At 53.7% G+C, this 144,179-nt stretch overlaps 4 protein-coding genes across 5 annotated transcripts; 2 read left to right on the forward strand and 2 right to left on the reverse strand.

Moving 5' to 3' along the window:
• Positions 1–5,466: 5,466 nt before the first annotated feature.
• Positions 5,467–23,629, forward strand: IUM83_19839 (Eukaryotic/viral aspartic protease; the record flags this gene model as incomplete). The annotated part of the gene is made up of 3 exons (XM_067944907.1): positions 5,467–6,657; positions 21,843–22,619; positions 23,612–23,629. 3 exons carry the CDS (start codon positions 5,467–5,469, stop codon positions 23,627–23,629), a joined length of 1,986 nt encoding a protein of 661 aa, XP_067789545.1.
• Positions 23,630–23,793: 164 nt separating this feature from the next.
• Positions 23,794–50,605, reverse strand: IUM83_19840 (Gag/polymerase/env Polyprotein; the record flags this gene model as incomplete). 2 transcript variants are annotated; one of them, XM_067944909.1, is made up of 12 exons in its annotated part: positions 23,794–24,072; positions 26,125–26,762; positions 32,528–32,567; positions 32,653–32,746; positions 32,870–32,970; positions 45,619–45,703; positions 45,898–46,019; positions 46,105–46,198; positions 49,951–50,072; positions 50,158–50,251; positions 50,375–50,475; positions 50,555–50,605. In XM_067944909.1, the coding sequence occupies 12 exons, from the start codon at positions 50,603–50,605 to the stop codon at positions 23,794–23,796; spliced, it is 1,821 nt and encodes a 606-aa protein (XP_067789540.1). The 2 variants fall into 2 exon arrangements, with proteins under 2 accessions (XP_067789540.1, XP_067789539.1); XM_067944908.1 differs by having other exon boundaries at positions 50,369–50,475.
• Positions 50,606–79,307: 28,702 nt separating this feature from the next.
• On the reverse strand, positions 79,308–80,478 carry IUM83_19841 (Calcium permeable stress-gated cation channel 1; the record flags this gene model as incomplete). The annotated part of the gene is made up of 2 exons (XM_067944910.1): positions 79,308–79,313; positions 79,369–80,478. 2 exons carry the CDS (start codon positions 80,476–80,478, stop codon positions 79,308–79,310), a joined length of 1,116 nt encoding a protein of 371 aa, XP_067789541.1.
• Positions 80,479–137,539: 57,061 nt separating this feature from the next.
• IUM83_19842 (uncharacterized protein) lies at positions 137,540–138,329 on the forward strand (the record flags this gene model as incomplete). Its single annotated transcript, XM_067944911.1, has 5 exons — positions 137,540–137,783; positions 137,852–137,931; positions 138,000–138,022; positions 138,106–138,229; positions 138,303–138,329. 5 exons carry the CDS (start codon positions 137,540–137,542, stop codon positions 138,327–138,329), a joined length of 498 nt encoding a protein of 165 aa, XP_067789542.1.
• Positions 138,330–144,179: the final 5,850 nt, after the last annotated feature.

The raw sequence follows: 144,179 nt of genomic DNA on the forward strand, positions 1-144,179 counted from the left end.
GACGCGGACGCGAAGCTCTTGCTGGCCTATGGCACAGCGCCTTCTGACAGGTCCCGTCAGAAGCTGCCCAAGCACCTTCGTGCGCGTGCACACCGATAGCGGGTGCACGACGGACTGCTTCTTTATAATGCAGTCGACGACAACGCGTGAAGCCTGCGCCATTCGCGCAGGCTCCACTGCTATCACTACCGACTCCGTCGGAGTGTTGGAAGTCCATGTCTTTGGACTTCATCTTTGGTCTTCCCCCGGATAGCGGAGGGAACACCGGTGTTGTGGTCTTCGGCGACCGCTTCAGCAAGATGGTACATCTTGCTGCGGTGCCATCAGAGGTGACCGCGAAGCAGACGGCCCGTCTGCTCGTCGACATGGTGTTCAAACACCATGGCATGCCGTCCGACATCGTGTCGGACAGAGACCCGCGCTTCACAGCGCATCTGTGGCAAGAAGTGTTTACACTTCTTGGGAGCCAGCTTTCCATGGCGACTGCGGATCATCCGCAGACGGACGGCCAAACCGAGCGCTTGAACCGCGTGCTCGTCGATATGTTGAAGAGCTACGCTCACTCGTTCCAATACTGGAGCGAGTGCTTATCGATGGCAGAGTTTGCCATCAACAACTCAGTGCATGCCTCGACCGGGCATACACCGTTCTTCGTGAATGCCATGCGGCATCCACGCCTACCGAGTTTACTCGGAGTGATGGCTCCCACTTTAAGTGGGGGAGGATCTACGACTGCAATACAACAGCCGCAGAAAACCGCTGACACTTGCACAGTGTCGGCTGCAACAATGGACAAACACATGAGTCTGCGCAGGGCGCAGACTCCCCCAACAACAAGGCCAACGACCACGGGTCTGCGCAGTGCGCAGACACCGCAAAGAACCACGCAGAGACCGGGCCTCTAGCGGAGAGCGAGCTGAATGACTTCAGCTCGGATGCAATCAGTTTCATCACCAAAAGACAAGCCGTGATTCGGTTTGTCCAAGACACAATAGCAGCTTCTGTTGATCAACAGAAGCTGAACGCAGACAATGCGGGCAGAGGCAACACAAATGAATTCAAAGTTAGTTCATTGTTGGTTCATTAGTTTTGTTAGCTACTCAAAACCTGCCTAAACATGCAGTTTCGGATTTCGGAGCAAGTAAGCTTCCTCCGCGCTTCATCGGGCCGTTCACTGTGTTGGCACGGCACGGCAACGCTTACACGCTAGACATACCGTCTAGCATGCGCCTCCATCCAACCTTTTACGTCGGACGGCTGAAGCCGTACCTGCAGCACGAGCCATCTAGCTCGGCTGACCCGAAGCCTCGGCAGGAGCCGAGGCAGAAGCGGAGGACTTGGCCTCGGCGACGAGCAGCCTCTCCTCCAGCGCGCGGACGCGCTGGAGCAACCCCTTCATCTGGGTCCCCAACTCGACCTGGATATTCGAGGCGGTCTGCGAGACCGCCGCGACTTGGCCTTCTGGTTCGCCAGCTCCTGTTTCAGGGCGGCGAACTCAGCGCCCTGCAGACGCTCCACGGCGGTCACCCGGTCGTGGAGAGACGTGAATTGATCAGCCCGGGGCTGATCATACCCGGGGCGTGTTCCCACCCCCGCCACCGCCGATCCGTGATGCCCGCGGCTCAACCCGCTGGATTGTTGAGCGGATTGTTGACCATAGTATCCCGAAAACGAACCCTCAAGGGGCTCGTTTTCGTATTCGTTGGAGAGGATTTCCTCCCCATCGAGATACATGGGAGCCGCGGAACGTCTTGCTGGAGGACGTTCCGGAAATGGTGAGGGCGTACGAGGAGCAGTACGCGCTGGCACAGAGGAAGTAACACGAGCGCTGCGATCATCGCCAGCGCCCGAACCCTCACGTGCTAAGAACTTAGCACGGAGCTCTTTGAGACTCTCGGACACACGGAACGACGTGTACCCGTTCAGGTCGCGGTCGCTCAAGCGGACCGCGCCTGGAAAGCACTTCGTGCACTGAAAGCCCTCGGGCACAGCGCACGGCACATTTGCCTCCTCAGCAGCAACATGAAGTTGCTCCAGCTTTCCACGCTTCGAGTACGTCTCGAAGCGATCACGCGCTTGCTTAATCCGATCACGGTAAGCACTCGGCCTCTTGTTGAAGTTCTCAACAAAGGCGTTCCAGCTTTGACAAAGTGCCTGCCATTCGGGCACTTTGCTGCGAGAAGAGGTCTTCTTGCTTTGAAACCATCGGAGCTCATGAAAGAGTCCGATGTAGTAATCGCGCCTTTGATGCGTTTCCGCATCAAAGTGCAGCTCGGCAGCCACAGCGTCATCTTTGATGGCGCTGCATACGTACAGCGGAACCTCATTCGGAGGTACCGAGTTCCCATACCGGTCCGCGATCTCGGACGCGGACGGCATCCACGGATCGCGCGCTGCACCTGCAGCGCGCGGAGAGCCTTGAGCTTTGGAATCACGCGCTGCAGTTGGAGCGTGCGGAGAACTGAGAGCCCCAGCGGAAGCGAGTGGGGTATCACTCTCAGTTCGCGAACGCTTCGAGCTCGAAGGGTCCCCTTCACGAGGGCGAATATTCTTTGCGTGGGGGTCGAGCGACTCGCTCGACACTGAGTCTTTGTGCTTTGAGGACGAGTCCTTCTCGCCCTCCATGTCTTCATCGTCGTCGTCGAAGTCGACGACGTCGCCGTACTTCGCTTTCTGGCGTTCGAAGTAGTCGTCGATGGAGAGATGACTCCCCACCGACTTTGCGGACTTCTTCTGAGGCGCGCTCATCGTTGAATGAGCGCGGATTTCTTCTCCAAACGCGGAGAATTGACGAATGGTCAATTCCAAAGATTGACGTGCGGAGACCCCGCGCGTCTAACCTTAAGGGGGGGGGGGGTAACGGGGTTACACGCACAAGTGGCTGCAAGCCACTTGTGAATTGAACAGATAGGTTATCTGTTAAAAGTTTTGGATACTTCCTCACCTTGGTGTAAGACACACCAATGGATACATTGAAGTGTACCACCACAATGAGTGGTCCACACATACCCAAAGACCCTATTGGTAGAAAGCAGCATCTTTCCAATCAGAGACATGCATGTTAGCGGGGCTCTGACAGCCAGCCGCTGCCAACCCTTTCATAGATGATAAACAGTTTTAGCAGATTTAGGAGGAAGATCAATTTACAAGCAATATAGTTCTCATTTTACCTAATCTAAGTCACTTTGAGTCTTTATTTGATTGAAATTATATTTGTGTACTCAAGTATAATTAACTCAAGTTATTACTAAGTACTTACGCTTCCTCATACACGTAGCGCAACGTGTAAGCTAAAGTAGTGAGTCAAGTTAGACCCACAACACCTGGTAGCACTTTGTAGTCCGTCCAACGACCGACTGCTTGACGTTCGTACGAGGTGTACGAACGCGGAACCGAGAACCCCATGAGCACGGAGGTGCCCATGGAGAGCTCCAACACGCCTGCAACGCATGTTGCACGCGCTGACTGCCCCCACCTGTCTGACCCAGAGTGGGAAGCCCTCCAACGACTGTCAACAGTCATTGGAGAAGCGGCGATAGCTACGATGCTGCGTACGCTATCGCCGACGGAGCAACATGGTGTTGCTCTGGGGTTCATCATGAAGGAACAGCGTGATGCTGCTTCCTCAACAATGGCGTCGTCAGGGACGACACCGCGTGCTCAACCATTGAAATTGAGCGTAAGCAATTACGTGGGAAGAGAGGGCGAGCCTCTCCTCCGGTGGCTTTTTTGTTGAGCTCGACACAGCCATAGCGGCTCGACGTATCGTCGATCCGCTGTCGAAGGTCGTGTTCGCCATGTCCTGCCTTGGCGGACGCGCAAGGAGTAGGGCGTATGAACGCCGACGCTCCGATCCTACGTTCTTCAGCACGTACGAAGTATTCAGAGAGGAGCTCAAACAAGCGTTTGAGCCCCCGCAAAACGAGTTCCACTTGAGGGCGGAGTCCCTCGACCTACAGCAGGGTAAGCATGACGTCCATGCTTACGCGCAGCGCGCACGATACTTGGTATCAAATATCGTGACTAACCCGATTGACGAGGCGACCAAGGTCGTCACGTTCATGAAGGGACTTAGAGATGGGCCCGTGAAGACCTATCTCTTCCGAGAGTACCCGAGTACTCTCGAAGCTGCGATTACTCTTGCCATGCAAGAAGAGTTTAGCCTGCGGCAGGCTACACTGCATGTGAACGTGCCGAGGGCGCAACCGCGCCCGGTAGCGAGGACGGGAAGTCCGGAGCCAATGGACCTCTCGAACGCAACAACTGCTGGTCACCAGCAGCAGGGAGCCAACGCGCGATGCTTCCGTTGCGGAAGGATCGGTCACTTTGCACTGGAGTGCACAGCTCCCGTGCCCCCTGGAGGTGGCCGTCGTGGCGATGCTAGGCATCGCCGCGGACCAACAAAAAACGCGAACATCCAGTAGGCGCGGGGCGCCCTACTGGTAATGCAGTCACGCGTGCCGACATCGGGCACGCGACACTGAGGACTGCAGCCCCCAGTGAGACTAGCTCTCACTGCAAGAAACAAGATGACAGGCCGAACCTAGTCATCTTGAAGGTTTACTCGTGTGGTGAAGCAGACCGCGAGATGAGAAGTGACGAGCGAGGCGCGCCAGAGGACCGTTGTCCAGAGTGAAGGAACGCGATCTGTACGGAATCTTCTGCGGAAAGGGGTGACAGACGCCTCAGATGCCAAGTCGGGGTCGGAGCCGTCATTCAGGGCTCTAGGAAGACCCCATTTTAGTGACACCCCGCTTGAATGACTCCGTCTCAGGTCTAGGACGACCCCGTCCTAGGAATCCCTGAGACGCGGTCTGGAGGACCCCGTCTCAGAGATCAAGCATCATAAATCAGGGTATGCGTCATTGAAGCAGGGTTAGGCATGGAACCGTAGCTTAGCAATCTTCAAGTACTCAGTCGGTAGCATAGCATAGGTGTAAGGCTCAGTCCCGAATCTTCTTTGTGCCGCTCAAGTGGATTTCTCCCTTTCGGTCCAAGGCCTCCGAGTGCCGACAAGCAGAGCCGCCCCGATAACGCGGCCCCCCGTCCCTCGGTCGCCGGTGCACGCACCCTCAGACCCGTGCCCAACAGGAGGGACACGTTAAACGATACCGTCCAAGCACGCCCGATAACGCGTCGCTGAAGGCGAAGACCCGTGCCGGCCCCGATAACGCCACCCACCCCCAAGGACGCGACGCACCGATAACTGCACGTGTTCAAGGGCAAGAAAGGAGAAAATACGGATCAAGGACAAGACCGTCCCAGTAAAGAAGCCTTCACGCTCCAAGCTTGAGCTACTCGTTACCCTATCCTGAGATACGCTACTCAAGTCCCGGGGAAATACCCGACGCGCCCACCGACAGCGGACGCGACGGGTTTGTGCGAGGACGACTTTGCAGATTTCTGTGAGGGCGCTACTCCACAATGGTGCCGCGACCCGGGAGTACTACTCCGGAACACGGAGTAATGATCAAGCAAGAACCTAGAGTGGATGCGCCGTCGATTGGAAGGTCGTCGACGGCAAGTGAGCAAGAGAGACCGGACGCGTCGTGGAGCTCGGAGGGTACCTTCACGACAGGCCATGGTGCCAGCGACGAACACGAGGGCTACGATGAACAGTTTGCCGTTCCCGATGTGGCTCCCCACGGAGCCACCCCGGACCTCGGTTCACGCCGAGGTCCGACCGGTCTGAAGCCTGAGAAGGCGGAAGACCAAAACCCACCCACCACCAAGGCCGCCGCCAAGCGCAAGCCCAAGAAGAAGAAGAAGCTGCGCGCCCCGGAATCCGCCGACGAGGAGCTGCCCAAGACGGGAGGCAAGAACGCGGGACGCCAATACACGGAGGAGGAACTGGACTATGTCTTAGGCAAGACACAGTTAGCTCGCCTGCTAGAACGCGACCCGATTCTGAGGTTCGTCCGTCCCAAGTTGATCAACGAGCTCACCGGACCGATCCAAGAACCGGACTGGGAGAGCATCACGGACGTGCGGATGGCAGTGCACGCGCTCTTCGGTATGCTCTTCGGTATGCTTCGTGAGTCGGTCTTCGTGCTGGGTGCGTTCGAAATGGAGAGAGTGTTCGACTGGGAGCTGGCGTCCTGGAAGGACTCGATCAAAGCTATGATGGGCCCCTTGGCTGGGTTAGTCGGGATGGTCAAACGCGAGGCCAAACCGCCCCGCGTCGATCAGGTGGTGGTTCCACCGCCTCTGCTACGACCCCAATACCAGTCGAGTGTGGGCTCGGCCAGCAGCATTGAGTCCCCAAAGCGAATGCCGATGCCAGGTCGTCCGCCGCGAATCATGCAACTGACAACTGCACCAACGCGGACGGAGACCCCGTCCCCTGAAGAGAACGTGATCCCTAGAGCATTGGAAGACGCGATCATCCGACTGATGCGGTCGACGATGATGCGCACCACGAGTGTGCCAACTCGCACCGAGCCGGCACCGACTGTCAGGACGATGCCACAAGTGACGACCCCGCGAGAACCGGCGGACGTTGCCATGGAATCCGTGAGTTCACGATCGACGCCCAGGTCCAAGCGCCAGGCGCGCGATCAAGACGAGGATCCGGAAAACTTGTTCGATCTGGAACCCGGGACGCCGGGAACCGCGGCCGCGGCCTCAACCGCGACGGCCGGAACGGGTCTCACCCGAGTACGTCTCTCCGCGGTTTCTGAACTCAAGGAATTCCACGGCCGAGACGCCAGCGAAGAGAAAGCTCGAGCATGGTTCAACCGGGTAAAGTCCGCGTCGCGTCGCGACGGAATGACCGGAGAAGAAGTGTGTGCGCTGTTCGGAGACTTGATGGCCGGCCCCGCCCGCCAGTGGTACTTGCAGCTATCCAAGAACGTCTGGAAGTCATGGACTGACCTCACGGAACAGTTCAGGATCCAGTACTGCGGCAAAGGCGTGTCCATGGCAAGTCGCTACTACCATGCATCGAAGCACCCCGACGAAACTCCGCTGGAGTACTTGTACAGGCTCAACGTGGCGGCGGTGCGGGCCAAAATCCCCTATGCGGACGGAACAGCCGAAGAGCAACGGGAGCACGTGGAGTTATTCATCAACACCCTTGGGTCCCAGGAACAAGAGTTGGCATCCCGTCTCACGCTCATGGAAGTCCCAGACGCGAACGCCCTGGAGAAGAAACTGCGCGCTCGACAACGAGGGCTCGCTCATCAGAAGAAGGCACTCTTCGGGTCAAACAAGTTCCGACAGAAGGGACCAGTCTCGTCGGCGCCACCCCCGCGGGCGGTGCACGCGATCCATGCCGCGACAGACGGCTACGACTCGGGGCGAGAATGTTGTGACAGCGAAGGCCAGTTGTACGATTTTCTCCGGCAACGCACGGGACGTAACGGGTTCGAGGCGATGCAGTCGCACGAGAGCGCGGTGGACGGGCCGGTTCCCGATGGGGGGGACGGCCTGAGTGGTGTGGTGGAAGTCGACCGGAAGGCCGTCGACGGGAGGAAGGGTGGAACCCTCGCCTCTGGGAGTGGCCAGGGCGAGGACGATGGGTAGATGGGAAGTCTGGAGGACCGGCCAGTCGGCCGAAGATGGGACGACGGAGGGTCGTCTCATAAGAAAAGAGTGGAAAGAAACAACGGAAGAAACCAAACGCGGAAGAATTGCAACGACGATATATTGAAGTTAGGAGGCTACAGTGGCCTACTGAATGAGGACGCCTAGATCGCTTGGACGAACTTGCCGCGAAGTCGAGCAAGGGCGTACGCTGGGTGAGCACGCCCCACTGCGCAATTTCCGCGTGCGTCGGGCTGGCCACGGAAGAAACGACGCCATGGCTCGCTCGAGTTGATGGCGTCCAGAGCCTCCTGCAAGGTCGCGTGCTCCACGCCCGGATACCACCTCCCGACGGTCGACCTGGACGGTGGAAACTGCAAGAACAGCGGGTCCAGCAAGTGGTCCAAGTCCGCGAGCCCTCGCCCAGATAGCTCTAGGACGGACTGGACGACTCGAGCCCAGTGATCCCCCGCATGAGACCGGCGAGAGTTGCGTCAACGGCGCCAAGAATTCCAGGTTGCGTTGGCAGGGATGAGCAACTCGTGGGTGCCCTCCCAGTAGGCTTCGGCCAATGGTCCAAATGCCACCGATACCGGGTCAGCACAGTCTGGAAGGACGCGTCCCCGGCCGCGAAGGTAAACGTCTCCGTGGGTTGGGTCAAATTGACGCGCCGACTCGGTTTCGCGCTGGCTTCGAATGAGCTGGTCTCGCACGTCGCGGAGCTCTTCGTCCACGGCGTCACGCTGACGTCCGTGCTCGACAGACTCGCTCGAAGCCTGGTCACGTTCAGCCATTGCCGTCGCAAGCTGCGCGTTCACGGCGGACAGGGTCGCCCGCGTGCTTGCGAGGTCGGCTTGAATGGTGGTCATCTCGCGATCGGGATGCGCTTGAGCGTCTGGTAACGAAGTAGACGATACACTGGGGACAGTCGGCGGGGAAGTGACGAGGGCGAGGCGAACCTCCAACTCAGCTACGCGAGTCTGCGCGGCCCTGAGCTCGTCCTGCAGACCACACTCGTACTCAACAGACGACTGCTCGAGGACGCGGTACCGAGCCTCGTAACTATCGGCGTGATCCGCACGGTCGCGAAGGTGGGCGGCGACGTCTCCTAGCCGGCCGTTCTCGCGCTGCAAACTCTCATGTCTCTCGTGCAACTCGTTCACAGTCACCGCCCCAGATCAAAGCCTTCACGGGCTCGCTGCCCGGTTGCGGTCATGTCGCGTCGACGCGTGAGCGGCCAGACCGGCGTTATAAGCCGTGGTCAGCTCGGAGTACTCGCGCAACCTGGCGACCTCGTGCTCCAATCCGGTGGCGTCGATCAGAGTGACGCCACCGATATATTGGGGTCTTCAATCGATGGTAGCTGGACGGAGGACGCTTGCGGGACCGGAGGATGGCGCGTACCCAACGCGCAGACGCAACAACTGCCAGAATCGACGTCTTCGGGGCCGACGTCAACTGTAGAGCCACTGCTCCCGCTATCGGGGCTGGACGGCAGGCGAAGACCCACGTGAAGACGGAGGGGATGCCCGGGAAGCCTGCCAGGCAAGCATGACACAGATGAGCAGAGAGAGAAGGCGACATACGGGTTCTGCTGCAACGCACCCACCTGGGGAGTGCGCGCGTGCACCAGCGGGACGGCTGTGGTGAAGCAGACCGCGAGATGAGAAGTGATGAGCGAGGCGCGCCAGAGGACCGTTGCCCAGAATGAAAGAACGCGACCTGTACGGAATCTTCTGCGGAAAGGGTGAAAGACACCTCAGATGCCAAGTCGGGGTCGGAGCTGTCATTCAGGGCTCTAAGAAGACCCCATTTTAGTGACACCCCGCTTGAGTGACCCGTCTCAGGTCTGGGACGACCCCGTCCTAGGAACCCCTGAGACGCGGTCTGGAGGACCCCGTCTCAGAGATCCAGCATCTTAAATCAGGGCATGCGTCATCGAAGTAGGGTTAGGCATGGAACCGTAGCTAGCAATCTTCAAGTAGTCAGTCGGTAGCATAGGATAGGTGTAAGGCTCAGTCCCGAATCTTCTTTGTGCCGCTCAAGTGGATTTCTCCATTTCGGTCCAAGGCTTCCGAGTGCCGGCAAGCAGAGACGCCCCGATAACGCGGCCCCCCGTCCCTCGGTCGTCGGTGCACGCACCCTCAGACCCGTGCCCAACAGGAGGGACACGTTAAGCGATACACTCGCGCACTCCCCAGGTGGGTGCGTTGCAGCAGAACCCGTATGTCTCCTTCTCTCCCTGCTTATCTGTGTCATGCTTGCCTGGCAGGCTTCCCGCACATCCCCTCCGTCTTCACGTGGGTCTTCGCCTGCCGTCCAGCCTCGATAGCGGGAGCAGTGGCTCTACAGTTGACGTCGGCCCCGAAGACGTCGATTCTGGCAGTTGTCGCGTCTGCGCGTTGGGTACGCGCCATCCTCCGGTCCCGCAAGCGTCCTCCGTCCAGCTACCATCGATTGAAGACCCCGATATATCGGTGGCGTCACTCTTGATCGACACCACCGGTTTGGAGCACGAGGTCGCCAGGTTGCGCGAGTACTGCGAGCTGGCCACGGCTTACAACGCCGGTCTGGCCGCTCACGCGTCGACGCGGCATGACCGCAATCGGGCGCTATGGCAGCGAGCCCGTGAAGGCTTTGATCTGGGCGCGGCGACTGTGAACGAATTGCACGAGAGGCTTGACAATTTGCAGCGCGAGAACGGCCGGCTAGAAGACGTCGCCGCCTATCTTCGCGACCGTGCGGGTCACGCCGATAGTTACGAGACTCCTTACCGCGTCCTCGAGCAGTCGTCTCTTGAATACAGTATGGTCTGCAGGACGAGCTCAAGGCCGCGCAGACTCGCGTAGCTGAGTTGGAGGCTCGCCTCGCCCTCATCACTTCCCCGCCGACCGTCCCCAGTGTATCGTCTACTTCGTTACCAGACGCTCAAGCGCTTCCTGATCGCGAGATGACCGCCGTTCAAACCGACCTCGAAAGTAAGCGGGCGACCCTATCCGCCGTGAACGCGCAGCTTGCGACGGCAATGGCTGAGCATGACCAGGCGTTGAGCGAATCTGTCGAGCACGGTCGTCAGCGCGACGCCGTGGCCGGAGAGCTCCGCGACGCGCGAGACCAGCTCGTGCGAAGCCAGCGCGAAACTGAGTCGGCACATCAATTAAACACACCCTTGGAAGCCGACGTCCGTCGCGTGAACGTGTTGCTGGTCCCTCACGCGGAGGAGCGCCAACGCGAATTGGCCCGGATCCGCGACGGTCTTCGTGAGGCGCGTGATCAAGCCGCGAGGCAGCAAACGACGGGTGCCGCACGCGTTCATCGTCTCAGCTCCCGGGTGGTTGGGCTCGAGGAGGGACTCGCGCGGACGCTCCGTGATCGTGACGAACGAGCAGCTGTTTGGCGGTGTCTGTTGCGCGAGGCGCCTCTGGGACGCGAACAAGCTCGGTGCGTATGCGACCTGTTTTCCGGCCGGCTGGCGTCCGTAATCACGTCCGTCGGGGGGTCCATGAACACAGCGGACTTGATCCATAGCCTCGAGGCACAGGTTGAGGCCGAGGCTAGGCGCGCCGTTCCCCTCCCTCCAGATGATGTCGCCTTGGCGGTGGCTGCCGGTGGCTCAACGGGGTCTGGTTCCACGTCCTCGGGGTCGTCCGCGTCTGTGGTTGCGACATCTTTGTCGACTCCCGCGGGGGGACCTTCGTCCACTACGGCCTCTGGCGCCCCTGCTAACCTTGACCAGCCTTCGCCTCCTGCACCGTCGAGTGTCGCGTCATCGTATACGGTCCCGCCGCGGTCGGCACCTGCCGGTCTTTCGTCTACTCCGGCGGCGCGTCAGCGCATTCGATCTACGGCGAGTACTTACGGTCCTGCTGCGACCCGTTCGGCGTCCAGTTCAGCGCCGGCGACCCCGCGTCGCAGTCGTCGTGCATCGACGGCGATCGACACTGCCGCTTCCGCCAGTGCTGCCGCGGCCCAGCGGCGGCGTCCAAGTGCGTCTCCCGGCGATCCTGCGCAGCGTGCACGTGCGTCTTCTCCGCCGAGGTCCTCCAGTGGAGATTCGTCGCCGCGCCATGTTCGGCGACCGAAGCGCCGGCGTCTTAGGCGCTATGCCTCCCGCTCTCGGTCCCTCTCGGGGTCTGACACTTCACCCCTTGGGTCGTCCGGGGCACCGGCCAGTCCGAGTACGTATTCGGACACTGGCGGCGAGTCGCAGGCTGAGTTTAGAGCGGGTCCTCCGGCGGGTGCCCGCGACGGTTCTGTGGGCGGCAGCGCTGCTTCCGGCGGCGCGGAGAGCGACGAGTCCTCCTCATCCAGCGCTTCATCGCCTAGTTCCTCGTCCTCTAGCTCGACGCCGACCCTTGCACTTGCTGGCGATGTCGCCTTGCCGTTCTTTGCTCCGTGTATTCCTCCGCTGCGGAACGGATGGGAGTGGACTCGTCGGCGCTATCGCCCCTGCCCGAGCGGCCTTCGTCAGCTACGTCTGGGGGGTTTGTCGGTGCGTGGTCGGTCTACATACCACTTCGCGATTGACAAGTTTGCTGACTACCGCTTCAACCAAGAGTTTGGTCGTTGGGAAGTTCTCGTCTCATGGCAAGGTCTGCAATCTATCGAGGATTCCTGGGAGCCGTTCACTGATCTGCTGCAAGATGTGCCGACAACAGTGCGCGACTACATCAATTCGATCGATGACGAGGATTTGCGCCGCCAGCTTGAATAACGCTCCAGACACAATCGAGCTTTGGAGGGCAATGTCGCCATATCGCGGTCAAGATCTCGGTGCTGGTGCAGCATAAACGTCGAGACTGGCCAACGGCAACAACGGAGTGATGCCGCCGGCCAGCAAGCGCTCTGTAAGCGCACGCTCTGAATTCCACTTGGCTCAAGGCACGCAGCCCGAACAAACAGTGGGCGATGGCACGCGCCCACCACTGCATGAAGGCACGACCTGAACGACAACACAAGAGCTGAAGGAGACTAGCTAGTTCAGGTCTTTCATCCGCTTTTATTTTTCTCATTAATCAACTTACCTTCTTCGAAACATCCCGGGTTTCGCGACAAAGAGTTGCAGAATTTGTGGTGTGATCGGCTCTTTCTGTGTTGGTGGCCACGACACCCGCTGCATCCCTGGCATTACCAGTTGGTGTCCGGCATGCAGTCCGACAGTCGAGCCTCTGTACCTCCGATGATACCACGCAATTTGGCTGAGTTTGGACAAAATGGTGCTGGAAGCGTTTCCTCGTTGGCCATTGTGTGGTAGCCACAGGGATACAGCGAACAGGACCAGCTGATGCGATTCGTTGTCGTCTGTGTTGTGTATCCAGGGAGAGTATCCATGTTCGCTGCACCAGCTAGTCCACTCGTTCCACGTCGCAGTGTATTCCCTCTGACTGTCGGTGGTGAGTGATTTGGCTTGCAGGTCATCGAGAACGTTCTGTAGATGTGTCGGAGTTGGCTCGGAATTTGGTCCTGTGTCCATGACGAAGTAAAGTTAGGCCATATTGTATTGTGGGGCGCTGTCCACGCGCGTGATCCGGCATCGGCTAGAGTATTACATGCGCCCGGAACTTGACCGGCGGAATTCGAAATCCAAGTGTGGCTTCTGCGAAGCCAATTGCGCGATTTAGCTCCTGAGAGAGAGTTATTGCTGTCCAAATTATTCGTCCATGCGGCCGCACTAGTGTTGTCGGTCCAGGCCCGTACATGGGTGAGAGAACCCGGTTTTGGTTTCCATTTTGGTCCCCATATCCAGCATGCTAGTGTGACACAAAGTTGCTCCCTGACGTTAATGTTGAAAGTGTTGGCACCGGTTGCGTGTGCGATCAATGTTATCTCCTCGACGTTAAACTTTAGCTGGATGTAGCGGCGGCGAGTGGCGTCTAGTACGGCTAGTCCTTGGTTGCTTGAGTCCATGTATAAATGAACATCAATTGTGGGGTTTGCGCAGAACGTTGACGTTGGTAGTGACCACCATTGACCCTGTGTTAGAATAATGCCGCACCACTCCAAATCTCGCCGCATTGAGGTATTAATTCTGATAAATCCCCATCGTGACAGCTTAGATCAAACTGGAGGCGCTGGTAGAACGGATTGGTGCTGCGATGACACATAGTAACGTGCCAGAGACTACCCAGGAGACACTGAGGCTCGTGTTTCGAGATTTTCGCTTTTTTCCCAGCCTGTGTTACTCGCAGCCGAGCCTTTTGTAGTTTTTCCGTTGGCATCGAGACTGTGCGCGAGATCGTACCAAATTCTGAGCCCAGTACTTCAATGTTCATGCTACAGTGAGAAAACGTTTTCTCATTGCCCGTGGCCCGAGCACAGCCATCATAGCAAGCCGTAGGGCGGTTGCTACTGATTCTAGGCGGCCGGAAGTATCTGGTTCTACCAAGATGTGATCGTTGACCCATTCATATGAAAAGAATGGTGTCGTGTCGTCCACATTTGATGATAATGAGGCTGGGCTTTCCCGACCAACGAGCCACGATAGAGCCCCTCCGAACGCTCCGTAAAACGCAGGAGATCCTGTCTAGCCGAATGGTGCAGTCATGGCGACGATATCGATACCGAGCTGGGCCAGTTTTGCTCCCATCCATTTGGCGCTCCTGGAAATCATCATTAAGTGCCGGAAGGCGCTTTTACGTCTCCTTTGAGGATGTACACCACCACAGCTGGGTTCATCTCGTAACATTCTTCGATTCGTCTGGCGATTGCAGCCCATGACGATAATGTATCACCGGAAAACTGTCTTTATCTGATGCATCGTTTGCTGACGCACCGTTCGGGAAGGATAAGTCATGGATTAGCCGTGTTTCGAGTCGAGAACCCGTGTTAGCTTTCGGTACTGCTCCCAGCGGGCTGATTTGGATGTTGGATATTAACTTGAGTATCGACTCGTCTAGTACCAAGTATTGATCTCTATCTTGTCCTTCACGGATGCTTTTAATGATCGTGTTGATGTGTCGATCCGCCGACTTGTGGTTTGAGGGGGCATTTTGTTGGTCAGGCAGCTCGATTTTCCACGCCGGGTTGATACCACTTAATGCCGCCTCGCACACCAAGTCGCAGTACCAGTATCCGGTCAGAAGCCGGCGGAGGCGTTTTGGCGATAATGCCTTATTGGGCCGCGGGTCGGACGGACTGACCTCGCACTAATTCCACGACTTGCTGGAGTTTGAACCCGTGCTTAATAATCAGAGCAGAGAAAGTCTCTGTAGTGGGTCTACCTTGACTTACTACTTTCGCTTTGTCGTTGCGCTACGTGTATGAGGAAGCGTAGGTACTGAGGAATAATTTGGGTTAATTATACTTGAACACACAAATATAATTTCAATCAAATAAAGACTCAAAGTGACTTAGATTAGGTAAAATGAGAACTATATTGCTTGTAAATTGATCTTCCTCCTAAATCTGCTAAAACTGTTTATCATCTATGAAAGGGGTTAACAGCGGCTGGCTGTCAGAGCCCCGCTAATATGCATGTCTCTGATTGGTAGAAAGATGCTGCTTTCTACCAATAGGGTCTTTGGGTATGTGTGGACCACTCATTGTGGTGGTACACTTCAATGTATCCATTGGTGTGTCTTACACCAAGGTGAGGAAGTATCCAAAACTTTTAACAGATAACCTATCTGTTAAATTCACAAGTGGCTTGCAGCCACTTGTGCGTGTAACCCCGTTACAAAATATAGCTACTCGGAAGCTGGAAATTCGGGAGGGTACGTTTTGAACCACGCCGAACTTGACTATAGTGCCCAGCCATATGGTTTAACATCAATATTCAACCAATCAGCTATTAGCATTCGCGGTTGACGACATACAAACCGTATTGACGCAGAAATTTGGCTGGTGCTAACAGGCAGCTATATAGTCACTTTTTACAAACTTCTACCACCCAAAAGCATATGGGTTGTAGCCAATGCGTTCTCGGAACGATCTCATACTACATTCAAGTAAATATAAGCGGAAACGAACACGCTAAAAAGGTTGCGCTGCGAGCTTAAACAAGCGGAATAAATACGCCCTTTCAGCGTCTCACACGTGATGGTGCATCGTTGCCTGTCAAACGTGTCGCCCAAAACATATGGTGTACTATGGTGGGCTGTCTGAGTATGTCTTAGCATCGGTCAGGCGGCTGGGCGGTCTCTCACGAGGCGCGTGTTGATGCTGTGTTAAATTCACAAGTGGCTTGTAGCCACTTGTACGTGTAACCCTGTTACACCATCCCCCTCTTAAGGTCAGACGCGCGGGGTCTCCGCACGTCAATCTTCGGAATTGACCATTCGTCAATTCTCCGCGTTTGGAGAAGAAATCCGCGCTCATTCAACGATGAGCGCGCCTCAGAAGAAGTCCGCAAAGTCGGCGGAGAGTCATCTCTCCATCGATGACTACTTCGAACGCCAGACTGCGAAGTAAGGCGACGTCGTCGACTTCGGCGACGACGATGAAGACATGGAAGACGAGAAGGACTCGTCCTCAAAGCACAAAGACTCAGTGTCGAGCGAGTCGCTCGACCCTCACGCCAAGAACGTTCGCCCTCGTGAAGGGGACGAATCGGACGCTTCGAGTTCGAAGCGTTCGCGTACTGAGAGCGATACCCCACTCGCTTCCGCTGGGGCTCTCAGTACTCCGCGCGCTGCTGCTGCAGCGCGTGATGTCAAAGCTCAAGGCTCTCCGCGCGCTGCAGGTGCAGCGCGCGATCCGTGGATGCCGTCCGCGTCCGAGATCGCGGACCGGTATGGGAACTCGGTACCTCCGAATGAGGTGCCGCTGTACGTATGCAGCGCCATCAAAGATGACGCTGTGGCTGCCGAGCTGCACTTTGATGCGGAAACGCATCAAAGGCGCGATTACTACATCGGACTCTCCATGAGCTCCGATGGTTTCAAAGCAAGAAGACCTCTTCTCCCAGCAAAGTGCCCGAATGGCAGGCACTTTGTCAAAGCTGGAACGCCTTTGTTGAGAACTTCAACAAGAGGCCGAGTGCTTACCGTGATCGGATTAAGCAAGCGCGTGATCGCTTCGAGACGTACTCGAAGCGTGGAAAGCTGGAGCAACTTCATGTTGCTGTTGAGGAGGCAAATGTGGCGTGCGCTGTGCCCGAGGGCTTTCAGTGCACGAAGTGCTTTCCAGGCGCGGTCCGCTTGAGCGACCGCGACCTGAACGGGTACACGTCGTTCCGTGTGCCCGAGAGTCTCAAAGAGCTCCGTGCTAAGTTCTTAGCACGTGAGGGTTCGGGCGATAGCGATGATCGCAGCGCTCGTGTTACTTCCGCTGTGCCAGCGCGTACTGCTCCTCGTACGCCCTCACCATTTCCGGAACGTCCTCCAGCAAGACGTTCCGCGGCTCCCATGTATCTCGATGGGGAGGAAATCCTCTCCAACGAATACGAAAACGAGCCCCTTGAGGGTTCGTTTTCGGGATACTATGGTCAACAATCCGCTCAACAATCCAGCGGGTTGAGCCGCGGGCATCACGGATCGGCGGTGGCGGGGGTGGGAACACGCCCCGGGTATGATCAGCCCCGGGCTGATCAATTCACGTCTCTCCACGACCGGGTGACCGCCGTGGAGCGTCTGCAGGGCGCTGAGTTCGCCGCCCTGAAAAAGGAGCTGGCGAACCAGAAGGACAAGTCGCAGCGGTCTCGCAGACCGCCTCGAATATCCAGGTCGAGTTGGGGACCCAGATGAAGGGGTTGCTCCAGCGCGTCCGCGCGCTGGAGGAGAGGCTGCTCGTCGCCGAGGCCAAGTCCTCCGCTTCTGCCTCGGCTCCTGCCGAGGCTTCGGGTCAGCCGAGCTAGATGGCTCGTGCTGCAGGTATGGCTTCAGCCTTCCGACGTAAAAGGTCGGATGGAGGCGCATGCTAGACGGTATGTCTAGCGTGTATGCGTTGCCGTGCCGTGCCAACACAGTGAACGGCCCGATGAAGCGCGGAGCAAGCTTGCTTGCTCCGAAATCCGAAACTGCATGTCTAGGCAAGTTTTGTGTAGCTAACAAAACTAATGAACCAACTTTAAATTCATTTGTGTTGCCTCTGCCCGCATTGTCTGCGTTCAGCTTCTGTTGATCAACAGAAGCTGCTATTGTGTCTTGGACAAACCGAATCACGGCTTGTCTTTTGGTGATGAAACTGATTGCATCCGAGCTGAAGTCATTCAGCTCGCTCTCCGCTAGAGGCCCGGTCTCTGCGTGGTTCTTTGCGGTGTCTGCGCCCTGCGCAGACCCGTGGTCGTTGGCCTTGTTGTTGGGGGAGTCTGCGCCCTGCGCAGACTCATGTGTTTGTCCATTGTTGCAGCCGACACTGTGCAAGTGTCAGCGGTTTTCTGCGGCTGTTGTATTGCAGTCGTAGATCCTCCCCCACTTAAAGTGGGAGCCATCACTCCGAGTAAACTCGGTAGGCGTGGATGCCGCATGGCATTCACGTAGAACGGTGTATGCCCGGTCGAGGCATGCACTGAGTTGGTGATGGCAAACTCTGCCATCGATAAGCACTCGCTCCAGTATTGGAACGAGTGAGCGTAGCTCTTCAACATATCGACGAGCACGCGGTTCACGCCCTCGGTTTGGCCGTCCGTCTCCGGATGGTCCGCAGTCGACATAGAAAGTTGGCTCCCAAGAAGTGTAAACACTTCTTGCCACAGGTGCGCTGTGAAGCGCGGGTCTCTGTCCGACACGATGTCGATCGGCACGCCAAGGTGTTTCAACACCATGTCGACGAACAGACGGGCCGTCTGCTTCGCGGTCACCTCTGATGGCACCGCAGCAAGATGTACCATCTTGCTGAAACGGTCGACGAAGACTACAACACCGGTATTCCCTTCGCTGTCCGGGGGAAGACCAAAGATGAAGTCCAAAGACATGGACTTCCAACACTCCGACGGAGTCGGTAGTGATTGCAGTGGAGCCTGCGCGAATGGCGCAGGCTTTACGCGTTGGCATACCTCGCAAGCACGGATGTACTTGCGCACCCACTTATACTGATGTGGAGTAGCGCCCTTACAGAAATCTGCAAAGTCGTCCTCGCACAAACCCGTCGCGTCCGCTGTCGGTGGGCGCGTCGGGTATTTCCCCAGGACTTGAGTAGCGTATCTCCGGATAGGGTAACGAGTAGCTCAAGCTTGGAGCGTTAAGTCTTCCTCACTGGGACGGTCTTCTCCTTGATCCGTCTTTTCTCCTTTCTTGCCCTTGAACACGTGCAGTTATCGGTGCGTCGCGTCCTTGGGGTGCGTGGCGTTATCGGGGCCGACGCGGTCTTGTGCGGCGCTATCGGGGCCGGCACGGGTCTTCGCCTTCAGCGACGCGTTATCGGGTGTGCTTGAGCGGTATCGTTTAACGTGTCCCTCCTGTTGGGCACGGGTCTGAGGGTGCGTGCACCGACGACCGAGGGACGGGGGGCCGCGTTATCGGGGCGGCTCTGCTTGTCGGCACTCGGAGGCCTTGGACCGAAAGGGAGAAATCCACTTGAGCGGCACAAAGAAGATTCGGGACTGAGCCTTACACCTATGCTATGCTACCGACTGAGTACTTGAAGATTGCTAAGCTACGGTTCCATGCCTAACCCTGCTTCAATGACGCATACCCTGATTTATGATGCTTGATCTCTGAGACGGGGTCCTCCAGACCGCGTCTCAGGGATTCCTAGGGCGGGGTCGTCCTAGACCTGAGACGGAGTCATTCAAGCGGGGTGTCACTAAAATGGGGTCTTCCTAGAGCCCTGAATGACGGCTCCGACCCCGACTTGGCATCTGAGGCGTCTGTCACCCTTTCCGCAGAAGATTCCGTACAGATCGCGTTCCTTCACTCTGGACAACGGTCCTCTGGCGCGCCTCGCTCGTCACTTCTCGTCTCGCGGTCTGCTTCACCACACTGATGGTACCCGTCGAAGTCGCGCGTGAGAAGGACGTATGTCTTCTCACGTCCGAGATGCCCCGCACTCGGGGCATCATGATATTTGTACATGATCCTGAGTCGCAGGTCATGTTCATTTGGCACGACAACGCGGTCCGCGTTGTAGTCGGCTGCATTGTAATGCAGTAATCTGTCGTGCACTCGAAAGCGGTGTGCACGCGCACGAAGGTGCTTGGGCAGCCTCTGACGGGACTTGTCAGAAGGCGCTGTGCCTTAGGCCAGCAAGAGCTTCGTGTCCGCGTCGTGTGCGTACGCGGCCTTCACATCGTCCAACAGAGACGATGTGGGTTTGCTCGATCGCATGACGTCAATCGCATTGACGTCAGCAGCTTCTGCGTAGTCTAGTCGACGTGATAACGCGTCGGCCACTACATTCAATCTTTCGGGTTTGTAGTCGGACCGGAAGTTATATTCGGCAAAGAATGAGAGCCATCTCGCCATTCTTTGTGATATGTGTGGCGACTTCACTGCGGTGCGCAGTGATGCATGGTCGGTGTAGACCACAAACGGTCTACTTCCAAGTAGATACACTCGGAACTTTGCGAGTGCGTATTTCATGGCAAGGTGTTCCTTGTCATGTACCGGATAGTTGCGCTCAGCTGGCTTCAGCTGACGCGATTGGTAGTAGACGACACGATCACGTCCCTCGCGATCGTGCTGCATCAACGCGCATTCGATCGCGAAGTCGGATGCGTCGCACACTACGTGAAATGGGCGATCTTGGTCAGCCACTGCCAAGATCGGCGCCTCAGTCAAGCCCTGCTTGACTGCATCGCATGCCTTTTGGCAATCGGTTGTCCACTTCCACACAGCTGCTTTCTTAAGAAGTTGTAACAGCGGGCGGGTCTTGCCCGTGTAATCTTCCACGTACTTGCACAAGTACGTGGCCAAGCCAAGGAACTGCCTCAGTTCCTTGACACTTGAAGGCGTTGGCCATTCGTTAATCACTCTGACCTTTTCCGGGTCAGGGCGAACACCATTTATCCCTACGAGATAGCCAAGGATGGGTATCTCGCTCGCCCCGAAGATACACTTCTTCAGGTTCGCGTAGAGCTTATGCTTTCGCATAAGCTCAAGTAGCTTCCGGAGATGCACCCTTTGCATCTCTACGTCAGTCTTCCCGTCCACAGCTCGGCTGTGGATGAACACATCCTCGAAGTAGCTCGGTGCGAAGTCGCGCACGGAGCGCAACAAGTGCGTCACTCACCTGTTGAAGTCACAGGGGCGTTTGTGGTGAAGCGGACCGTGAGACGAGAAGTGACGAGCGAGCCGCGCCAGAGGACCGTTGTCCAGAGTGAAGGAACGCGATCTGTACGGAATCTTCTGCGGAAAGGGTGACAGACGCCTCAGATGCCAAGGGGTCGGAGCCGTCATTCAGGGCTCTAGGAAGACCCCATTTTAGTGACACCCCGCTTGAATGACTCCGTCTCAGGTCTAGGACGACCCCGTCCTAGGAATCCCTGAGACGCGGTCTGGAGGACCCCGTCTCAGAGATCAAGCATCATAAATCAGGGTATGCGTCATTGAAGCAGGGTTAGGCATGGAACCGTAGCTTAGCAATCTTCAAGTACTCAGTCGGTAGCATAGCATAGGTGTAAGGCTCAGTCCCGAATCTTCTTTGTGCCGCTCAAGTGGATTTCTCCCTTTCGGTCCAAGGCCTCCGAGTGCCGACAAGCAGAGCCGCCCCGATAACGCGGCCCCCCGTCCCTCGGTCGCCGGTGCACGCACCCTCAGACCCGTGCCCAACAGGAGGGACACGTTAAACGATACCGCTCAAGCACACCCGATAACGCGTCGCTGAAGGCGAAGACCCGTGCCGGCCCCGATAGCGCCGCACAAGACCGCGTCGGCCCCGATAACGCCACGCACCCCAAGGACGCGACGCACCGATAACTGCACGTGTTCAAGGGCAAGAAAGGAGAAAAGACGGATCAAGGAGAAGACCGTCCCAGTGAGGAAGACTTAACGCTCCAAGCTTGAGCTACTCGTTACCCTATCCGGAGATACGCTACTCAAGTCCTGGGGAAATACCCGACGCGCCCACCGACAGCGGACGCGACGGGTTTGTGCGAGGACGACTTTGCAGATTTCTGTGAGGGCACTACTCCACAATGGTGCCACGACCCGGGAGTACTACTCCGGAAGACGGAGTAACGATCAAGCAAGAACCTGGAGTGGATGCGCCGTCGATTGGAAGGTCGTCGACGGAAGTGAGCAAGAGAGACCGGACGCGTCGTGGAGCCCGGAGGGAACCTTCACGACAGGCCATGGTGCCAGCGACGAACACGAGGGCTACGATGAACAGTTTGCCGTTCCCGATGTGGCTCCCCACGGAGCCACCCCATACCTCGGTTCATGCCGAGGTCCGACCGGTCTGAAGCCTGAGAGGCGGAAGACCAAAACCAACCCACCACCAAGGCCGCCGCCAAGCGCAAGCTCAAGAAGAAGAAGAAGAAGAAGCTGCGCGCGCCGGAATCCGCCGACGAGGAGCTGCCCAAGACGGGAGGCAAGAACGCGGGACGCCAATACACGGAGGAGGAACTGGACTATGTCTTAGACAAGACGCAGTTAGCTCGCCTGCTAGAACGCGACCCGATTCTGAGCTTCGTCCGTCCCAAGCTGATCAACGAGCTCACCGGACCGATCCAAGAACCGGACTGGGAGAGCATCACGGACGTGCGGATGGCAGTGCACGCGCTCTTCGGTATGCTTCATGAGTCGGGCTTCGTGCTGGGTGCGTTCGAAATGGAGAGAGTGTTCGACTGGGAGCCGGTGTCCTGGAAGGACTCGATCAAAGCTATGATGGGCCCCTTGGCTGGGTTAGTCGGGATGGTCAAACGCGAGGCCAAGCCGCCCCGCGTCGACCCGGGGGTGGTTCCACCGCTGCCTCTGATACGACCCCAATACCAGTCGAGTGTGGGCTCGGACAGCAGCATCGAGTCCCCAAAACGAATGCCGATGCCAGGTCGTCCGCCGCTAATCATGCAACTGACCGCTGCACCGACGCGGACGGAGACCCCGTCCCCTGAACGGAACGAGATCCCTAAAGCATTGGAAGACGCGGTAATCCGACTGATGCGGTCGACGATGATGCGCACCACGAGTGTGCCAACTCGCACCGAGCCGGCACCGACTGTCAGGACGACGCCACAAGCGACGACCCCACGAGAACCGGCGGACGTTGCCATGGAGTCCGTGAGTTCACGATCGACGCCCAGGTCCAAGCGCCAGGCGCGCGATCAAGACGAGGATCCGGAAGACTTGTTCAATCTGGAAACCGGGACGCCGGGAACCGCGGCCGCGGTCTCAACCGCGACGGCCGGAACGGGTCTCACCCGAGTACGCCTCTCCGCGTTTTCTGAACTCAAGGAATTCCACGGCCGAGACGCCAGCGAAGAGAAAGCTCGAGCATGGTTCAACCGGGTAAAGTCCGCGTCGCGTCGCGACGGAACGACGGGAAAAGAAGTGTGTGCGCTGTTCGGAGACTTGATGGCAGGCCCCGCCCGCCAGTGGTACTTGCAGTTATCCAAGAACGCCCGGAAGTCATGGACTGACCTCACGGAACAGTTCAAGATCCAGTACTGCGGCAAAGGCGTGTCCATGGCAAGTCGCTACTACCATGCATCGAAGCACCCCGACGAAACTCCGCTGGAGTACTTGTACAGGCTCAACGTGGCGGCCGTGCGGGCCAAAATCCCCTATGCGGACGGATCAGTCGAGGAGAAACGGGAGCACGTGGAGTTATTCATCAACACCCTTGGGTCCCAGGAACAAGAGTTGGTATCCCGCCTCACGCTCATGGAAGTCCCAGACGCGAACGCCCTGGAGAAGAAACTGCGCGCTCGACAACGAGGGCTCGCTCATCAGAAGAAGGCACTCTTCGGGTCAAACAAGTTTCGACAGAAGGCACCGGTCTCGCCGGCGCCACCCCCGCGGGCGGTGCACGCGATCCATGCCGCCACAGACGGCTACGACTCGGGGCGAGAAAGTTGTGACAGCGAAGGCCAGTCGTACGATTTTCTCCGGCAACGCACGGGACGTAACCGGTTCGAGGCGATGTAGTCGCACTAGAGCGCGGTGGACGGGCCTGTTCCCGATGGGGGGATGGCCTGAGTGGTGTGGTGGAAGTCGACGGGAAGGCCGTCGACGGGAGGAAGGGTGGAACCCTCGCCTTTGGGAGTGGCTAGGGCGAGGACAATGGGTAGATGGGAAGTCTGGAGGACCGGCCAGTTGGCCGAAGATGGGACGACGGAGGGTCGTCGCATAAGAAAAGAGTGGAAAGAAACAACGGAAGAAACCAAACGCGGAAGAATTGCAACGACGATATATTGAAGTTAGGGGGCTACAGTGGCCTACTGAATGAGGACGCCTAGATCGCTTGGACGAACTTGTCGCGAAGTCGAGCAAGGGCGTACGCTGGGTGAGCACGCCCCACTGCGCAATTTCCGCGCGCGTCGGGCTGGCCACGGAAGAAGCAACGCCATGGCTCGCTCGAGTTGATGGCGTCCAGAGCCTCCTGCAAGGTCGTGTGCTCCACGCCCGGATACCACCGCCCGACGGTCGACCTGGACGGTGGAAACTGCAAGAACAGCGGGTCCAGCAAGAGGTCCAAGTCCGCGATCCACCGCCCAAATAGCTCTAGGACGGACTGGACGACCCGAGCCCAGTGATCCCCCGCGTGAGATCAGCGAGAGTTACGTCGCCGGCGCCAAGCATTCCAGGTCGCGTTGGCAGGGATGAGCAACTCGTGGGTGCCCTCCCAGTAGGCTTGGGCCCAATGGTCCAAATGCCACCGATACCGGGTCAGCAGAGCCTGCAAGGACGCGTCCCCGGCCGCGAAGGTCAACGTCTCCGTGGGTTGGGTCAGGTAGGCCCAGGGACGCGTCGCGTACAACGCGTCGAAATTGGCCCGGGTCACTTAGGCCTCGTTCCAGGTCCGCGGGGGCGACGCAGGGGCCGAGGGGAACAACCGACCCCGAGCAGCATTCCTTGGGAGGACACCAGTTCGAGCAGCTCCGTGGTAGTATTGAGGTCAGAGTCGGCGTAAAATTTCCGCCGCGAAGCGTGTACCTCATACTTGCGCCCCGTTATCAGGTGCTCGATTTCAAACGAGTGAGGCAAAGCGGCAATCACCTTGAATGGGCCAACCCAGTGCCCCAAGAGCTTACGATTCGGAAGCCGCTGATCAATCCTTGATCATAGCACGTAGTCGCCAACATCGAAGTTGGATGGAGTGCCATTGTGGGCTGCCATGTCTCTGAGTCGCTGGCGCTCCTTTGCGTCGGCCACTTCGCGATGCAAATCGTGCAGCGATGAGCGCAGTTGGTCAATCATGTCGTCAAAACCAGCCAGATCTACGACACGCTCGTTTCGACCAGCACTTGCGGGCACCACAATTGCATCCAGGGCTGATGATGCTGGCAGGCCAGTAAACACTTCGATTGGCGCATGACCTGCTAGCGATTGAACCCGAGTATGGTTCAAGTTGGCTTGCACTGCGGGCAGCAAATACGGCCATTCGTGCTGGTCGAGGCCATATTCCATCAGCAACGCCCGAAAGACTTGCAGGACGTCCTTGTTTAGCCTTTCAAGAGTGCTATTCAGCCATGGCGAATAAACCGGCGTGAAGCTGAGTTCAATCTTCAGTCTGGCGGCCAGGTGCTTCATTGTTTCGTTGCGAAAATGCGTGCCTTGGTCGGATAGCAGCGTTACCGGCATACCGTATCTTGTATACCACATTGTCAATGCCTCTGCGGCCACAAAAGCTGTCGGTGTCGCGCAAGGAAACAGTTCGCAGAAATGAGAGAGCCCGTCTTTCACCACGAGGAGATATGCTGAATCGCCAAATCCTTCACCGAGTGACAAGAAGTCCCAGTGGACTACTTCGTTCCGCTGTGTCGGCGAAAGCAGTGGTCCGTACGGCCTCGGAATTTGCCGAGGTCCTTTAAAGTGCTCACAAAGCAGGCATTGGCGAACAAACTTCGCCACCTTCGCATCCATGTTGGCAATGCAGAATCGCTCTTTCAGGGCCAAAAGCATCGCTTCTTGGCCACGATGACCTTGTGATCCAGTGGGCGACCACGAATAAACGAGCGAGCAAGTCCGTCGAGCTCGTGGGGATCCAGAGACGTTCATCGATGGTCACCACACCATCCTCCCCCGTCATCAACGGTACGCGCAGCCGAGATTTCTCGCGAGCGGCTGCCTGCTGAGCCGTGAGGATGTCTGCACGTGTCGGGAATGCAAAATCGTCGTCTGTCAAGGGTCGGAGCGGCGAGAGATCAGAAACTGGGACAACTTGGTGGCTTCGGGTGCGTACTGCACCAACACTAATAACAGATCTCGCGTGCCAGCGAGAGACGATGTCAGCCCAGACATTTTTCTCGCCAGGAATGTGCTCCATAGTGTAGTGAAGACCGCACAGGCGCATCGCCCAGCGTTGCAGCCTATCTCTCACGTGTTTCTTGAGCTCCACACCAGGCGCAAAAATGTATGCCAAGTTGGCATGGTCACAGTAAAGTCGAAATCCCTTCGATCGGAGAAGGAAATAATCCAGGTCGTGGCATGCTTTGATGATAGGAAACGCTTCTCTCTCCACCACAGTCCAGTTCAACTCGTTGTGCTTGAACAAACCGCCTTTGCAAACGATTAGCTCGTGCGCCTGATCCTCCACGGGGAGCGATGCATCCCAGACACGAACTTGGGTCAGGATAATGCTGTAGCCTGCGGCTGATGCATCCGTAAACAGAAGCAGCTCTGCATCAGGATCTGGGAACGTCATCAGCGCGGAGTCTGCCACTAGAGCCACCACGGCATCAAACGCAGCGCGCTCGGGGTTCGTCCACGCAGTCGCTACATTCAAAGCATTACCATTACGCCGACCGATTCGCTGCCGCTCCGCATTCAGCTTGTCCTGGAGAGGGGCAATAACTCGCGCGTAGTCTGGAAGAGAGTCGTGCAGCCAGTTCGTGGCACACACGAAGTACTGGAGGTCGGCAACGGTGGCGGGCAGGGGTAGTTCTGCCAGGGCACTTACACGGGCAGGGTCATGGCGCATACCGTGACTGGAAATTAGACGCCCACACCATAGTACCTCCAGCTCAAACAGCGATGATTTGCTCATGTTCAGCTTGAAATTGGCCTCGTGCACGATCTCGAAGAAAACACGCAGCGTGTGCAGGAACTCTTCCACCGTTGGCGCGAAGAGAATAACATCGTCCACCCACACTAGCGCCGAGTGCGGAATCAAAGGAGCCAGCTTGCTTTGAACCTGACTCTGGAAGTGTAGCGCGGAGTCCATCGCGCCCTGCGAGGCTCGAGTCGGGGTGAACACGCCATCTGGTGTGACAAAAGAGAAAATTTCTTGGCTATCCTTGTCAAGGGGTAGCTGCCAGAAACCCTGCGTGAAGTCGAACCGCCCGAATATCTTCTTGCCGTTAAACGAGTCGACCGCAGTAGCCACCGTTGGCATTGTGCCAGCAATTGGGACGGTCACTCGGTTCACGGGCCTGTAGTCAATGGTGAGTCGGAACTGGTCTTGTGTGCCCGGTTTGCGTACGGGCACAACGGCACATGCCCATCGAGAGGCATTATTCTGTTCCACCAGCCCATTGTCGACCAACGACTTCACATATTCGTGGATAAATTGGGCTTGCAAAGGGGCGTACTTACGTGGTGGGCTCCGGAACGGTTCAGCATCTTGGCGCAATGTGACTCGGAGTGGCTCAACGTTTGCAGGCGGGTCCAGGCCGACTGCTTCCCGCCAAGCGTCAGGAAACTGGGCGAGTAGCTCTCGAACAGCGCCAACATGCTCCCTCGGAAGGCCATTGGCTACTGCGCGTTCCATCAGATGGCCAAGTACTGCATCGTACTCGGGTGACTCTTCGTCGTTTAAAAGCTCACCGCCGACTGGAAACTCGTCGTCTTCTGCGTCTAGCAATGGTAAGCCTGCTAACTGGGCAAGCTGGTCTTGTATATCGATGCCGAGCATCTTCAAGGCATCGCTGCCGAGCAGAAACTCATCACCTTCACCGGCCAATATCACACACGCCACTGATCGCATCGAGACCGGCCCCGCAATAGTGACTAGTTCCAAATCCAGCAACACTTCGTTTTCGCATCTCACCAAACTCCCGTCAGCCATTTTAGCGTCCACCGGCGTGCTCAATGGAGTCACTACGAGTGTGGGCTGCACACTACGTAGCGAGTCCACGAATTCTTGGAGGATGATACTCTTGTCGGCACCGGTGTCGGGGGAGTACGGCACCTCTAATAAACCGTTGAGGCGAACAGTCGCGTCCGGTACCATGTACCGTGCAGCCTTAGAGCGCAGTACACCGGAGCGCTGCTCCTTGGCCTCACGGAAGCGCTTCCTCGCGTCCTCGCGCTGTGCGTCTGTGGCGGTCGGGCAGTCCCTGAGCCAGTGTGGTCCCTTGCAGACCAGACAGCCGTCATGGGGCGGCAGACGTGGAGACCGCCCTGCCGACGCATCACTCGTCTTCAGCGCCGTTGTCATTGGAGATGTCTGGCGAGGCGTTGGCGACTTGTCATTCTTGACACGCTGCGGCTTGCGATCAGACTTCATCGACTTGGCGTCGGCCTTTGTATCATAGTCCTGCGACATCCGGTGAAATCGTTGTTGTACCTTCGCATGCTTCAATATCAAATCGAAGAGAGCGACATCATCAGATTTGCAGTCACGCCTCTCTAATTCGATAAGCCGCGAAATTTGAGCCTTGAGGACTGGCGGCTGCAGGTTTTCAATCAATAGGCGGCAGCGAGACTTCATGCGACTCTTGTAGCCAGCGTCTGCCTCATTATCGGCTCCAATTAACCTTTGGAGGCCGTTGTCCTCTACAATTCCGTTGAAATCTTCGTAGTAGCGGAAGATGCGTGCGTCACAGTCGTCGATAGACAGGTCCATCATCAGATTCTGACGGAACAGCGACGTGACGTCCGGAACGAACTCGTTCTTGAGCGTGTGGCACCGTGCCTGTACAGCGCTCATGATGTCCGCATCTGTCACAGAGTCTACGGACTTCTTCAGCACGTAGGTAGCCAGGTTTTTCAGCGTTTTATGCTTCACAGAACCTTTTACAGTGGCCACCACGTTCTCGAATGTCTCTCCAGTGGTGGTGCAGCGATGACGTATCTTCTCCACATAACGCTCCCACTCACGATGCCAGTCGATCAGCGCCGCATGGTCCCAGCTGGACAGCTCAGGGGCCCAGATCACCTCGAAGATCGGTTGGGGGATCGACATCTCCACATCGCCGTCGGAGTCCACCGCAAAGCCCGGCATCCTTGAAGTTCACTTCAATCGCACTTAAGTCGAACTTAGTCGATTCGTACTTAGTCGGCGTATACCGGTATTCTTGGGTACAGCCGAGACAGGAGACCTCTCGCACCGAAGAGACGAAGTACCGAACAGTCAGCGACGTCCGGGATCAATGCACTCAACACTTCGAAGAGCGCAAAGCTAGCTTTGTCGCGAAACCCGGGATGTTTCGAAGAAGGTAAGTTGATTAATGAGAAAAATAAAAGCGGATGAAAGACCTGAACTAGCTAGTCTCCTTCAGCTCTTGTGTTGTCGTTCAGGTCGTGCCTTCATGCAGTGGTGGGCGCGTGCCAGCGTCCACTGTTTGTTCGGGCTGCGTGCCTTGAGCCAAGTGGAATTCAGAGCGTGCGCTTACAGAGCGCTTGCTGGCCGGCGGCATCACTCCGTTGCTGCCGTTGGCCAGTCTCGATGTTTATGCTGCACCAGCACCGAGAGCTTGACCGCGATATGGCGACACTCTTACGCCAAAACTGCAACTTCAACACAGCCCATGATTGCGTCTTGTGGGGGGTTGATCTCATGGCCTACTTCTTTTTGCTACGGCGAAGCGAGTACCTAGCCGACAAAGGGCGTCTGAAGCCTTACGCCCTGTGTCATAATGATGTGAGATGCCTGACACCCGACGGCAGCATAGCAACTCCGGAACACGAGGCGACTGTCGTAAAGGTGCACTTCAGAGGCAGCAATACCGACCAAAGCGGCAAGGCCGAAGCAAGAATTCTTGAGCGGTCAAACACATGGTGGGCATGCCCAGTACGAGCTGCATGGCTCCTGGCGCAACACCGTGGACGCAAGGGAATCGCAGCCAACGCCCCTATCTGCAGCGGCAACCAGAATGAATTCATCACGGCAGCCAACATGACAAGGGCAATAAAAAATGCAGCTATTGCTGCAGGTGAAGATCCGGACCACTACGGCACTCACTCCATGCACAGTGGTGGCGCAACAGAACTATTTATTGCCGGGGTCGATCACCTCGCGATCAAAAACTTCGGACTGTGGAAATCGGACACCTATGAACAATACACGCGCATTGACGGTCAAACCGTATCTGGTTTAGCAGCAAGCATCATCCCAGGTGACAGCGAGGGCCACTGACTTTGTTCAAAAATCGGCTCCACCTCGAAAATGGGGAAGCTCCAGGACACAATGCCCTGGAGCAATTTAAACAAAGCCAAACTCAAATGAACTGTGGCCCCCAACCAAGAGTAGCTGCGGAAATACCGCGGGACGGGAATACCAGCTAGCCTCTACTGTCTCACCTATTAATAACAAACAGAACTTATTTTCACTCGGCAACCTACTGCGTCAACGTGAAGATGGAAATCGCGTTTGATGCGTTCCTCTCGTCAGATTCAATGGGCAGCGACGAGTACGATGTGGATACTCTGTTGGAGATCTTGCTACAGGATGATGACAGTGGTCAGGAGAACAAAACTACAGATTGCGCAGGGAGTACCGGTAACGCAAACGAATTGCACAAGCATCCGACTGGTATCTCACAGCCTGCCATAACGGGTAAAGTGTTTAGCCGGAAGGCTGAAAACGCTCGACGACATCGACACCGCAAGAAGCACGAAGTATTGGCTGTGAGGAAAGAGGTGGCCAAACTGACACAGAAACGTGATTCGTTACGTGCCAAGCACAAGCTCGTTCAACCTGATGAATCGATTGCTGCAGCGAGGGAATTTGCTACTCTACAGCGGCACAAGCGAGTCGAGGCGGTCAATATGAATGGACAACTACGACGTGCATTGGTGATGCAGCGCCATTTCTTCACTGCTGTACGATCAATGGTCTTGGGCTCACCCATTACGAACATAGAACTCAACATGTGCAACCTGCTGCATTCGTACACCCACCTTGGACGGACAGCATACTCACGACATCGAGACTTTGCGGAACTGTGTGCACAATCGAAGGCTGATTTTACTCTGCAGATTCTTCTTCGCGAGACGGAAGGCATGGATTTTTCTGGCCCACCGTCAATTGTCACCCACACAGTGCCATCGATTCAGGTGGATAGCAAGATCGTCACCACGGTCTCAGCTTTCGCTTTCGACTATTTAAGTCTGAAGACCACATTCATTCGCTGCGTGTGACGCTATTCTAGGCTGTGGTACTGAGTGGCCGCAATACAGTCTTGAGTCTCTGGATAGTGTGGTTCTCGACAAACCGCAAGGAAACGTCACCTACGCCAAATCAGGTGCCAAATACCGCAGGAGCACTGCTACTACAGGTTCTGCTGAGTATTTGCAGGTTGAATCACGCTCGCTCGTGTTTTACCGCATGACGGATAGCTACGGCGTGTTGATGTGGGATTTTGCAGACCAGGACGACCTCTATCCTGTTAATCCTGCATCGACGATCAAACGTGATATTGTTGGAGGGTATGGTTGTGGCCAGTTCGCTGTGAATTAACACTAGAGTTCTAACTGTCTTTATGTTGTGTGCTACAGTGCCATGCTGCGTCGAGAGCTGTGTCATGACGGTGTGGAGCGACTTGTGTGCCGTTCGATATGCACAAAACGGCATTCATGTTCAGATGACGTAAGCGCAGAGTCCTCTCGGTTCCTACAGGAGTCAGAAGAAGGGGCCAAGCTCTGTGGATTTACTGTGTATAACCACATTCGACAGCAAGTCGAGTTGGCTACACTGTGTACGCAAATTTTCCCAGAGAACCAACAGGAGTTTTGATCTAGTAACATCGTGGCTAGCATTGATACGTTTTATGTCACAAAAACAGAGAAAACGATATCCATTAGCAAGTTGTGTCACCACGAAACTCTTCAAGTCTGACTAGTGACAACCAACAACGCTGTAGCTCCACACCCGAGTGCTTTACTCGTTGGATAATTCTCTCCACTTCGTCTTATCGTTGATTTGGAAGACGCGTCTTCAACCAAGGACCTCAACGTATCGAACTCGGAGTCGTCTTCGAAATCTTCCATAAACACAAGATAGACCCACAAAGTGGTAAAAGGCCATCACCGTTCAAACCAACTGGGCACCACTTAAGACTCGCTACAACTCCGTGGACTGCGTGGTCGGTGTCTCAAGACATCAGGCAGGCTACTTGAGCAGCTCACTCAATGAAAGCTTCGTACGGGGTCGGCTTCCAATCCGGATAAAACTTCGCCTTGGCCGCTGCTATTTCCTCGTTCGTTCCCGTGATGGCCAACCCGTCCGTCGCCAGCGTGCTCAAATACGACCCGAAGTCGGTGGAGAAGTTCCTCTTGTTCGCTTCGTAATTGATGCTCGTCAACTCCATCTTCTTACCCAACTTTTTCTCGGCCAGAGCAGCGATCTCCAGCGGAGTCTTGCGGTCACCCTCGAAAGGGATCCTGGCCCATTGCAGATCGCTCTTGCTAGCCGTCGACATGACGTGGGCTACCAGCTCGCCAACCTCGCGCGCCGCCGTCAAGCTGAACGGGACATTGCCTTCCCCACCACGTTCATTTTTCCCTCCGCGTAGTTATGCCCCAAAGCGCTGTGCAACGTAGTGCCAACACGGAGTCAGGTCAGTCGCATACACTAATAACATCTACATCAAACTACGGGGAGATCGAACGCGCGAAAGCACATGCTCTACAGAGAGCCTCAACTTCTTATCCCCACTGGGGAGTCCCCAGTCGTTCAGGAACGAACTCGATCGGTGATGGCAAATTACCATTTGTAACGTACATGGGCGTGAACTCGTAGAAGATCCCGGCGTAAAAGATCGTGTAAGGCAACTCCAACTTCTTGAGCAAGTCCTGCACGACACGCTTCGGACTGTTTGGACCATCCGTCAGACGTACCCCGTACTGTCAAGTGGCGAGTACCAACACAAAGAGAACATTCGCTGAGTCCTCGGTTCCACAACAGGAAAACTGGGACACATTATCCTACCTCAGACGGCGCGAAAAGCTGCACGCCCGCTTCCTTCGCCGCATGCACCACCTCGACCTGGGACATCATCACTGCCGGAGACACGGCACTCACACTGAACATGACCAACAACCACGTACACACCAATGACACAAGCACCCGATGAGAATGCAGGCAACACGGAGACAATCCTACCGCAAAGACCGCAAGCTCGACGGTAATGGCAACAAACACGTACACAGCTTCGACGTTAACGAGTGCTTTCCGCAGCGACTCGCGGTTCTCATAATCGACTTTCACCAAGGTGGCCCCGCTCTCCTTGAATGCTTGTAGTGAGGCCTGGGAGCAACGACCGCAACCCAATCATGAACACCAGTCACGCCTACGACTGCGTCTATATGCTGATCCATGAACGTACCTTAGTGTCGTCACGCGTTAAAATGGTGACGGCAAGGTTCTTCTTGAGCAACTCGCGGGCGACGACGCCACCAACGTTGCCACCACCGACGATCGCAAAGCGTGTGAAGGTAGACATGGTGTTGAGAGTGGAATAGCGGCGTGTGTGCGTGACGGAGTTTTTCAATGTGGTTTGTGCTGCAACAGGTTAAGAGGAACCTCGGGTGGTTAATACTACCTTAGTATGCGATCCATCCAGAAGGCAACCTTATGAAGGCTACGCGTACAGCGTCTACCTAATCACTTCAGCAGATTACGTAGTCGAGGTGGTTTCCAGCGCGAACTCAGTCCGTTATGGCGTCTAAAACATATACATGTACTTCGTGTTCGGAGCGAATGTGGTTTTACTGTATAGTGTTGACGTGACCGCTCCATGACCTCGCAATCGAATGTTGTGCTGACTGCGTTGACTACGTTGACGTAGTTCACACTATTATCCAGATCGCTTGTCCACAGGAATTAATCTGGGGTGCAACCACAGAGTACACGAAACGATACCACTTTGTCAGGTTTATGGAAATGTCCTTTGTGTCGTAGGTTTGATATTCAATAGAAATCGCTGGTCAAACACATGGCTGCTTACTTGGGCTGTGGGAGTGATCTTTTAGAAAGTAATGTCGGTGGACTATCCGGATATGTTGACGTGGCCATTGAATGGCAACGCAATCTTGCCGTCTGGACCAGCAGACAGCTGATCATCCTTCTTACTAAGTAAGAGAGGACCCCTCTGAGAGACTAGCTAGCATGCGCCACTCCCAGTATATCCTGCCACTCATTACCTGTTTGTATTATCACATCTACACGGTTGAGACCCTCGTGTTTCTATCGTTGAAAAACGTACCGCATACTATACTACAAGTCGCTGTCTTTTTTTTTAATTCCACTTCCATTGTTCACTATGTGTTGCATGTCTGGTCCAATATTTCCATCATCATGGATCTGCTTGGCCTTCCCGCGGGATGGGAATACCAGCTAGCCTCTACTGTCTCACCTATTAATAACAAACAGAACTTATTTTCACTCGGCAACCTACTGCGTCAACGTGAAGATGGAAATCGCGTTTGATGCGTTCCTCTCGTCAGATTCAGTGGGCAGCGACGAGTACGATGTGGATACTCTGTTGGAGATCTTGCTACAGGATGATGACAGTGGTCAGGAGAACAAAACTACAGATTGCGCAGGGAGTACCGGTAACGCAAACGAATTGCACAAGCATCCGACTGGTATCTCACAGCCTGCCATAACGGGTAAAGTGTTTAGCCGGAAGGCTGAAAACGCTCGACGACATCGACACCGCAAGAAGCACGAAGTATTGGCTGTGAGGAAAGAGGTGGCCAAACTGACACAGAAACGTGATTCGTTACGTGCCAAGCACAAGCTCGTTCAACCTGATGAATCGATTGCTGCAGCGAGGGAATTTGCTACTCTACAGCGGCACAAGCGAGTCGAGGCGGTCAATATGAATGGACAACTACGACGTGCATTGGTGATGCAGCGCCATTTCTTCACTGCTGTACGATCAATGGTCTTGGGCTCACCCATTACGAACATAGAACTCAACATGTGCAACCTGCTGCATTCGTACACCCACCTTGGACGGACAGCATACTCACGACATCGAGACTTTGCGGAACTGTGTGCACAATCGAAGGCTGATTTTACTCTGCAGATTCTTCTTCGCGAGACGGAAGGCATGGATTTTTCTGGCCCACCGTCAATTGTCACCCACACAGTGCCATCGATTCAGGTGGATAGCAAGATCGTCACCACGGTCTCAGCTTTCGCTTTCGACTATTTAAGTCTGAAGACCACATTCATCGCTGCGTGTGACGCTATTCTAGGCTGTGGTACTGAGTGGCCGCAATACAGTCTTGAGTCTCTGGATAGTGTGGTTCTCGACAAACCGCAAGGAAACGTCACCTACGCCAAATCAGGTGCCAAATACCGCAGGAGCACTGCTACTACAGGTTCTGCTGAGTATTTGCAGGTTGAATCACGCTCGCTCGTGTTTTACCGCATGACGGATAGCTACGGCGTGTTGATGTGGGATTTTGCAGACCAGGACGACCTCTATCCTGTTAATCCTGCATCGACGATCAAACGTGATATTGTTGGAGGGTATGGTTGTGGCCAGTTCGCTGTGAATTAACACTAGAGTTCTAACTGTCTTTATGTTGTGTGCTACAGTGCCATGCTGCGTCGAGAGCTGTGTCATGACGGTGTGGAGCGACTTGTGTGCCGTTCGATATGCACAAAACGGCATTCATGTTCAGATGACGTAAGCGCAGAGTCCTCTCGGTTCCTACAGGAGTCAGAAGAAGGGGCCAAGCTCTGTGGATTTACTGTGTATAACCACATTCGACAGCAAGTCGAGTTGGCTACACTGTGTACGCAAATTTTCCCAGAGAACCAACAGGAGTTTTGATCTAGTAACTTATGGAAGGCTAGGAAGTCGACTGAGGAGCAAGGCGAGTGTAGGAGACTGGTTGTTATTGAGTTGGTAGAATTGAGAATGAGAAAGAAGTTGGAGCGTGAGCTCTACATGCACTAGGGCTATCCCCTAGGAGTCCCCCCTTGTGTGATATGCAGTAATGGGTGGTAAGTTCGCTGTACTTGTAGTCTGTCCTTCATTCGGACGAAGTAAGCGTGCGCAACCAAACATCTCACCCTGCGAGCAGAAGTATACAGCTGCCAGTGGCTGTAAATCATCGTAGAGCTGTGCTTGTCTTGCAGGTTGCAACACTCCCCCTCAAGCATGGCTTGCGAGGCGAAGTTTGCTGCAGAGGCGCTCGAAAATGACCCGATCAGTGGCTTTCGTGAAGAGGTCAGCGAGCTGCTGTTGCGTGGGGCAATATTCGACGTGGACGTCCTTTTTTCATGATGGCGTCGCGAACGAAATGGTACTTGATGTTGAGGTGTCGAGTCCGCTGAGACGAAACTGCGTTTTGCATGGACTTGATGGCCGATTGGTTATCAACGCGGAGCAAAATGGACGCGCCTTCAGGTAGCAGGCGTAGTTCGTCAAGAAGTTGGCGGATGCCGATGCAATCTTGAACCGCTGTGCAGGCAGCAACATATTCGGCTTCCATGGTCGAAAGTGCGACCGTGGTCTGCTTGCGTGAGGCCCACGAGACGGTCATCGAATTTATCTGCAACACTGCACCGCTCGTAGATTTTGCAGAGTTGGAGTCTCCAGCCCAGTTTGCGTCGGAGTAAACGACTGCTTGCAGCTGTGCACCCGGACCGTTGCCGAACTTGTACAGGAGTCCTTTACTCATGGTGCCCTTGAGATATCTCAGCACGCGTTTAATTCCACGCCAGTGCATCTCTGTCGGGTGTGCCACGAATCGTGAAAGGCAGTTTACTGCGGTGGTGATGTCCGGTCGGGTACAATTCGAAAGCCACAAAAGGCTGCCAATAGCCTCGCGGACGAGGTTGGTGTCGGTGAACGGCTCCGAATTTTCATCGTAGAATTGGTGGTTCACTTCCATTGGCGTTGCCACGGGGCGGCACTGCTCCATGCCGAATTTTGCAGCAATTCTTCGATCGTCTGCTGCTGGTGAAGAATGATGCCTTCCGGGGTGCGCTTGAGCCATACACCGAGACATTTTTCAGCTTCCCCTAGATTTTTGATGTTGAAGCGCTCAGCAAGACGTGACATCACGTGTTCGGAGAGATTATCATCTTGACTCACCACAAGGACGTCGTCAACATAGAGTCCGAGTACACAAAGGTTACCACCACGGTGCATGAAGTAGATGCACGGGTCCACCTTGCTGCGCGTAAAGCCTTCTGCTTTTAAGAACGCGTCGATCATGTCGTTCCAGAGTTTTCCGCTCTGTTTGAGGCCGTAAAGTCCCTTGAGAAGCAGCCATGATTGTCCGGCGAACACTCCAGAGGTCCCGTTTGGTGGCGTCAGGTAGATCGGCTTATCCAGCGGTGACTTCAGATATGCATTCGGCACATCGCCTTGCAGCAGCTTCGCCTTCCAAAGAGCTGCCAGTAGAGCAATGAGGCGAAGGCTGGATAGTTTGAGCACCGGAGAGAAAGTAGCATCAAAATCAACTCCAAACTTCTGCGTGAAGCCGCGGGCGACAAGCCTGGCTTTGAAGCGCTCTAGTTCGCCGTTGCTCGAGAACTTGATCTTATACACCCATTTTGCCGTCACTAGGTTCGCATTTTCGGGTGTGTCAACGAGTTTCCAAGTACCGTTGGCTTGGAGATCGGCGAGTTCCTTATCCATCGCTTCTTTCCACTGCCGCCAGTATTTGCTGCGCATGGCCTCACCGAGTGTCTTAGGTTCTTTGATGTGGTCGGAAGCACGAATTGTGAGAAGCACGTAGGCTGGCCCTGCAAACGCGTCAATGAATGACTTCGGGAGCTGGAACTCTTCGGTTCTAGTGGTGCGTCGCCGTCCAAACACTCGACGCAGTACTCCAGCGGGTATTGGCCGTCCGAAATCTTCTGGGACGCCTACTTCCTCGCTGGATTCATCTGTTTCACGTTGATCCGAGTGGTTTTCGCCTACATTGGGTTGGTTGGTGGCCCCGTTGTTGGGCGTTTCAGAGTGAATTTCTTCCTGATGCAGTCTCTGGAGTACTTCCGCCGTCTCCGGCTCGTTGATGTTCAGCTTGTTGATATTCTGTACGTCCGAGCTGGTGATAAAACGCTTGGTTCGGGGCAGCAACAACTTGTAGCCCTTCTGCGTGTCCGAGATCCCCACAACGATTGCTTTTCGGCGCGTTTCATGAGACTGCGTTTGCTCTTGCGAGGGACGTGCACTGTGCACTTGGAGCCAAAGCGAAGTATATGCGCGAGATTCGGTTGCTTACCGGTGAGCACGTGAAGGGGGACTTGTAGTCCACATTTGCACGGGTGGGGACGCGATTCCGGATGTAGGAGGCGTAGACAACCGCGTCACCCCAGTAGCGTTTCGGCAGCGAGGATGCCCATAGCATGGCTCGGGCTGAATTCATCAGTGTCCGATGAAATCTTTCGGCTTTGCCGTTCGAAGCGGACGTATCAGGCTGCGTGTGCTGTAGTCGGATGCCGTGTCGTCCAGCATACTCCTCGAACTTTCGATTGACGAATTCTCCCCCACCATCGGTACGGATGACTTTGATGACAACGTCGAACTGGCGCTGAAATTGAGTTGCGAATCGCTCGAAATTGTCGAAAGCCTCGTCCTTTGTATGCAGCAAGCACACTTGATTGTAATTAGTGGCGTGGTCGACAATGGTGAGGATGTGGCGATGGCCATTGCGATCTGCTGGAAGATCAGTCTTCAAGTCCATGCAGATAACTGCACCGTGTTCATCCGTCGGTGCTGACTCAGAGGTATCTTCAGTTGGCTGCTTGTTGCGTGTTTGCTTTCCTTCAGCACATGCCATACAGAAGTCCATCTTCTTGGTGCTGATTGCCATCCCGGTAGCAAGGTTCTTGTTGACAATTTTCAGCAGGTCTTGGTAATTCACGTGGCCTAAGCGCTCGTGCCACTGCTGCAATGAGCTTTCGGGAATGTTTGCGAAATAAGCGTGAGGGTCATCGCTATTCACATCAGCGGCGGAGGCATTTACGACCCAGAGGCCGCGACGCTCGATTGCTTCTCCCACAATACTGCCGTCACTTCCGTGAAATGTGCACTTCTCGTCGAAAATGAAGCGGAGACCACGTCGTCTCAGCTGCGATAACGAGAGAAGGTTGCGGCCGAGGTTCTCGCAGTAGTAAACTTCCGTCAGCAGGACGGTTCGGTCAACTCCGTTGACACTGGTCCGCAGCAGGCAGTTACCCTTGAGGTTTGCCGTAATTGTGTCGGAGTTCGCGACTTTGATTTTCAGGCTGGCTGGCTCGACTCCGAACAGCATATTCTTGTTGGTGCAGAGATGGTGTGTTGCACCTGAGTCGAGTATCCATTCTTCAGCGACGGGCGTCCTGTCCGAGGCGGCCAACCAGAGACCTCCATCAGCATCTTGGTTAGTCGCGTCGTCAGGTGGATCGGTGCCGGTCACCGCAGCATTGTGAGCTTGTCCACGCTCTTTCACGAGACGCTTCACCTTCTTGAGCTCCGGGCAGGCAGGTCCGCGGTGGCCCTCCTCGTCGCAGACATAGCAAACCAGTTTAGGCATAGGCTTCGCAGCTGCTGCTAGCGCTTGCCCTTGTCCAGTTCGGTGGCCTTGCTTCTGCTGTTTTTGTCCGGCGTGATGCTGGGGCTTTTGCTGTTGGTAGGCTCCGTTTTTCTTTTCGTGTTGCTCGCTGGGCGCTGGCGTTCTGGCGACCTGTGGGCGTTGCGGCCATCACCTCGCAGGTCTACGAGTAGTGCGAGGATGCGGTCTGCTTCGGAGAGGTAGTTTCCGTTTGAGCGATCAATGCGAGCAACGAGAACGCTTGCGAGATCCGGACAGGCATTCGCACAGAAGGTCTCCAGCAGCAGTAGACTGTGGTCACCGGTCATGAGACGGGACACATACTTCAAGTAGTCTAGATAGTCGGACCAGCTGTCTTGTGGACGTTTGCCGGACGTCAATCGTTTGCATAGCTGCACTTGGTTAAGTCTGCAGCCGAATTCAGACTTCATCTTGCCCTTGAAGTTCTCATAGTTGAAGTCGGGATTTTCAGTACGCCATTGCGTCACATTGGAGTGAAAGAAACGCGCAGCCTTTCCCGCCAGAAAATTGACCAATACGGAAGCTTTGATCTGCGAGGTCCAACGTGATTGGTTGAGTAGCGACTCAGTATAGAGTGCTTGCTCGTATTCGAGGATAAAGTCCTCGAAGCCCGATCCAAGGCCGGGGTACACCTCTTGGCCATCAAACTTACGGCACATCACGTCCTTGATCTTAGGCGTGGTGCGTGCGGGTGCTGTAGGTGCGGTCGGGGCCCCTGGGACGGGGGGTATGCCAGCCGCGGGGGCTCCACTCCTCATTGCGTGGATCGTTGTTTTTAGCTGTACAATTTCTGCATGCAGCTGGGGTGCGGCCTGGGCATGGGCCCTGAGCTCTGCCAGCTCTGCATCGTGGAGAGACTTTGCTGCGGCTTGTCTTGACATCAGCTGAGCAAAATCAGACCGCATCTTCTCCATTTCCGCTGCCATCATTGCGGCGGACGCTGTTTGTTTACGCAGCGTTGACACCTCTGCCCGCAGCTTCACTAGCTCGGGGTCGGGCGGGCCTGGCTCCGTCTTGACCGGGGTCTCAGTAGCAGCGGCCTTGAACTCAGCGTCAAGGTTCCGCCTGACGGGGTGTTTCATTTCATCAGCGGTGTTCATCTCTGCTGGAGGGTAGCCTGCGGGTGGTACGAGTGCACCACGTTGAAGTTGTCACACGTCGCAGATTCTCACACGTCGCAGGTTCTCGCGCGTCGCAGGTATCGGGATAGGCAGGTATCGCGTATCACAGGTATCCGGTATCGGAGGTCTTCTGCACTTGTTACTCTTCAGTGCAGGTCGTCCTTGGGCTCATAACCTTATGGAAGGCTAGGAAGTCGACTGAGGAGCAAGGCGAGTGTAGGAGACTGGTTGTTATTGAGTTGGTAGAATTGAGAATGAGAAAGAAGTTGGAGCGTGAGCTCTACATGCACTAGGGCTATCCCCTAGGAGTCCCCCCTTGTGTGATATGCAGTAATGGGTGGTAAGTTCGCTGTACTTGTAGTCTGTCCTTCATTCGGACGAAGTAAGCGTGCGCAACCAAACATCTCACCCTGCGAGCAGAAGTATACAGCTGCCAGTGGCTGTAAATCATCGTAGAGCTGTGCTTGTCTTGCAGGTTGCAACAGTAACATCGTGGCTAGCATTGATACGTTTTATGTCACAAAAACAGAGAAAACGATATCCATTAGCAAGTTGTGTCACCACGAAACTCTTCAAGTCTGACTAGTGACAACCAACAACGCTGTAGCTCCACACCCGAGTGCTTTACTCGTTGGATAATTCTCTCCACTTCGTCTTATCGTTGATTTGGAAGACGCGTCTTCAACCAAGGACCTCAACGTATCGAACTCGGAGTCGTCTTCGAAATCTTCCATAAACACAAGATAGACCCACAAAGTGGTAAAAGGCCATCACCGTTCAAACCAACTGGGCACCACTTAAGACTCGCTACAACTCCGTGGACTGCGTGGTCGGTGTCTCAAGACATCAGGCAGGCTACTTGAGCAGCTCACTCAATGAAAGCTTCGTACGGGGTCGGCTTCCAATCCGGATAAAACTTCGCCTTGGCCGCTGCTATTTCCTCGTTCGTTCCCGTGATGGCCAACCCGTCCGTCGCCAGCGTGCTCAAATACGACCCGAAGTCGGTGGAGAAGTCCCTCTTGTTCGCTTCGTAATTGATGCTCGTCAACTCCATTTTCTTACCCAACTTTTTCTCGGCCAGAGCAGCGATCTCCAGCGGAGTCTTGCGGTCACCCTCGAAAGGGATCCTGGCCCATTGCAGATCGCTCTTGCTAGCCGTCGACATGACGTGGGCTACCAGCTCGCCAACCTCGCGCGCCGCCGTCAAGCTGAACGGGACATTGCCTTCCCCCACCACGTTCATTTTTCCCTCCGCGTAGTTATGCCCCAAAGCGCTGTGCAACGTAGTGCCAACACGGAGTCAGGTCAGTCGCATACACTAATAACATCTACATCAAACTACGGGGAGATCGAACGCGCGAAAGCACATGCTCTACAGAGAGCCTCAACTTCTTATCCCCACTGGGGAGTCCCCAGTCGTTCAGGAACGAACTCGATCGGTGATGGCAAATTACCATTTGTAACGTACATGGGCGTGAACTCGTAGAAGATCCCGGCGTAAAAGATCGTGTAAGGCAACTCCAACTTCTTGAGCAAGTCCTGCACGACACGCTTCGGACTGTTTGGACCATCCGTCAGACGTACCCCGTACTGTCAAGTGGCGAGTACCAACACAAAGAGAACATTCGCTGAGTCCTCGGTTCCACAACAGGAAAACTGGGACACATTATCCTACCTCAGACGGCGCGAAAAGCTGCACGCCCGCTTCCTTCGCCGCATGCACCACCTCGACCTGGGACATCATCACTGCCGGAGACACGGCACTCACACTGAACATGACCAACAACCACGTACACACCAATGACACAAGCACCCGATGAGAATGCAGGCAACACGGAGACAATCCTACCGCAAAGACCGCAAGCTCGACGGTAATGGCAACAAACACGTACACAGCTTCGACGTTAACGAGTGCTTTCCGCAGCGACTCGCGGTTCTCATAATCGACTTTCACCAAGGTGGCCCCGCTCTCCTTGAATGCTTGTAGTGAGGCCTGGGAGCAACGACCGCAACCCAATCATGAACACCAGTCACGCCTACGACTGCGTCTATATGCTGATCCATGAACGTACCTTAGTGTCGTCACGCGTTAAAATGGTGACGGCAAGGTTCTTCTTGAGCAACTCGCGGGCGACGACGCCACCAACGTTGCCACCACCGACGATCGCAAAGCGTGTGAAGGTAGACATGGTGTTGAGAGTGGAATAGCGGCGTGTGTGCGTGACGGAGTTTTTCAATGTGGTTTGTGCTGCAACAGGTTAAGAGGAACCTCGGGTGGTTAATACTACCTTAGTATGCGATCCATCCAGAAGGCAACCTTATGAAGGCTACGCGTACAGCGTCTACCTAATCACTTCAGCAGATTACGTAGTCGAGGTGGTTTCCAGCGCGAACTCAGTCCGTTATGGCGTCTAAAACATATACATGTACTTCGTGTTCGGAGCGAATGTGGTTTTACTGTATAGTGTTGACGTGACCGCTCCATGACCTCGCAATCGAATGTTGTGCTGACTGCGTTGACTACGTTGACGTAGTTCACACTATTATCCAGATCGCTTGTCCACAGGAATTAATCTGGGGTGCAACCACAGAGTACACGAAACGATACCACTTTGTCAGGTTTATGGAAATGTCCTTTGTGTCGTAGGTTTGATATTCAATAGAAATCGCTGGTCAAACACATGGCTGCTTACTTGGGCTGTGGGAGTGATCTTTTAGAAAGTAATGTCGGTGGACTATCCGGATATGTTGACGTGGCCATTGAATGGCAACGCAATCTTGCCGTCTGGACCAGCAGACAGCTGATCATCCTTCTTACTAAGTAAGAGAGGACCCCTCTGAGAGACTAGCTAGCATGCGCCACTCCCAGTATATCCTGCCACTCATTACCTGTTTGTATTATCACATCTACACGGTTGAGACCCTCGTGTTTCTATCGTTGAAAAACGTACCGCATACTATACTACAAGTCGCTGTCTTTTTTTTTTAATTCCACTTCCATTGTTCACTATGTGTTGCATGTCTGGTCCAATATTTCCATCATCATGGATCTGCTTGGCCTTCCCCGCGGGATGGGAATACCAGCTAGCCTCTACTGTCTCACCTATTAATAACAAACAGAACTTATTTTCACTCGGCAACCTACTGCGTCAACGTGAAGATGGAAATCGCGTTTGATGCGTTCCTCTCGTCAGATTCAGTGGGCAGCGACGAGTACGATGTGGATACTCTGTTGGAGATCTTGCTACAGGATGATGACAGTGGTCAGGAGAACAAAACTACAGATTGCGCAGGGAGTACCGGTAACGCAAACGAATTGCACAAGCATCCGACTGGTATCTCACAGCCTGCCATAACGGGTAAAGTGTTTAGCCGGAAGGCTGAAAACGCTCGACGACATCGACACCGCAAGAAGCACGAAGTATTGGCTGTGAGGAAAGAGGTGGCCAAACTGACACAGAAACGTGATTCGTTACGTGCCAAGCACAAGCTCGTTCAACCTGATGAATCGATTGCTGCAGCGAGGGAATTTGCTACTCTACAGCGGCACAAGCGAGTCGAGGCGGTCAATATGAATGGACAACTACGACGTGCATTGGTGATGCAGCGCCATTTCTTCACTGCTGTACGATCAATGGTCTTGGGCTCACCCATTACGAACATAGAACTCAACATGTGCAACCTGCTGCATTCGTACACCCACCTTGGACGGACAGCATACTCACGACATCGAGACTTTGCGGAACTGTGTGCACAATCGAAGGCTGATTTTACTCTGCAGATTCTTCTTCGCGAGACGGAAGGCATGGATTTTTCTGGCCCACCGTCAATTGTCACCCACACAGTGCCATCGATTCAGGTGGATAGCAAGATCGTCACCACGGTCTCAGCTTTCGCTTTCGACTATTTAAGTCTGAAGACCACATTCATCGCTGCGTGTGACGCTATTCTAGGCTGTGGTACTGAGTGGCCGCAATACAGTCTTGAGTCTCTGGATAGTGTGGTTCTCGACAAACCGCAAGGAAACGTCACCTACGCCAAATCAGGTGCCAAATACCGCAGGAGCACTGCTACTACAGGTTCTGCTGAGTATTTGCAGGTTGAATCACGCTCGCTCGTGTTTTACCGCATGACGGATAGCTACGGCGTGTTGATGTGGGATTTTGCAGACCAGGACGACCTCTATCCTGTTAATCCTGCATCGACGATCAAACGTGATATTGTTGGAGGGTATGGTTGTGGCCAGTTCGCTGTGAATTAACACTAGAGTTCTAACTGTCTTTATGTTGTGTGCTACAGTGCCATGCTGCGTCGAGAGCTGTGTCATGACGGTGTGGAGCGACTTGTGTGCCGTTCGATATGCACAAAACGGCATTCATGTTCAGATGACGTAAGCGCAGAGTCCTCTCGGTTCCTACAGGAGTCAGAAGAAGGGGCCAAGCTCTGTGGATTTACTGTGTATAACCACATTCGACAGCAAGTCGAGTTGGCTACACTGTGTACGCAAATTTTCCCAGAGAACCAACAGGAGTTTTGATCTAGTAACATCGTGGCTAGCATTGATACGTTTTATGTCACAAAAACAGAGAAAACGATATCCATTAGCAAGTTGTGTCACCACGAAACTCTTCAAGTCTGACTAGTGACAACCAACAACGCTGTAGCTCCACACCCGAGTGCTTTACTCGTTGGATAATTCTCTCCACTTCGTCTTATCGTTGATTTGGAAGACGCGTCTTCAACCAAGGACCTCAACGTATCGAACTCGGAGTCGTCTTCGAAATCTTCCATAAACACAAGATAGACCCACAAAGTGGTAAAAGGCCATCACCGTTCAAACCAACTGGGCACCACTTAAGACTCGCTACAACTCCGTGGACTGCGTGGTCGGTGTCTCAAGACATCAGGCAGGCTACTTGAGCAGCTCACTCAATGAAAGCTTCGTACGGGGTCGGCTTCCAATCCGGATAAAACTTCGCCTTGGCCGCTGCTATTTCCTCGTTCGTTCCCGTGATGGCCAACCCGTCCGTCGCCAGCGTGCTCAAATACGACCCGAAGTCGGTGGAGAAGTTCCTCTTGTTCGCTTCGTAATTGATGCTCGTCAACTCCATCTTCTTACCCAACTTTTTCTCGGCCAGAGCAGCGATCTCCAGCGGAGTCTTGCGGTCACCCTCGAAAGGGATCCTGGCCCATTGCAGATCGCTCTTGCTAGCCGTCGACATGACGTGGGCTACCAGCTCGCCAACCTCGCGCGCCGCCGTCAAGCTGAACGGGACATTGCCTTCCCCCACCACGTTCATTTTTCCCTCCGCGTAGTTATGCCCCAAAGCGCTGTGCAACGTAGTGCCAACACGGAGTCAGGTCAGTCGCATACACTAATAACATCTACATCAAACTACGGGGAGATCGAACGCGCGAAAGCACATGCTCTACAGAGAGCCTCAACTTCTTATCCCCACTGGGGAGTCCCCAGTCGTTCAGGAACGAACTCGATCGGTGATGGCAAATTACCATTTGTAACGTACATGGGCGTGAACTCGTAGAAGATCCCGGCGTAAAAGATCGTGTAAGGCAACTCCAACTTCTTGAGCAAGTCCTGCACGACACGCTTCGGACTGTTTGGACCATCCGTCAGACGTACCCCGTACTGTCAAGTGGCGAGTACCAACACAAAGAGAACATTCGCTGAGTCCTCGGTTCCACAACAGGAAAACTGGGACACATTATCCTACCTCAGACGGCGCGAAAAGCTGCACGCCCGCTTCCTTCGCCGCATGCACCACCTCGACCTGGGACATCATCACTGCCGGAGACACGGCACTCACACTGAACATGACCAACAACCACGTACACACCAATGACACAAGCACCCGATGAGAATGCAGGCAACACGGAGACAATCCTACCGCAAAGACCGCAAGCTCGACGGTAATGGCAACAAACACGTACACAGCTTCGACGTTAACGAGTGCTTTCCGCAGCGACTCGCGGTTCTCATAATCGACTTTCACCAAGGTGGCCCCGCTCTCCTTGAATGCTTGTAGTGAGGCCTGGGAGCAACGACCGCAACCCAATCATGAACACCAGTCACGCCTACGACTGCGTCTATATGCTGATCCATGAACGTACCTTAGTGTCGTCACGCGTTAAAATGGTGACGGCAAGGTTCTTCTTGAGCAACTCGCGGGCGACGACGCCACCAACGTTGCCACCACCGACGATCGCAAAGCGTGTGAAGGTAGACATGGTGTTGAGAGTGGAATAGCGGCGTGTGTGCGTGACGGAGTTTTTCAATGTGGTTTGTGCTGCAACAGGTTAAGAGGAACCTCGGGTGGTTAATACTACCTTAGTATGCGATCCATCCAGAAGGCAACCTTATGAAGGCTACGCGTACAGCGTCTACCTAATCACTTCAGCAGATTACGTAGTCGAGGTGGTTTCCAGCGCGAACTCAGTCCGTTATGGCGTCTAAAACATATACATGTACTTCGTGTTCGGAGCGAATGTGGTTTTACTGTATAGTGTTGACGTGACCGCTCCATGACCTCGCAATCGAATGTTGTGCTGACTGCGTTGACTACGTTGACGTAGTTCACACTATTATCCAGATCGCTTGTCCACAGGAATTAATCTGGGGTGCAACCACAGAGTACACGAAACGATACCACTTTGTCAGGTTTATGGAAATGTCCTTTGTGTCGTAGGTTTGATATTCAATAGAAATCGCTGGTCAAACACATGGCTGCTTACTTGGGCTGTGGGAGTGATCTTTTAGAAAGTAATGTCGGTGGACTATCCGGATATGTTGACGTGGCCATTGAATGGCAACGCAATCTTGCCGTCTGGACCAGCAGACAGCTGATCATCCTTCTTACTAAGTAAGAGAGGACCCCTCTGAGAGACTAGCTAGCATGCGCCACTCCCAGTATATCCTGCCACTCATTACCTGTTTGTATTATCACATCTACACGGTTGAGACCCTCGTGTTTCTATCGTTGAAAAACGTACCGCATACTATACTACAAGTCGCTGTCTTTTTTTTTTAATTCCACTTCCATTGTTCACTATGTGTTGCATGTCTGGTCCAATATTTCCATCATCATGGATCTGCTTGGCCTTCCCCGCGGGATGGGAATACCAGCTAGCCTCTACTGTCTCACCTATTAATAACAAACAGAACTTATTTTCACTCGGCAACCTACTGCGTCAACGTGAAGATGGAAATCGCGTTTGATGCGTTCCTCTCGTCAGATTCAGTGGGCAGCGACGAGTACGATGTGGATACTCTGTTGGAGATCTTGCTACAGGATGATGACAGTGGTCAGGAGAACAAAACTACAGATTGCGCAGGGAGTACCGGTAACGCAAACGAATTGCACAAGCATCCGACTGGTATCTCACAGCCTGCCATAACGGGTAAAGTGTTTAGCCGGAAGGCTGAAAACGCTCGACGACATCGACACCGCAAGAAGCACGAAGTATTGGCTGTGAGGAAAGAGGTGGCCAAACTGACACAGAAACGTGATTCGTTACGTGCCAAGCACAAGCTCGTTCAACCTGATGAATCGATTGCTGCAGCGAGGGAATTTGCTACTCTACAGCGGCACAAGCGAGTCGAGGCGGTCAATATGAATGGACAACTACGACGTGCATTGGTGATGCAGCGCCATTTCTTCACTGCTGTACGATCAATGGTCTTGGGCTCACCCATTACGAACATAGAACTCAACATGTGCAACCTGCTGCATTCGTACACCCACCTTGGACGGACAGCATACTCACGACATCGAGACTTTGCGGAACTGTGTGCACAATCGAAGGCTGATTTTACTCTGCAGATTCTTCTTCGCGAGACGGAAGGCATGGATTTTCTGGCCCACCGTCAATTGTCACCCACACAGTGCCATCGATTCAGGTGGATAGCAAGATCGTCACCACGGTCTCAGCTTTCGCTTTCGACTATTTAAGTCTGAAGACCACATTCATCGCTGCGTGTGACGCTATTCTAGGCTGTGGTACTGAGTGGCCGCAATACAGTCTTGAGTCTCTGGATAGTGTGGTTCTCGACAAACCGCAAGGAAACGTCACCTACGCCAAATCAGGTGCCAAATACCGCAGGAGCACTGCTACTACAGGTTCTGCTGAGTATTTGCAGGTTGAATCACGCTCGCTCGTGTTTTACCGCATGACGGATAGCTACGGCGTGTTGATGTGGGATTTTGCAGACCAGGACGACCTCTATCCTGTTAATCCTGCATCGACGATCAAACGTGATATTGTTGGAGGGTATGGTTGTGGCCAGTTCGCTGTGAATTAACACTAGAGTTCTAACTGTCTTTATGTTGTGTGCTACAGTGCCATGCTGCGTCGAGAGCTGTGTCATGACGGTGTGGAGCGACTTGTGTGCCGTTCGATATGCACAAAACGGCATTCATGTTCAGATGACGTAAGCGCAGAGTCCTCTCGGTTCCTACAGGAGTCAGAAGAAGGGGCCAAGCTCTGTGGATTTACTGTGTATAACCACATTCGACAGCAAGTCGAGTTGGCTACACTGTGTACGCAAATTTTCCCAGAGAACCAACAGGAGTTTTGATCTAGTAACATCGTGGCTAGCATTGATACGTTTTATGTCACAAAACAGAGAAAACGATATCCATTAGCAAGTTGTGTCACCACGAAACTCTTCAAGTCTGACTAGTGACAACCAACAACGCTGTAGCTCCACACCCGAGTGCTTTACTCGTTGGATAATTCTCTCCACTTCGTCTTATCGTTGATTTGGAAGACGCGTCTTCAACCAAGGACCTCAACGTATCGAACTCGGAGTCGTCTTCGAAATCTTCCATAAACACAAGATAGACCCACAAAGTGGTAAAAGGCCATCACCGTTCAAACCAACTGGGCACCACTTAAGACTCGCTACAACTCCGTGGACTGCGTGGTCGGTGTCTCAAGACATCAGGCAGGCTACTTGAGCAGCTCACTCAATGAAAGCTTCGTACGGGGTCGGCTTCCAATCCGGATAAAACTTCGCCTTGGCCGCTGCTATTTCCTCGTTCGTTCCCGTGATGGCCAACCCGTCCGTCGCCAGCGTGCTCAAATACGACCCGAAGTCGGTGGAGAAGTCCCTCTTGTTCGCTTCGTAATTGATGCTCGTCAACTCCATTTTCTTACCCAACTTTTTCTCGGCCAGAGCAGCGATCTCCAGCGGAGTCTTGCGGTCACCCTCGAAAGGGATCCTGGCCCATTGCAGATCGCTCTTGCTAGCCGTCGACATGACGTGGGCTACCAGCTCGCCAACCTCGCGCGCCGCCGTCAAGCTGAACGGGACATTGCCTTCCCCACCACGTTCATTTTTCCCTCCGCGTAGTTATGCCCCAAAGCGCTGTGCAACGTAGTGCCAACACGGAGTCAGGTCAGTCGCATACACTAATAACATCTACATCAAACTACGGGGAGATCGAACGCGCGAAAGCACATGCTCTACAGAGAGCCTCAACTTCTTATCCCCACTGGGAGTCCCCAGTCGTTCAGGAACGAACTCGATCGGTGATGGCAAATTACCATTTGTAACGTACATGGGCGTGAACTCGTAGAAGATCCCGGCGTAAAAGATCGTGTAAGGCAACTCCAACTTCTTGAGCAAGTCCTGCACGACACGCTTCGGACTGTTTGGACCATCCGTCAGACGTACCCCGTACTGTCAAGTGGCGAGTACCAACACAAAGAGAACATTCGCTGAGTCCTCGGTTCCACAACAGGAAAACTGGGACACATTATCCTACCTCAGACGGCGCGAAAAGCTGCACGCCCGCTTCCTTCGCCGCATGCACCACCTCGACCTGGGACATCATCACTGCCGGAGACACGGCACTCACACTGAACATGACCAACAACCACGTACACACCAATGACACAAGCACCCGATGAGAATGCAGGCAACACGGAGACAATCCTACCGCAAAGACCGCAAGCTCGACGGTAATGGCAACAAACACGTACACAGCTTCGACGTTAACGAGTGCTTTCCGCAGCGACTCGCGGTTCTCATAATCGACTTTCACCAAGGTGGCCCCGCTCTCCTTGAATGCTTGTAGTGAGGCCTGGGAGCAACGACCGCAACCCAATCATGAACACCAGTCACGCCTACGACTGCGTCTATATGCTGATCCATGAACGTACCTTAGTGTCGTCACGCGTTAAAATGGTGACGGCAAGGTTCTTCTTGAGCAACTCGCGGGCGACGACGCCACCAACGTTGCCACCACCGACGATCGCAAAGCGTGTGAAGGTAGACATGGTGTTGAGAGTGGAATAGCGGCGTGTGTGCGTGACGGAGTTTTTCAATGTGGTTTGTGCTGCAACAGGTTAAGAGGAACCTCGGGTGGTTAATACTACCTTAGTATGCGATCCATCCAGAAGGCAACCTTATGAAGGCTACGCGTACAGCGTCTACCTAATCACTTCAGCAGATTACGTAGTCGAGGTGGTTTCCAGCGCGAACTCAGTCCGTTATGGCGTCTAAAACATATACATGTACTTCGTGTTCGGAGCGAATGTGGTTTTACTGTATAGTGTTGACGTGACCGCTCCATGACCTCGCAATCGAATGTTGTGCTGACTGCGTTGACTACGTTGACGTAGTTCACACTATTATCCAGATCGCTTGTCCACAGGAATTAATCTGGGGTGCAACCACAGAGTACACGAAACGATACCACTTTGTCAGGTTTATGGAAATGTCCTTTGTGTCGTAGGTTTGATATTCAATAGAAATCGCTGGTCAAACACATGGCTGCTTACTTGGGCTGTGGGAGTGATCTTTTAGAAAGTAATGTCGGTGGACTATCCGGATATGTTGACGTGGCCATTGAATGGCAACGCAATCTTGCCGTCTGGACCAGCAGACAGCTGATCATCCTTCTTACTAAGTAAGAGAGGACCCCTCTGAGAGACTAGCTAGCATGCGCCACTCCCAGTATATCCTGCCACTCATTACCTGTTTGTATTATCACATCTACACGGTTGAGACCCTCGTGTTTCTATCGTTGAAAAACGTACCGCATACTATACTACAAGTCGCTGTCTTTTTTTTTAATTCCACTTCCATTGTTCACTATGTGTTGCATGTCTGGTCCAATATTTCCATCATCATGGATCTGCTTGGCCTTCCCGCGGGATGGGAATACCAGCTAGCCTCTACTGTCTCACCTATTAATAACAAACAGAACTTATTTTCACTCGGCAACCTACTGCGTCAACGTGAAGATGGAAATCGCGTTTGATGCGTTCCTCTCGTCAGATTCAGTGGGCAGCGACGAGTACGATGTGGATACTCTGTTGGAGATCTTGCTACAGGATGATGACAGTGGTCAGGAGAACAAAACTACAGATTGCGCAGGGAGTACCGGTAACGCAAACGAATTGCACAAGCATCCGACTGGTATCTCACAGCCTGCCATAACGGGTAAAGTGTTTAGCCGGAAGGCTGAAAACGCTCGACGACATCGACACCGCAAGAAGCACGAAGTATTGGCTGTGAGGAAAGAGGTGGCCAAACTGACACAGAAACGTGATTCGTTACGTGCCAAGCACAAGCTCGTTCAACCTGATGAATCGATTGCTGCAGCGAGGGAATTTGCTACTCTACAGCGGCACAAGCGAGTCGAGGCGGTCAATATGAATGGACAACTACGACGTGCATTGGTGATGCAGCGCCATTTCTTCACTGCTGTACGATCAATGGTCTTGGGCTCACCCATTACGAACATAGAACTCAACATGTGCAACCTGCTGCATTCGTACACCCACCTTGGACGGACAGCATACTCACGACATCGAGACTTTGCGGAACTGTGTGCACAATCGAAGGCTGATTTTACTCTGCAGATTCTTCTTCGCGAGACGGAAGGCATGGATTTTTCTGGCCCACCGTCAATTGTCACCCACACAGTGCCATCGATTCAGGTGGATAGCAAGATCGTCACCACGGTCTCAGCTTTCGCTTTCGACTATTTAAGTCTGAAGACCACATTCATCGCTGCGTGTGACGCTATTCTAGGCTGTGGTACTGAGTGGCCGCAATACAGTCTTGAGTCTCTGGATAGTGTGGTTCTCGACAAACCGCAAGGAAACGTCACCTACGCCAAATCAGGTGCCAAATACCGCAGGAGCACTGCTACTACAGGTTCTGCTGAGTATTTGCAGGTTGAATCACGCTCGCTCGTGTTTTACCGCATGACGGATAGCTACGGCGTGTTGATGTGGGATTTTGCAGACCAGGACGACCTCTATCCTGTTAATCCTGCATCGACGATCAAACGTGATATTGTTGGAGGGTATGGTTGTGGCCAGTTCGCTGTGAATTAACACTAGAGTTCTAACTGTCTTTATGTTGTGTGCTACAGTGCCATGCTGCGTCGAGAGCTGTGTCATGACGGTGTGGAGCGACTTGTGTGCCGTTCGATATGCACAAAACGGCATTCATGTTCAGATGACGTAAGCGCAGAGTCCTCTCGGTTCCTACAGGAGTCAGAAGAAGGGGCCAAGCTCTGTGGATTTACTGTGTATAACCACATTCGACAGCAAGTCGAGTTGGCTACACTGTGTACGCAAATTTTCCCAGAGAACCAACAGGAGTTTTGATCTAGTAACATCGTGGCTAGCATTGATACGTTTTATGTCACAAAAACAGAGAAAACGATATCCATTAGCAAGTTGTGTCACCACGAAACTCTTCAAGTCTGACTAGTGACAACCAACAACGCTGTAGCTCCACACCCGAGTGCTTTACTCGTTGGATAATTCTCTCCACTTCGTCTTATCGTTGATTTGGAAGACGCGTCTTCAACCAAGGACCTCAACGTATCGAACTCGGAGTCGTCTTCGAAATCTTCCATAAACACAAGATAGACCCACAAAGTGGTAAAGGCCATCACCGTTCAAACCAACTGGGCACCACTTAAGACTCGCTACAACTCCGTGGACTGCGTGGTCGGTGTCTCAAGACATCAGGCAGGCTACTTGAGCAGCTCACTTAATGAAAGCTTCGTACGGGGTCGGCTTCCAATCCGGATAAAACTTCGCCTTGGCCGCTGCTATTTCCTCGTTCGTTCCCGTGATGGCCAACCCGTCCGTCGCCAGCGTGCTCAAATACGACCCGAAGTCGGTGGAGAAGTCCCTCTTGTTCGCTTCGTAATTGATGCTCGTCAACTCCATTTTCTTACCCAACTTTTTCTCGGCCAGAGCAGCGATCTCCAGCGGAGTCTTGCGGTCACCCTCGAAAGGGATCCTGGCCCATTGCAGATCGCTCTTGCTAGCCGTCGACATGACGTGGGCTACCAGCTCGCCAACCTCGCGCGCCGCCGTCAAGCTGAACGGGACATTGCCTTCCCCACCACGTTCATTTTTCCCTCCGCGTAGTTATGCCCCAAAGCGCTGTGCAACGTAGTGCCAACACGGAGTCAGGTCAGCCGCATACACTAATAACATCTACATCAAACTACGGGGAGATCGAACGCGCGAAAGCACATGCTCTACAGAGAGCCTCAACTTCTTATCCCCACTGGGAGTCCCCAGTCGTTCAGGAACGAACTCGATCGGTGATGGCAAATTACCATTTGTAACGTACATGGGCGTGAACTCGTAGAAGATCCCGGCGTAAAAGATCGTGTAAGGCAACTCCAACTTCTTGAGCAAGTCCTGCACGACACGCTTCGGACTGTTTGGACCATCCGTCAGACGTACCCCGTACTGTCAAGTGGCGAGTACCAACACAAAGAGAACATTCGCTGAGTCCTCGGTTCCACAACAGGAAAACTGGGACACATTATCCTACCTCAGACGGCGCGAAAAGCTGCACGCCCGCTTCCTTCGCCGCATGCACCACCTCGACCTGGGACATCATCACTGCCGGAGACACGGCACTCACACTGAACATGACCAACAACCACGTACACACCAATGACACAAGCACCCGATGAGAATGCAGGCAACACGGAGACAATCCTACCGCAAAGACCGCAAGCTCGACGGTAATGGCAACAAACACGTACACAGCTTCGACGTTAACGAGTGCTTTCCGCAGCGACTCGCGGTTCTCATAATCGACTTTCACCAAGGTGGCCCCGCTCTCCTTGAATGCTTGTAGTGAGGCCTGGGAGCAACGACCGCAACCCAATCATGAACACCAGTCACGCCTACGACTGCGTCTATATGCTGATCCATGAACGTACCTTAGTGTCGTCACGCGTTAAAATGGTGACGGCAAGGTTCTTCTTGAGCAACTCGCGGGCGACGACGCCACCAACGTTGCCACCACCGACGATCGCAAAGCGTGTGAAGGTAGACATGGTGTTGAGAGTGGAATAGCGGCGTGTGTGCGTGACGGAGTTTTTCAATGTGGTTTGTGCTGCAACAGGTTAAGAGGAACCTCGGGTGGTTAATACTACCTTAGTATGCGATCCATCCAGAAGGCAACCTTATGAAGGCTACGCGTACAGCGTCTACCTAATCACTTCAGCAGATTACGTAGTCGAGGTGGTTTCCAGCGCGAACTCAGTCCGTTATGGCGTCTAAAACATATACATGTACTTCGTGTTCGGAGCGAATGTGGTTTTACTGTATAGTGTTGACGTGACCGCTCCATGACCTCGCAATCGAATGTTGTGCTGACTGCGTTGACTACGTTGACGTAGTTCACACTATTATCCAGATCGCTTGTCCACAGGAATTAATCTGGGGTGCAACCACAGAGTACACGAAACGATACCACTTTGTCAGGTTTATGGAAATGTCCTTTGTGTCGTAGGTTTGATATTCAATAGAAATCGCTGGTCAAACACATGGCTGCTTACTTGGGCTGTGGGAGTGATCTTTTAGAAAGTAATGTCGGTGGACTATCCGGATATGTTGACGTGGCCATTGAATGGCAACGCAATCTTGCCGTCTGGACCAGCAGACAGCTGATCATCCTTCTTACTAAGTAAGAGAGGACCCCTCTGAGAGACTAGCTAGCATGCGCCACTCCCAGTATATCCTGCCACTCATTACCTGTTTGTATTATCACATCTACACGGTTGAGACCCTCGTGTTTCTATCGTTGAAAACGTACCGCATACTATACTACAAGTCGCTGTCTTTTTTTTTAATTCCACTTCCATTGTTCACTATGTGTTGCATGTCTGGTCCAATATTTCCATCATCATGGATCTGCTTGGCCTTCCCGCGGGATGGGAATACCAGCTAGCCTCTACTGTCTCACCTATTAATAACAAACAGAACTTATTTTCACTCGGCAACCTACTGCGTCAACGTGAAGATGGAAATCGCGTTTGATGCGTTCCTCTCGTCAGATTCAGTGGGCAGCGACGAGTACGATGTGGATACTCTGTTGGAGATCTTGCTACAGGATGATGACAGTGGTCAGGAGAACAAAACTACAGATTGCGCAGGGAGTACCGGTAACGCAAACGAATTGCACAAGCATCCGACTGGTATCTCACAGCCTGCCATAACGGGTAAAGTGTTTAGCCGGAAGGCTGAAAACGCTCGACGACATCGACACCGCAAGAAGCACGAAGTATTGGCTGTGAGGAAAGAGGTGGCCAAACTGACACAGAAACGTGATTCGTTACGTGCCAAGCACAAGCTCGTTCAACCTGATGAATCGATTGCTGCAGCGAGGGAATTTGCTACTCTACAGCGGCACAAGCGAGTCGAGGCGGTCAATATGAATGGACAACTACGACGTGCATTGGTGATGCAGCGCCATTTCTTCACTGCTGTACGATCAATGGTCTTGGGCTCACCCATTACGAACATAGAACTCAACATGTGCAACCTGCTGCATTCGTACACCCACCTTGGACGGACAGCATACTCACGACATCGAGACTTTGCGGAACTGTGTGCACAATCGAAGGCTGATTTTACTCTGCAGATTCTTCTTCGCGAGACGGAAGGCATGGATTTTTCTGGCCCACCGTCAATTGTCACCCACACAGTGCCATCGATTCAGGTGGATAGCAAGATCGTCACCACGGTCTCAGCTTTCGCTTTCGACTATTTAAGTCTGAAGACCACATTCATCGCTGCGTGTGACGCTATTCTAGGCTGTGGTACTGAGTGGCCGCAATACAGTCTTGAGTCTCTGGATAGTGTGGTTCTCGACAAACCGCAAGGAAACGTCACCTACGCCAAATCAGGTGCCAAATACCGCAGGAGCACTGCTACTACAGGTTCTGCTGAGTATTTGCAGGTTGAATCACGCTCGCTCGTGTTTTACCGCATGACGGATAGCTACGGCGTGTTGATGTGGGATTTTGCAGACCAGGACGACCTCTATCCTGTTAATCCTGCATCGACGATCAAACGTGATATTGTTGGAGGGTATGGTTGTGGCCAGTTCGCTGTGAATTAACACTAGAGTTCTAACTGTCTTTATGTTGTGTGCTACAGTGCCATGCTGCGTCGAGAGCTGTGTCATGACGGTGTGGAGCGACTTGTGTGCCGTTCGATATGCACAAAACGGCATTCATGTTCAGATGACGTAAGCGCAGAGTCCTCTCGGTTCCTACAGGAGTCAGAAGAAGGGGCCAAGCTCTGTGGATTTACTGTGTATAACCACATTCGACAGCAAGTCGAGTTGGCTACACTGTGTACGCAAATTTTCCCAGAGAACCAACAGGAGTTTTGATCTAGTAACATCGTGGCTAGCATTGATACGTTTTATGTCACAAAAACAGAGAAAACGATATCCATTAGCAAGTTGTGTCACCACGAAACTCTTCAAGTCTGACTAGTGACAACCAACAACGCTGTAGCTCCACACCCGAGTGCTTTACTCGTTGGATAATTCTCTCCACTTCGTCTTATCGTTGATTTGGAAGACGCGTCTTCAACCAAGGACCTCAACGTATCGAACTCGGAGTCGTCTTCGAAATCTTCCATAAACACAAGATAGACCCACAAAGTGGTAAAAGGCCATCACCGTTCAAACCAACTGGGCACCACTTAAGACTCGCTACAACTCCGTGGACTGCGTGGTCGGTGTCTCAAGACATCAGGCAGGCTACTTGAGCAGCTCACTTAATGAAAGCTTCGTACGGGGTCGGCTTCCAATCCGGATAAAACTTCGCCTTGGCCGCTGCTATTTCCTCGTTCGTTCCCGTGATGGCCAACCCGTCCGTCGCCAGCGTGCTCAAATACGACCCGAAGTCGGTGGAGAAGTCCCTCTTGTTCGCTTCGTAATTGATGCTCGTCAACTCCATTTTCTTACCCAACTTTTTTCTCGGCCAGAGCAGCGATCTCCAGCGGAGTCTTGCGGTCACCCTCGAAAGGGATCCTGGCCCATTGCAGATCGCTCTTGCTAGCCGTCGACATGACGTGGGCTACCAGCTCGCCAACCTCGCGCGCCGCCGTCAAGCTGAACGGGACATTGCCTTCCCCACCACGTTCATTTTTCCCTCCGCGTAGTTATGCCCCAAAGCGCTGTGCAACGTAGTGCCAACACGGAGTCAGGTCAGCCGCATACACTAATAACATCTACATCAAACTACGGGGAGATCGAACGCGCGAAAGCACATGCTCTACAGAGAGCCTCAACTTCTTATCCCCACTGGGGAGTCCCCAGTCGTTCAGGAACGAACTCGATCGGTGATGGCAAATTACCATTTGTAACGTACATGGGCGTGAACTCGTAGAAGATCCCGGCGTAAAAGATCGTGTAAGGCAACTCCAACTTCTTGAGCAAGTCCTGCACGACACGCTTCGGACTGTTTGGACCATCCGTCAGACGTACCCCGTACTGTCAAGTGGCGAGTACCAACACAAAGAGAACATTCGCTGAGTCCTCGGTTCCACAACAGGAAAACTGGGACACATTATCCTACCTCAGACGGCGCGAAAAGCTGCACGCCCGCTTCCTTCGCCGCATGCACCACCTCGACCTGGGACATCATCACTGCCGGAGACACGGCACTCACACTGAACATGACCAACAACCACGTACACACCAATGACACAAGCACCCGATGAGAATGCAGGCAACACGGAGACAATCCTACCGCAAAGACCGCAAGCTCGACGGTAATGGCAACAAACACGTACACAGCTTCGACGTTAACGAGTGCTTTCCGCAGCGACTCGCGGTTCTCATAATCGACTTTCACCAAGGTGGCCCCGCTCTCCTTGAATGCTTGTAGTGAGGCCTGGGAGCAACGACCGCAACCCAATCATGAACACCAGTCACGCCTACGACTGCGTCTATATGCTGATCCATGAACGTACCTTAGTGTCGTCACGCGTTAAAATGGTGACGGCAAGGTTCTTCTTGAGCAACTCGCGGGCGACGACGCCACCAACGTTGCCACCACCGACGATCGCAAAGCGTGTGAAGGTAGACATGGTGTTGAGAGTGGAATAGCGGCGTGTGTGCGTGACGGAGTTTTTCAATGTGGTTTGTGCTGCAACAGGTTAAGAGGAACCTCGGGTGGTTAATACTACCTTAGTATGCGATCCATCCAGAAGGCAACCTTATGAAGGCTACGCGTACAGCGTCTACCTAATCACTTCAGCAGATTACGTAGTCGAGGTGGTTTCCAGCGCGAACTCAGTCCGTTATGGCGTCTAAAACATATACATGTACTTCGTGTTCGGAGCGAATGTGGTTTTACTGTATAGTGTTGACGTGACCGCTCCATGACCTCGCAATCGAATGTTGTGCTGACTGCGTTGACTACGTTGACGTAGTTCACACTATTATCCAGATCGCTTGTCCACAGGAATTAATCTGGGGTGCAACCACAGAGTACACGAAACGATACCACTTTGTCAGGTTTATGGAAATGTCCTTTGTGTCGTAGGTTTGATATTCAATAGAAATCGCTGGTCAAACACATGGCTGCTTACTTGGGCTGTGGGAGTGATCTTTTAGAAAGTAATGTCGGTGGACTATCCGGATATGTTGACGTGGCCATTGAATGGCAACGCAATCTTGCCGTCTGGACCAGCAGACAGCTGATCATCCTTCTTACTAAGTAAGAGAGGACCCCTCTGAGAGACTAGCTAGCATGCGCCACTCCCAGTATATCCTGCCACTCATTACCTGTTTGTATTATCACATCTACACGGTTGAGACCCTCGTGTTTCTATCGTTGAAAAACGTACCGCATACTATACTACAAGTCGCTGTCTTTTTTTTTTAATTCCACTTCCATTGTTCACTATGTGTTGCATGTCTGGTCCAATATTTCCATCATCATGGATCTGCTTGGCCTTCCCCGCGGGATGGGAATACCAGCTAGCCTCTACTGTCTCACCTATTAATAGCAAACAGAACTTATTTTCACTCGGCAACCTACTGCGTCAACGTGAAGATGGAAATCGCGTTTGATGCGTTCCTCTCGTCAGATTCAGTGTAGCGACTGGCGAAACGGCGCAGAGGAAGAAGACGACTAGAGCGAAGATCCACGGAGGATATCTCGAAGAGTCGTGAGGCGAAGTCTTGGTGGAGGAGGCTTGAGAGTCTTTATGGTGACTTGAGCGGAAGTTGGTAAATGGAAAGTGAGATTGAAATGGCTAGTCGTTTGTCGGCTATGGGCTACCTCGAGGAGGTACTCCCTTGTTACCCTATGTAATTATATGCATTTCACTATAATAGATTCTCCGTCGTCTTTGAAGTTGAATCTTGAAGGTAGGCAATGACTGCGGTTCACATGAACCGGTCCGAGGTCTTACTTGAACCGTGTATAGTAATTCTAAGTGAAAAGAAAGAATGCAGAAGTTGTGCACTCTTTAATTATGTTCGTCCAAACATGTAGATTACCTGTGCCCAGGCGTGTGCCTGTACGGCGACCTAGTGGTTGAAATTAGAACGAGTGGCACTCGACGCCTCAGCGTTGGCCGAGGGCCATGACGCTGGTGCGTTGTTAAATCCTCCCGGACTTGACTTCTCGTTGGCGGTTCTTGAAATTGTGAACGAGAACCTTCCAGTGCGACACATGTTTGATGTCCTTATCGCGCTCCCACGTGGGTTCATGGTCAGGTAATCTATGCCACTTGACAAGCCATTCTAGTTTGCGGTTAAACAGGCGCCTCCGGATCCGTTTCTCGATGATATGTGATGTATCACCAGTGTCGTCATCGACAATTAGTCGAGCTCAGTCGAGCAGCCTTGGGAACATGACGAGTCTTGAAATGAGACAGGTTTTCGATGTAGGGACTCAGAACATCCTCGTTAGACGTCGGATTCAGACGTTTCAAGCTTCGTGGAAGTTGCGATTTGGCAACGTTCGAGTTAACCATCTTAATGATCTCAAATGGTCCCAATTTTGCCAGCAGCGAGCTTAGCACGTTTTCCTTCAATGTCCTGGGTAACATGTCCCGACAGGATACGACGTGTATCCAGCATGACCAAATCTCCAGCCTTGAACGTGGCCGATGATCTCTTCTTGTCATAGTACTTCTTTTGACGTTCTTGGACTTGCAACAAGTGTTTCTTGGCGACTTCGATGATGTCTTGGCGTTTTTCCTTCAACAGTTTAGCGTATTCAGCAATGCCATGTTGCACTTGGTTTATGATATTTGGGTTGTCGAGCGGATTCAATGGGTTGCGTTCCTTGCGGCCAGTATTAACTTCAAATGGCAAAAAACCAGTAGATGCACTAACGAGAGTAGCATGAGCATACTCAATCGTTCCTAGATTTTCCGACCAGTCAAGTCCGTGATACGATATCATGCAGCGTAGAGCGTCTTCCAGAATCAGATTCTGACGATCAGTCTGCCCATCAGCTTGAGCACGATAAGAGGTTGTCATGTGAAGACGAATTCCCGTGAGCTTAGCCATAGACGACCAAAACTTGGAGACGAACTTGGAATCTCGATCGCTGATGATAATCGACGGTAAACCGTGATGGCGAACGACACAATCAAAGAAGTTGAATGTAGTAATTTGTGCATCATCGGTGCGGTTGCACGCACGATACTTGGGGTGCTTGGATAACGTGTTGACAACAGTCGTGATTGCATCAAAACCATTAGAATCGGGTAACCCTGTGACCAAGTCCATGGAAACGACAGACCAGCATTCCTGTGGAATCGGAATGGGGATCATTCTTGCGAGCGTTACTGTGCTTCCAGCGTGTACAGGTTTCACAGCTTTGCACATATTCTCGAAGATCTTGGTCTAGAGTTGGCCAATGATACCATTGCGAGATGCGAAGGTATGTTCGATGAGCTCCAGCATGAGCGGCAATGTTGGAATCATGAAAGCACTCGATGATGGAAGTTCGAAGGTGATTGTCCCGGGTGTAGGGAACACATACACACACCATCGTCTGCGACTTGCGGAACAGCCAACCATCTTTCTTTACGAATGGTTCTTCAGGATGTTTGAAACGTTCAGCATAGTCTGGGCAAGTGCGATAACCATCTTGGAATTCTTTACGAACTGAATCCGACCAACCGAGCCAACTCGAATTTGATATTGCTGCGTCACATTAGTGGTTTCAGCGTCCTCAATGGCGGCAATCGTACGCTGAGTGTCCAGCGGTACGTGTTCATAGGTCTGCGACAAGTTTCGGACTGTGTACTGTCCAGCAGCAATTGCTTCCATAACCTCCTCCCCACGAAATTGAGTACGTGAGGGTGGGTGAACCAATTGTTGGTTGATACTACTGCAATCAGCGACAAACCGGCGAGACGTTAGAGTCTTCGCAGCGCGCTCTTGGCAACGTGGTGTGCAAGGATGAAATGAGGCATCGTTCATCGAACCGTCCTGAGGTTGACGCGATAAAGCATCTGCAACCACATTCAGGTGACCCTCGACCTGGTGCAGTGGGAAGGTAAATTGCGCGAAAAACGTTAAAAAAAACGAGCCAATTTTGGAGAAACTTTTGGGTGGTGGAAAAACCACTTGCAGGCGCTGATGTCCGTGAAAATGCCAAATTCACGACCACACAGGTAATGACGCCATTTCTCCAACGCCAGCTTGATAGTGAGGCGTTCTTTTTCATGCGTCGGCCAATTGATCTCGTGAGGTCCCAGCTTCTTCGAGAAGAACGCGATCGGATGATCGTGACCTGTGTGCACTAGAGCGAGAACGCCACCAACACAATAGCCAGAGGCATCGTTGGTAGAGCGTTTCTCGTGGTCAGGCAACTTCAAAAGCAGGTGCTTGTTGTAGAGACGACTTCATCTCCTCAATGGCTCGAGTTTGTTCCGGACCCCAACTCCAGACATCTTCTTTCTTGACCAGAGGACCAAGCGGCAACGCGAGTGTAGCGTAGTCACGAATAAAGCGACGATAGTAACCTGCGAGTCTCAGAAAGCTTTGCAACTGCTTCTGGTTGACTGGTGTAGGCCATTTGGCAATCGCGTCCGTTTTGCGAGTGTCAACGGCAAGTCCTTAGGCCGAAATCGTATGACCAAGGAATTTCACTTTAGTTTGTCCAAAGTGACATTTAGAGAGGTGGCAGTACTACTTCTCACGCCGCAGAATGTCGAAGAGTGTACGCAAATGCTCCACAGGTTCATTCTTGGAGAAAACACAAATATCGTCCAAGTAGACAGCAATGAAGTCACACTTAGCGAAGAGCACTCTCATGAGGCGAGACCAGACACCTGGTATCCTGCTAAACCCATAGGTACAACACACCACTGATAGGTTTCGGCATGCGTCCTGAAGGCGGTATACTTGCGGCTAGCATGAGCGATACGCATCTGGTGACATCCTTGAGCCAAATCGAGAACTGAGAAAATCACACAGCCACGCATCTGATCGAACAATTCGTCGATGCGTGGAAGTGGAATCTTCGGAACAATCGACTGCGAGTTCACGTAGCGGTAGTCGATGACCCAACGAATAGGCAAAGTTGAATTTCCAGAGCGTAACCACTCAACCCGAGACAAATGATCTCCTGTAGCAGGATCCTTCTTAGGAATTCCAAAGATATTGGACACGCACGGAGAGTCAACAGCTTCGATCCAGCCTTTCTTGAGCATTTCAGCAAAGAAGAGGTCGAGAGCATCTTGCTCAACCTTGGAAAGGCGGAACGGTACACGATTGCTCGGGATAGCATCAGGCTTCATGTAGAGTTCGAAATCCACAGGGCGTGATGGCGGAAGTCCATCTGGCAGAGAGTTGGGAAAGACGTCAGGTGTAGTGGGTCTAACTTGACTCACTACTTTTGCTTACACGTTGCGCTACGTGTATGAGGAAGCGTAAGTACTTCGTAATTACTTGAGTTAATTATATTTGAATACACAAATATAATTTGAATCAGATAAGACTCCAAGTGACTTTGGTTAGGCAAAATGAGAACTGTATTGTTTGTAAATTGATCTTCCTCCTAAATCTGCTAAAACTGTTTATCATCTATGAAAGGGGTTGACAGCGGCTGGCTGTCAGCGCTCTGCCAATATGCACGTCTGTAATTGGTAGAAAGATGCTGCTTTCTACCAATAGGATCTTTGGGTAGGTGTGGACCACTAATTGTGGTGGCCCACTTCAATGTATCCATTGGTGTGACTTACACCAATGTGAGGAAGTATCGAAAACTTTTTAACAGATATTTATCTGTTGAAACCATAAGTGACAATTGTCATGCACAAGTGACAGCTGTCACTTGTGACCGTTGACATGCACAAGTGACAGTTGTCACTTGTGTGTGTAACCCCGTTGCACCATCCCCCCGTTAAGCTTAGACGTGTCGGTCTCAACACGTCAATTAATATTGACTGCTTGTCAGTTGTTTGTGTTGGGGAGATCCGTGCTCATCCGCAATGAGCACGTTCAAGTTGAAGACCGTCATTGCAACTGAGGGTAAGATCTCTGTTGCTGAGTACCATGCGCGGCAGCGAGAGGTGCGCCGCTACCACGGGGACAGGCAACGCAGTGCCTGTGTACGATTCTTCGATGTCGACCGCGTCTGTGCGTCGACATCTCTAATGAATACATGTTGCTTACCGTGATCCGGTTAAGCAAGCGCCAAAGCACTTCGAGTCTTTCTCGAGGCGAGGCAAGTATTAGCAACTCCACGCTGTTGCGGTGGAGGCTGGTGTCCGTGCGCCGTGCGCACTGTTCGTCCAGGTGGCGGTGCGTATTAGCAACCGCGACCTCAACAGGTATACTATCTGTATACCGGATAGCTTCAATGATCTTCGTGCCAATTATCTAGCACGCGAGTCGTCAGGCGTTGTAGATTACTAAGCGCTCACACTACCTTCTTGCTGGTGGTGCGTGTTGGGCTTCGTATTCCTTCACCATGTCCGGAACGTCATCCATCAGGACGTTTCGTGGTTCCCATGTGTCGTGTTGGGGAGAAAACCCTCTCCAGCAAATGCGAAAACTATCCGGACCTCGGATTGTTTTCTTATGATCAACAATTCGCTGGACGATCCAGCGAATTTCTCTACGTGCGTCTCGCAGCGGTGGCGGAGGTGGTGGCAACACGCCCAACGCCATGTTGACCTTCATCTCGTGTCGCTCCACGACCAGGTGACGGTCGTGGAGTATCTTCAGAGCGCGGAGGTTGCCGCTCTGTACCATCGTGTTCCGGCTGTGGCGGTCTCCTAGACCGCCTTGAACGTGCCGGTCGGGCTGTAGGCCCGACTGTATTAACTGCTCCAGCGCGACTACGCGCTGGAGAGGAGGGTTTCCCCTGCCGTGTCTGTCTCTTCGGGTCAGACGAGTCACTTGGCTCATGCTGGAGGTATGGCTTCAGCCATCCGACATAAAACGTCGGGTGGAGCCGCATGCTAGACAGTATATCTAGCGTGTGAGCGTTGCCGTGGCGTGCCATCACCGTGAATGGCCCGATGAAGCGCGGAGCAAACTTGCTTGCTCCGAAATCCGAAACTGCATGTCTTGGCAGGTTTTGTGCAGCTAACAAAACTAATGAACCAACTTTAAATTCATTTGTGTTGCCTCTGCCCACATTGTCTGCGTTCAGCTTCAGTTGATCAACAGAAGTTGCTATTGTGTCTTGGACAAACCAAATCACGGCTTGTCTTTTGGTGATGAAACCGATTGCATCCGAGCTGAAGTCATTCAGCTCGCTCTCCGCTAGAGGTCCGACCTCTGCGTTGGTATTCACGGTGTCTGCGCCCTGCGCAGACCCGTGGTCTTTGTCCTTGTTGTTTGAGGAATCTGCGCCCTGCGCAGACTCATGCGTTTTGTTCGTTGTTGCAGCTGACACTGTGCAAGTGTCAGCGGCTTTCTGCGGCTGCTGTGTTGCAGTCGTAGATCCTCCCCCATTTAAAGTGGGAGCCATCACTCCGAGTAAACTTGGCAGACGGGGATGCCGCATGGCATTCACATAAAACGGTGTATGCCCGGTCGAGGCATGCACCGAGTTGTTGATGGCGAATTCCGCCATCGACAAACACTCGCTCCAGTATTGGAACGAGTGAGCGTAGCTCTTCAGAATGTTGACGAGCACGCGGTTCACGCGCTCGGTTTGATCGTCTATCTGCGGATGGTCCGCAGTCGACATGGAAAGTTGGCTCCCAAGAAGTGTAAACACTTCTTGCTACAGGTGCGCTGTGAAGCGCGGGTCTCTCTCCGACACGATGTCGGTCGGCATGCCGTGGTGTTTGAACTCCATGTCGACGAACAGACGGGCCGTCTGCTTCGCGGTCACTTCTGCCGGCACCGCAGCAAGATGTACCATCTTGCTGAAGCGGTCGACGAAGACCACAACACCGGTATTCACTCCGCTGTCCGGGGGAAGACCAAAGATGAAGTCCAATGACATGGACTTCCAACACTCCGACGGAGTCGGTAGTGATTGCAATGGAGCCTGCGCGAATGGCGCAGGCTTTACGCGTTGGCACACCTCGCAAGCACGGACGTACTTGCGCACCCACTTGTACTGGTGGTGCCAGTAGAAGTCACGCGTGAGAAGGACGTATGGCTTCTCACGTCCGAGATGTCCCGCAGACGGGGCATCGTGATACTCGTACATGATCCTGAGTCGCAGGTCATGGTCATTTGGCACGTCAACGTGGTCCGCGTTGTCGTCGACTGCATTACAAAGAAGCCGTCCGTCGTGCACCCGATATCGGTGTGCACGCGCACGAAGGTGCTGGGCAGCTTCTGACGAGCCTTGTCAGAAGGTGTTGTGCCATAGGCCAGCAAGAGTTTCGCGTCCGCGTCGTGCGCGTACGCGGCCTTCACGTCGTCCGACAGAGACGACGTGGGTGTGCTCGTTCGCATGGCGTTAATGGCATTGACGTCAGCAGCTTCTGCATAGTCCGGCCGACGTGATAACCCGTCGGCCACCACATTCAATCTTCCGGGTATGTATTCGACCCGGAAGTTATATTCTGCAAAGAATGAGAGCCATCTCGCAATTCATTGTGATATGTGTGGCGACTTCACTGCGGTGCGCAGTGATGCATGGTCGGTGTAGACCACAAATGGGCTACTTCCAAGTAGATCCACTCGGAACTTTGCGAGTGCATATTTCCTGGCAAGGAGTTCCTTGTCATGTACCGGATAATTACGCTCAGCTGCTTTCAGCTTACGCGATTGGTAATAGACGACACGATCACGTCCCTCGTGATCGTGCTGCATCAACGCACATCCGATCGCGAAGTCGGATGCGTCACATACGACGTAGAATGGACGATCTTGGTCAGCCACTGCCAAGATCGGCGCCTCAGTCAAGCCCCGCTCGACTGCATCGAATGCGTTTTGGCAATCGGCTGTCCAATTCCACACAGCTTCCTTCTTAAGAAGCTGTGACAGCGGGCGGATCTCGCCCGCGTAATCCTCCACGTACTTGCACAAGTACGAGGCCAAGCCAAGGAACTGCCTCAGTTCCTTGACACTTGAAGGCGTGGCCATTCATTGATCACTCTGACCTTTTCCGGGTCAGGGCGAACACCATTTTTCCCTACGAGACACCCGAGGACGGGTATCTCGCTCGCCCCGAAGATACAATTCTTCAGGTTCGCGTAGAGCTTATGCTTTCGCATAAGCTCAAGTAGCTTCCGGAGGTGCACCCTGTGCATCTCTACGTCGAACATCCCGTCCACAGCTCGCCTGTGGATGAACACATCATCGAAATAGCTCGGTGCGAAATCGCGCACCGAGCGCAACAAGTGCGTCACGTACCTGTTGACGGTCGCAGGGGCGTTCTTAAGCCCCTGTGGCATTACTAGCCATTCCCAGAGCATGCCGCTTGGCGTGCTCACCGCCGCGAGAGGGATATCGCTCTCACGCATTAGGATCTGATAGGATCCGTCTCGCAAGTCGAGAGCACTGTAAACTGTGCTCCCTGCCATCGAATCGATGATAATATCTTTTTGTGGTATCGGCGTCTGCGCCGGTACCGTGGCATCGTTCAGCTTATTGAATTCATGAACGATGCGCCATCCGCCCTGTGGCTTCTTGACACAGAACGTCGGAGCACTGTGCGGGGACGTTGATTCCCGCACGTGTCCTGCTTTGCGACGACTTTCAAAGAAGTCGTCGACGCCTTCACTTGATCTCGTGGCAGTGGCCACTGCCGCGTGACACAATACTTCGTGCCCGGCACGAGATCAATCTCGTGCTGAATGCCTTTATCCTGCGGAAGCTCCGCAGGAATCTCTTCCGGGAGTACGTATTTGTACTCCCTCAACAATTCGTAATAGGGACTCTACCTCGGCGAGTCCCAGCCTTGTTCCTCGAAGCGCTCTCGCTTCGTCTTCGCACTGAGAGTTTTCACTCTCAGTGGTACTTCCCATGAAGAGCTGTCTCAGCTCGTTGCTCTCGCTCTCCGTTCTTTCGCTGTCCAAAAGAACGCAGACTTGCTGGATGCGTCCATCGTGCAAGTCGCGCGTGAAGCGCTTCCAGCTCATGTCTGGGAGCGAAGTCAACTCCGACGCCGTCGTCGGAGGATTAGCGAGTTCCATGTCCTGATACTGGAATCCAGTATCGGTGCGCGTCAAGACGTTCAGTGTCTCGACGTCCGGCGTCACCGCCTCTGTCTGCCCGGCAGACAGTTCTTGTAGCGTCTCGGTCCCGGACCGAGACTTGCGCAGCGTTCTTCGCATGCGCCGTCTTCTTGTTGTGCGGAGCCCGGCTCCGCACGGTGGTTCTTCTGGTCCAGGCCCGGCCATGGACTGTTCTTCGCCGGCGGACCCTGTCCGCGGGCGCGCGGTATCAAGCTCGGCTTGACCGCATGGCGCTTCGTGCAGCCCGGCTGCACGGTAACGTGTTCCTTCGCCGGCAGACCATGTCTGCGGGCGCGCGATATCAAGTCCGGCTTGACAGCATGGCGCTTCGTCGTGCAGCCCGGCTGCATGACAGCATACAAATTGCATCAGTACGGGACGTTTGCAACCGTCCGTACTGTTTGCAGCGTCAACTCCCGGAGTTGACACGCCTTCGTCACCTCGACGCCATTCATTGGCGGAGCCCCTCATGACCGAGGGTGCGTCGGCTCCCGGAGTCGACGCGTCGTCGTCGACCTGACCTTTTCAGGTCAGGAACTGTCCCTTACACGCTTGAACGTGGGTATTGGTTCCTGGAACCAGTACATCTTTTTCTTCTGACGTCGGCAGCATTGCCGACGTTGGTCTCACTTGTGCGCGCCCTCGCGCACTCCTTGGGCACCCCGGGACAGCAGCATTAAGCGCTGTCTCGACTGGCGAGTCGTGCGCCCCTGCTGGTACGCGCGCTGCGGCAACAGGGCCATCGCTCTCTGTTTCGCAGTTGCGACCGAAGCGCACGAGCGTGCGCTTCTTCCAGTCAATTACCGGATCATGCCGTGGCTTGCACGGCATGCCCATAACAACGACGTCGAACTTATCGTCCAGGTCCAGGACGATAAAGTGTTCGACAAACACTCGTTGCTTGTACGAGAAGCGCACGTTCACGACGCGCTTCTCGGTCTTCACGATGGCACCTGTTGCCAATCGAACTTCCAGAAGACTTCGAGGTACCTTGACCTCCTCGAAGTCAAGACTCGGTAAACTCCGCAGTCGAACAAAGTTGTTCGACGCGCCCGAATCTACCAAAGCTCGAAGAGAGTCGCTCGCTCTCTTCGACGTTACCTTCAAGATGACCAGGTTCGGCCTGTCATCTTGCTTCTTGCAGCGAGATCTGGTCTCACTGGGGGCTGCAGTCCTCAGTGTCGCGTGCCCAATGTCGGCATGCGTGACTGCATTACCAGTAGGGCGCCTCGCGCCTACTGGATGTTCACGTTTTTTGTTGGTCCGCGGCGATGCCTAGCATCGCCACGACGGCCACCTCCAGGGGGCATGGGAGCTGTGCACTCCCGTGCAAAGTGACCGATCCTTCCGCAACGGAAGCATCGCACGTTACCTCCCTGCTGCTGGTAACCAGCAGTTGTTACATTCGAGAGGTCCATTGGTTCTGGGCCTCCCGTCCTCGCTACCGGGCGCGGTTGCGGCCTCGGTACGTTCACATGCAGTTTAGCCTGCCGCAGGCTAAACTCCTCTTGCATGGCAAGGGTGATTGCAGCTTCGAGAGTACTCGGGTACTCTCGGAAGAGATAGGTCTTCACGGGCCCATCTCTAAGTCCCTTCATGAACGTGACGACCTTGGTCGCCTCGTCAATCGGGTTAGTCAGGATATTTGAGACCAAGTATCGTGCGCGCTGCGCGTAAGCATGAACGTCATGCTTACCCTGCTGAAGGTCGAGGAACGCCGCCCTCGACCGGAACTCGTTTTGCGGGGGCTCAAAAGCTTGTCTGAGCTCCTCTTTGAACACTTCGTACGTGCTGAAGCACGTAGGATCGGAGAGTCGGCGTCCATACGCCCAACTCCTTGCGCGTCCGCCAAGGCAGGACATGGCGAACGCGACCTTCGACAGCGGGTCGACGATGCGTCGAGCCGCTATGGCTGTGTCGAGTTCGACAAGCCATCGGAGGAGAGGCTCGCCCTCTCTTCCCACGTAATTGCTTACGCTCAACTTTAATGGTTGAGCACGCGGTGTCGTCCCTGACGACGCCGTCACTGAGGAAGCAGCGTCACGTTGCTCCATCATGATGAACCCCAGAGCAACACCATGTTGCTCTGTCGGCGATAGCGTACGCAGCATCGTAGCTATCGCCGCTTCTCCAATGACTGTTGACAGTCGTTGGAGGGCTACCCACTCTGGGTCAGACAGGAGGGGGCAGTCCGCGCGTGCAACATGTGTTGCAGGCGTATTGGATCTCTCCATGGGCACCTCCGTGCTCATGTGGTTCTCGGCTCCGCGTTCGTACACCTCGTACGAACGTCAAGTAGTCGGTCGTTGAACGGCCAACAAAGTGCTACCAGGTGTAGTGGGCCTCTTTGGCTCACTACTTTAGCTTACACGTCGCGCTACGTGTATGAGGAAGCGTAGGAGTTTATTAATAATTTGAATTAATTGGTTAGGCAAAATGAGAACTATATTGTTTGTAAGTTGATCTTCCTCCTAAAACTGCTAAAACTGTTTATCATCTATAAAAGGTTGACAGCGGCTGGCTGTCAGGGCCCCGCCAATATGCACGTCTCTAATTGGTAGAAAGATGCTGCTTTCTACCAATAGGATCTTTGGGTAGGTGTGGACCACTCATTGTGGTGGCCCACTTCAATGTATCCATTGGTGTGCCTTACACCAATGTGAGGAAGTATCGAAAACTTTTTAACAGATATTTATCTTTTAAACTATAAGCGACAATTGTCATGCACAAGTGACAGTTGTCACTTGTGACAATTGTCATGCACAAGTTGTCACTTGTGTGTGTAACCCCGTTACACACAGGCTTTCATGAACCTGCTCCTTGATCATCAAAGCTCCCCGATCACGCAAAAACGAGGGGGTCGGTACCTGGCAAAGCTGCAAATATCGATCGAGATTTGACGATGCTAACAACAGATTGTGGAGAAACTATTTTGCGGAGATGCCGCACTATCCCGAAAAATACTTTCGTCGTCGGTATCGCATGCGACGAACTCTGTTTACTCGCATCGTGAACGCGGTCGTTGCATGGGATCCTCGGCTTCAGCACAGAGTGGATGCGTTGGGGATGAAAGGCTTATCTCCTCTGCAAAATTGCTCTGTCGCGATGAGGATGCTGGCCTACGGTTGTTGCGCTGATTCGCTGGATGATAGTAAAAACAAGATAATAAATATGTGCAGCTTCACAGTAAAATTCCATGTTCTACTTTCAAGCTTCTTTGGAAGAGCGGTGTGATTCATACTTAGTACGATCAATACCAACTCCAGCGTGTTCAGCTTCGTTCTGTATTGGTCTACGAGACTCGCTGTATCTCAGTTAGGATGCGTGACCAAATCCTGCACTTGACGATACCATGAGCACACCTGCAATCTGCCCACGGCATCTTTGGAGAATATCTTCCCGCAGCAAGCCGTGATGACAGATAAATTTGTACAAGCAGTGGGAAATTGGACATGTCAATATTTTCTCCCGCTGTAAGAGCACCAGCCGGTGGTGTTGTCGGGCTTTGCGTGCTTGCTTAATTGTAGTTATTTGTTTTGCGTGGAGAATGTGTCTTGCCGTTCACATTGTTGTCGAGTAAATTCTTCTTCTTATTGGTTAACCCTTCCAATCCGGCATTTATGGAGGTGAAACAATTCAGCGATGTCCGCAGCAGGTTTTGACGCAGCTAAAATCCGCATATAGAAGTTTGTATGAGACAAATTTAAGCAGGCCGGTTGTAGTGTCTGTGTCTGATGAGACATGAGATTTGCTTGAAGGGGTTAGGATAACAGATATAAATATCCAGAGAGACGAGTGGCCTCTGCCAGCCTTTCATTTCGAAATCAGCGCCGAACGAGAGACAATCATTGATGACTGTTGTGCTCGCGTTCGAGAAGTCCATCCAGCAGATATGGCGCGAGCTGGCCAAGACGGGCTGGACGTACCGCAGATCGACACGCCTCAGTAACGCCCAGAGATACGTGTCGCCCAATGGGAACCTGAAAGGAACTGAAGGCATCGACTTTTTCGTTGGTACGTGGGCGACGGACCGATACATGCATGCTTCAGGCTAACGTGAGTGTCGTTCAACATGTAGGTGAGGACAGCTTGACGCGCTACTGCCGGCGTCAAGGGTAGCTGGAGTTTGTTTCCAGCACGTAAGGCACGTTGCCGCTGACAGTACCTGAAGCTAGAGCCGCAACGAGTGAATCTGCCGTCCAGGTGCCGGTCCAACGGGGTGCTTCGACGGGAAAACGACGGGCAGCGACAAAACGGACAGCTTCGAAAAGGCGCAAAAGCGGTAGGTTTTGTGCCTAAACGTTTCTGATAAAGTCTTGCTAACTGGTGGAGCTGTTACGGATCTTCCAGCTGAAACCATCACGGAGTCGACGCCTTGTCTTCAGGAAGGAGTGGCATTACAACTTCCGGAGGCGACTGAAGCCGTTGTGGATTCTCCGCATCACGCTGTTACGGAGGATCCAGTGGACGTCACGTCTGCGACTGAACTCGCCGTTACGGATAATTCGGCGGCTTCGACGGAAGATGCTGTTACAGAGGAGGGTGTCAACCAAGTTGGTGCTCGTCTGTCCATGACGGCTGTGTCACTGGACGACTTCGACTCGGATGACTTCTTGGACGCATTGAAGCGCGACCAACTCTTTACATCCACCGAACCGGACGATCTCAATACAGATGATGCTGATTGGCTGCTCGAACTCAACTCTGACGCAGAAGGCGACGAAGAATCCATCCTACTCGATGAGGACGAAAGTGATACATACGACGATGGTGCTTCAGCTCCGCGAGAGAGCCGAAGTGATGATGAGTCCGAAGAAGGCGAAGGTCTTGACGTCGATGAACTTCCAGTGGAGTTCGAGCTGACTGATGAGGAGTTAAATCAGCTGCAGGCTGGTGGATGGGATACCTTCGACGAGCAACACGCCGGCCAAGTTCTTCTCTATCCCATGCCCCTGTATGAGGGTCCGTCGGGGCCTACGAGAGCTGCGCTTGCGTATGCAGAGAGCCCGCTAGCAATCTTCTACTTTTTCCTGCCCAAGGAGCTTTGGCGGATGATTGCCAAGGATACGAACAGATACCGCACCGACAGCATCGACGAGGTTGCGCAGGGAATGCGAGCACGAGCTCGTGCAAGACGTGAGACGACCCCTTCCACCATTGTGCTCTCTGTTGAAGAGTACAGGACAAAGTTGAAGCGCAAGAACCCGATACAGCCTCACGAACTCGTACGATTCATAGGTCTTCTGATTGCACGATCACTGGAGCCTCGACGTGAGAGTATAAGTCGCCACTGGATAACCAAGATTGAAGGAGCTCTGTCACGCGGGACGTTCGGGCAATTCATCAGCCGCGACCGCTTTCACGATGTCGCGCGTTACCTCCACTTCAACGACAAATGCCAAGCACGCCGATAGTGGTGACCGAGCTTTCAAGATCAGACCTGTTATCCAAGCACTTCAGAAAACGTTCTTCCGCGGGTATCGAATGGGGGCTCGCATCTCGTTCGATGAAGGGATGGTTCCAATGCGGCACCGCCGTAACCCGATGCGCCAGTTCATCCCGATGAAGCCTAACAAATGGGGTACGAAGTTCTACTTGACGTGCTGCGCCGAGACCGCGTATTGCGCCAGGTACGGAATTGTTTTAAACGGATCATCCGTTATACCTTCGGTTTGTTCCGCAGTTTATTCAGGAGGATGCTGAACGTGTTGCGTTCGTTGTTCGGTTAGGCTTGAAATCTACTGCGGGAAGGCGAACATCAACGAGGATCCCTGTTGCACAACGTGCTGTGGTCACGAATCTTCTTCACGTGCTCCGAGGTCAGCCTGCTCAGCGTCTGATCTGCACAGACAACTTCTACACTTCCATCCCGTTGTCACACAAGCTACTCAGTATGGGGCATTGCCATGTTGGGACCATGCGAAAAGATCGCAGAGGCTGGTGAAAGGCCATTGATTTCACGCAGAAGAAGCGACCCAAGAGGATGCCTCGCGGAACGTATCGTATTGGTGTCTGGCGAGATCATCCTGAGATTGTGGCTCTGGCCTGGATGGACAACAAGCCCGTGCGGTTCCTCGGCACTGGCTGCTCAACCCAGCTAACTGAAGTCACTCGGCAGGAGCGCGATGGCTCAGTCTCAACAGTTCCCTGCCCTAGGCGGGTGCGTGAATACCAGGAAGCTATGGGAGGCGTAGATGTTCATGATCAAATACGACTACAACGATACTCCATCCAGCGTGCAATTCGGATGAGAAAGTATTCCAAGAAAATTTTTCTCGGCTTGGTCGATCTAGCCATGGTGAATGCGTTCATCGTGCACAAAATCGCGATGCAACGACGTGGCAAGTCGGTTTCCACATATGCAGCGTTCATGAGGCGCCTCCACATCGACCTACTCAACCAAACCAATGGAGGCTTTGTTGGTAGAGGCGACTTGGAGGATCTCGTAACGGAGCCACTACCACGCCTTCCACACATGCTAGAGAAGACTGTCGAGATGAATGGGAGCAAGCGGCGCCAGTGGCTGTGTAAAGTCTGCTCCGTGTATGCTGGTGCTGGCGTGCGGAGCTACGAGACAAGTTTCTTCTGCGCAACATGCTCACGCGAGAAGAAAGGAAGGGTAATGCTTTGCAACAACCCGCGTCGGTTGGAGCACGGCGGCGCTCTCACGTGCGACCAAGTGTGGCATCAGAGCTGGAGGAATGGGACTTCCATCCCGCCGCACTTGCAGCACAAGATCCGGTTCGTCAAGAAGCGTAGGCCAGAGGTAGCGGAGGAGGCGGAGGAGGATAACTAAAGTGAGAATTGAGTTGAGAGTTGATTTGCAGAGAGATTGTCGTTTTCGGCAGACCTTGGTTGTCCCGTCGTTGCTGTTGGGAATAGCGGTTTTGCTGGGAGATTGCAATGTAGAGTGTTTGCGCCGTTCTTGTTCTGCACATCACCCTAGTCTAGCCAATCAGTGGACTCGTTTTGACCACGTGTCATGCGAAAGGGCTCGAATCATGATATATTGTACTGATTTTCCGGTATACGTTAATTCATATGTTAAACATAACGGAGAATCCGGAATTCCGATCGGATTAGAGGTGTTAAGTCGCTGTCCAATCTCAACGAGTTGGCTTGCAGTCTGGGAGGTAGTCACATCACGAAGATCAGAGAGTGCTTGACAAAGATTCTTATTATATTTCTGAAGACACGACAGTTCTGCGCCAATCGCTTGAATTGTTGCAATAGGCGTCACCGTATTTCGTTGCCGATCCGGTGTGTATGAACTGACGTTGCACAACTTTTCCGGTCATGGTGCCTGCAAAATACAAGTCACACAATACCTCTTCCAATGGTTCAAATGTCAAGCTTTCTGGGTACTTCTTCAATGGCTCCAAGAAACCACCGCTCAATGAATCAATCCAGGCATGCAACCAACTTACCATTGGTTTGTTATCAAAACCTCGATAATACCAGTGTATGAAGCCTTTCCAATACTGTCTCAACAAGTCTCACTCATCACTAGAATGAGTGTCATAGGGCTGTCAGTGTCTGCCGAAGTCATTTGGGTGAGGAATGTCATATTAATCTCCAGCGCATTTGGTTCCACAGTTTCATTGTCATCCATTGAAGACTCATCAAGACTTGCCCCGCAGGAGGGTGTGTGAACTATGATGCGCCATCATTTGGCGCTTCACCTTTGAAGGATCACTTCCGCAGACTCGAGACGTCAGTTTGCGGAAATCGCAACTCTGGGGGAGAAAAAATCTGCGGAACTTGTCGGTAGAGCGACGTGCTTCTGAGTAGCGTATGAGAGATATCGTCCAGATCCATGAACCCAAGCGCTCATACCTATCCACAAGTGGTCTTGGAGAGCTGTAGTGTGCATCCGCTTGGTTCGATAACCCAGCCGATGCAGTCAAATCATTCGATCCACGTAAACATTGCGAAACCTAGGCAAGTAAGCAGATCGAAGACTATCCACTGCATCTATACTGATGCGTCGCATATATCATATCTACACGTGCCAATTTGCAGCAAAATACGCTTTCAGGGTTTCCCCATCGACCGCCCCAGTTTGCCTACCCCAAGGTCCATTTTTTTTTCCTCGGTTTGCCCTCGCAGTTGCCAACTTCGACTTCTGTTACACGCGACGTGTAGCTGCAACCGCCTAAGGCACTGCTGGAGGCGCCGTGTGGGTTGCAGCGGTTGCGAAACTACAACTATTAGCAAGAGGCATCCGTTTTGGATCACAGTAGGCCCCCGGGCACAGCTAACACTCAATCTATTCACTTCTACTTTTTCGTGGCGCGGAACAGCCAGGTTACGCCTTAGTATCTCCTCAAATGTATTGTGTACCAATACGCTGGCACAATTCCTCATCCTTCAGCAATTCTTACGAGCAGTTCCACCTGTAGAGTTCAAAGTGGGGCAAAAATTTCAGATTTTCATGTGCGACAATGAGTGGTTGTAAATATGATCTCCCTGATTTCGCACCAGGTGCTGTAAAACGAGGGGAGAAGCGAAGAACAAAACAAACTCTATGCATGCGAACTCTTCAGTAGTACGCCATATCTTGAGGGCAATTGGTGTCCAGAGGATACTAACTGAAACGTGCTCAGCGTGTGCATGCACCCTATTGATAACAGAGCATTTAAGAAGGCCAAGGGCATCATATCGGCTTTGCATTACAAAATTGTCGACTGTTCCATCTCGGTGTTCACGACGTTCCTCTGAGCCCTCATTGGCTATCCTTTTTCTACGCTGCAAGGGGATCCCTCTGCCATTTTTGACCTAATTGTTACCCCGTTGGCATATATAATCCACTTTTCTCAGACCAGTGCCAGGGTGTTGTTGTATTCTGAGGGGGTAAATAGCTTTTAGTCCACGTTTCACTCTACCGGTGGAACTGCTATAAGTTAGCAGTTTTGTCAGAAGTAAGAGTTGGAAAGGCTTTCCTCAAAAGTCAACAAAAGTTACTCAATAATAAGTAGTTCCCGCATTCCCCTCGCGGAGAATTCCACGTTGACCTGCCACCACCGTGTCTTGGCCGGAAAGTAGATTTGTCCGCTTGAGAGCATTAAGGGGAGATGCGATCGGGCAACTGGCGCCGAATACAGCAGGTTGAAGTCATGATGCTCACGCACTGACGAGTGCAGATCGTCAAAGTCGACAAATAGGAAGCGCATGTCCGGCATAATGCCCAGTGCCGTCAGAAATCGGGTATGTAAGCAAGCGATAAAGGCGAATTGAAAACAAAAAACACAAACGTCATCAGGAAAATGAAATTGACTTAGTCGGAGCTATAGCATCGTATCCGTTTCTCCCGTTTTTGGCACTAGCAACTAGAGAAGACACATCCCGAATTAAATCTGTACTTGTACGCTGAAGGGAATAATTGGATTTGTCGCCTCATCCAAATGGTCATTTCGATCAATTACTCCTACTTTCAACAGCATCTCCATCGCTCATTCCGACTTCTTGATTTCATCCTTCTTATCCTTGTTCAGCTCCGCCAAGCGAGTTTGTTGGCTAATAGGTTTCGCTGGTTTGTTGAGAGGTTCCACAGGGGCTGAGGGAGGCTCAAGTTGCACGTTTGTCGCATCAATAGCAGCACCAGCACCACTCTCCGGGTCGCGCCCTAAGATCGAAGCTGGTCTGAATGCCTCAATCATCGCTGGCTGCTGATAAACCCCATCCAAAAAATCATACGAATCATCCTTACGCTCTTCATCGACGTCGCAGCACTGGTCCAGCGGTAGGTTTTCAGCGGCTCGCTTGAGATGGGATAGATCGACAGCATACCAGTGAAAGACTAGCGTAATGAAAGGTAGCATCGTCGTGAGTACGATCGGTCCGTACCCAGCCGACTTTAACGACAGCAGGCCGATAAGTGTACACTGGGCAATGATGAGCGCGCCGATGACGAATGAATACAACGGAGGCCAAAATACGCCCATGGAGTTGGTCGTTGCCCAGCGCGTGCTGTTAACGAAAAAGAAGCAGCGCTTGTACGAGAGCTCCGACACCGCAAAGAACATCGCTCCGAAGTAGCCCACCAGTGGCGCGATGGGAGCAAACACTACGACAAACAAGAAGACGAGATATTGCTGAGCCAAATTCATCGGGGCGTCAAGATCCGTCTGGTAATTCACGGGGCAAAGACCCATCCAGTCTCGAGGTTGTGGGAGCTTTGCATGCATCGGGGCAAAAAGGTGATACGCAGCTGAGATCGCAACAGGCGATACTCGCAGCAAAAACACCGACATATCTACACAGAATTGCGTGATGATGAAGGTGATGAACATCATCGATTGGTTTGCGATAGTGTTCCCGAGAAAAAAGAAAAGCATTCGCGGTTGGTCCAGGAAAACCATGAACTCGGTGATGATGGATCCCGCAAGAGCTGACACGAAAAACATTTGAAAGGCTTGGAAAAAACACAGCTTAGTGAAGCGGCTGGCCTCCACCTCCGAAATCGACAGATGGCCCTCCTGCGTCGATAACAGTTTGAAAATCACGTTTGCCAGTCCATTCATCGCTGAATACACCAGTGGTGCTGTCTGCTGCAGCGCAATGAGAAGCCACGGATTTTTCTCCAAGAAACCACCAAGCCACGGAAACAGGTGCCGCAACTCGTCGACACTCGCCATGGAAGCGACGAAAGCTGTTGGCACGGTCCAGAAGCACCCAATCAAGAGAGAAACACCCATCGAGATGAGTTTCCACTTCGCTTTGAGCTTGTGAGGGAGACCAAAGTTTTTCCACTGCACATCACGGATGTTGGGAGCAGGAAGCACAACCATCCGGCGCGGATTCTCCACCTGAAGCAATTGTTGCGCAGCTTGAGCCGACCGAATACTACGAAAACTCACGAAAGCGCAGCTGCGCATCACATTCGGGCGCTTCGGTACAGGAACACTAACGTGCAGCAGCGGCAGGGTCTCTTCGCCCCACCGCCGGTCATCCATCGAGCTCTTCGTTCTGCGCAATTTTTCCGCTAAGTCGCCTAGGGCTGAGAATCCACGAGGAGCAGCACTCGTCGAGCCGTACTGCTTTTGGCTGGTGACTTCCTGGGCTTTTTCTGCCGACTGACGCTGCAGAATCTCGTCCCGGACCCGAACAATCTCGGCCTCGAGCTTTTGCAACTCCTCGGTGTAGTGATCGACGGCATCCACTTCCTTACCGCCGCCACAGAGACCGAAGAATCTGCGGCCGATCAATTCCTTCGGTCGCTTGATGACGTCGTGGTCGCCAGCCTTGGCTTTCGCTTCCGTCAGCTTGACGTTCGCAGCGTACAGGTGATACACGAGCTCCTGGCGCTTGTCCAACAGTCCTTCCAGTTCGGCACACTCGACGCCAATGTAAACCGAGTGGACCGAGTCAGGAAACAGGAAGTCCAGATACGCCTGCAGCGTCTGTGGGCGACGCTGTGCCTGTGGCAGGTCTGAGATGACAACACTGTACTGCTGCGGGTGTTTACGCATGAGGAACTCGTGGCGGCGCTTTCGGTAGACCGTGTACTCGTTGAGCAACAGCCGCATGACGTACACGCTGATAGCGTAGGCGACCAGCACGGTGAAGTACAGTCTCCAGTCGTCCTTGCCCACGTTGGCGATCGTGAGTCTGTCCACGACGTCCAGTTTCACCTTCCCGTCCGAGGACAGGACGTTGGCTGTGCCGTTGCCGGCATCAATCTGCTCGTCCAGCATGATCATCACCATGGAGGTGACAGCGGAGGCGTTGCCCCCTCCCGCTGCGCCAGGCAGCAGCTGACTCAAGTGGTGGCGCTGCTTCTCCTGCTCCTGGGCCTCGAACACGGCCGCCGTGAAGAAGTACATGGGGAAGAGCGCCAGCGAGCACGTGACGCACAGGAGCGCCACCTTGCGGCCCATCTTCATGAAGCGCAGCAGCACCCAGGCGTCGAGGCCGCACTTCTCGGCCACCTCGGCCTCGTCGATGCGCCACAGGAAGGGCACCCAGCCCAGGAATTTGCGCTGCTTGGACTCGGGGAAGTCCGCGTGGTTCTCAGGCGCGTACACGTGTGGCACGCGCGGCCGCAGCGTCTCGTACAGTAGGATCAGCACGATGAAGACCGGGAAGTACACGGCCACGCTGGTCAGCAGCACATTGGCCGCCGCTTGGGTCGTCACCTGCTCCGTCGTCACGTGCATGCCCATGGTCGCAGGGTGTGCGGGTGTCGTTCACGTGCGCCTCGGGGTGCGGATCGCTCGCTGGAACTTGGCGAATGACGCAGATGTGATTGGCACCTAGAAATCAGGGCCGCCATAATCAAAAACGAAAGTTTTTACCCGCGAAAAAGGAGTGGTGGCAAAAAATACACGAACTGCACATTTTCGAACATTTTAAACAGTAGTATGTTCCAATTCGGTTAGAAATCGGTCAATCGACGTACATGTATCTCGCGAAGTCCGCTCGAATGTGGTCGCCATTTTGAAATCGGCTAAGAATTGACGGAACTGTCAAAAATAACGCCTTGCAGGGGTGGCAAAAAGTATAAGAATGAAGGCGTATATTGCGTTTTTAATGGGGCTCTAGGTGTTGTTTAACATTGCCGTTGCGTTTTGGATGTATCGCGCGATTAGTACGTCCTACATGACACGTTTTCGCAGAAGCACAAGAAACGAAAGAAGGCACCGGCGTTGAAACGCCACCACAAGATAGCACGTGTGGAGTGGGCGTATCCTCGGGCTAGATGGACGGAAACGTGGAAGGTTGTAGTCTTCAGCGACGAAAAGAATTTCAATCTGGATTGTCCGGATGGATTTCAATACTATTAGCACAACCTCCGCACCGAGGAGCAGCTATATTCCAGACGACACTTAGGTGGGGGTGGGGGTGGGGCAGTCATGATGTGGGGTGCGTTTTCATCATGAGGTAAGTCTAAGCTGGCTATCCTTTCAGGTACGCAAAACAGCGTCAAGTACGTGGAGACACTAGAGCAATATTTACTGCCGTTTTGTGGAGGATTGCTTCCACCCCTCTATGGCGTAAATTTTAACAGCTCCGTCAATGATGCTTCGATTTTAAAATGGAGATCACCACTCGATCGGGCGTGTCGAGATACGCTGATTGGCCAATGATCAGTACGTTTAGGGAATTGCACTGGTCAAAAGGTTAGAAAAGGAACCGTTCGTATAGTTCTTCTTTTTTTTCAGCACTGTAGGTCAGATCAAGAAGACCACCATCTTGAGGCAGGCGGGGTCTCAGGGTGGTTATATCTTAAAAGTGGAGCGATTTCTGTACCGTTCTGGACGGATCAAGTCGGACTAAAACCCCAAATTTAGTTACATGTGCCAGAAAAGGATCATCCATACGTCTTGGCCTCAATAAAAAAATTGGGGGTCGCCATATGTTATTCCCGTACTTCTCCTGATTAGTAATGGAATAAATTAAATTAATGAGACAGCGTCACACAGGACTATGCTTAATGCCCATTTGGAGTTTTAGAGATAGTCACTATCTAGGAAAACGTACAAATTCCTTCAGGCAAAGAAGATACTCATACTATCGATGGAGATACATGAACTTTCATCCAATCAGGGGGCACTTCGAGAGCGCTCATCATCTGCTTGACAAACAAGGCGGGGTGTAGTTCTGAGGACAGCTCGGATACTCGGCACTTGTGCGTCGACGCTAGCAGAGGAGGCAAGTTGTCCGTGCCTATCCTAAATATTTTCTCTGCCTGCTGCTCACTCATGTCTAACCTAGTTTCGTAGCCTACTACTGCTGCTCATTCAGCAATACGTTTCACGAGGTTCGTCCAGCCCGAGAATACTCTCGATACAATGACAAGGGCATCGGGACCCCGACTGAGCTTTGAAGCCTCTATGCATTTCAACCCTGAAAATGATGTGGTCATGCGTATCTTGTAAGCTGCAGGAAGCGAAATTTCTTGACGGTAATAATAATCTTGAATACCCCCTTATAGTCCCCACACCGTTTTCCTTTTCTCCAACAGGAAAGCTTCAAAGTCTCTCGAAGTAAAGTGCGTGTGGTCAATATAACCTGTGCCTGTGAAATACCTTGGCGCTTCATTGCTATTAGGCGATCGGATCCATCGGAATATAACTGCCAAACTACTTCGATATCGCGCTGCATCCCGTACGTCTTGCACAGTAATTTTCCTTATGACCCCCTCGCAGAAGCGAGGGACGCTAGAGTAGGTGGGAACCTCAACTGAGCGCGATGGCGAAAAGAAGGTAGCCGTGTTGCATGCTGAAGGCGCTGACAGTTGGCTGAACGCTGCCGTGCTGATCTCAGTGGAGCTCGGGGACGCGATGGCCTCGGTAAAGGATTTGATCGAGGTCGGAGGCAAGCTGGACTCGCTGGGATCCGGGCCGATCTGAACGGGGGGGGAAGGGGCTGAACTCGCTGGGGGTCGGGGGCCGAGCTGTACTTGGTGCTCACGGCGGACTTGGTGGTGGACGAGGCCGATCCGGGCTTGGAGGCAGATGGGGCTTGCTGGGTGAGCTGCGGGTCTTCATGGTGCTGGAGGGTTCGAGGTCTTGGCGGCAGGAATTGTTTTGTACTAATACAAGGGGGTCGGACTTCTTGGCTACGAAACGATGATCAAGCTTGTGACCGGCAAGGAACAGTACCAAACTCAGTTGGACAGCGGCTACTCGCGCAGCATCATTAGCACCGACTTCATGAACACCCTGCGGACGCACGGGGATCAGCTGCAGAAGTCAGCAACGACGTTTGGATGAAACACCGCAAAGTGAGGGTGTAATGGAGGTGCTGTAACGGGGTTACACGTACAAGTGGCTGCAAGCCACTTGTGAATTTAACAGATAGGTTATCTGTTAATCGTTTTGGATACTTCCTCACATTGGTGTAAGACACACCGATGGATACATTGAAGTGGACCACCACAGTGAGTGGTCCACACATACCCAAAAGATCCTATTGGTAGAAAGCAGCATCTTTCTACCAATCAGAGACATGCATATTAGCGGGGCTCTGACAGCCAGCCGCTGCCAACCCTTTCATAGATGATAAACAGTTTTAGCAGCTTTTAGAGGAAGATCAATTTACAAACAATACAGTTCTCATTTTACCTTAAACTAGCTACTTGGAGTCTTGTCTAAGTTAACTTATATTTGTGTACTCAAATATAATTAACCTAAGTAATTACTAAGTACTTACGCTTCCTCATACACGTTGCGCAACGTGTAAGCTAAAGTAGTGAGTCAAGTTAGACCCACTACACCTGGTAGCACTTTGTAGTCCGTCCAACGACCGACTGCTTGACGTTCGTACGCGGTGTACGAACGCGGAGCCGAGAACCACATGAGCACGGAGGTGCCCATGGAGAGCTCCAACACGCCTGCAACGCATGTTGCACGCGCTGACTGCCCCCACCTGTCTGACCCAGAGTGGGAGGCCCTCCAACGACTGTCAACAGTCATTGGAGAAGCGGCGATAGCTACAATGCTGCGTACGCTATCGCCGACGGAGCAACATGGTGTTGCTCTGGGGTTCATCATGAAGGAGCAGCGTGACGCTGCTTCCTCAGTGACGGCGTCGTCAGGGACGACACCGCGTGCTCAACCATTAAAGTTGAGCGTAAGCAATTACGTGGGAAGAGAGGGCGAGCCTCTCCTCCGATGGCTTGTCGAACTCGACACAGCCATAGCGGCTCGACGCATCGTCGACCCGCTGTCGAAGGTCGCGTTCGCCATGTCCTGCCTTGGCGGACGCGCAAGGAGTTGGGCGTATGGACGCCGACTCTCCGATCCTACGTGCTTCAGCACGTACGAAGTGTTCAAAGAGGAGCTCAGACAAGCGTTTGAGCCCCCGCAAAACGAGTTCCGGTCGAGGGCGGCGTTCCTCGACCTTCAGCAGGGTAAGCATGACGTTCATGCTTACGCGCAGCGCGCACGATACTTGGTCTCAAATATCGTGACTAACCCGATTGACGAGGCGACCAAGGTCGTCACGTTCATGAAGGGGCTTAGAGATGGGCCTGTGAAGACCTATCTCTTCCGAGAGTACCCAAGTACTCTCGAAGCTGCGATCACTCTTGCCATGCAAGAGGAGTTTAGCCTGCGGCAGGCTAGACTGCATGTGAACGTGCCGAGGCCGCAACCGCGCCCGGTAGCGAGGACGGGAGGCCCAGAACCAATGGACCTCTGGAATGTAACAACTGCTGGTTACCAGCAGCAGGGAGGTAACGTGCGATGCTTCCGTTGCGGAAGGATCGGTCACTTTGCACGGGAGTGCACAGCTCCCATGCCCCCTGGAGGTGGCCGTCGTGGCGATGCTAGGCATCGCCGCGGACCAACAAAAAAACGCGAACATCCAGTAGGCGCGGGGCGCCCTACTGGTAATGCAGTCGCGCGTGCCGACATCGGGCACGCGACACTGAGGACTGCAGCCCCCAGTGAGACCAGCTCTCACTGCAAGAAACAAGATGACAGGCCGAACCTAGTCATCTTGAAGGTTTACTCGAAGAGAGCGAGTGACTCTCTTCGAGCTTTGGTAGATTCAGGCGCGTCGAACAACTTTGTTCGACTACGAAGCCTGTCGAGACTTGACTTCGAGGAGGTAGATACACCTCGAAGTCTTCTGGAGGTACGACTGGCAACAGGTGCCATCGTGAAGACCGAGAAGCGCGTCGTGAACGTGCGCTTCTCGTACAAACAACGAGTGTTTGTAGAACACTTTATCGTCCTGGACCTGGACGATAAGTTCGACGTAGTAATGGGCATGCCGTGGCTTGCACGGCATGATCCGGTAATAGACTGGAAGAAGCGCACGCTCGTGCGCTTCGGACGCGACAGCGGAACAGAGAGCGATGGCCCTGTTACCGCAGCGCACGCACCAGCAGGTGCGCGCGGCTCACCAGTCGAGACAGCGCTTTATGCTGCTGTCCCGGAGTGCCCAAGAAGTGCGCGAGGGCGCGCACAAGTGAGACCCACGTCGGCAATGCTGCCGACGTCGGAAGAAAAAGATGTGTTGGTTCCGGGAACCAACTCCCACGTTCAAGTACGCATGGGACAGTCCCTGACCCGAAGCGGTCAGGTCGACAACGACGCGTCGGCTCCGGGAGCCGACGAACCCTCGGTCAGGAGGGGCTCCGCCAATGAATGGCGTCGAGGTGACGAAGGCGTGTCAACTCCGGGAGTTGACGCTGCAAACAGTGCGGACGGTTGCAAACGTACCGCACTGACGCAATTTGCATGCTGTCGTGCAGCCGGGCTGCACGACGAAGCGCCATGCGATCAAGCCGGGCTTGATATCGCGCGCCCGCAGACAGGGTCTGCCGGCGAAGGGACACGTTACCGTGCAGCCGGGCTGCACGAAGGAAAATGCGGTCAAGCAGGGCTTGATACCGCGCGCCCGCGGACAGGGTCCGCCGGCGAACAATTGTCCATGGCCGGGCCTGGACCAGAAGAACAACTGTGCGGAGCCGGGCTCCGCACAACAAGAAGACGGCGCAAGCGGAAAACGCTGCGCAAGTCTCGGTCCGGGACCGAGACGCAACAAGAGCAGTCTGCTGGGCAGACTGCGGCGGTGACGCCGAATGTCAAGACGCTAAGCGTCTTGACGCGCACCGATACTGGATTCCAGTATCGTGGTATGAAACTCGCTAGTCCTCCGACGACGGCGTCGGAGTTGACTTCGCTTCCAGCCATGAGCTGGAAGCGCTTCACGCGCGACTTGCACGATGGACGCATCGAGCAAGTCTGCGTTCTTTCGGACAGCGAAAGAACGGCGAGCGAGAGCGAAGAGCTGAGGCAGCTCTTCATGGGAAGTACCACTGAGAGTGTCTTCACTCTCAGTGCGAAGACGAAGCGAGAGCGCTTCGAGGAACAAGGTTGGGACTCGCTGAAGTCGAGTCCCTATTACGAATTGTTGAGGGAGTACAAAGACGTACTCCCGGAAGAGATTCCTGCGGAGCTTCCGCAGGATAAAGGCATTCAGCACGAGATTGATTTCGTGCCGGGCACGAAGTATTGTGTCACGCGGCAGTGGCCACTGCCACGAGATCAAGTGAAGGCGATCGACGACTTCTTTGAAAGTCGTCGCAAAGCAGGACACGTGCGGGAATCAAAGTCCCCGCACAGTGCTCCGACGTTCTGTGTCAAAAAGCCACAGGGCGGATGGCGCATCGTTCATGCCTACAACAAGCTGAACGATGCGACGGTACCGGCGCAGACGCCGATACCGCGAAAAGATGTTATCATCGATTCGATGGCCGGGAGCACCGTTTACAGTGCTCTCGACTTGCGAGATGGATTTTATCAAATCCTAATGCGTGAGAGCGATATCCCTCTCACGGCAGTGAGCACGCCAAGCGGCATGCTCTGGGAATGGCTAGTAATGCCACAGGGGCTTAAGAACGCCCCTGCGACTTTCAACAGGTGCGGACGCACTTGTTGCGCTCGGTGCGCGACTTCGCACCGAGCTACTTCGATGATGTATTCATCCACAGCCGGGATGTGGACGGAAAGACCGACGTAGAGATGCACAGGGTGCATCTCCGGAAGCTACTTGAGCTTATGCGAAAGCATAAGCTCTACGCGAACCTGAAGAAGTGTATCTTCGGGGCGAGCGAGATACCCGTCCTCGGGTGTCTCGTAGGGAAGAATGGTGTTCGCCCTGACCCGGAAAAGGTCAGAGTGATAAATGAATGGCCAACAACTTCAAGTGTCAAGGAACTGAGGCAGTTCCTTGGCTTGGCCACGTACTTGTGCAAGTACGTGGAAGACTATGTGGGCAAGATTCGCCCGCTGTCACAACTTCTTAAGAAAGAAGCTGTGTGGAATTGGACAACCGATTGCCAAAAGGCATTCGATGCAGTCAAGCGGGGCTTGACTGAGGCGCCGATCTTGGCAGTGGCTGACCAAGATCGCCCATTTCACGTAGTGTGTGACGCATCCGATTTCGCGATCGGATGCGCGTTAGCAGCACGATCACGAGGGCCGTGATCGTGTCGTCTACCAATCGCGTCAGCTGAAGCCAGCTGAGCGCAACTATCAGTGCATGACAAGGAACTCCTTGCCATGAAGTATGCACTCGCAAAGTTCCGAGTGTACTTGCTTGGGAGTAGACCATTTGTGGTCTACACCGACCATGCTTCACTGCGCACCGCAGTGAAGTCGCCACATTTCACAAAGAATGGCGAGATGGCTCTCATTCTTTGCGGAGTATAACTTCCGGGTCGAATACAAACCCGGAAGATTGAACGTGGTGGCCGACGCGTTATCACGTCGGCCGGACTATGCAGAAGCTGTTGACGTCAATGCCATTGACGCCATGCGATCGAGCAAACCCACATCATCTCTGTTGGATGATGTGAAGGCCGCGTACGCGCACGACGCGGACGCGAAGCTCTTGCTGGCCTATGGCACAGCGCCTTCTGACAAGTCCCGTCAGAAACTGCCCAAGCACCTTCGAGCGCGTGCACACCGCTTTCGTGTGCACGACGGACTGCTACTCTACAACGCAGTCGACGACAACGCGGATCGCGTTGGCGTGCCAAATGACCATGACCTGCGACTCAGGATCATGTACGGTATCATGATGCCCCGACTGCGGGACATCTCGGACGTGAAGACTTACGTCCTTCTCACGCGCGACTTCTACTGGCACCACCAGTATAAGTGGGTGCGCAAGTACATCCGTGCTTGCGAGGTATGCCAACGCGTGAAGCCTGCGCCATTCGCGCAGGCTCCACTGCAATCACTACCGACTCCGTCGGAGTGTTGGAAGTCCATGTCTTTGGACTTCATCTTTGGTCTTCCCCCGGATAGCGGAGGGAACACCGGTGTTGTGGTCTTTGTAGACCGTTTCAGCAAGATGGTACATCTTGCTGCGGTGCCAACAGAGGTGACCGCGAAGCAGACGGCCCGTCTGCTCGTCGACATGGTGTTCAAACACCATGGCATGCCGTCCGACATCGTGTCGGACAGAGACCCGCGCTTCACAGCGCACCTGTGGCAGAAGTGTTTACACTTCTTGGGAGCCAAGCTTTCCATGTCGACTGCGGATCATCCGCAGACGGACGGTCAAACCGAGCGCGTGAATCGCGTGCTCGTCGATATGTTGAAGAGCTACGCTCACTCGTTCCAATACTGGAGCGAGTGCTTACCGATGGCAGAGTTTGCCATCAATAACTCAGTGCATGCCTCGACAGGGCATACACCGTTCTACGTGAATGCCATGCGGCATCCACGTCTACCGAGTTTACTCGGGTGATGGCTCCCACTTTAAGTGGGGAGGATCTACGACTGCAATACAGCAGCCGCAGAAAACCGCTGACACTTGCACGGTGTCAGCTGCAACAATGGACAAACCACATGAGTCTGCGCAGGGCGCAACTCCCCAACAACATGGCCAACCACCACGGGTCTGCGCAGGGCGCAGACACCGCAAAGAACCACGCAGAGGCCGGGCCTCTAGCGGAGAGCGAGCTGAATGACTTCAGCTCGGATGCAATCAGTTCATCACCAAAGACAAGCCGTAATCCGGTTTGTCCAAGACACAACAGGAGCTTCTGTTGATCAACAGAAGCTGAACGCAGACAATGCGGGCAGAGGCAACACAAATGAATTTAAAGTTGGTTCATTAGTTTTGTTAGCTACACAAAACCTGCCTAGACATGCAGTTTCGGATTTCGGACAAGCAAGCTTGCTCCGCGCTTCATCGGGCCGTTCACTGTGTTGGCACGGCACGGCAACGCATACACGCTAGACATACCGTCTAGCATGCGCCTCCATCCGACCTTTACGTCGGACGGCTGAAACCATACCTGCAGCACGAGCCATCTAGCTCGGCTGACCCGAAGCCTCGGCAGGAGCCGAGGCAGAAGCGGAGGACTTGGCCTCGGCGACGAGCAACCTCTCCTCCAGCGCGCGGACGCGCTGGAGCAACCCCTTCATCTGGGTCCCCAGCTCGACCTGGATATTCGAGGCGGTCTGCGAGACCGCCGCGACTTGGGCTTCTGGTTCGCCAGCTCCTGTTTCAGGGCGGCGAACTCAGCGCCCTGCAGACGCTCCACGACGGTCACCCGGTCGTGGAGAGGCGCATAATGATCAGCCGGGGCTGATCATACCCGGGCGTGTTCCCACCCCGCCACCGCCGATCCGTGACGCCCGCGGCTCAGCCCGCTGGATTGTTGAGCGGATTGTTGACCATAGTATCCCGAAAACGAACCCTCAAGGGGCTCGTTTTCGTATTCGATGGAGGATTTCCTCCCCATCGAGATACATGGGAGCCGCGGAACGTCTTGCTGGAGGACGTTCCGGAAATGGTGAGGGCGTACGAAGAGCAGTACGCGCTGGCGCAGCGGAGTAACACGAGCGCTGCGATCATCGCTAGCGCCCGAACCCTTACGTGCTAAGAACTTAGCACGGAGCTCTTTGAGACTCTCGGGCACACGGAACGACGTGTACCCGTTCAGGTCGCGGTCGCTCAAGCGGACCGCGCCTGGAAAGCACCTCGTGCACTGAAAGCCCTCGGGCACAGCGCACGGCACATTCGCCTCCTCCGCAGCAACGTGGAGTTGCTCCAACTTTCCACGCTTCGAGTACGTCTCGAAGCGATCACTGCTGCTTAATCCGATCACGGTAAGCACTCGGCCTCTTGTTGAAGTTCTCAACAAAGGCGTTCCAGCTTTGACAAAGTGCCTGCCATTCGGGCACTTTGCTGCGAAGAGGTCTTCTTGCTTTGAAACCATCGGAGCTCATGAAAGAGTCCGATGTAGTAATCGCGCCTTTGATGCGTTTCCGCATCAAAGTGCAGCTCGGCAACCACAGCGTCATCTTTGATGGCGCTGCATACAGCGGCACCTCATTCGGGTACCGAGTTCCCATACCGGTCCGCGATCTCGGACGCGGACGGCATCCATGGATCGCGCGCTGCAGGCTCAGCGCGCGAGCCTGAGCTTTAACATCACGCGCTGCAGCAGCAGCGCGCGGAGTACTGAGAGCCCCAGCTGAAGCGAGTGGGGTATCGCTCTCAGTACGCGAACCCTTCGAACTCGAAGCGTCCGATTCGTCCCCTTCACGCGGGCGAACGTTCTTGGCGTGAGGGTCGAGCGATTCGCTCGACACTGAGTCTTTACGCTTTGAGGGCGAGTCCTCCTCGCCTTCCATGTCTTCATCGTCGTCGTCGAAGTCGACGACGTCGCCGTACTTCGCCTTCTGGCGTTCGAAGTAGTCGTCGATGGAGAGATGACTCCCCATCGACTTTGCGGACTTCTTCTGAGGCGCGCTCATCGTTGAATGAGCGCGGATTTCTTCTCAAACGCGGAGAATTGACGAATGGTCAATTCCGAGATTGACGTGCGGGGACCCGCGCGTCTAACAGGGGATGGTGTAACGGGGTTACACGTACAAGTGGCTGCAAGCCACTTGTGAATTAACAGATAGGTTATCTGTTAAACGTTTTGGATACTTCCTCACATTGGTGTAAGACACCGATGGATACATTGAAGTGGACCACCACAGTGAGTGGTCCACACATAAAGATCCTATTGGTAGAAAGCAGCATCTTTCTACCAATCAGAATTTATGCATATTAGCGGGGCTCTGACAGCCAGCCGCTGCCAACCCTTTCATAGATGATAAACAGTTTTAGCAGCTTTTAGAGGAAGATCAATTTACAAACAATACAGTTCTCATTTTACCTTAAACTAGCTACTTGGAGTCTTGTCTAAGTTAACTTATATTTGTGTACTCAAATATAATTAACCTAAGTAATTACTAAGTACTTACGCTTCCTCATACACGTTGCGCAACGTGTAAGCTAAAGTAGTGAGTCAAGTTAGACCCACTACAGGTGCGCTTTCACTTTTCCGCAGCTAAAGCGCAAATCAGTCATCATTCCCCACTACGAGCCATTGTCTTCTTTGCACGACGATATGACAAATGGGTGTGACTTAACGCTTTCGCGATGAGAGGGCGCATTTTTCGCCCTTTTCCAAACTTCAACAGCAAATCAACCATGTTTTTAAATAATCAGAAAAGGTGCTTGACGTAATCATCATGTAATCATGCTCAAAACATATCAAGATGGCGGTTCCCACACTATGTGACCGGCAATGTAGTGGGTCTAACTTGACTCACTACTTTAGCTTACACGTTGCGCAACGTGTATGAGGAAGCGTAAGTACTTAGTAATTACTTAGGTTAATTATATTTGAGTACACAAATATAAGTTAACTTAGACAAGACTCCAAGTAGCTAGTTTAAAGGTAAAATAAGAACTGTATTGTTTGTAAATTGATCTTCCTCAAAGCTGCTAAAACTGTTTATCATCTATGAAAGGGTTGGCAGCGGCTGTATCAGAGCTCCGCTAATATGCATGTCTCTGATTGGTAGAAAGATGCTGCTTTCTACCAATAGGATCTTTGGGTATGTGTGGACCACTCACTGTGGTGGTCCACTTCAATGTATCCATCGGTGTGTCTTACACCAATGTGAGGAAGTATCCAAACGTTTAACAGATAACCTATCTGTTAAATTCACAAGTGGCTTGCAGCCACTTGTACGTGTAACCGTTACACCATCCTAAGGTTAGACGCGCGGGGTCCCCGCACGTCAATCTTCGGAATTGACCATTCGTCAATTCTCCGCGTTTGGAGAAATCCGCGCTCATTCAACGATGAGCGCGCCTCGAAGTCCGCAAAGTCGATGGGGAGTCATCTCTCCATCGACGACTACCGAACGACAGAAGGCGAAGTACGGCGACGTCGTCGACCGACGACGACGATGAAGACATGGAGGGCGAGGAGGACTCGCCCTCAAAGCTAAAGACCAGTGTCGAGCGAATCGCTCGACCCTCACGCCAAGAACGTTCGCCCGCGTGAAGGGGACGAATCGGACGCTTCGAGTTCGAAGGGTTCGCGTACTGAGAGCGATACCCATTCGCTTCAGCTGGGGCTCTCAGGTACTCACGCGCTGCTATGCAGCGCGTGATGTCGCTCAGGCTCTCCGCGCTGCGCCACAGCGCGCGATCTAAATCCGCGTCCGAGATCGCGGACCGGTATGGGAACTCGGTACCTCGAATGAGGTGCCGCTGTACGTGCAGCGTCAAAGATGACGCTGTGGCTGCCGAGCACTTTGATGCGGAAACGCATCAAAGGCGCGATACTACATCGGACTCTTTCGCGAGCTCCGATGGTTTCCAAAACAAGAAGACCTCTTCTCGCGGCAGAAATAACGAGCCAAGCAATCGAAATTGGAACAGCTGCTTTGTAAAACTTCACCGTGATCGTGCTTCAGCGCGTCATAAAGATTGCTCAGCGTGTGAGCAACTCCGCGACCTTACTGAAAACGACTGTTGCCGCTGTGCTCATTCAGTGCGCAGTGCTTTCAGGTACTTGCCGGTCGCTTGGCTGCGACCTAGCGGTACGTCGTTCACGAAACTCCGTGTAACTGCATGAGGAATAGGGCGCTGATCGCGGCGCTGCGTGTTTCTTTCAGCACCATGCTGCTTCATGCGCCTCATTCCGGGGCATCTCCAACAGGCTGGCTCCCATGTATCTCGATGGGGAGAAATCACCTCCATGCGGACCGCTGGCGTTTTCGGTACTGATCAACGCAATCCGCTCGGCAATCCGGCAGATTGACCATCCTGATCGTGGTGATCGCCCAGCGACCGGGCTGATCGTATGCGCCTCTCCGCGACCGGGTGGCCGTCGTCGATCTTACGAAGCGCTGAGTTCGCCGCCGCGAAGCTGACTGGCAGGCTTAGTACGGCGATGCTGACCTCCGATCGGCTGGTTCGGCAGCAATTTAACCAGCGCGTCGCGCTGGTGCTCACCGGAGCCAAGTCTCCGCTTCTTCGACCACAACAGGCTTCCGGGCTCAACAGCTGGTCAACTCGTGCTGAGTATGGCTTCAGCGTCCGGCGTCGGATGGTAATCTGGCGATACGATCGCCGATGGCTTTGACCCGATAACGCGAACAACGCGGTAGCATCTGGGCGAAACGCTATTCAGCCGGCTTAACTGACACAATGAACCAGCTTTAAATTCATTTGTGTTGCTGCCCACATTCTGCGTTCGCTTCTGGCCCGATCGGCAGAAACTGTATTGGACAAACCGACTTGTCTTTGATGATAGCTGTTGCATCCGAGCTGAAATCAATTCGCTCGCTCTCCGCCGAGGCGGCATCTGACGTGTCTGCGCCTGCCTGATCGTGCCAACCTATTGTTGAGGAAGTGCGCCCTGCGCAGACTCGTGTTTGTCCATGACGCAGCTGACACTGTGCGAAGTGTCAGCGGTTTTCTGCGGCATATTGCGATCGTCCTCCACTTAAGTGAATATCACTCCGAGTAAACTCCGGCGGGCAATGCCGCATGGCGTGCGTTGGCGTGTATGCTGTCGGCATGTACTGAAGTTATTGATAACGGCTTTCTGCCATCGGCTAAGCACTCGCTTCCGGTATTGGGCTGTGACAGCTTCTTCGGCTGTCGACGCGATTCGCATTTGACCGTCTCCGTCTGAGATGATCGTCGGCAATGAAAAGGCAAACCACAGAATATGAAGCGCTTTACGGAACGCGGAGTCATGTCGAGACGGCATGCCGTGTTTTGGTACCATGTCGACGAACGGGCGCGAACGTCGCGCGTGAAGGACGTAGTCTTCTTTCGATCATCGAGATCATGTATTCACGTGATCCTGATCTGGAGGTCATTGGCACGACAATGCGGTCCGCGTTCATCGTCGACTTTGCGTTAAACAACGGTCGTCGTACACGAAAGCGTGTTGCACCTTCAACGGTGCCGGTTCTGTTCCGGAGACTTGTAATCGGCACTTTATGCCATCAGCCGGCGCTTCGCTTTGCGTCGTGCGCGTACGCGATTCATCATCCAACGGAAGACGATGTTTCTTTCGATCACATGGCGTCAATGGCATTGTTTGCAGCAACTGCATGTCCGCCGACGACGAATTACGCATTCAATAGTGATCGACAGATATCTCCCGCAGAATGAGACCATCTCGCCATTCTTTATCGAAATATGACGACTGCTGCGGTGCTCGGTCAATGGTCAGTTGTGAACCAAAATGATCTGCTCTCACTCGAACTTTAGCGTACATGCGCAGGGTTCATACGCCGCCGATAATTGCGCTGGCGGCTTTCACTGACGCGATTGACCATAGTGCGATACGGCTCTCGTGATCGTCAACCATCGCTTGCGCGTCCGATCGCGTAGACAGAACACCTTACCGACGAATGGGACGATCTTGATAAACCACACTGCTGGATATCGGCAGCATGACCGCATCATGCTGCTGGCGCAATCGAACAATCCCCACGGCTTCTTTCTTAAAGTGTGACAGGCGGGCGGATCTTCACCGCATGTTCCGTACTTGCCCAATGCGATGACGAACTGCCTCCGGTTCTTGACTGAAGGTTGGCCATTCGTTATCACTCTGACCTTTTCGGGTCCACCGATTCTTCGAGACGCCGGATCTCTCGCTGGCGGCTCCGACTTCTTCGGGTAAAACAAACTTAGCTTTCGCGCTAATCAAAGTAACTTTCCGGAGATACGCCTGTGCATTCTCGTCGATATTTCGTCCGGCCCCGGCTTATTGGATGAACATCATCGGTAACTCGCGGTCATACCGGCGCAATAGTGCGTCACGCCTGTTGAAAGTCACGGGCGTTCTTCAATGGCGTGCCAACATTCCCAGAGCATGCCGCTTCGACGATTTCTCGCTGCCGTGGAGGATTATCGCTTTCTCGCACGGTAGGACTGATCAAATCCGTACCAGATCGAGCACTGTATAAACGTCTTCGTAAATCGATGATAACATCTTTCATGAGTATCAACGTCTGCGCGATACCATCACGTCGTTCGACTGTTAACAGGCATGGTTATGCATCCCGCCAATGGCACGGTGATCGGGCACTATTAGCGGTTTTGATTCCCGCACGTCCTGCTGCGACGACTTTCAAAGAATAGATGGTCGCCTTTCGCTGATCTCGTGGCAATTAACCACTGCTGCGTGACCTAATACTAGATGCCGGCACGAAATCAATCGCCATTCGCTTGAATGCTATCTAACGGAAGCCTCCACGGAATCCTAACTCCGGGAGTACGTATTTTGCTCGTTCTCAACAATTCGTAATGGACTCTACCTCGGCGAGTCCCAGCGTTTCTCGAGCTGTCTCGGCGTCGTCTTCGCTGCTGAGTTTTCTCTCGGGTGAATTTCCCATGGAAGAACATAGGCTCTTCGCTCTCCTTCATAGTTCTTTCGCTGTCGAAGAGAGCGGATGCTCGATGCGTCCGTCGTGCAGGTCGGCGCGTGGCGCTTCCGGCTCATGTCTGGGGCCAGAGTCGCTCCGACGCCGTCGTCCGGAGATACAGCGAGTTCCATGTCTGATGCTGGGATCGGTATCGGTGCGCGTCAGGACGTTCGGTGATATGGAACGTCCGTCTGCGCTTATCTCACTATTCTTACGACGAGTTTTAATAATACGGTTGCGTCGGTTACGGATTCAGACTGCGCGGCGTTTCCATACTGATGATGCCGGGCAAACCACGCAGTTCGATTCAGCCCTATAGTCCAAAGAGCTACTGATATTGTTGAGGAGAATTTCATGCGGCGATATCGCAGGCGTATTACTATAACTTACGTTGCGGTTTTCCTTCTCGCAACGTATGCACTGACGTCGATCGCTGGCGGCGTTCGTCGACATAAACCATCGCGTACGTCTGATCGCATAAACTGATCGTGCGAATGCGTCAGACCGCGTTGGGCTGCGTATTCCATAACTGTTGCGTGCTCAGTGACATTGACGTCTGCGCCGACTTCGTCATCGAGCCCTAATGATCAGACGGTGTCGTGACCACGGTACGGCGTGAATTCTCGTTGGGGCAAATTTTCGGAACAGGGGAACTAATCTTACGCGTAGACGGGTTGTTCCGGAACGAAAGCTACGCTAAACGCGAACCGACGACAGTTTCATGGCGCCTCGGGCGCCTCAGGACAACGAGCGTCAGGCACTGATGATGCGCTTTCATGTTGTGCTTCCGATAATGAACTCCGTGAAACTATCGTTTTGTTACATCATCGAACGGCGCACGATGCTTCGGTCGATTCATCGCGGTCGGCGCTTGCGCAGACGTATGCTGCCGTTACCATCGACTTTAAATGACCGGTCGATAAAGTATTCGACCGACGCCTGTTGTAGAAACGCGTTGCTGCGACGCTTCATCGTCAACCTGTGCCGCCAGTCATGCACTCCGAGGAAAACTTCGAGGTAGCCATCTCATAAAGTCGAATCTGGTGCGGGTTTCAATGATCGAAGAACAATTTGTTCGCCTGATCTACCAACACCGGCATTTGCTCCTTTCTCTGTCGATGGCTACTAAGAGGTGAGCTGTCGCTTTGTGCTCTCGTCTGTTTCTTGCCGATGACTGGTCTCACTGGGGAACAACGTCATTCCGATGTCGGAACAACGCGATCATCAGAGCGCGTGATGCGTTGCTGAATAGGCCATCTCTGGTCGAGTGTTTTCGACGGTCGCGTCGCTCGGCATCGCCGACAAAGGATGGATGTTGCAACAGGCGTCTTTGATCCCTGCCTGGACGGCTACCAGCGATTCGAAATTCCATTGATGCAACCTCCGACTTTGCTCGCCGCCTGCGAGGCTTTGATTGCGGCTTTATGCTTACGCAATGCACATGCCACGGTTAATGCCGCGGGCAAACTCCTCTTGCACGTAACCGGAAATGATGCAGCTTCGATACACGGAGTACTTTCTCCGGAAGATTCTGAAACCTCAAACACTACGGCGACCATGATCTTCCGATAACGGCCGGTTGAAACCACGTCGCCCGATACCAAATCTGGGGCTGCGCTAAGCGCGGGCAATCAATAACTTCACCGAACAGGGGCTTTAACTTGGTCCTGGGCTGGAACCTGCGGAAGCCAAACAACGATGACCTTAACGAACACTTTCTGGCTGTGCTTCGGCATGTGGTGTCGAACATCCCGCCGCCGCTCGCTGCGCCTCATCGCGAAAGGCGGGAACTCGGCGACTATGACGCGAGATCTCGACTGATGCATCAGAGCGCCATGACTTTATATCATCAAGGTTCGACAAATCGAACGCTTCTCTCCGCATGACCTTTCAACTTAACTGAACCCGGCGGTATCATCCGCCGACTGACGCCATTCACTGAAACGGCTCGCGCTCGACTACCGACAGCACCGCTCATTGCTCCATTCTTCGCGCAGCGATAATATTGGCGCGCTACTCGGCGGCAGCGACGCAGTCGACGAAGGCTTCTCACTCGATTCGGAACTGGTCAGGGCAGTCATTTCTTCGTTTGCCGGGCATCGTTGAAACTTCCTCCATGGTACCTCCCGTCTTCATCTCGGTTCGGCTAGTTGTTCATTTTTTACCGCGTACGAGCTTCCCCGTCGGCTCCAGTCGGTCGTTGGTTTGTTCTTTATCGATTCAGCGGTGAGGTCTAACCGACGCCATAACACACGTTGCGCAGCGTAACGAAGGCGTAGTGCGAGCGAAAACGACCACTTAGGTTAGTATATTTGAGAACACACAAATATGGGATAGCTTGACAAAGACTCAACTGGTTGGAGCAAAATGAGAACGGTATTGTTTGGAAATTGATCTTCCTCTAAAATCTGCTAAAACTGTTTATCATATATGAAAGGGTTGACAGCGGCTGGCTGTCAGAGCCCCGCTAATATGCATGTCTCTGATTGGTAGAAAGATGCTGCTTTCTACCAATAGAATCTTTGGTATGTGATGGACCGCTACACTGTGGTGGTCCAATAATATCCATCGGTGTCTTACACCAATGTTAGGAAGTAAGTGACTTGTTTTTTTTTCATTATGCCAGGATGTCACTGATGTTAAATCAAAACGGGAATCACACTTGAAGTTGACTCGGTACTCGCTCGACTCAGTGTCGAGGAGCGTATTTCCAATTTCGTAGACTTGCTTTAGGCCCTGGTCTGAATGCGTTCCGAACGTACTTGCATTTTCATCGGATAAAATTGCATACTGCACTCAAAACGAGTTTTGGTTCTGGACACGTTATGTATGGCGTTCCCAGAACGGCTTCGCGGGACCTTCTGACTCAGAACGAGCTTGCTGTCTGTACCCACCTCATCTCTACCATGTAGTGCACGGATACCAAAACCACACCACTTCTCCCTATCCATCGTAGTCTAGACATTGTCAGTATCGCGTTTCCACCACACCAGTCGTCTGGCGTTCGTACCTCAACCCGCTTAACAGCGCGTTTTCCCGGCACATGAGTATCGGGAGTAGGGAGTTGTGTACGAGGGGTCTATTCCGGTCGCACGAGTGGGTTTGGTGCTAGCAGCGACAGTAGTACAGTTAGCTGCACGACGCCTACAAAATCGAGTTGTCACAGACCAGAAGTTGTGTAGCAGCTGGCGATGCTGGCGTGGGTTGGGAACGACACAGAAGCAAGAATACGAAAACCCCCATGCTGGCTGCTAGCACTTCACCATTCATCCAACGACTTATACACCCTCAGAACTCGTTCTGACCAGCTCCGAATCGCTGAACGAATTCCGGAACGCGTCTATTCGACCAGAACGTAGCGTGCTGCAACGCCTACTTAGAATATAAGCACAATGTTAGTTAGACCAGGACCTTACAACGAAGGGTACTTTCGCGACCGGGTCAGTATCCTTTCGCTCTCGTGCAGGAACCCCGACTATGATGTGATCGCCACCCCGACAGAGTTGAAGTCGCCTCATATTTTCACGGTCACTCTCTTGCAGAATCGCCATGAACCGTTGCTTCGACAGGAAATACCAGTTGGCGAAATGCAACTCCCGCGTGACCATGTCTTCAACCAACATTAATTGAGCTGGGGAGGCTCGAAATACATAGTGATAACCAGATAGAATTGCGTAGGCGCAGTCGAGCGTGATTTCGAGCTGGTCATTCAAATCGGAACGTACACGGAGGGTGTTCAAAATTTCCAAGTGCACACGCTCACATATAGCTACCGCCTGCTGGTCATGTCCTTAACCACCATTGAGGCCAATAGCAGCTGGAACTCGTCACCGGTGAATTCGGGTCCTTAGGCATTGGCGACTAATTTTGGGTGAGGATGGCGACGCAACCACACGCGTTCGAAGCTAATCACTGTTGCGCTTGAGGTTTTACCACGCGGCTTAATTATTTCAAACCAACGCAATTGCTGGTCGGTAACAATTAGGCAATAGAAGTCCCTAGCAAACGGCCTGAACAAATCCACGTGAACAACATCAAATAGGCGATCCGTGTTTGAGGCGGGGGTTGGAGGAAGATGCCTGTACTACTGCTTTCCACAGTTAACCTTCGCTTTCTTGCATTACACACAGGGTTTGACGTACTTTGGCACCTCTACTTGTATTCCCGACCACCAGATCGTGTCCATCAACTGACCATGTGATCCACTTAATCGCGAAGGCTGTGGCACTTCCTTGCGCTTAGAGTCACATTTTATTACCAAAGAGGATACGTAAATCCTCCAAATGAACTTTCGCATTCTTAGAAAAAATGAGAATATCGTCCTGGTAAACGATTCATGTATGCTTGACATTCGTCCGGGGAAGTCGAAATGTCGCTTGAGCTGGAATTTTCCAAATAGCTGACAAAATGCCGTGGGAGGACGGCTCTGTCTCGCAAGGTGCCTAGTAAAGGAACCCATGTTGGCATCCAAAGTGATACTTCCACTTGTCGTTCCCCACCCCGAACAGTATCTCGCGGATTGTCGGCACGTAGTAGGGAGATCAGCGCGGGAACTTGTTCAAATGGCAGAAGTCGACTAACAACCAAAGAGATTCGTCAGGTTTCGCCAGAAAGGACGCTGGTACAGAAGCCCCCGAGCCGTAGATTTGTTCGATCATAACAAGCTTGAGTGGCCGCTGGATCTCGCGGCGGGCAACATCTTCTCGGCTGCAGGGCACGCTGTATGACCTTGCGTGCTTTGGGGTGTAGTCAGTTCGCAATAGGAGTACGTTGTCGTTCAGGCGAATATGCCAAAGACATTCACTGTGCACGTCGACGTATTATTCAAGTATGTCTGGAAACAGTGCTGCAGAGCTGCCTCCAAGTAATACGGCAGTAGCTCCAGACGGGTGACACTCATAGCTTCGCTTGTGAAATGCTCCAAGGCCCCATCGAGAGTTAGTTCTTCATAAGGGCTGATTGATTGATCGAGCGTCGTGTCAGTAGTGTGGACTACTAGTTCACTTCTATCCCAATCGGCAACGCCTTTCTTGAAGTCGATCACAAAGCCGAGAGCCGTCATTAGCCCTTTCGCGAACCACCTATATTAACTATACAATACAAATCTAAGACATTCAATTGTATAAGGTGGCAAATTTCTCCCTTTAACGAAATCACGGTACTGCGGCTCGCATGTCTCATGGGGCATCTCATCTACTGTGGTTTGCCTGTAACGGGGTTACACGTACAAGTGGCTGCAAGCCACTTGTGAATTTAACAGATAGGTTATCTGTTAAACGTTTTGGATACTTCCTCACATTGGTGTAAGACACACCAATGGAAACATTGAAGTGGACCACCACAGTGAGTGGTCCACACATACCCAAAGATCCTATTGGTAGAAAGCATCATCTTTCTACCAATCAGAGTAATGCATATTAGCGGGGCTCTGACAGCCAGCCGCTGTCAACCCATTCATAGATGATAAACAGTTTTTAGCAGATTTTAGAGGAAGATCAATTTACAAGCAATACAGTTCTCATTTTACCTTAAACTAGTTACTTGGAGTCTTGTCTAAGTTAACTTATATTTGTGTATTCAAATATAATTAACCTAAGTAATTACTCAGGACTTACGCTTCCTCATACACGTTGCGCAACGTGTAAGCTAAAGTAGTGAGTCAAGTTAGACCCACTACACCTGGTAGCACTTAGTAGTCCGTCCAACGACCGACTGCTTGACGTTCGTACGCGGTGTACGAACGCGGAGCCGAGAACCACATGAGCACGGAGGTGCCCATGGAGAGCTCCAACACGCCTGCAACGCATGTTGCACGCGCGTACTGCCCCCACCTGTCTGACCCAGAGTGGGAGGCCCTCCAACGACTGTTGACAGTCGTTGGAGAAGCGGCGATAGCCACAATGCTGCGTACGCTATCGCCGACGGAGCAACATGGTGTTGGTCTGGGGTTCATCATGAAGGAGCAGCGTGACGCTGCTTCCTCAGTGACGGCGTCGTCAGGGACGACACCGCGTGCTCAACCATTAAAGTTGAGCGTAAGCAATTACGTGGGAAGAGAGGGCGAGCCTCTCCTCCGATGGCTTGTCGAACTCGACACAGCCATAGCGGCTCGACGCATCGTCGACCCGCTGTCGAAGGTCGCGTTCGCCATGTCCTGCCTTGGCGGACGCGCAAGGAGTTGGGCGTATGGACGCCGACTCTCCGACCCTACGTGCTTCAGCACGTACGAAGTGTTCAAAGAGGAGCTCAGACAAGCGTTTGAGCCCCCGCAAAATGAGTTCCGGTCGAGGGCGGAATTCCTCGACCTGCAGCAGGGTAAGCATGACGTCCATGCTTACGCGCAGCGCGCACGATATTTGGTATCAAATATCGTGACTAACCAATTGACGAGGCGACCAAGGTCGTCACGTTCATGAAGGGGCTTAGAGATGGGCCTTTGAAGACCTATCTCTTCCGAGAGTACCCGAGTACTCTCGAAGCTGCAATCACTCTTGCCATGCAAGAAGAGTTTAGCCTGCGGCAGGCTAAACATGCGAACGTGCCGAGGCCGCAACCGCGCCCGGTAGCGAACACGGGAGGTCCGGAACCAATGGACCTCTCGAATGCAACAACTGCTGGTTACCAGCAGCAGGGAAAATGCGATGCTTCCGTTGCGGAAGGATCGGTCACTTTGCCAGGAGTGCACGGCTCCCGTGCACTGTGGTGGCCGTCGTGGCGATGCCGGGCATCGCCGCGAACAAACAAAAACGTGAACATCCAGTAGGCGCGGGGCGCCCTACTGGTAATGCCGTCGCGCGTGCCGACATCGGGCACGCGACACTGAGACTGCAGCCCCAGTGAGACCAGCTCTCACTGCAAGAAACAAGATGACAGGCCGAACCTGGTCATCTTGAAGGTTTACTCGAAGAGAGCAGTGACTCTCTTCGAGCTTTGGTAGATTCAGGCGCGTCGAACAACTTTGTTCGACTACGAAGCTACCGAGACTTGACTTCGAGGAGGTAAATGTACCTCGAAGTCTTCTGGAGGTACGACTGGCAACAGGTGCCATCGTGAAGACCGAGAAGCGCGTCGTGAACGTGCGCTTCTCGTACAAACAACGAGTGTTTGTCGAACACTTTATCGTCCTGGACCTGGACGATAAGTTCGACGTAGTAATGGGCATGCCGTGGCTTGCACGGCATGATCCGGTGATAGACTGGAAGAAGCGCACGCTCGTGCGCTTCGGACGCGACAGCGGAACAGAGAGCGATGGCCCTGTTACCGCAGCGCCCGCAACAGCAGGTGCGCGCGGCTCACCAGTCGAGACAGCGCTTTATGCTGCTGTCCCGGAGTGCCCAAGAAGTGCGCGAGGGCGCGCACAAGTGAGATCCACGTCGGCAATGCTGCCGACGTCGGAAGAAAAAGATGTGTTGGTTCCGGGAACCAACACCCACGTTCATGCGTGTAAGGGACAGTCCCTGACCCGAAGAGGTCAGGTCGACGACGACGCGTCGGCTCCCGGAGCCGCCGCACCCTCGGTCATCAGGGGCTCCGCCAATGAATGGCGTCGAGGTGACGAAGATGTGTCAACTCCGGGAGTTGACGCTGCAAACAGTGCGGGCGGTTGCAAACGTACCACACTGACGCAATTTGCATGCTGTCGTGCAGCCGGGCTGCACGACGAAGCGCCATGCGATCAAGCCGGGCTTGATAACGCGCGCCCGCAGACAGGGTCTGCCGGCGAAGAGACACATTACCGTGCAGCCGGGCTGCACGAAGGAAAATGCGGTCAAGCCGGGCTTGATACCGCGCGCCCGCGGACAGGGTCCGCCGGCGAACAATTGTCCACGGCCGGGCCTGGACCAGAAGAACAACTGTCCGGAGCCGGGCTCCGCACAACAAGAAGACGGCGCATGCGGAGAACGCTGCGCAAGTCTCGGTCCATGACCGAGACGCAACAAGAACTGTCTGCTGGGCAGACTGGGGCGGTGACGCCGGACGTCGAGACGCTAAGCCTCTTGACGCGCACCGATACTGGATTCCAGTATCGCGATATGGAACTCGCTAGTCCTCCGACGACGGCGTCGGAGTTGACTTCGCTTCCAGCCATGAGTTGGAAGCGCTTCACGCGCGACTTGCACGATGGACGCATCGAGCAGGTCTGCGTTCTTTCGAACAGCGAAAGAACGGAGAGCGAAGAGCTGAGACAGCTCTTCATGGGAAGTACCACTGAGAGTGAAGACACTCTCAGTGCGAAGACGAAGCGAGAGCGCTTCGAGGAACAAGGTTGGGACTCGCTGAAGTCGAGTCCCTATTACGAATTATTGAGGGAGTACAAAGACGTACTCCCGGAAGAGATTCCTGCGGAGCTTCCGCAGGATAAGGGCATTCAGCACGAGATTGATCTCGTGCCGGGCACGAAGTACTGTGTCACGCGGCAGTGGCCACTGCCGCGAGAGCAAGTAAAAGCGATCGACGACTTCTTTGAAAGTCGTCGCAAAGCAGGACAAGTGCGGGAATCAAAGTCCCCGCACAGTGCTCCGATGCTCTGTGTCATAAAGCCACAGGGCGGATGGCGCATCGTTCATGCCTACAACAAGCTGAACGATGCGACGGTACCGGCGCAGACGCCGATACCACGAAAAGATGTCATCATCGATTCGATGGCCGGGAGCACCGTTTACAGTGCTCTCGACTTGCGAGATGGATTCTATCAGATCCTAATGCGTGAGAGCGATATCCCTCTCACGGCAGTGAGCACGCCAAGCGGCATGCTCTGGGAATGGCTGGTAATGCTACAGGGGCTTAAGAACGCCCCTGCGACCTTCAACAGGTGCGTGACGCACTTGTTGCGCTCGGTGCGCGACTTCGCACCGAACTACTTCGATGATGTGTTCATCCACAGCCAAGCTGTGGACGAGAAGACCGACGTAGAGATGTACAGGGTGCATCTCCGGAAGCTACTTGAGCTTATGAGAACACATAAGCTCTACGCGAACCTGAAGAAGTGTATCTTCGGGGCGAGCGAGATACCCGTCCTCGGGTGTCTCGTAGGGAAAAATGGTGTTCGCCCTGACCCGGAAAAGGTCAGAGTGATAAATGAATGGCCAACGCCTTCAAGTGTCAAGGAACTGAGGCAGTTCCTTGGCTTGGCCACGTACTTGTGCAAGTACGTGGAGGATTACGCGGGCAAGATCCGCCCGCTGTCACAACTTCTTAAGAAAGAAGCTGTGTGGAATTGGACACCAGATTGCCAAAAGGCATTCGATGCAGTCAAGCGGGGCTTGACTGAGGCACCGATCTTGGCAGTAGCCGGCCAAGATCGTCCATTTCACGTCGTATGTGACGCATCCGACTTCGCGATTGGATGCGCGTTGATGCAGCACGATCACGAGGGCCGTGATCGTGTCGTCTACCACCAATCGCGTCAGCTGAAGCCAGCTGAGCGCAACTACCCGGTACATGACAAGGAACACCTTGCCATGAAGTATGCACTCGCAAAGTTCCGAGTGTACTTGCTTGGGAGTAGACCATTTGTGGTCTACACCGACCATGCTTCACTGCGCACAGCAGTGAAGTCACCACACATACCACAAAGAATGGCGAGATGGCTCTCATTCTTTGCGGAGTATAACTTCCGGGTCGAATACAAACCCGGAAGATTGAATGCAGTGACCGACGCGTTATCACGTCGGCCGGACTATGCAGAAGCTGCTGACGTCAATGCCATTGACGTCATGCGATCAAGCAAACCCACATCATCTCTGTTGGATGATGTGAAGGCCGCGTACGCGCACGACGCGGATGCGAAGCTCTTGCTGGCCTATGGCACAGCGCCTTCTGACAAGTCCCGTCAGAAGCTGCCCAAGCACCTTCGAGCGCGTGCACACCGCTTTCGTGTGCACGACGGACTACTGCTTTACAATGCAGTCAACGACAACGCGGATCGCGTTGTCGTGCCAAATGACCATGACCTGCGACTAAGGATCATGTACGAGTATCATGACGCCCCGACTGCGGGACATCTCGGACGTGAGAAGACTTACGTCCTTCTCACGCGCGACTTCTACTGGCACCACCAGTATAAGTGGGTGCGCAAGTACATCCGTACTTTCGAGGTATGCCAACGCGTAAAGCCTGCGCCGTTTGCGCAGGCTCCATTACAATCACTACCGACTCCGTCGGAGTGTTGGAAGTCCATGTCATTGGACTTCATCTTTGGTCTTCCCCCGGATAGCGGAGGGAACACCGGTGTTGTGGGCTTTGTAGACCGCTTCAGCAAGATGGTACATCTTGCTGAGGTGCCAGCAGAGGTGACCACAAAGCAGACGGCCCGTCTGTTCGTCGACATGGTGTTCAAACACCATGGCATGCCGACCGACATCGTGTCGGACCTCCAACAACAAGGACAAAGACCACGAATCTGCGCAGGGCGCAGACACCGCGAAGAATCACGCAGAGGCCGGACCTCTAGCGGAGAGCGAGCTGAATGACTTCAGCTCGGATGCAATCAGTTTCCTCACCAAAAGACAAGCCGTGATTCGGTTTGTCCAAGACACTATAGCAGCTTCTGTTGATCAACAGAAGCTGAACGCAGACAATGCGGGCAGAGGCAACACAAATGAATTTAAAGTTGGTTCATTAGTTTTGTTAGCTACACAAAACCTGCCTAGACATGCAGTTTCGGATTTCGGAGCAAACAAGCTTGCTCCGCGCTTCATCGGGCCGTTCACTGTGTTGGCACGGCACGGCAACGCATACACGCTAGACATACCGTCTATCATGCGCCTCCATCCGACCTTTTACGTCGGACGGCTGAAGCCATACCTGCAGCACGAGCCATCTAGCTCGGCTGACCCGAAGCCTCGGCAGGAGCGAGCCAGAAGCGGAAGCCTTGGCCTCGGCAACGAGCAGCCTCTCCTCCAGCGCGCGGACGCGCTGGAGCAACCCCTTCATCTGGGTCCCCAACTCGACCTGGATATTCGAGGCGGTCTGCGAGACCGCCGCGACTAGGGCCTTCTGGTTCGCCAGCTCCTGCTTCAGGGCGGCGAACTCAGCGTCCTGCAGACGCTCCACGACGGCCACCCGGTCGTGGAGAGTCGCATACTGATCAGCCCGGGGCTGATCATACCCGGGGCGTGTTCCCACCCCCGCCACCGCCGATCCGTGACGCCCGCGGCTCAACCCGCTGGATTGTTGAGCGGATTGTTGACCATAGTATCCCGAAAACGAACCCTCAAGGGGCTCGTTTTCGTATTCGTTGGAGAGGATTTCCTCCCCATCGAGATACATGGGAGCCGCGGAACGTCTTGCTGGAGGACGTTCCGGAAATGGTGAGGGCGTACGAAGAGCAGTACGCGCTGGCGCAGCGGAAGTAACACGAGCGCTGCGATCATCGCTAGCGCCCGAACCCTCACGTGCTAAGAATTTAGCACGGAGCTCTTTGAGACTCTCGGTCACACGGAACGACGTGTACCCGTTCAGGTCGCGTTCGCTCAAGCGGACCGCGCCTGGGAAGCACTTCGTGCACTTAAAGCCCTCGGGCACAGCGCACGGCACATTTGCCTCCTCCGCAGCAACGTGGAGTTGCTCCAACTTTCCACGCTTCGAGTACGTCTCGAAGCGATCACGCGCTTGCTTAATCCGATCACGGTAAGCACTCGGCCTCTTGTTGAAGTTTTCAACAAAGGCGTTCCAACTTTGACAAAGTGCCTGCCATTCGGGCACTTTGCTGCGAGAAGAGGTCTTCTTGCTTTGAAACCATCGGAGCTCATGAAAGAGTCCGATGTAGTAATCGCGCCTTTGATGCGTTTCCGCATCAAAGTGCAGCTCGGCAGCCACAGCGTCATCTTTGATGGCGCTGCATACGTACAGCGGCACCTCATTCGGAGGTACCGAGTTCCCATACCGGTCCGCGATCTCGGACGGCATCCATGGATCGCGCGCTGCAGGCACAGCGCGCGGAGAGCCTTGAGCTTTGACATCACGCGTTGCAGCAGCAGCGCGCGGAATACTGAGAGCCCCAGCGGAAGCGAGTGGGGTATCACTCTCAGTTCACGAACGCTTCGAACTCGAAGCGTCCGATTCGTCCCCTTCACGCGGGCGAACGTTCTTGGCGTGGGGGTCGAGCGATTCGCTCGACACTGAGTCTTTGCGCTTTGAGGGCGAGTCCTCCTCGCCCTCCATGTCTTCATTGTCGTCGTCGAAGTCGACGACGCCGCCATACTTCGCCTTCTGACGCTCGAAGTAGTCGTCGATGGAGAGATGACTCCCCACCGACTTCGAGGTCTTCTTCTGTGGCGCGCTCATCGTTGAATGAGCGCGGGTTTCTTCTCCAAACGCGGAGAATTGACGAATGGTCAATTCCGAAGATTGACGTGCGGAGACCCCGCGCGTCTAACCTTAAGGGGGGGATGGTGTAACGGGGTTACACGTACAAGTGGCTGCAAGCCACTTGTGAATTTAACAGATAGGTTATCTGTTAAACGTTTTGGATACTTCCTCACATTGGTGTAAGACACACCGATGGATACATTGAAGTGGACCACCACAGTGAGTGGTCCACACATACCCAAAGATCCTATTGGTAGAAAGCATCATATTTCTACCAATCAGAGTCATGCATATTAGCGGGGCTCTGACAGCCAGCCGCTATCAACCCTTTCATAGATGATAAACAGTTTTTAGCAGATTTTAGAGGAAGATCAATTTACAAGCAATACAGTTCTCATTTTACCTTAAACTAGTCTAAGTTAACTTATATTTGTGTATTCAAATATAATTAACCTAACTAATTACTCAGGACTTACGCTTCTTCATACACGTTGCGTAACGTGTAAGCTAAAGTAGTGAATCAAGTTAGACCCACTACAAGAAACACCCACTACCACCACCATGATCACGCGCTGGAAGCCGTAGAAGTTGATGTTTGTGGAGATACACGCTAGTCTGTGATGAAGAAGAGTTTGCACCCAGAGTGCACCACGGAAACCCAAGATTCACTTGTGTGAAGACAAGTGCCCCAGGATTTCAAGATGGAATCCTGGGATTGGACCGTGAATCCAGACGCCCTATACTAAAATCAAGTATCTCCCAAGCCGACATCCAAGATTCACCAAGTTACGCCAAGATTCACCAAGTCACGCCAAGATTCCAAGAATCACCCAAGATACCAAGTGGAATCCTGAGTGTGAATGCGAAGCAAGTTTGGAGCCAGTTTGAGGCCAGTTTGCAATCAAGTGATGTGTGGCTTGAAGAACAGTCGAGAATCCAGTAAGACCTGTCGACTCGACTTTTCGAAGAGAAGAGGGAGAGTGCTCACACTATACTGTAACCAAGACAACGGACTCGCTGCATGGTGAAACCAAGTCATTTGTTAACCCACGACGAAGGTGCGACGACCAAGTCGTCACTAGTCAGGACCTCTGAACCCAAGGTATACTAAAGCCAAGATATTCGACCCGAAGCATAATGAACCGAAGACATTTGCCCGTAGAAGAGTGCAGAAGAGAGAAGTGATAGTGTAGTCGATAACCAAAACAGAGTTCAATTTTCCCTGTAACGCGCAAGTGACTTCGGCCAAGCCTGCCGACGGAAATCCGGAGGACCCGAGACTACTACCGCGGGACATTAAGGGCGCATCGACTACAAGGACGAGTCGTCTGTGTGAGCTCCACCTACTCTAAGTCCAGTTAGGTGGTGACCAGAGACGCCTTGTGCTTCCTGGGGTGATCCATCTATTTCATATCCTAGTTGGGTCACTTGCTGTGCTCGTGGTAGCCCATTTCATGTTCCCGATTGTGTTCTGGAGTGCTAAGTAGTCGCCTCCAGGATATTGTATTGACTGCTGCGTGTGACGGGAAGGTTAACTGATAGTGATTGTATTTTCCCTCTTAATTGAGGGTGGTGCGCGTATTGGCGAGTATTCAGGCGAGCTAGGCGCCTGGATTTCAGACTCGAGTGAGCCTAGTGTGTGAGTGACCCACCGTCCGAGGGTCCAAAAGAATAAGTGACGGCTAGTTGTAGTGTTGTATACTCTGTATTTGTTGGTTATCGGACTAAGAGAGCACTTGGGTAAGGTGCCTTCTGAGTTCCAAGCTTCACCCAGAGTGGAAGTGACATCCTGGATCCTGAATTCGTGATATTCTGGATTCGGGTGATCTGAAATTCTGGGTTGCCTTCAGCATCGAGGGCGCGTTCTGGATTAGACGTGCACCTCAGCGTTTCTTCAAAGGCTACATTTACAACTCCGGTGAAGTGCCGTTCCGTCGAAGATAAACGAGCCGACAGGGATTACGCAAGGTACTCACGCCAAACAAGGGAGGGTGAAATTCAGGGTTTGCTTTGCGGCACTCTGGGTTTTATTCTTCTTCTGTTGACTCCCAGTATTTTCCTGGGCTACGCTATACAAAACATCATGGGCGATCAAGGTTTCATCGGCCTCGCCTCAGCTGGTGCGCGTGCCCGGATTCGATTGTCGAGGATTTCACCGAGTTCAAGTGTTGAAGATCTGCTGAGTGCCCGTCAACTTCAAGTGTCAAAGATGCCTGGAGGACGAGGGGCGAAGAAGGCTGGACGTGATGACGGGGGACGCGGTAGTGCGGCGCATCAGTCACGTCGTGTTCAAGGTTGGGAGCCCGAGGAGCACAAGGACCTGGAAACAGTCGTCCGCGATGCTCGGATGGCGAGGAAGGCTGCTCGTGAGAGCGACGCAGCGCAAGGTGGGGATGTCGAGGCGTCTTCGATTCAAGATCAGCCTGCTAACGAGCCGTCGACCCAGGATGACCAAGCTTCGTCCAAGGTTCAAGGCTCGTCGGAGGCGAATGCTGGGTCGCAGAATCCTGACGTCCCGGAGGAGCACGCCCGCGAGGGTGGTGCTCAGGCATCTGAGGGAGGCGCCAATGCGGTTGAGCCCCCGGGGGTGACGGACTTGGTTTCTGAGTCTTCATCTTCGGACGAGTCTGTGGTGGAAGTGAAGTCGGAGCCCGTGCGTGTGAAGGAGGAGGCGAAAACCCAGGGTTCACTTGTGAAGTCTGGGTCCGCACCACCTGAACCCAGGATTCCGGCCCAAGTTCACAAGTTGCGCCAAGGACGACACCGGAAGGCAACGTCCAGGATGCCGCTGAGGCTGCTCCAGAATCGGGAGCACCGGTGCTGGATGGAGAGCGTACGGTAATGTACGCGCGACGCGAGGTCCGACGCTGGGAAGACGCGAAACCTGGAAAGGTGACGCCCCCAAGTGTCGACTACGAGTGGCCAACTCCAAAACCGGACGCTAATGCGTATTTCGCTGCGGCCTACGCGACCGGCGACTACCTCAAGTGGCGGTCGGCTCTGACGAGTCAGGATGATGCCTGGATCTCTGAGTTTCACCTCGCCCGGTGGGGCGTTGGAGGGGGCCAGGATCTCACGGCTACTCAGATTCGTCTGAACGTCATGACGCCACGCGAGTGTGTCGCCATCCTCCAGACTCTGTTCTTTGAGGCAGGATTCGAGTTCGTCAACTTGATTCCGGAATGGTCCACGACACGTGCATCCAGGATTCCAGACGGCATGGTGCGCTCTGTCATCGAGGAGATCCAGAATTTCCTCACGGCGGAGCTTGTCGAATGGAGACTTGTGGTGGCCGGAGTGCCTTTCAAGGTGAACGCTGCGCCTGAAGATCAACCTGCGCCAGAAGTACCGCCAAGACTGGATTACCACACGGAAGATGAAAACGGTGATTTATTGATGACGGATTACGACGCGGACCTACTCGGGCGACAGTTCGTCCTAAAGTTCAGGGTGACTGGACTCAGGATTTCACGGAGCCCGCGAGGGTCGAGTGACAGCGAGCCGCAGTCCAAGCGCACTCAGCTTGGACCACCTCGGCCGCAAGTCCCGACGACCCCGTCCGCGTTGTCCACGCCATCGCTGTCTTCACTGCCGGCGTACAAGTCTTCGGCTGGTACCTCGCGTCAGGATTCCAACTTCGGCACATCGCGAGCTTCAGACGAAAGCACCGCCTCAGGCGCGCTAGTGTCTCGCGGCAGCTCTTCATCCTCGTCGATGATGTCGCTTGGTCAAAGGGTCGGATCCTTGGCGCTGGTTGCCCAGAATTCTGGCGGTGTCGCGGTCGCTGGTGATCTTGGATTCCAAGTCACCCGGACATTCATCCCTCCGCGGCTTGTGCCGGTCGACCAGGATGACGTCGAGATGGCGCCGTCCGTGCACTCTGACGCCGACGTCAGGATTCCAAAGCGCGATGCACCCAGGATTCCAGCTTCCTCCGAGCCCGTCGACACTGGCGACGTCAGCGGCGATGAGCGGAGTCAACACCGAAGCTCTAAGAGCGAGGTGCGCGCTCGACGCTCGGCGAAATCCAGGCTGTCGGCCGCCTCTGGTCGCTCGGGTGAATCCAGGCGTCTTAGGTCAGCTTCTTCCGCGTCCGCGAGGTCTGGGCCTGCCCAAATCGAGCTGAATGTCTTGCGATAACAGCAAGTGTGGCAGGCCCGCATGGAGCAGGAGCAGCGCGAGTTTCTGGCCCGGGAGCGTCTGGATGCCTTGGAGCGTGAACGCCTGAGGGAGCAGCGCGACTTGGAAGCGCGGCACCAGATCCAGGAGCTCACCGACCGATTGGTCCAAGCGGAGATCGCTCGAGGTGAAGCCGAACGGCGCGCGCAGAGCTTAGAGGTCCGCCAAGCCCAGGATGCAACGCGCACCAGCGGTCCGGCCTGGAATTCAGCCGAAGATGCGCGCCTAGACGCCGCCTACGCGGAGCGCTGGCAGAAGCGCGAGGCCGAAGCCGACGCAGAGCGCGCACGCTGGGCCTCGGAGATTCACGCGACCTGGAAGGAACAAGTGTCTGCCCTGGAGAAGAAAGTCCAGGATGTCGAGGCCGAACGAGACCGTGAGCGGGAAAGTTCTCAGAATGTGCAACGGTTCCACGCTGGACAGTTGCGCGACCTTCGTGCAACATTGTCCCAAGTTCAAGCGTTTCGTGCAACGGCCGCCTCTGATTTGGCAACTCGAGTCAGTATTGGTGGAATTCAGGACCCTGAATTAGCAACTGTGAGTCCAGTATCCAGTGGTGTAATCAGTTATGACGCAAGTGTCGCACGTAAGAGACATGCGACAGCTGGCTTGAAGAACACCTCCGAACTCGCTGCCGCTCAACTGCAAGCGACCGTCGTGCAGTCCACCGACACTTCGCGCCGCGCGAAGCACGTGAAGCAGGAGCATGGCGCGACGGAGGCCAAGGCGACGATGGAGGTTAAGCCAGCGTCTGTGACCGTGGCGAAGACATCCGCATCCAGGAGGATAACGGACTCCGGTGTTCCGCAGGGCCGAGGCGAGGACTCTAAACGCTCGCCGGCCAGGAGGCAGACATCCAAGAAGAAGAATCGCCACGATTCCGACCCGCCTTCAGACTCGGACCCAAGCTCCGAATCCAGCGACGACGACTCGTCTTCTGACAGTTCCGACGACAGCTCGAATGAGGCCCCCGGTGTGAACTTAACGACAGCAGCTACGACCAAGGGGGGGGGCACTACGCTCCTGACGTTCCGACCATACATCAACTCGAACACTCTGAGTGAGTTCGATATCAATGCCTCACTCAGGGAACGCGTACACTGGTGGGAGCGCTTCTCGAATATGGCTGCGCAAGGAGGATGGTCCACCAAGATGCGAATTCAGGAACTCAAGTTGAAACTCTCGGGAGCTGCGCGCGACTGGTTCAATCAGTTGCCGAAGCACACTCGGCGTGACTGGAAGGAATTGTCGGCGGCATTCAGGAAGAAGTTCTGCAAGGCACGCTCGTCATACTCTGAACGTTATTTCACGATGGAGATGAAGAACTCTGAGAGCGCCTTGGATTTCTTTTACCGGTTGAATTCTGCGGCTGGCAAGGCAGAAATCGATTTCCGCAAGTCATCGAAGCGCCTGGAGAAACATACCCGAAGATTCATCACGAAACTCAGGGACACGCGACTCAAGACGTCGTTGCAAGGCCAGAGATTCAGGAGTATCGCCGACTTAGAGTACGCCTTGGAGCAGGACGAAGATGTTTGGAGTCGGAGTGACCAGGCTGCACCTACATCCAGGACACGGGACTTCAGAGCTGACAACATCCCGCAAGGACGCTTCAGGTCAAAGCGCCCAGGTCGTGCCTTTGTGACCAGGGGCGATGACTCGGACTCTGATGCGAGCGAGGACTTTGAGGAACGTGGTCACGTCCAAGATAACAACGCCGATCTCAGGATCTCGAACCGGGATGCCAAGGTGAATCCAGAATCGACCCGCGAAACTCGTGGAGATGACGTTGTCTCCTCTGGGAATGGAAACACTCCAGGTGTGAGCGGTGCTGAATGGACGCAGTCTGTGGCGAATGAAGTCTACCGTGTGATGGATAACATGGGTTGGCGTCCAAGTACTGCGAGAAGTGTGGCAAGTGGGGGCATCCAGAAGACAGCTGCTGGAAGGACATGAAGTGTGACCGATGCTTGGACGTGGGCCATCCGACACACATGTGTCGTGCCCAACCGTGTGGGAACTGTGGCAAATTACATCTTGGAAAAACGTGTGAAGACTGGAAGACGCTAGAAGCTGTGAAGCAACTCGCCCGCCAAGGTGCACTGAAGGACATGCCGAGCCAAATCCTGGATAAACTCCTCGATGGCGAAGCAAATTCTGGGAGGCCGTTAAACCAATAAGCCCGCTGGGTGGGGACCCAGTACGCGCCGGGCAGAAGTAGGCCCCAGAATTGTGTGTTCTAGTGTACGTAGGCCCGGAGCTGAGAGCAAGGACCCAAGATAACCAACAATGCATGGCCACTTTGATTCAGGATTCAACTACGTGTTCAGAATTCCCGCTACCTGATGGACCGCACCCTCATGCAGCTAACCCTGATGAAATTGTGGAGTACAAGCTGAATCTTGGAGAGCGCTACGGGTGGTGCGAAGACCATAATCCTGACCCAAAGAAACGTGATGTTGCGATGGTGCACGGTGCAGTAAATGACTGTCGGACGAAAGTCCTCCTGGATACCGGTGCGACTGTGAATATTGTGAGTTTCGACTTAGCGCGTAAGTTGGGACTCAAACTCAAGTCGCACAAACGAACCAAGGTTTCCGGAATGGGAGGCGTCCCGACATACATTGGTGCAAGTGCTGAGGTGAAAATCACCCTCGGTCCGAGGGTGGTATATATCCTGAATGTCTGGGTTGCAAATATCGGCGAAGGGATCGATGTACTTCTGGGTATGAGTTTCATGTTTGCAGCTGGTTTGAGGATTAGCGTTCGCGAAGGTCTTGTGACACTGCCAGATGAAGAGACGATTGTAATGTGTGGATGGTCGCCTGGAGACCGCACAGGAGTTGACTTGCCGGTGAACCCCCAGCGCAGTCTGTATCTGCGACCAGGAGAAGATGCGGTGGTTCAAATTCAGTATGGCCATACCAATCCCCAGCGTGAGCTGGTGTGGGCTGGACGAGGAGATCGCTGGGTTAGACAAATCATCTATGCAGCGAAATCCTGGCCAGTGGCTGTACGAGTGGTGAACACTTCGGATAAGAACGTCTGGATTGACACGCGGACCCCTGTCGCTAGGATTGTGGAATACGGGTTGTTCCCAAGAGCAGGTCGATTTGTGCGTCCAGGGTCTTCAGCCTATCGGGTCTATCTTAGAGAATGTGCCGTCACCTGAAGCCAAGATGCGTATGCGACGACTCGCCGAGCTCCAGGACTCCACGCCAGAACCGCGGTGCACTCAGACGCCAGCGTATCAGTGGCCACTCAGAATTCTACCTCGACCTGAAGGCGGCCCTGACAGAGCGATGCTTGCCGCAGTGCTTCCAAGGCCAATCCCTCGGCGCGTGCGCTTTGCCCAAGATGCTGCGACTCAGACGGATGGAGGTGCTCAAGCAATTGTTGTCACTCAAGAAGCCGAAGCAAAGACACGTGAGGCGGATACCACTGGAGAGGACGTTGTGGTGACAACTGGTAGTGAAGACGACCCTGAATTCACCTCCCCGGATCTCGGTGTGTCTAGTGAAATCCTGGATGTACCCGACGATGACGATGATTCGCTGCATCCTCTGGATGAATACTGGGACATTCCGATCTCTGGCATGTCAGGGACCCCGCTCGAGAAGTTGAAGCAGGAGTACGACCGTTGCCTGAGGGTTACCACCGCGGATCTCGACTATGAACCCGCGGTGTACATGCGTGAAGGCAGTGAGCTGCTCTCGCAGCTGCGAGACCAGTTGGTTATGCTCCCTGAGTTGCAGGACCTGGCACCCGAGTGCAAGATCGAGGAGGCTGACGTCGGAGTTCCTGGGAAAACGACGCCCGAAATGGACGCACAATTGAGACGAATCCTGGAGTATCATCGGAAAATCTTCCTGGGTGACGGCAACGCGGCACCCGCGCCGGCTCAGGGGTGTGGTCTGTGACCTGGATATTGGCGACGCTAAGCCTGTTGCCCAGCGCCCAAGGTCTATTGCACCTCACCTCTTGATGAAGGTGTTTGAACTTCTGAAGAAACTCCTGGAGACTGGGCTGTTCGAAATATCGACGTCGGCCTGGGTTTCTCCAATTGTCATAGTCCTGAAGAAAAATGGCGTTGACATCCGGATGTGTATCGATTATCGCGTGGTAAATGGATTCATCAAGCGGTCCCATTACCCGTTGCCGCTCATCGACGACCTCCTGATTGGATTTGGAGTCCGCAATGTGGTTTATGAGCCTGGACATGGCAAGTGGATTTTGGGCCGTCAGAATGACAGAGCGAGCTAAGTTAATCTCTGCGTTCATCTGTCCTATGGGTCACTACCAGTGGGTTCGAATGTCGTTCGGCTTGAAGAATGCACCCCTAATCTACCAGGCAGTACTCAACAACTGCTTGTGGGGCTTTGTAAGACTCTCGCCGGAAGAGGAAGCAAAAGTCGACCAAGATGTCCTGGATTTCCTGGGATTGAACTCAGGTGAATCCGGGATTTTAGCCGAAACGCCGCTTGACCTTCCGGTTCTGACGGACGAGATGACAGTGTTTCAGCGTAATATCCCGGCACCACCCCAAATGGGCCCAGTACTTGGTCGAAGCTCGTATATCGACGACATTGCCCACGGTGCGCCCACCTGGGAGCGGTTGTGCCTGGATTTGAACGCCCTGCTCTTCCGCTTACGCTACTGGAATATCTCTGTGAGCCTTCCTAAGAGCGAATTTGGAAAATTGTCTATCCCGTACCTTTCGCACGAAAGTAGTGCCGAAGGAATTCGGGGGACACCCAAGATTGCCAAGGGAGTCCAGGATTTACCTTTCCCGTCGACACTCAAGGGAGTGCAGAGCTTCCTGGGAAGTCTGAACTATTACAATAAGTTCATCGAAGACCTCCCGTAACCGCTGCCGTCCTGTATGAGTTGAAGGAAGAACAAGTAATATCCGGGCGAGACTTGTCCAGAGCCAAGGAAGCGTTCGAAATCCTGAAACGCAAGATCGTCTCGACTCCGCTGCTCAGGCATCCTGACCGCTCCAAGCCGTTTGTGATCATTCCGCACGCAAACCAGTGGGCGGCCTCTGCGGTGTTAGGCCAGGAATACGAGGGGATCGTGCATCCCGTCCGATTCACGGGCCGTGTCCTGAACGATGCCGAACTGAGGTATCACATCGCTGAAAAGGAAGTGATTGCCATCCTGAGAGTCCTGGAATTATTTCGCACTCTGGTTCAACCCAGTCCCAAGATCATCGTGTACACTCGGTACTCTGTGCTGAAGTGGCTACTCACGTCGCAGTCAGCTGACGGTCGAACGGTCAAGTGGGGCCTGAATTTGTCTCATTGGAACGTGGAGATACGTAGAGTGCAACGTGACGAGGATGGGTTGGCTGCAATCCTGGGTGCAGGGATCACACCTCGAGAGCATCTGGATGAAGTCGCTGAAAACCTGATCCCGGCCAAGGGGCATGTCAAACCACCAGTGCCCATCAGTTTGGAGATGCTGGAAGCAGTCTACGAAGGTCAAATCCTGAGTTTCGATGGGGCCGCGAAGACGTCTACGCGCCAAGGAAGTTGTGGATGTATCCTGTGGCAAGATCCTGGATGGGAAGTACTGGATGCGCGAGGATTCATTCTGGAAGACGTGACCGTGAATGATGCAGAATATCACGGACTTCTGAAGGGACTCACTCTGGCGCTCGAGCACGGCATCCTGGATATTGTGGTCGTTGGTGACTCCAGGATCGCGATTCAGCAAGCGCAAGGTCTGATCAACTGTAACCAGCCTAACCTGCAGAGGAAGCTAGCTGAGTACGAGATGTTGAAGACAAGGTTCAAGTCAGTAAGGCTGGTTCATGTGAAACGTGAATTCAACCAGGCTGCCGACTATCTTACGTCGAAGACTCTCGCGCTTGGTCGAGGACGCTGATGAACGAGTACACTTGCAGCTGGTGTCTAAGATCCACGAGAAGCTGCAGAAACCGAAGGAAAACGTGTGCGCTGGGACCCAGGGTGGCAACACCCAGAGAGCTGAAATCAAGGGTGATCCGGGGTCCAGAGTCGGCCCCGCTGTCGACGGCGGCCAAAGTGTTCGCAGTAATAACCCGGGCACAAACCCAGGAAGCGGGCGATTCGGGTGAGGCAATTGGGCCTCTAGAATTTCAAGCGGAACGTTGGCGACGAATCAAGGTGCATCAGGACAAGGACGCTTACCTGATGCAGCTCAAGCAATTCCTGAAGGGCGACGTGAGAAAGCTGTCACACGCCCAATCCGGAAGCTTGCAAAAGTTGCTGATGATTTCATTCTGGATTCTCGAGAGATCCTGTATCGCTTGAGTAGCTCTACCAGGGATCGTCCCAGGGACATGATCGGCGAACTCAGGCTCGTTGTGCCAAGGGCGTTACGGCCTGACATCCTGCACTACGCGCACGAGGACTTCCAAGGTGGCCACCAGGGCATTACAAGGACGTATGAGAAACTGCGTTCTGAGTTCTACTGGTCCGGCATGTACGCTGATGTGGAAGTTTTCGTCAAGGAGTGTGTGGATTGTGCCAGCGGCAAGGGGCGTCCACCCAATCACGGACCATCCCCAGGAAATATTGAGCCTAGACGCCCCCTGGAAATCGTGTCCATGGATTTTGTGACGCATCTACCGAAGTCGGACCGCGGAAATACGTTCTTGCTCTTGTTCCAGGATGCTTTCTCAGGATTCGTCATGTGTAAGCCAATGAGTTCTACGACGGCATAAGATGTGGCGGAAGCGTATGAAGAGCAGGTATTCAGGAGGTTTGGAGCTAGTTCAATGCTGCGACACGACCAAGATCCAAGATTCATGAGCGAGGTGTTCACACGCTTCCGTGAACTTCTGGGTAGCAAGCAGTGGGCGACTTTGGCGTACCGTCCCCAGGCGAATGGGCAACAAGAACGGTCTGTGCAGACTGTGGTGCGCAGCATCCGAGCGTACATCGCCGAAGCGGACCAGAGTGACTGGGATGACCACGCAGAACGCCTGATGTTCGCCTTGAACACGTCCTTCGACGCCACCCGTCTGGATACCCCTTTCTTCCTAGTGCATGGTTGGGACGCACACGGCACTGTGTCGGCTATGTTGGGACCCAAGCCATCCAGCATCTAAGAGCGCACAGCGTATGAGTGGCGCAGGAAATTGCAGCGTGACTACAGTTATGCGCAAGCCTGTGCAGAGGACCTCCAGAAGAAGGCCAAACGTGTGCGTTCTGCTGAGCAGACCAGGAAGTGGCGAGAATTGTCAGATCGTCTGAAATCAGGATTCGAGGCCGGGGATGCAGTCTGGTTATACATACCCAAAGTGCAACCGGGCCTCAGTCGCAAGCTGGCCCATATGTGGCATGGCCCTTTTCGAATCCTGGAGATCCACGACAATTTCCGTGTGAAGCTCAAAGTGGAGGATACAGGATATCGTGTGAACCCATGGGTCCACGTGAGTCGGCTGAAGCCAAGGGCTCTGTTCCCAAAACGACCAACCGTGGAGATTGACGTGGATGAAGATGACGATTTCGATGCTGTTTTGCTGCCCGAAGACAGCTGGGAACCTGATGTCCAGAATGACGAATATGAAGTCGAACGGATTCTGGATTTGCGCTGGACCAAAAGGACTAGGACGTCAAGGCGTACCCGCGAATACCTCGTCAAGTGGAAAGGCTATGACGAGACGGAGTGGCTGCCTGTGTCTAGGCTGAATTGTGGCGCTCTGCTCTACGAGTTCAATCAAAGTGCGAGAGCGCGAGCCCGTTTCCAAGCAATGCAAGCCGGAGATGATCACCCAGGGGTTTAATACCATGACATATGAAGAACCCAGGATTCAAGGTGAAAATTCAGGATGTGACAAGTTCTGATGGCCTGGAATACTGGGTGAAGATCGATGGATTCTGTGAATATTGGAAACAGGAATGTGATTTTTAAACTTTGATTTGATAACGAGAAGGAAGTGCTACGACTGATGACATTGAGGCATCGGCAGAATGGACGAAGCGATATCGCCCAGGGCGAGCGCCCGCGCAAAGACGTGAGGAAGGAGTGATCAGCAGGATAGTGTAAAGTGCGGGACGTGCTGTGGATGATCACAAAGAGACAAGTGCGCAACGAGGGAAAACGAAGGCATGCAAATGAAAATCCTTGATTTTGTGTGAAGTTAACCCATGAAAATGGGAACGCCACGCGTTACGCCCAGGATGTCAGCAGCAGGGTCCGTCATGGATACTTCGGAGACACTAAGTTGCGCTTGCGAACGTCAAGGGGGCGAATGCGGCCTCGAACGTCGGACGGCACGTACTGGAACCACTCATCATCATTGGCAGTGTACCACTGCACGCGGGCCGGCTCGTGGGAATCAACCTCTGCGAGCTGGATATCCAGGTCAGTGCATCGGGGCCCGCCCAGGTCTTCGACATGAGGGTCCTCCCAGATCCAGTGGCAACACTTGTCCGGAATTTTCCACAAGCCAGGTTCATACAAGAGGGAAGACGGGAATCCTGGAGCATTGAACGCGCGATCAACAAGTGCCTTGTGCTGACGCCGAAGCGAGTTGCGACGAGTACAGCGCTCAGAGTGGAATCGGATATCCTCGGAGTTCTCCTGAGGAATTGGCACCCAGTGTCCCCGCTCCCAAAAGGCTTGGACATGCTTACGCATGTGTCCCACGAACTCGTTCAGCAACTTGTGAGCTCCAGCATCAAGATCATTCCACTCGTGAAAATAGAGAACGTGGATGCGGCCGTCGAACATAGTCTCCCAGGGCTTGGAATCCAGGATTTTCTGATACGCGTCTCGATCCCAACGCGCGCGGACAAGGTCGTAAGCGTACTTGTGGATCTCATACTCTGGGAATCCAGGAGTCTGACACGAGGAGTTCTTGGAAGAGCTGGCATACTGCACTAAGACACCGTGAATGCGCCAGGAAGAATCGCCGTCACCAGGAACTTCCACTGACATGAGCTCTTCGGCCGTCAAATCGTCATATGTCTTGCTCGCTAACACCGAAGGATTTCTGGAGCGAGGCTAAGCGGGCGTATCCTGAGTTCCACGAGGTTCACTGGAATCCTGACGCCCTGAGGAGGCATTCTGGCGCTGGCGTTTCGCGGGTTTGTTGGGAACAGTAGTGGAGTTGTCGTCGTCGGAACGAGCGCGCTTGACCGGAGACATGGGTTTTGGAGCCGGCGGTTCGCCATCCATATTCGACCACCCTCTGAGCCGCCTTGCTCTTCCTCGCCTTCGCCATCTTCCTCGGAGCTGCTGCTGCTGAGCGGACTACCACCTGGGCTGTCCGCTGGAGGCTGGTAGTCAGGTTCATTGTCGAGGTCATCTTCCAGGAATCTGCGTCTTCGTCGTTGTACACGATGTGATCATCGAGCCACCCCCAGGATGCTGGGACTTCGTCCCGTTGTAGACGTCGGTCCAAGCGCTCGTCAGCCATTGCGTAGTATGCCTCAGGCACGTACTTGGCCCAGGGTGTCGAATCCAGACGCCGCCAATACATCATGCTCACCAGCATCTTGACCAGTTGCGGCTGCCGAAAATGCCCATGTGCAGCGCGATCGCTGCCGACCCAATCCATGGCTGCGTCGTACTTGATCCCTGCGAGCATGGTTTGGCGAACGTCAGGACGAACCTCTTTCCAGACGACGCCCCCAGGAAGCATCATGCGCGCAGCCTCCTTCGAGATGGTAGTCTTCTCGCCGGCACGTCGAACTGAATCGAGGCCAGGCTGGTGATCCGTGGGGGCGACGCTGGACCTTGTGACGATTGGAATTCTGGGATGACTCCGGCGCTTGTGATTTCCTGGAGCTTTGCCGTTTCTTGGGCTTTTGCGTCTTGCTTCCAGAATTCGCATTGCTGCTGGAATTCGCTTTCCCTTTGGGCTTGCTTTCGGAATCGGCAAGATCCAGAAAGTCTGGGCGCTTCGGCGTTCCTGGCCCAGCAGACGGAGGCAGTCGTTTGCTTTGCTCTGGATACGGAGGTACTGGAGCCTTGCGTTTGTCCATCGCTGTGACGCTGATGACTGTATCCCAAGATGCAGGAGGCTTGGAATCCTTGATGCCGAGCTTGAACAAATCGTGGAGACGCTCCCAATTACCCGAGAAGTCTGTGTGTTCTTGCAGGAAGTCGGAAAATTTCCAGGGGTCCAGAGTGGCATTTTCGAGGCGAGATTTCAGGATTCGCGCTTGTGTTTCTGCGTCCTCGAGCCGGGTCTTCAGCGAAGCTCGCTCAGTTTCCAAGGCATCAATCTCGTCTTGGTATTTGGCCTTCTGAGTCTGGAGCTCTATCTGGAACTGGGTTTCAAGGTCCGCCGTCTTGCTCAGAGCCTCCTCAAGCTCGCGGTACCGGTAGTCACACGTGAACTTCCACTCGCGCTTGAGTTCCTCACACTTGCTCTGAGCAGCGATGGCATCCTGGATGGCAGACGACCCTTGGGCTTCGACTTGCTTGCGGAGTCGGCGATGGCTGCCCAGGACACGACGCAGGAATCCAGTTGTCTTGAACACGCGCTCGGCCAGCCGCGAGCTATTGAAGTCCCTCAGAATGGAAGCGAATTCACGACGAGAACCAATGGAATTCAGGACTCCGTCCAGACCGTACGCAGAAAGCGCCACACGCCGCGCACGCAGCACGCCATCGTTAGTGTCCGCGCCGCAGAGTTGGTTCAATTCGACGAGATCGTCATCCGAGAAATCCTCGAAGCCAATCAAAGTCGTGGTTCCGCCATAGCCGTCCATGGTGTAAGCTCCATTGCGAACGTCGCTGATGGAAGCCGGTACACCCACGAGATACGCGTGACCCTCTGGGTCTGGAGGCGAGGGGAGTTTCCAATGGGGCGGCAGCTCAGGTCGCAGGAACGCGGGCTGGTGGACCTCCTCGTACTTGAGCAGACCGCTATAGAGGAGCCGGTGAATGGCGTCGATGGTCGCGGGGCGCGGGACGTTGTACGCAGGCACCCGCGCGATTATCGCGCGAATGGCAGCCGCCACCTCCTCTCTTGTTTCTTGCGCGCTGGCGTCTGGACGTCCTTGAGCGGGGCTCGCGCTGTCAGCGCCCGCCGAATCGCCTTCGCTGCCTTTGCCAGCCTCGCGATGGGGCTGCGCGCCTTGGCCATCCAAAGCAGTCGGCTGCTGCGCCGGTGGAGCGCGCGCCGAGGTATCGCTGGGCGCCGAACCGTCCTCGGAAGTGTTGACGGGCGCCATGCCGCCCGCTGGAGTGTTGCCGTCGACTGCTGGAGTGCTGGAGATTGCCGCAGTTGCGTTGCCCTCGCGCTGCTGCGCCGGAGCTGCCGCGTCAGCTGAAGGCGCCGCGCCGGGCGCTGGCGTCGCCGCGGGGGCGCTCTCCGTCATGTTGACGAGCTGTGAAATGGCGATGTGACCTCGCATCGCGCGAGTGATTTTGTGCTTTCGGGAAAAATACCTTGAAGATGGGTTTTGACAACCAACCGTTGGGGAGACAGGGTGCAGAAGTAATTGAAATCCTGGAAGGCGACAGAGTGCAACGGACGTGTCGAGCTCCATGTTGCGGCGCGCCTTGTGTGATAGTGGCCTGGCCATGGTTCACCAGTTCGGAGTATTTTCCTCTATGATGGACTTGGACCAGGAGGGGCGGTTGACACATAGCGGCCCCAGATTTTCGCTGACGACGAACCGTCACTGGTTTGACTTGGAGTCTATATTGAGTTGTGATTGGTGGAGAGAGAGGATGCGGCACGGCCGTACCCGTGTGACATGAGTGGCGACAGGGATGGGGCGTGTTCTTGTGGAAGGAATCCCGCGCCTGACCGCAGATGGGCCCAACCGGCTGGAAGTGTGAAATCCTGGGCGTGCACACCCAGGATTCAACAAGTGCATTCAGTCCAGCCACCGGACTTTCCCTTACGACGAGTGCCTAAAGGCTGGCGGAAAGTGTCTCTGGAGAATGTATCCCAGAGTACACCTCGTCTTGCTGTGGTCCTGAGCGACAAAATGGATCAAGTACCAAGAAACGCCCACTCCATGATCACGCGCTGGAAGCCGTACAAGTTGATGTTTGTGGAGATACACGCTAGTCTGTGATGAAGAAGAGTTTGCACCCAGAGTGCACCACGGAAACCCAAGATTCACTTGTGTGAAGACAAGTGCCCCAGGATTTCAAGATGGAATCCTGGGATTGGACCGTGAATCCAGACGCCCTATACTAAAACCAAGTATCTCCCAAGCCGACATCCAAGATTCACCAAGTTACGCCAAGATTCCAAGAATCACCCAAAATACCAAGTGGAATCCTGAGTGTGAATGCGAAGCAAGTTTGGAGCCAGTTTGAGGCCAGTTTGCAATCAAGTGATGTGTGGCTTGAAAAACAGTCGAGAATCCACTAAGACCTGTCGACTCGACTTTTTCGAAGAGAAGAAGGAGAGTGCTCACACTATATTGTAACCAAGACAACGGACTCGCTGCACGGTGAAACCAAGTCATTTGTTAACCCACGACGAAGGTGCGACGACCAAGTCGTCACTAGTCAGGACCTCTGAACCCAAGGTATACTGAAGCCAAGATATTCGACCCGAAGCATAATGAACCGAAGACATTTGCCCGTAGAAGAGTGCAGAAGAGAGAAGTGATAGTGTAGTCGATAACCAAAACAGAGTTCAATTTTCCCTGTAACGCGCAAGTGACTTCGGCCAAGCCTGCCGACGGAAATCCGGAGGACCCGAGACTACTACCGCGGGACATTAAGGGCGCATCGACTACAAGGACGAGTCGTCTGTGTGAGCTCCACCTACTCTAAGTCCAGTTAGGTGGTGACCAGAGACGCCTTGTGCTTCCTGGGGTGATCCATCTATTTCATATCCTAGTTGGGTCACTTGCTGTGCTCGTGGTAGCCCATTTCATGTTCCCGATTGTGTTCTGGAGTGCTAAGTAGTCGCCTCCAGGATATTGTATTGACTGCTGCGTGTGACGGGAAGGTTAACTGATAGTGATTGTATTTTCCCTCTTAATTGAGGGTGATGCGCGTATTGGCGAGTATTCAGGCGAGCTAGGCGCCTGGATTTCAGACTCGAGTGAGCCTAGTGTGTGAGTGACCCACCGTCCGAGGGTCCAAAAGAATAAGTGACGGCTAGTTGTAGTGTTGTATACTCTGTATTTGTTGGTTATCGGACTAAGAGAGCACTTGGGTAAGGTGCCTTCTGAGTTCCAAGCTTCACCCAGAGTGGAAGTGACATCCTGGATCCTGAATTCGTGATATTCTGGATTCGGGTGATCTGAAATTCTGGGTTGCCTTCAGCATCGAGGGCGCGTTCTGGATTAGACGTGCACCTCAGCGTTTCTTCAAAGGCTACATTTACAACTCCGGTGAAGTGCCGTTCCGTCGAAGATAAACGAGCCGACAGGGATCACGCAAGGTACTCACGCCAAACAAGGGAGGGTGAAATTCAGGGTTTGCTTTGCGGCACTCTGGGTTTTATTCTTCTTCTGTTGACTCCCAGTATTTTCCTGGGCTACGCTATACAAAACATCATGGGCGATCAAGGTTTCATCGGCCTCGCCTCAGCTGGTGCGCGTGCCCGGATTCGATTGTCGAGGATTTCACCGAGTTCAAGTGTTGAAGATCTGCTGAGTGCCCGTCAACTTCAAGTGTCAAAGATGCCTGGAGGATGAGGGGCGAAGAAGGCTGGACGTGATGACGGGGGACGCGTTCGAGTACACGACGGACTACTGCTTTATAACGCAGTCGACGACAACGCGATCCGCGTTGTCGTGCCGAATGACCATGACCTGCGACTCAGGATCATGTACGAACAGCATGATGCCCCGACTGCGGGACATCTCGGACGTGAGAAGACATACGTCCTTCTCACGCGCGACTTCTACTGGCACCACCAGTATAAGTGGGTGCGCAAGTACATCCGTGCTTGCGAGGTATGCCAACGCGTAAAGCCTGCGCCATTCGCGCAGGCTCCGTTACAATCACTACCGACTCCGTCGGAGTGTTGGAAGTCCATGTCATTGGACTTCATCTTTGGTCCTCCCCCGGACAGCGGAGGGAATACCAGTGTTGTGGTCTTCGTCGACCGATTCAGCAAGATGGTACATCTTGGTGCGGTGCCGGCAGAGGTGACCACAAAGCAGACGGCCCGTCTGTTCGTCGACATGGTGTTCAAACACCATGGCATGCCGACCGACATCGTGTCGGACCTCCAACAACAAGGACAAAGACCACGAATCTGCGCAGGGCGCAGACACCGCGAAGAATCACGCAGAGGCCGGACCTCTAGCGGAGAGCGAGCTGAATGACTTCAGCTCGGATGCAACCAACTTCATCACCAAAAGACAAGCCGTAATTCGGTTTGTCCAGGATGCAATAACAGCTTCTGTTGATCAACAGAAGCTGGACGCAGAAAATGTGGGCAGAGGCAACACAAATGAATTCAAAGTTAGGTCACTGATTTGTTAGCTACACAAAAACTGCCTAAACATGCAGTTTCAGATTTCAAAGCACGTAAGCTTGCTACGCGCTTCATCGGGCCGTTCACTGTGTTGGCACGGCACGGCAACGCTACACGCTAGACATACCGTCTAGCATGCGCCTCCATCCGACCTTTTACGTCGGATGGCTGAAGCTCATACCTGCAGCACGAGCCATCTAGCTCGGCTGACCCGAAGCCTCGGCAGGAGCGAGCCAGAAGCGGAAGCCTTGGCCTCGGCAACGAGCAGCCTCTCCTCCAGCGCGCGGACGCGCTGGAGCAACCCCTTCATCTGGGTCCCCAACTCGACCTGGATATTCGAGGCGGTCTGCGAGACCGCCGCGACTAGGGCCTTCTGGTTCGCCAGCTCCTGCTTCAGGGCGGCGAACTCAGCGTCCTGCAGACGCTCCACGGCGGTCACCTGGTCGTGGAGAGGCGCATACTGATCAGCCCATGGGCCGATCGTACCCGGGGCGTGTTCCCACCCCCGCCACCGCCGATCCGTGACGCCCGCGGCTCAACCCGCTGGATTGTTGAGCGGATTGTTGACCATAGTATCCCGAAAACGAACCCTCAAGGGGCTCGTTTTCGTATTCGTTGGAGAGGATTTCCTCCCCATCGAGATACATGGGAGCCGCGGAACGTCTTGCTGGAGGACGTTCCGGAAATGGTGAGGGCGTACGAAGAGCAGTACGCGCTGGCGCAGCGGAAGTAACACGAGCGCTGCGATCATCGCTAGCGCCCGAACCCTCACGTGCTAAGAATTTAGCACGGAGCTCTTTGAGACTCTCGGTCACACGGAACGACGTGTACCCGTTCAGGTCGCGGTCGCTCAAGCGGACCGCGCCTGGGAAGCACTTCGTGCACTGAAAGCCCTCGGGCACAGCGCACGGCACATTTGCCTCCTCCGCAGCAACATGAAGTTGCTCCAACTTTCCACGCTTCGAGTACGTCTCGAAGCGATCACGCGCTTACTTAATCCGACCACGGTAAGCATTCGGCTTCTTGTTGAAGTTCTCAACAAAAGCATTCCAACTTTGACAAAGTGCCTGCCACTCGGGCACTTTGCTGCGAGAAGATGTCTTCTTGCTTTGAAACCATCGGAGCTCATGGAAGAGTCCGATGTAATAATCGTGCCTTTGATGCGTCTCCGCATCAAAGTGCAGCTCGGCAGCCACGGCGTCATCCTTGATGGTGCTGCATACGCATAACGGCACCTCATTCGAAGGTACCGAATTCCCATACCGGTCCGAGATCTCGGACGCGGACGGCATCAACGGATCGCGCGCTGCTGTGGTAGCGCGCGGAGAACTGAGAGCCCCAGAGGAAGCTAGTGGGGTATCACTCTCAGTTCACGAACGCTTCGGACTCGAAGCGTCCGATTTGTCCCCTTCATGCGGGCGAATGTTCTTAGCGTGGGGGTCGAGCGATTCGCTCGACACTGAGTCTTTACGCATTGAGGGCGAGTCCTCGCCTTCCATATCTTCATCGTCGTCGTCGAAGTCGACAACGTCGCCATACTTCGCCTTCTGGCGTTCGAAGTAGTCATCGATGGAGAGATGACTCCCCACGGGCTTCGGATTCGTCTTTTCTTGAGGCGCGCTCATCGTTGAATGAGCGCGGATTTCTTCTCCAAAACGCGGAGAATTGTTGAATTGTCAATTCCGAAGATTGACGTGCGGAGACCCCGCGCGTCTAACCTTGAGGGGGGGATGGTGTAACGGGGTTACACGCACAAGTGGCTGCAAGCCACTTGTGATTTTAACAGATAGGATATCTGTTAAAAGTTTTAGATACTTCCTCACCTTGGTGTAAGTCACACCAATGGATACATTGAAGTGGGCCACCACAAGGAGTGGTCCACACCTACCCAAAGATCCTATTGGTAGAAAGCAGCATCTTTCTACCAATTAGAGACGTGCATATTGGCGGGGCTCTGACAACCAGCCACTGTCAATCCCTTTCATAGATGATAAACAGTTTTAGCAGATTTAGGAGGAAGATCAATTCACAAACAATACAGTTCTCATTTTACCTAATCAAGTCACTTGGAGTCTTATCTAATTTAAATTATATTTGTGTATTCAAATATAATTAACCTAAGTAATTACTAAGTACTTACGCTTCCTCATACACGTAGCGCAACGTGTAAGCTAAAGTAGTGAGTCAAGTTAGACCCACCACAATGCTTATAACAAGCTGAACAGCGCGACGGTGCCAGCGCAGACACCGATCCCCCGGAAGGTCGTGTTGCTCAACAACATGGCCGGATGCACATTGTACAGTGCACTGGATCTGGTGGATGGGTACTACCAGATCCTGATGCGCGAGAGCGCCATTCCGCTCACGGATGTGGGCACGCCGAGCGGTATGCTCTGGGAATGGCTGGGAATGCCACGGGGGCTCTCGAATGCCCCAGCAACGCTCAATCGCTTGGTCACACAACTGTTCCAACCTTTGCGTGCGTTCGCACAGACGTACGTTGACGACATATTCGGCCACAGCCGTGCCGAGGCAGGCCAGACGGCCATGGAGTTGCGTCTCCAGCACCTCCAACGTGTGTTTGAAGTCATGAGGGTGAACAAGCTGTTCGCCAACATCGACAAGTGCGTTTTTGCAGCTGAGGAGATTAAGGTCCTTGACCGCTTCGTTAGTAGCGCTGGGGTCCGTGCGGACCCGGAGAAGGTGAAAGCCATTGCGGCTTGGCCGCCGCCCCGGTCACAGAAAGACCTACGCCAGTGTTTGGGCCTCACCAACTACCTGCGCAAGTACAGTGCTGGCTATGCCGGTCTGGCACGGCCGCTGTCGGATCTCCTGAAAAAGGATGCCGACTGGAGTTGGGAGCGTTGCCACCAGGATGCCTTTGACGACATCAAAGCGAGTTTACAGCGCGCCCCAGTCCTGGCCCTGCCGGACGAGACGAAGCCTTTCAGCGTCGTCTGTGACGCATCAGACTTCGCCATTGGCTGCGCGCTCCTACAGGCCGACGATAATGGTCACGAACGTGTCAGCTCGTTCCAGTCAAGGCAGCTGAGAGCTACCGAACGGAACTACCCCGTTCACGACAAGGAGCTGCTCGCAATGAAGTACGCCCTTGTCAAGGTTCGGGTGCACCTACTGGGCTCTACGCCCTTTGTTGTCTATACAGACCACGCGTCCTTGCGGACAGCCGTCAACACGCCGCACCTATCCCAGCGGATGGCGCGCTGGCTATCCTTTTTCGCGGAATACAACTTCCGCGTCGAGTGCAAGCCGGGCAAGCTGAATGTGCTTTCCGACGCTCTGTCGCGCCGACCCGACTACGAGCTCGCTCACATTAGTTGGGCCACGACGGATCTTTACGATCGCATCCGGTTGGTGTATCGTGATGATACCAACCTTGGGCCCCTTGCGCGGTTCTTAGCCGCTGGCACGGACGCCAAGGCAGAGTGGCTTACGCATCGCCAACGTGCGCGGCTTCACCGCTATGAGTGGCTGATGGCCTGCTCCACTATAGGGTGGAGCCCGAGGATCCTCCCCGTATTGTCGTGCCGAACGACGAGGTCATCAAGAACGACATCCTGATGGAGGCGCACGACGCGCCGTCCAGTGGCCATTTCGGCCGTGAGAAGACGTATTCTCAGTCTTTCAGACGTTCTGGTGGTCCCACATGTACAAGTGGGTCGCCACCTACGTCCGCACGTGTGAGCCGTGCCAGCGGGTGAAGCCTGCTGGTCACGCCTCGGTTCCATTACAGAGCCTGCCGGTCCCAGCGGGCTGCTGGACGTCGATGAGTCTCGACTTTGTCTTCGGTCTTCCGGCCGATGACCGTGGCAACACCGGTGTTGTAGCCTTTGTGTGCCGTCTGAGCAAGATGGTCCACGTTGCACCAGTCCGTGACACCGTCACTGGCGACGAGGTCGCTCGCCTGTTCATGGACTGTGTCTTTAGACACCATGGTCTTCCCGAGACCATCGTCTCTGATCGAGACCCGCGGTCCACCGCTGCGTTTTGGCAAACGCTGATCCGCCTTTTAGGCATTCGGCTGTTGATGTCTACGGCGGATCACCCGCAGACGGACGGCCAGACAGAGCGCGTCAATAGAGTGCTCGAGGACACCCTCCGCAGTATCTGCGCGGAGAATCCCCACTCTTGGGCTGAACGACTGCCCATGGTTGAGTTTGTCCTCAACAACGCGGTACACGCGTCAACGTGGTTCACCCCCTTTTACCTCAATGGGTTACGCCACCCTCAGGTGTCGCTCACCTTACGAGGTGGTACCGGAGCTTCGGTCGTAAGTGGGGGAGAGGCTCGGAAAAACCTTTTCTCCCAAGTCTTGGACGTAAGTCCAGCTTAACTGCGGAAGCAATTGTCCTCGTTTGTCGAGGACAGGCTAAATATCATCAGCAGAACTAGAGATGCAATGGCACAAGCCCAAGATGAACAAAAGGAGTACTCACACCAAAAGGGACGAGGGAACTTAAACGTGTTTAAGGTTGGGGGTTTAGTTCTCCTAGATACGAGAAACCTACCGCTAAACACAGTTAGCTCGGTCGAGGGCAACAAACTGAAGCACCGCTTCATTGGACCTTTCACGGTCCTCAGCCGACACGGTGCTGCGTACACCATAGACTTGCCTAAGTTGATGACGACTCACCCGACGTTTTACGTGGGTCGTCTGAAGCGGAACCACGACCCTCAGGCTCCGGCTGCCCCGCAGGAAGCGGTGGGCGGCCGTGTGGAGGAGGGTGCAGCTCCTCGAAGCGGGGCGTCGGCTCGCGATAAGGCGGCTGGTACGCCCGCTGGTCGTAGGACGACGAGGCGTACATCGGGGTGCAATAAGCAGCCCCCCGTAAGAGCCGTGACCGTACGGAGCCGGGTATGGGAAATGCTGCGGCTCCTGATAGGGCGCATGGCACGAAGTTCGGCCCGAAGGCCCGCAAAACCGTCACGCAAGGACTCGAAGCCCGACGCTCAACCCGAGCATGGGGGTCGCGAACCTCCCGGAACAGTGAGCCAACGTCCTCACGAAGCCAATCCATGGCGCCGAGGTGGCCAGCCCGAGTGGCAGCCTCGCCACCAAGGCCAATCCCCAACGCGATCTCGAGCGAGTACACACGCTCTCGGAGAAGGCGAATCTCCTCTTCTTGAAGAGCCACTACCTGGCTCGGGGTTTCAGAGAGTGGCGGCAACGGCTCCGGCTCGTAGCCATGGTCATGTGAGGCCACCACCTGCCCTCCTTGACCGAAATGGGGAGCTGCACTTCCACATGGAGCGGGTCCTCCAGGAGCGGCGTCTCCACGGCAAGCGCCAACTTCTCGTGAAGTGGAGGGGTTACCCAGAGTTAGAAAACTCGTGGGAGCCTGTTGAACAACTCCAGGTGGACTGCCCGAAGGCTGTTGCGATCTGGGACGAGAAGCAGCGGACGCTTCGTCAGTAGTCCTTGGCTTCTTGGCCGACGTACGGGGCACGGTAGCAGACGGAGTCGCACCGCGCCCACGCTCTTCACGAGCTTTGGCTTTTGCCTATTGCTTGTGCTCTTCCATCATTGGGTAGAGCTTACGTTTACTCACGAGGTGAGGTCGCGCTGATCCAGTATAGCGGACAGCAAGCCGTCCTCACGGAGTTCTTTATACGCCTGGTCGGAATACCCTTTGCGAGATACGTATCTCCAGAAGAGGTCTTCCACGTCAATCCAGGTCATAGCCTCGGAAGGCTTGACCCACGGATAACCCCAAACTGGATAGAGTCCACCCTTGTCCTCCGCCTTCTTACGAAGGTTGGTGAACTGCTTCAAGGGGATCTTGTGTGGTGCTAAGAGCACACACCGAGCGGCTTCAATGTCGCTGACAAAGAGCGGCTCTGTCTCAACCAGAGAGCGCTCATAAGCGCCCCTCGAGGTGTAGCCGCTGACAAGGCCACTAGGAGGCGTGAGCATCTTCAGGAGCTGTAGAGCACCAGTGCCGTCATCTGGCGGGTGATAGATCTTTGGACGCGCAGTACCCCGCCAGAAAGAGGACTTACAGTAGCCGTGGCCGGCGCCGTTGCTTGTCTTGCACGGGCGGCCGAGCCAGCGCTGTAGTACTGCGCCTGTTGCTCATCGAGGTCATTAGAGACCTCACGGTGCTCGTCGACAGCCCCTTCTTCAGACTCGGAGAGTGCACCTCCTTGGCGGCCGCGCCCGTGGCCTCCTTCAGCGCGGCCGACTCATTCTTGGCTTTGGCCTTCTTGGCCTTCGGCCTCTCGGCCCGGGGTTTCGAAGGTGCTTTCGCACTGCGGGAGCTGCGCTTGGAAGGCATGCTTCCGGTCGACGTGGAGACCGTGGGGCTTGCTCGGCGATGCGCCAGTTGCTTTCTGGGGCCCGAGAGCCTAGGCGCAAGAGATCGCGCCGTTGTCGATGGACTTCGACTGTGCTAGTGAAATGTGAGTCGCCACCGTACCCTCGCTCTGATTGGTTGATACGATCGAATCTAAGTGGGGGAGGATGTAACGGGGTTACATGGAATAGTGACCCGGGCACTATTCAGGGATAGCTACAAAAGGTCACTCCCCTCAGTAGTGAAACAATAGGCTTGAGAGCCAACCATATATTTTATATAGGATAAACTCTAGGGAACATCGGATTTGTATGCAGGCCAAATCGGTACTAACCTATAAATACATTCAGTCTTAGATCTACCGTACTTCTGGTCAATCAGTCCCCTTAGGCCAGGGACACGTGAACTGCCGTTCACTGAGAGTTTGTATACTCTCGTTAGCACACTTCCTCTGTGCAAGGTGCTCGTGTGGCCCCGTCACGCTACTACAGCCAAATCTATCCAGTTCTCCCTGAAGTTTGGCTTGAAGGTCGCCATTTCCCTTCGATATCCCTCCTGCGAGCTTCCTGCGAGCGCGATATTCGAGGAAGACGACGGCATGCTCTTGCTCCTGTGCGAGGCGTTTAGGACGCACAACGATTGCGTGAGCGACGCTCGACGCGACGTCCACCAGCTGATGCTGGAGGAGGAATGGCGCATCGCCATGCGCGCGGGTCACTACCTGACTACTGGGTGCCTCGATGCACCGTGCGAGTCCGCATGGATGACTCTACAAGCACTGCTCCGACCTGAATTTTCTGAATGCAACGGGTCTAACCAGGTAAGCTACAACTAGCATCTATGACTCTATTCCCACGCTAACACCGCCTCCATGTACATGTATATAGGGGTGCATTTCATCATTAGCTGGGTAGGTTCGCTAGCTTCTACGACCTCCCGCCCCCGTCGTCACGAGGCCGGCCCCCAAAGCTGCGCTACCTACACCAAGTGATGGGGCTCGTACTAAGTTTCTACGTGGGTTCTATGGAACAGAGTTCGCTGTGCATCACGTTCAGGGTGCCGCCAAGCACTATCACGAACGCTGCGCAAGGCCGAAGAAGCGCTGTCGCTAGCGCTGACTGGTAACGCACCTGCACGCATCTCCTGATCCTCGCCCTCGCGTCAGGTGGAGCTTGAACGCATGGTCAATAAACGCGAACCTCTGCTGACCCACACGTTCGGATTTATCGACAGTAAAAACTTACGCGTGCGTGTACTGTACATGTGAATGATATTAGTTGCTTTAGTCTATCTCAACTAACTTTAGACGGATGTGACGTGGGTGCTGTACAGGTCCAGCAGCCCTCTAACACCACCCTTCAAAACGCTATGTACACTGGCTGTCTGCACTCGGTCTTCGTGACCGGCACGATTTGTTTTGCAGCCGACGGCTGCATCATTTGGTCGAAGCACGACTGTCCGGGGTCGTTGAACGACTCCGACACGTCCTTGGAGTTCCGAAACAAGCCGACGGACCCCAGTTGTGCCCCGATGAGCTCATGAATGTAGTGTCTGACTCTGTATTTCCTTGTTCTACGGCCATGACGGGGAGGATCCTGACCCCCTTGAAGGACGGAGACATCGAACGAATTGAGCCTTGTCTTCGCAGTGCCGCACGCACACTGCACAATGCGATCACCTCCATTCTGCAGGCTGCCGAGACGAGAATGGGCAGCGTCCATAACGTTTACAGCCGCCTGCATCTGCCGCTGCCCTACGACCCGGACCTACGAGGCATGCGCCTCAACAACCTATTCAGGATGGCGAACTACAGAGTTCGCACGGTCGGCATCTCCGAGATCAAGACCACGTTCGCCGGCGTGATGGAGTTGCCGAAGCAAGGCGTGTTTGAAGCGCTATGATTGCGTTGGCGTAAAGATGGTTGAATTCAAAGTGTCGTAGTTGATTTCCTTAGTTTTCGTACAGCAGCGCTACCGCTAGATGCATCGGCACAACAACTAACCAATACAGAACAGGATTCGCACTCGAAGCTATGTAAATGGACTGTGTTGCTGTGATCGTCATTACTCAGGGCTGTTTGAGATGTTTCGCTACTAAATGCACTTACTCCCTCTTTGTATCTTCGGCGCTGTTCTCCTCCCCATGCTAGAGCATTCACAGCTCATTCTTTCTATGTTAGACCTCCCAGGATGAGCAGCAGTTCTTGAGTGCGTGCACGAGCGACTTCCTTGTCACGACGGGCGCGCCCCTCCACCTCCTGCTTCTCCTGACGGCGCCGCCCCTCCGCCTCCTGTTTCTCGTGACGGCATCGCTCTTCTGCCTCCGCCTTGTCCGCTAGATAGCGTGACTCGCGTGCCGCCAGCTCATCACGATGATGCTGATCTTCGTCAGCGCGGCGAAGTTCCGCCATGCGCTCGTTTTCCTCGCGCATCACGAGCAGCATTTCGAACATGGTGCCCACCATGTTGCTGGAGCTGCTCTCCAGGTCAGACAAGCCCTTGTTGAGCTCTGTGGTCGCCCGCATAGCCTTCACGCGCTTTGTGTTAGCATAGCTAGCCTCAACTAGCTCTGCGTCTTCGTCCGCAGCACGCTTGCGTCCCATTGTATCGCGGAACTCAGCCAAGTTGATGCCTCCAAGCCTGTCGGAGGAAGTCACGTAGCGCTTCTCCTTCGGTGGTTTCTTGTCTTGCGGACGTCCAGCAAAGGCTGGTTGGCAGCCACTCGTCGCACTAGCAGCGTCGTCGGTTGCTGTAGATGTAACGGGGTTACACGTACAAGTGGCTGCAAGCCACTTGTGAATTTAACAGATAGGTTATCTGTTAAACGTTTTGGATACTTCCTCACATTGGTGTAAGACACACCGATGGATACATTGAAGTGGACCACCACAGTGAGTGGTCCACACATACCCAAAAGATCCTATTGGTAGAAAGCAGCATCTTTCTACCAATCAGAGACATGCATATTAGCGGGGCTCTGACAGCCAGCCGCTGCCAACCCTTTCATAGATGATAAACAGTTTTTAGCAGATTTTAGAGGAAGATCAATTTACAAACAATACAGTTCTCATTTTACCTAATCTAAGTCACTTGGAATCCTTTTGTTACTTAACTTATATTTGTGTATTCAAATATAATTAACCTAAGTAATTACTAAGTACTTACGCTTCCTCATACACGTTGCGCAACGTGTAAGCTAAAGTAGTGAGTCAAGTTAGACCTACTACAGTAGACGCAGCAGAGACCGCCGGTCCCGCCGCACTCGGGCCTTGACCCGTGTTATTTGTTGTAGAAGATCGCAACTTTCTCTGCGCCAACTGCGCAGCCAGCGGAGACGGTCGCTTCGTAGTGAAAGCCTACAACCCTTCGCACACACCGGACGAGTGCAACAAGTCCGAGAAGTCGCTGCTGGCCATGTTGGCGTTGTCCCCGACCGATGCCTGCGTCTCGCCAGAATGCACGGAGTCGCTGGTGGAGACTCTCTCGCTCGTGTCCGCGTCGCCGCCCACGCGCGGGTTGTCACCGAGCCACTCGTCGCCCTCTCAGTCGTAGCGCAAATCGGCTTGATACTCCTCCTCCTCCTCACCCTACTCCTCGACTTCATTTTCGACGTCGGCGCTGTCGTCCATGTCGACCACGCTGGCCTTGGCGTCGATGGACTGCTTTAGCAGCTTCGCTTGCTTCACGTGCGGCGGCATGTTGACCACACCGGTGGGTTTGCGTGCTCAGTAGAGCATCTTGAACTTTCGGCGGAGGCTCTCATGGTCGCGCTCTGCGACGCGACGCCCTCGGTTGGAGTTGTAAGCGATTGCCAGTCGCTCCCATTCGTCCTTGCCGAGGGAAGGTAGTGCTAGACGAGCGTCAGGAGGCGGCGCACTTCAGACAGCTTATAGTTAGTGCTTCCGGTCAGCTTCGCCATCTGTACAAAAAGCATGAACACGCGTGACAGCATTGGGGGACACCGTCAGCAACGTGGCCTCTTGACGCTAGCCAGGACGACGTTGATGTGGAGCGGCGACCGCTCGACGCTCCCTCCGCGAACTCTGGCGCTCGCGAAGCGGCCGTCGAGATGGTGGAGACGGAGTTTGTGAACGGCGATCAGCCGCTGCTTCAGACAGGACCGGCGACGAAGATCGTGGGCGTGAAGCAGGCGGGTCTTCCGGCAGGACGGGAGACAACGTAGTCGGGCTGCGTGGGTTCCACGTGGTCGGCGGGGTTGCAGGCGGGAGAGGATCCGTCGTGGTCAACGCTCTTCATCGGCGCTTGGACGCCGCCTCGTTCCAAGTTGTTGTATTAAGTACGTCTTCTATGTTGCAGCATGTAGCACTGCCGAGCACTTGTCATTTGGCCGCGATTTTTCGAAAGTGAGAGGTTGAAGCTGGTGCGCACGAAATGAGTTATGTCGATGATATATGGCAGCGACACCTGCAGAGTGATGGTCTACATATTCTATACAAATTTCAACATTAACTTTTAACCCCTTCAAACCGGTAACTGTATAAGCTGCGTTACGATGGCTCAGTTATGTGACCATTATGCTGTATATACAGCATAAGGAAATAAACTCAATTTATTATGCTCTCCTAAACCCGTATACTCAAATCAAGTTAAAAACGATCGGGCAAGAGATGAGCCTATATACCTATCCGCAGTGGTTAGGTTCTTGAAGTACCACTCACGATTTCTAGAGAAATCCGGTTATATATGAAAGGTTGGCGTCCGTCATTCCGTCACATGATCAAAACTGACAGGTCCTATGTGCGCCACTCGTTCTGGCCAGTCATTTGAGGGGGGAAGAAGCGATGGTGGGTACGCGCGGGACCACGCCTCGCGAGGAAGTGCCTGCTGTCCCGGGTGACGAGCGGGGAACTGCGAACTTCAAGGTGGTCTGGGCGGGCTTCAAGGCGGCAGGGTGGACGGCTAAGCCTCCCCCACGAGGCATAGGAACACTCTGGAAGTATGTTTTACCAGGGCGAGATGATAACGTCGCAGAAGGAGCAGATTACTTGCTAGGCGAGCAAGCAGTGTTGAACTACGCGATTCGCAGTGAGTAGACCGCCTACGATACCTTGTTAGCTGTCAAAATAACCGCTCTGTGTGCATGCAATGTGTAGTGGCGCGACAGGAAGTTGACGATACAACCTCTTCGGGCATGGACAACGCTACGAAGTCGCCCCGGTCTATCAAGAAGCCAGTACGCAAGTCCTGCAAATCGAGTAAAGGTTCTTCACGTTCAACACCTGCGTCTTTACCTTCTGCCAGTGCCCCACCCGTGCCACCGTCAGGTTCGATTGTGCACCACGGCTTACTGAGTGAATGACGTTCTAAATGGTATATCCTGTGTTGTATATTCTGCATGACTGTGCAGTATGATACAGTTTCTGATCCTGCTGCTACCGCCAAGCGAACGGACCAGCATTCCGCGAGACTCGTGGAAAGTGATGAAACAGTGGCAGCCAAAGCAAAGCAAGCCAACTCAGCAAGTCATTAAGGTGCGCAGTTGGTATGATGTATATACAGTATACGGCTTAGTGCTCAAACGCATTGTTTTCTCTGTATTATAAGATGCAAGTGAAGCTCATCAGACTGTGATACCAGGTGCGTCAACGATCTACGCTGTATATACATGATACAGCTTATACATCATTGCTAACATGTATTGGATGCTGTAACTGTTGTATTAGGCGAACCACTGCACGACATTTGAGCTGCTACGGGGGACGACATCAACACGGATCCAACTCGCGACGATGACTACGACAGACTTGGTTCGGGCGACGACTCAGAGGAAGAAAACTTGAGCGAGCTGGATGTGAGCGACACAGAGTCTTCCGTTTCTGATTACATCGATGAAGATGATGAAGAACTTTATTCAAAAGAAGAGCGTCACTTTGCCGACCAATTCCTATAGTCAATGGGAGGAGAGGAGAAGGTACTTACTGGAGAGATTATCGGGCCAGCCCTGAAGGACCTCTCAACGGCTGGATGGCACGAACCGGCGGCGCCGGTCGTCACGGCGTATTTGGAGACCCCATATCATCCTGTTACCGATGCCAACCAGTACCCAGATCTCTGGCAAGGACGCCATGGCCCTCGCGACGAAGCGCTGAAGCGGGGAGGGTCGCCAATCTCCCTGTTTTTTCTGTTCATGCCTGTGGCAATGTGGTAGCATATTGCGGAATGCAGCAACTTCTACATGCACGAGAAGCTTGACAATCGTGTCAACGCGTACTTTCAAAGAAAAGAAGAAAGGGAACGGAAGGGCAAGGCAACAGGACGATCGACACCAACAAGGAAGGTCAAGACACGTAGAGATGTGCGTCAAGACTTTCTTTCGGTCAAGCCGATCACGCCTCATGAGTTGTGTGTTTGTGTGGGATTGCTGATTGCACGCACCATCATGCCGAACCGCGAAAAACTCGCAAACCACTGGCGGCAAGACGACCTGGGTGCTATTTCACATGGAATTTTTGGGCGGTTCATGGTGAGAGATCGCTTCATGGAGCTGAGCCGGAACCTGCATTTCAACACCAATCTTGACCCATGCGCTAGGGCCGACAGTGCATGGTAGTTTCGTTCAGTTGTGAACGTATTGCAGCAGACGTTTGCAGCTGCATTCATTCCTCCGGCACAGCTATCATTCGACGAAGCGATGCTTCCGTAACGGTCGCCTTACAATCGCACACAAATGTATATGAAAGGTAAGCCCCACAAGTTGGAGTACCAAGCTATTTATGATTTGTTGTGCATGGTCCGCTTACTGCATTCAGTAGGATTGATGTTTTGCTAGTGTTGTATTAGCTGGGCTGGCCTACGCTTTATCTGATTATTTACTTATGCTGTATATTCTACCTTTCATGTTGCTGTTAGTTTTGAGGTGTACTGCGGCCAAAACCAGTATATTGCCGAGTCGGGTGCAGTGGACATGAAGTCAGGACCGGCTGCAGTTGTTCGCAACCTGCGGGCTGTGTTTGGAGACAAACCTCACGATAAGGACATGAGTCTCGTTGTCGTCGACCGATTTTACACGTCGGTTGTGTTGGCGGTGCAGCTACTAATTATGGGATTCTTCACTATTGGCACTGTCATGACAAACCGTTGTGTGGAGTATTGCCAGACGACAACGACAACGACGGCGGCCTGCGACGGCGACGGCGACGACGGTCACGGCGACGGCGACAACCAGCTACCGTCACACCGCGGACCACATCATCACTGCATCTACACAATCAACTGCATGTACAACGGCACTTCGTAATCAAGCACCAATGGTTGGTGCTCCGGAGTTTGCGGGGGCTGCTGCAGAGCAGGCACCCTGTAGGGCGGGGAGTAAGTAGGAAGAGGTCTGACTAACTACTTGCCTTAATCTAAGCACTTCGCAATCTACTTTGCAGCGCGCAAAACGTCATACGTTGTGGTTTTTGCAAGGCCGTGGTTGCGAAGAAGAAGAAAAGACCCAAAGATGTTCCTCGCGGTACGCTAACATTCGCGCGCATAAGCATGTGAAAAATATGACGGCCCTATGCTGGTGGGATAGCAAACCTGCCCATTTTCTCTCTGTCGGTGGAAACCTGGCACTGGACCGTGTTGTTCGACGTGAGAAGACTGGTGAGCAAAATGAAGTGGCCTGCCCTAAAGTAATCAAGGATTACCACCGATTCATGGGTGGAGTCGATGTTCACGATCAACTCCGCATGCAGCGATACTCTGTGCAGCGCTGCATCACGTACCGCAAGTATTACCGGTCACTGTTTTTGGGGTTGGTGGATATAGCCATTACCAACCGGTGCACCGTGCACCGTGCCTACTGCAAGCAGAAGAAAATCAAAGCAATGACCCGCGTGCAGTACATGTGTCTACTACACTAGCAGCTTATTTCGCTGAAGCCGGTGGAGATGTAGGAAGACAACACGTTTCAACTGAGTAAGTTGCGTATGCTGTATAAGCTGTGTTGGTTATGCTGTATATGTGATGCTGACTAACACGTATATACAGACGATGTTGTCGTTGTTGATGAAGATGCTGAAGAACGTGAAGCAGACACTGGCAGTCATGTTGCTAAGCAAAGTGGAGATTGGCGCGACCACTCAGGGCAGAGAAAGCGGGTGCAAAAGAACTGCAAAGTGTGTACGCTGAAAACATCTAGCGGCAAGCGTGGGGCAACCTCTACCTACTTCTGTGATGGCTGCGATTTTCCGGGACCTATATATTTATGCGTGAAACCGAAGTGGACAATAAGAAACAAAATGATGAGCTGCTGGGATGTTTGGCACAAGGAGTACAACAACGGTAAGTCTAGTACGGAGGAGTTGAAGGGCAAGATTCGTGTACGTGCTCAAAAGTCTATGGGCTCTCCAGGGAAGTCGCCCGCGAAGCGCCGCCGCGTCAACAGTGAAGAGCGAAGCCAGCGACGACAGCGAGTAGGTTGGCTAAAGCATGACATCAACAAGTTGGCTTAGTTTTTGCATGTGCTGTTAGGTGTTCGTACAGTTTATGATAGTCACCCCGTGAGCAAGCATTGCTTGTTCGCCCGGCTTTTGGCTACATAGAGTAGGTGTCACTTGAATACTGAGGTTATGACCTTTCAAGTGGTGCGTACCCATCACTTGTTTGCAGATAAGGTGACTTGAAATAGCTATACCTCCAATAGCGTTCTGTCCATGATTCTATTTTTCCTACATTTAGAAAGATATATTACTATGAATCAGAGCGTTGAGTGAACATAAGCTGCGAGTGACCTACATAAACCCACCTGTGCTCTACACATGCGGTATCGCACGGCTGTAATGTGGTGTTGCAGAACACACAAATACCGTCGGATGTGGATCTCCAGCACAAACCACAACAATTGCCGAGTTAGGTCGGCGCTTGTTGGCCTGCGCAGGGGTTGTCCTCTCGCGGTTCGGCGCAACCGGGACAGCGGGTATCTCGCCTCTCGACGACACCTGCCAACCAAGGTCCACTCTTCCGGAGATCCGCTGAGCTAGCGGACTCCGTTCACAAACTCCTGTGCCCTCCACCAAAGGATGGACGGCGGCGCGCTAGCGCTTTTACAGGCCGCCGAGGCAGAAGCAACCCGACTTGAAGGGTAACGGCACCCGGGCAGTCCGGCGTACTGGCTCACTGAGTTAGCGAGACTTTTCCTTCGCACTTGGCGAGCACCCAACGCCCAATCCCGGGCCGACATAATCTCTTGGCGCTGCCAGTCGAGTACCCTACAAGCCATGCCTCTCGGGTACTGACGGCAGGCATAATCCGACCCCGTGCAGGGACTTACCAGAAAGTGTGCACGTGTTGTGGGACTAGAAAATTCTGCTCTGTTTGTTCTTAGAGTCTCCTGGGCGCCCTGAAAGGGCGCCTCCACTATTCCTAAGGTCCTATACAAATATCAAGTGAAATGGAGTGGTTTCGGATCTCGGCCGACCCTTCACCCTCGCTACAACGCCTCGAACTCGGTGGAGCCGGATAAGTTGTCCGGATAAGTCGGCGATCTCGACGGGGAGTCTCGCCGACTCGGCTGAGTGCTGCTGGGCTCGCCGGGCTCACGCTTGGTCCTCTTGTGCGCCTTCTGGCCGTGCCCCGCGTCGTCTGGGCGGCCGACGGCTCTGTTTAGCCGAGCTCAGGGCCTGGAAACTGCCTTGAACTCGGCTGAGCGTCTCCTAGCGCTCCCTGCACTCGGCCCGCCGTACGTGCGTCTTCCTCTTGCGTGGCGCCACCCGTCCTTGGTCTCCGACGCTCTTGATTCCCAGTCAGTCGGCCGCAGTGCGCCCGTGAAGCCTGCGAGCTCGGCGAGCTCGGCGGACTGGCACAGAGTACCATCCAGCCGAGCAGTACCGTCGGACCTGCTTTCCTCGCCGTCTTGGTACCTTGTTCCGCCTTGACTTCTAGTGCTCCACGAAATCTGGTGTTCCCTACACCACAGTAACATTGGACATAGCCAAGGTTACGCTGTATATATACTTGTTAATCGTGTCCTTGCACCACTGTACATACAGCAGAAGCGACAAATGAGCCCTAATGAGCCCAGGTTATGGTCGCCCCCCTTCCCCTCCCTTTCCCTAGAGTATACAAAATTCTATATATTAATACGCTGTATATACAGTTTAGTAACTGAAAAAATGCTTCGGTTTGAAGAGGTTAAGATGGCTACACGAAATAAACATAGAGGTAGGGCTGTTTATCGAGACGATGTTTACGTCTCACGAGATTTATGTCTCGTTATGTCCTGTCATATCTGCTGCATCTATTTTGGGGGATTTCCCTATTTTTGGTAGGCGTCCAATGGGTGAAACTAAAGAGGGCCATTTCCAAAGAAGGCCATTACATGAAAAGGGACAATTTTGACAAATGGCAGGTTACTCGCATAATCAAGATCTGCAAAGCTAATCCATACTGTACCGTTTAAACTCGGCTTATCTTCGGCCGTCTACGTCTATTAGGTCGTGGCTGAAGTTAGCGGATGCTCGTGGAGCTGCCTGCACACTTGGTTAGACTACACCTGAATACTCGTACCCCTATTAACTTCGCTGAAAGTCTCGATTGGTTAAACATAATCAGCTTGGGTGTGACATTCAGAGGCGATTTTTCGAACTAGACTCGAGTACACGTGGACGGCCCGTGTGGAGGCCGACTCGCCCTGCTCCCGTGGTGTACACGGCATCCTGCTCGTCGTCCAGTTCGTGGCCGTTGTGACGTCTTACTCGCTGTGCTTTCGTGGTGTGCGAGATTGCCTGCCCGTCGTCCTGGTCTTCACCCTGCGTGTGAACGGCATGGACCTGCGTGACGAGCTGTCGTACTAAATGTTTGTGTGGCGACGTGCTGGAGGATTTTATGGCGGCTGCATTCTTGTGGTATGTGTGGCGGTCTGCTGTTGAGCTGTTTGATGGGCAGTGCGTCTAACAGAAGGATGACTAGAGCGACAGGCTAGATGTCGGCGTGCTGATCGACTGTGCGGAGGCGTGCTGTTAGAGTGTGCAAGCGAAATGCAACTTGCTGTTGGTCGTTCAGCTCACTTCATGCCTTGACGATACCAGTAAGTTTTCAAGACCGTCGACGCTTACATTGCGCTCCTACTGTTGCGTTGGCGAAACCGTTTACTAAAACGCCTTCGCCCTGTTTGCCATGTCTTTCAGCGCAGACATCCATTGAATTGGTTCGATTTCATGTGCTGCTGCGGGCATTAAAGGCATGTTGTTCATATCAGCCACGTAAGCCACGATTTCGAGCGCGCGCAAACAGTCTTTCTGACCGCGATTACCAGGAGCCTTTGGCAACGAACCAAGACCCTCCATCACGAACTGAACAAAAAAATCTGAAAGACGGTTTCCTTTTAATGACGTCAATTTCTTCGGTCAAGCTTTTCCAACTAACGGAGGCCTCAAAGCGACGAGATCAATGGTTGCGACAGCTGCTGCAGTGATCATATCGTTTGGGCAAGTCATC

This window comes from Phytophthora cinnamomi (genome assembly GCF_018691715.1).
Source record: "Phytophthora cinnamomi strain GKB4 chromosome Unknown Contig52, whole genome shotgun sequence".
NCBI classification, from domain to species: Eukaryota; Oomycota; class Peronosporomycetes; order Peronosporales; family Peronosporaceae; genus Phytophthora; species Phytophthora cinnamomi.